This window comes from Cryptomeria japonica, chromosome 10 (assembly GCF_030272615.1).
Source record: "Cryptomeria japonica chromosome 10, Sugi_1.0, whole genome shotgun sequence".
NCBI lineage: Eukaryota > Viridiplantae > Streptophyta > Pinopsida > Cupressales > Cupressaceae > Cryptomeria > Cryptomeria japonica.
The window spans coordinates 368187363-368322794 of record NC_081414.1 but is presented as its reverse complement, the minus strand read 5'-3'; the positions used below and the strand labels follow the sequence as shown (position 1 = coordinate 368322794).

The 135432-nt window shown below is 37.3% G+C and overlaps 1 protein-coding gene across 4 annotated transcripts; it reads right to left on the bottom strand.

Moving 5' to 3' along the window:
* Positions 1 to 22880: 22880 nt before the first annotated feature.
* On the bottom strand, positions 22881 to 89817 carry LOC131079964 (uncharacterized). 4 transcript variants are annotated; one of them, XM_058018001.2, is made up of 4 exons: positions 89530 to 89812; positions 86889 to 89298; positions 86533 to 86725; positions 22881 to 23502 (listed from the first exon to the last, which is right to left on the bottom strand). In XM_058018001.2, the coding sequence occupies exons 2-4, from the start codon at positions 88880 to 88882 to the stop codon at positions 23275 to 23277; spliced, it is 2415 nt and encodes an 804-aa protein (XP_057873984.2). In that variant the 5' UTR covers positions 88883 to 89298; positions 89530 to 89812; the 3' UTR covers positions 22881 to 23274. The 4 variants fall into 4 exon arrangements, with proteins under 4 accessions (XP_057873984.2, XP_057873985.2, XP_057873986.2 ...); XM_058018002.2 differs by adding an exon at positions 27190 to 27248 and having other exon boundaries at positions 23433 to 23502; positions 86889 to 89816; XM_058018003.2 differs by lacking the exon at positions 22881 to 23502 and having other exon boundaries at positions 86638 to 86786; positions 86889 to 89817.
* Between the last annotated feature and the right edge of the window lie 45615 nt (positions 89818 to 135432).

Genomic DNA, 135432 nt, shown 5'->3' with positions numbered 1-135432 from the left:
AAAGCCTCTTCATTAAAAATTTGACGGTTTCTCTCCTTCCAAAGATGCCAAATCAACATAGATGGACTCACCACCCAGAGAATGCCCCATTTGGATGATTTTGTCGAATTTGGCCAAGAACATAGGAAGTATTTAAGCGACTGATTCTTGACCATATGACATTGCAAGCAATCAAGGAGCCAGTCCCAACACAACTTTGCATATGGGCACCAAAAAAGTAGATGCTTGACTGACTCACCAGCCTCCTTACATAATGTGCAAACATTGGGTCCCAAAATACCAATCACCTTTAGTCTTTCCCCTGTAAGAATGTGTATGTGCAGCACTATCCACAAGAAAGCACCCGCCTTGGGTAGCACACATTTATTCTAACATAATGTCTTGGGCCACTTAATATCTTTCTCTTTGTGTCTTTGTAATTCGTATCCCAGTTGCACTTTATACTTGCCTGATTTGGCCGCACACCACAGTAAACTATCCTCCTCACAATTGTAATGAATATTTTTCCTACTGCCAAGTAATTCCTCCAAATTCTCCCAGTTTTCCTGATTCCATTCACCCACCTCTTTCCAGATTATCAGAGCGGTAGAATTAGGCTCGTTTTGCATATAATCTGCTACAAAATGGCCGATTATGGCTTCCACCTGATTGACCAAATCTTGATCCTCAAAGGCCTCGGCCAAGGGAGGATCTCCATTCCACGAGTCTCTCCAATACCTTGCCTTTTTGCCATTGCCAATTTACCCCGTCAAATTCTCTGTAATAATTCTCCTACTTTCCCAAATAAAACGCCATACAGAGGATCCTCCATCAGAGTTAGACAAAATAAAAATTATTTTCGGTTCTGTGGAGTCGAGATACTTTCTGGATAGAATTTTGCACCAAATTTTATGAGGGTGTGAATACATTTTCCATACCAACTTGGGACCAAGTGCCAAATTATGCAAGTTCATCTTCTTTCACTTCTATCTTTTCAAGTAAATCAAGACAAGAGTTAAAATAAGAAGGTGTAATACATGTATGTATATTTACATATAAATGAAAAGAATATGAGTACACATTCTTTCTTCAAATAACATATTAAATTTGATACTAACATGTGTTTTCTATGATTTACGAATTCAACTATCTAAATTCAGTAAATTTTCTACAACGAGTATTAAATAAGATGATATTTCATAATGCATATACCTATATGGCTTTTTCAAATTAAATTTCAAAATAAAATCATCATGACTTCTAATGCATGGAACTAAATCTAAGTTTAACTATTTTATTCAATATTGATCTAAAGCAAGCACATCTCACGATAATTCCATTCTTATTTTCTAATTTTATAGTAAACTATTTCTTGATTGAGAGCCTACCTCTGTAATTTGATGCCAAATATGTGATGATCAACACTATTTTTTCTTCTAAATCTGACTGCAACACTTCTAGAATTCCAACGCTTTTCTTCCTCTATGTTTTCCAATTCCTTTTGTTGTGTTCTAATACTACTATTCTCTATTCTATCATCTCTATTCTCTGTATATTTCCAACTGTGTCTTTCCTTCAAAACCAACAGTCTTATTTATGTTGTTTTTCCAACTTCCATTTCCTGGTTTTGAGCCTATCTTAACTGTTATTTATGCCACCTTGAGCAACAGATCTAACAATTCCAAATCAATTGAATGGCATTTGGTATCAAGTCCTACCACGTAGGCTTGCAACTACAGTCCTTGTTTACCTCGAACTCTACAAACACAACTTGTTTGTTACATGCAATACTCATGTTCAACTCCAACTCTACATCGTGATACCATTCCTTGAGAAGTTCGTGTTCAATATAAATTTTTTGCTTCATGAGTCAATAATAATATCAACTCTCCCTTAACTCATATTTTTCTATGATTCGCCATTAATATTGATTCTTTTGCAATTAATTTACAAGTCTTTTGGCATTTACTTCATGCCAAGTCAATTAGTCCATAGTTTAACTCGAACTCTAAGTTTTGTTGCCTGGTTGATAAATATTGATTTCACTTTGCAAATGGTTTCTAAGTCTCTACATTGCCAAGTTGACTTCCCTTATAACATGTACTTGTCAACTATGTCTTGAAGTGATAACCTGCCACCATATCGGATATGTGGCTTTCATGCATATATTAGTCAGCATAGTTTGAGTTAAACTCAAACATAATGTATTTGTTTAATTGCATTGTCGATATACTTATCGACTTCCTCCCTGCAATGTACGATATGCTTTATTATCATTTATATAACTCTAAGTTTCAATGATTGCAATATGTCATGCAGGTCGAGTTTCCTAAGTATCAACTTCTTCAACATTTAACATAATTCCAAGAAAAGTCTACCATGTAATAATGTACATACACATATGTATATATATACATGTGTGTGTGTGTGTGTGTGTGAATAAGTCAATTCAAGTTTAATTAACAATTCATGACATAATATATAATCATATACGTATATGTATGTGTATATCCTCATAATATATACGTACATATATATATATATATGATCGAATCATTATTCGAACTCATATATATATAGTACGTATAATTTTATATATATATATATATATATATATATATATATATATATATATATATATATATAAGTAAGCAAATAAATATATAGTTCACTAAATCACGCATATCTGCACAAAAGAACGTGAAATCATATGGTCATTATTCATTTTTAAATCATTAAACAAAATACATCTCTTTTAACAATAAAGCATAATATTTCACAATCACTCATAAAAATTCAATTCTAATTCTATCACAAACTCCAATTATATATCAAATGCATGCATAAGTATTCTAAAGTGGTGTGTGAGATTCCCATCAATTCTAACGAAGTCTAAGAGCTAAAATAACTCTACCTGAACCATGTTCTCACCTTCATTTGCGTTCACCTATTCCTGCATTCACTTGCACTCAATTTCTCATTAGCAATGACGATCCCAATCATTTCGTTGCATTTCAACTCTTATTTCATTATCATCTATTTCACTAAAAAATTCCATTTCCATTTCATTTAAATTTCATAAATGAAAAATAAGCATCATTTTCCTAATAAATAATTGCAAATAAATATGGTTCGTGACAAATTCCTCAACCATCACGTCAACTAGAGTCACCTCATGTCATAAGGAAGAATGTCTAACCAAAGATACTAGGTACAACACAGAATCGGCATACAGAGAAAGAGAAAGAATCTCCCCACAACACTCCGAGAGGGAAATGGGTTCTACCTGTGGAGACACGTGTTTTCTCTCTCAACCTAACTTAAATGTTGTTGCTACCCAACAATCTTTATTTTTAGAGCTAAATAACTAGCAAACTTTAGTTTCGATGCCATTGATACTCCTTATGGTTCTTTAAATATGCCTTCATCAACAAATGATGATGATGATGATGATGATGATGATGATGATGATGATGATGCATTTTATAAAAAGCAAGATAGTGAATTATGATTTTATTATTTTAATATAAAAAAATGACCATCTATCATGAAACTTGAGTTTAACAAAGTGGTATAAACTCTTGAATAGCATTTTATTATTATTTTGTTTATTCTATACACATGTTATATGATTATGTGAACATAATTCCTTCTTTTTATGGTATTTTTCCTTGTTATTATGGTATGTGTGTAGAGGTTGATTGGCTTATTCAAAAAAAAAAAAAAACGTATTGATAGAAAGAATAATAAACTAAAAAATAAAGCTTTATTACTCACATGAAAAAGTGAAATAAAAGATTAATTATAAAAGCAGATTTCCATAGTTTAATAGAAACAATAAAAAGATGATTCAATGGTTATAATAAACGCAATAAAAAAAGAAATGTTCATCTAATTGAAAATTTAAGAATGCCATGAAACGAGTCCGGCAAAGACTTACAATGTTAAATTCATTTACGGTCCAACATTTATATAGAAAGGCAAATAAATTTGCTGATATGTTGCAACTTATGCTCTTGATCATATGGATTAAAAAATGACTATCAATAATCATATAGATATATTCCCTTCTTGCAGTGATGGTGTCACAAAAAAGGAATGCGCAATTGTGGGTGAACCCGAGAGTAATCGCATTGGAACATCTTTGGGGAGTGTTCATCATTGGGTACCCTCTTGTGGAGATCATCATTAGCTCCGAATTTGCTTCAAGAATTGCCACAACGTTGTCTCAACACTACTGTGACTTCAATTTTTCTGTAAAATGTAAAATGTAATGGATAATTAGAGAGAATGGTGCAAGCCATTGCAAAAACGTACATCCAAGATATATGTAATGGCGAAAGCAATCGTAAAACCTCAACTTATGCTAATGTTGTTCTTCTCACCTTCTGGTTGGATGCCTACAGGAGCTCAAATCAGTGTTCGGAAATCAAGTAAATTTGCTCGACAAGTGTTTGGAGGAGCGTATCGTAAATGTTCTTTATTTTCTATTGAGAAATGTCAAGGATGAAGAAAAAAAGCCCGTGGAAGCACGGGACATTAAATTCCATTAATAATAATTGGTTAGTGATATCAGTTTTTCACAACTTATAATATTTCTTGTGTTTCTTTTTGGATTTGGATTGTGTGTTTTTAATTGCATCAACGTTTCAGATCACATTCTTTGATCTATTATCTGAATGTTAGAGAGTTAACATCTTAATGATGGACCACGGAGTGTGATCCCAAACATTGATGCAAATAAAAATACACAATTGGAATCCAGAAAAAACACACAGCAATAACTGAGTTGTCCATATGTGTCTTTCTAATTTTATGATAATCTAAGGCAGTTTGGAGTTTATAACCATAGTTCCACAGGGTTTGGGGATGTTTCCTTGGGGGGGCGGGGAAACGTGTTTCGGAGACAGGGGTACTTGGGGCCTAAGTTTGGAAACGTCGGGGGGATGGTGGGGGGGAAGCGGTGTGGGGGCAGCAGGGGAGCGGTGCTGACATAATACATTTAGTACTTGAAAAATTAGTTTTAAAAATATGTAAATGTATAATTGTATAAGGAATAAGTAAACACATTGCAATGATTGCAATGAACTTTGAACAATAAGTTATAAGTAGAAACTAGAAAGATTGTGTTGGAGTATCTTAAAAGGATCTAACCCTAAAGATAGTAAAAGCGCTAATTCACTTACCCCTATCATTTCAGCTCAATGTATAGAAATAATAGTATAAATCTATTTCAATTTTGTTGTCATGAAAACATCTTTATATGTGTAATGACCACTTTAGATGATCTTTTATTTTTTAACAAGCATAAGAACCATGCAAACTAAAACAATGCTTATCTTTTCTATTAAGTACTGATAATTATTACAAGCTGATACAAATGTTGGTACAAGGCAGCACATTGAAAAGACATTTTCTAGATTGCCCAAATTCCATGAAACTAGCATCCAATAGAAAACAATAAATGAACATACCTTGAAAATGCAGCTGAAATGATCACTATAGGTCCGAAACACACCTTTTGGTTTAAATTATTGTACATAGCAATGAAGGTTTGATACAACTGGAAAATATGTCGCAGGTCTAAAACATCACCATTGTAGGTCCAAACAACCCCTTAAAGCCTCCTAAAACTCACTCTATGCAACCATTTCGCCCCCAAACAATGTCAAACAGCCTGAGACAAACTCAACCATACCAATCAATATTAAAAAAATTCAAGTCCCCTCCAAGGTTGAGGGACGTCTGGGAGTCTCGGGGACGTCTGAGAATCTCGGGGACGTCTGGGAGTCTCGGGGACATTTGAGAATCTCGGGGAGTCTCCTTTGGCATTTTTAACAAAAGAAACTTCTGAGAAACGTCCCCCTGGTGAGGAAATGTCTCAATGACAGCGGAGGAAACTTGGTGGCGGTCGAGGGACGGCAGAGGAACAATCTCTAGGAGTCCACGTGTCTCGGGGACATCCCCATCTTGGAAATGCCTACATTTTCAGGGGGGATGCATCCCCATGGAACACTGTTTATAATTAAAGAGAGAGTACAGAGAAAAGAGAGCAGAATGAAACGTAATAGAATAAAAAAATTGAATTATTCATTCACAAATTACAATTTTAAAGGTTGAGAAGATTTAACTGTCTTTTTACAAAATAGCAAATACATTTGACAGTTAATTAGAATGATTGACAACTAACTAGATTTTATAGACAACTAACCAAGGCTCTTTACACATTTTTATTTTGGAGTGTTTATTCTAACGGCCTCTCTTAACGTTAAAAAAATAAACTGAGTAACAATATAAAATAATACATTATGCAGAAGTTGTTCTTTGAAAATAGTTCTCAGTGGTAAGACTTCTTCAAGGTGCAGGTGTCGCCTAACTATCATCTAGGTTCTCAACATCATTGGACACCATTTATACATGAAGTGACTCATCACCCTCATAAAAGTATGGTTTTGAACTTCTAGATTTTGAATCTCCTCTAAAATATTGGGCATCAATCCTCACATGTATGTCTCATAACCTCAATAAAGTATAGTTTATCCAATTCAAAAGTACCTCAAATTATTGAGCATCTAATTATTTTGTATTGCATCCCTCTCTATCTTCAAAGTGATTGCCTCTTTAAAATAAGACAAGTGTTTCATCTTGAATGAATCATCATCACTATCAACATCTAGTACTTCTTCAACAACCATATTTACCAATTCATTATCTTTCCCTTTAAGAAGGTCACTAGCATGAATTTTGCAATTAATTGTTGTATGACCTATGAAGACATCCGACTGAGAATAATATTGAACACAATGTACCACTAAGAGGGGGGTGAACCAGTGGTTCCTAAATATTCTTTTCTCTTTCAAAGCAACCTTAGAATACATGTTGCTATCCCAAGCACTAAACAATCAAACCGGTAAGACATATGAGAATACCAAAAGTGACAATCACACAAATGCAACCCACAACACCAGATGTACGAGGAAAACCCAATATGGGAAAAACCTCGGTGAGAAATGTTGTTGGAGACTAATGCTCCAATCCAACCTCACAAGTGAAACACTGAATTACAAAGATTTAGGGCACCAACAAAAGGAGCACCAACCCATTCTGATTTAGGGCACCAAGCTCCAACTAGGTGATGTATATTGAAATACAATTTTGATACAGTCATAGATTCTTATTGCAAATGATTTTTGCAACTCTTGATCAAATAGGTCTATGTCGGTTAATAGTCTTCTCTTCTTCATTGGATCTCACACTGCCGGTTAATAGATTGCTCTCTCTAATTCTTGGCCTCTCTCTTCTCTCTCTCTCTCTCATAGCCTCCAAACACATTGTGTCACACTTGGATGCCTTCTTGATCAATCACACCTCACCGGTTAGCTCAATTGTTAGTCTTGCTACAGTTTATCAGTACTCTATCAATACCGGTTAAACCCTTTCACCGGTTTGCTTGTTAACTTACTCTGCAAATTTCTTAGAATAAATTCTAAGGGAGATGATTCTTCTCTGCACTCAAGCTCTCTTCACTATTCTTCTTCTCATCAAGCATCATTCTTTTCTATCTCGAGCTCATCTATTTATAAACTTGGATTCCTGCCTAAAACTGCTTTCAACAATGTCGTGTTAGGTTTTGCCTTCTCCAACTTGAACCCAATCAGATTTGATTCGATCTTCTTTTCAGGGACATGATCTTCATGACAACGATCAATACTAGCAAAGCTTTGCATTCCAATGTGCGTTTTCTAAATCTGGATGTCTGCACCACGCTTTTCTGCTTTTCTCTGTCATTTGTCATTAATGACTTTGTTGTTTCCTTCACCAAACGGGTAAGAGGATCAAATCTTCTTCCAAGATCAGTTCAATCTCTTTACCAGCTTTCCTTCCTCGAGCCGCAATCCTCTGGCATCCTCCATGACTTGTGGGTTCTTCATAAAAGTCGATCTGCTTGCAGATTTGTTACATCGATGCACACTCCACCGACCTGTGCAATACCTCCACCTGGCATCTAGCTGTCATGCTTGTCGACATCCACCTTTGCTTGGATTCCTATGTCGGTTTGACATTCTTTGTCGACCAAGGTAGACTACCAGTTTAGTTCATCTTACTGGCATGACCATCAAACATCCTCTGTACCGACAGCACATCCTCTCTATTCTTCTCACCGGTTGTTGTCCCTTCATAACAAAAAAACAACCTTCGCCCCGTTTTGTGCCTTCTTTACCAATAGATGACACAAGTCATATGTACCGGTAGCCTTCCTTCTATTTGCTCACTCTCATGTGCATTGTCATCATACTAGTCACCACTTCTTACTTACCGGTTGACATCAATGACAACTTAATGTCAATAATGCCAACAATCTCCCTCTTTGGCATTGATGTCAACTTACTGCAAGTCACTTCATACCAGTACATTTCTCCCCCTTTGACACAATGACAAAGGGAGCAGTCAAGTCCCCTTTGGTCCATACCGAACTCCCCCTTAGACTACTACCAGTGATGGCAGTCGGTACTGAGATGTGGTTCAAGAGTTATAGAGGCTGCTATGAACTCCCCCTGAACCATATAAATCCTTTCTTCTTCAAGTGCATAAGGTAGTTGACACAACTCCCAACTTGTGTCTTAGGTACTCAAAAGTACTTATCGGTAATGGTTTGGTGAAAATGTCTGCTACTTGTTCTCTGGTAGGGACATGATCCATCCTAACTTCATGTCCTTCAACCTTCTCTCTGAGAAAATGATACTTGATATCAATGTGCTTTGTCCTGGAATGCATCATTGGATTCTTTTCTATGTTGATAGCACTCGAATTATCACAATTGATGAGTATAGGATCAGTGGTGTCCACCTGTATGTCTTTGAGGGTTTTCTTCATCCAAAGCACCTGAGAGAAACATGTAGCAGCAGCAATGTATTTTGCTTCAGCGGTTGATAGGGAGACAGAGTCCTGCTTCTTGCTATGCAATGAGACCAACCGGTCACCTAGGAAGAATGCACCACCACTTGTGCTCTTCCGGTCATCAATGCAACCTGCCCAATCAACATCAGTGTGTGCTTCCAAGATGAATTCCCCTTGTTTAGGGTACCACAATCCATAGCTGAGTGTTCCTTGGAGGTACCTAAATATTCTTCTTACAACATTCATATGTGACTACTTAGGTGCAGCTTGAAATCTGGCCACCATGCACACTGCTTGTACTATATCTGATCTAGAAGCAGTTAGATACAATAGACAGCCTATCATGGATCTATACAATGTCTAATTCCAACATTGGTGATTCATCATTCTTTCTTAATTTACTTACGGTCACCATGGGGGTACTTACCGGTTTGCAAGCCTCCAGTTGAAATTTCTTCAACATATCCTTTGCATACTTGGTTTGTGAGATAAAGATTCCTTTATCTTGTTGTAATATCTGCAAACCAAGGAAGTATGTCAATTCACCAAGCATTGACATCTCAAATTCTGACAGCATCTGATCAGCAAATTCTTTTCAAAGGGTGTCTTTATTGCCTCCAAAAATAATGTCATCTACATACACAACCACAATGATCATGTGGTTTCCATCTTTCTTTATGTCTAGATTGTTGTCAGCACTCCCCTTTTTGAATCCTTGCTCCTTCAGGTATTGATCTAACCTTGAATACCATGCTTTAGGAGCTTTCTTTAAGCCATACAGAGCCTTCTTTAACCGACACACAAAGGTTTCATCATTATGTAGCAGAAACCCTTCTGGTTGCTCCATGTACACTTCTTCTTCCAAATTTTCATTTAGGAAGGCAGATTTTACATCCATCCGATATACTTTATAGCCCTTGTAGGCAAAAAAGGCTAGAAACATTCTAATTGCTTCTAATCTAGCTACCGGTGCAAATGTTTCTTCAAAGTCAATTCCCTCTACCTGAGAGTATCCTTTGCACACCAGTCTAGCTTTATGCCTAACAATTTTACCTTCTTCATTCATCTTATTCTGGTAGACCCATTTAGTGCCAATGATGTTCTTGTCTTCCGATCTAGGGACTAATTCCCAAGTCTTGTTCTTCTCAATCTATTGCAGTTCTTCTTCCATGGCATCCATCCATTCTTGTCTTTTGATGGCCTCATTGAATGTTTAGGTTCTACTTCAGTCATGAGGCAAAAGTTGACTTGTTCATCATTCTGGGCAAGTCTTCTTCTAGTCTGCATACCATCACTCTTATTTCCTAGAAGTTTCTCTTTCGGGTGATTCAACTGCACATATCGGTTGGGAACCTTCTTGGATGCTTCTTCTGGTTCATTGTCTGACTGAGCTTCCTCACCTTCATCACCGGAATCATCATATCGGTTTACCTATGGTTGACTTCCTTTGTGCATATCCTCATCAACTTTTACATGCACACTCTCAATGACTCTTCTTAATCTTTTGTTGTAGAATTTGTAGGCCTTGCTATTAGATGAGTAACCAAGGAAAATTCCTTCATCACTCCCAGAGTCAAAACTACCTAGACCATCCATATCTCTTTTGACAAAACACTTGCTTCCAAATACTTTGAAGTATTTGACTAATGGCTTCTAGTAATACCACAACTCATAAGGTGTCATTCTATTGTTTTTTCTTAATTGAACCCAGTTCAAAGTATATGCAGCAGTATGAACAACTTCCTTCCAATATGTGTCTAGCAAACTGGCCTCATTTAACATGGTTTTGGCCATCTCTTTCACTGTCATGTTCTTCCTTTCTACCAAACCATTTTGTTGTGGTGTCCCAGGGGCTAAGTATTGCCTTCTAATTCCATGTCTTTCACAATAATCTTAAAACTCATTTGATGTGAACTCTCCACCCTGGTCTGATCTTAGGCATTTTAGCTTGCACCCACTTTCCTTCTCCACCATCTTCCTAAAGATCTTGAATCTGTCAAATGCTTGTGACTTATCTTGCAGGAAAGTGACCCAAGTCATTCTTGAATAATCATCAATAAAGAGCATAAAATATCTTTCACCGGCAAGTGTTCTTGTCCTAGTTGGACCACACAGATCTGTATGCACAATTTCAAGTGGTCTTGAGGTGTTGTGCTCTTTTGTCCTGAAGCTCACCTTAGTTTGCTTCCCTTTTACACATTCATCACAAAATGTGCTTATCGGTTTGATGATGGGTGGAATATTCTTTACACACCCCTTTCTGCTTACTACAACTAAGTTATCAAAGTTTATGTGGCCTAATCTTCGGTGCCATAGCCAGCTTTCATCAACATGTCCTATCATGCATTGGGACTCACAGCATTCCTTCAGATTGTAAACATTGCCATCTATTCTCTTTCCTTCTGCCACAACCTGACCGGTACTCTCTTTCTTTATCTGGCAACCGGTTGAGCCACAGGGGAATTTGTTGGCATATGTGAACTGGTATGAAGACATGATGACATCATATGTTGTCATTGATGTCAATATGTTGAAGAGTGAACCGATATATGGAAGTAAGCAACTAGCAAGAGAACCGGTATATGTGAAAAGGTGAACCGGCATGTTGGTATGAGAATCGGTTTATGGAAGTTTTGCATGACTACCGGTTGGTAGTCTCAACCTCAGGGTTTCCGGTTCAAGTGTTCCAAGCCTGTGTGACTCAACCGATGACATTGTGTGATGAGTTAGCATTGTAATGAAGATCCGATCATGTTGCCACGTCAACTTGAGCGCGTGAAGGATCTTGCGTGAAGGAGATCAATCATATCTACCTCGAGAATATGCGAAGTCTCTGTAAACGGTGGAGAACGCGTGATGGGTTACAAGCCGCCATGAAAGCGGTGAAGAATGAACAATGGAGAATGTCTTGAGATATGTTCAAGACTTTTGTATTCAATGCAATGTGTTCAACGGCCAGGATTGAACCGTTTGAATTACTTAACCTAAATGTTTTAGGGTTTAGGGTTTATGCTACCGACCTATCTGTTTCCTATAAGGTCGATGTTGTGTTTCTTTCTGAGGTTGTTGGCAAATGGTGTGTGTGTATCTAAGTGCAGAGATACGTGATTCTTGCCAGACCAGATGAGATAAGAGGATTGATTCCTGCATAATGTGTGTGTAGAAGGAAGGAACTTAAGTGGATCTGCATTAGGCATTGAGTGCTGTTATCAGATCATTGTAATACCTGTTGATCTTTAACCACTTCAACAGTTGGAAAATCCCTTAACCGGGTAGCCTTAACCAGCTTGTTGTAAATCCTTTAACAGGGTGACTCAAACTCATTGAGTTCTTGAAATCCTCTAACAAGGTAACCACTAACAGGGTTTAACCCTTAATCGGGTATTTAGCCATCCCTTAATCAGGTGATCTCTAACAAGATCGGTTCCTAGCAGAACATGTTGTACTAGTCTCTAACCGAACTAGGCTCCTAACAGAGCGGACTTCTAAAGAGTTCAAAAGCAGCTTGTGGGTATTCATCCCCACCGTGGTTTTTCCCAGTTGGGTTTCCACGTGAAAAATCTGTGTGTCATGTGTAGTATTTTTCATGTGATGATTTAAGTGATTTGTGTCTGAAGGTAAATCATGTTGAGCTAGCTGTTATTATATTTCTGATGATAGATTACCTATTCATGCATAAGGGTGAAATGGAAGTGTAGTATTAAGTTGAGTGGAGAGTTAAGTGATTAACCGGTTAATGCTTGTCACAGTCATTCTTATGAGAAAAGAAATTTGTGCCTATACCGATTCACCCCCCCCCCCCCCCTCTCAGTACCGGTTAGGTACTTATTGTTCATCATTGAGTTATCAGAATGTATAACCTTTGTCACACATCTGACTCACACTTAGCAGATTATGCTTTAGACCTTCCACAATATACATCATGTGCCTTCAATTTTCCATCAATATTTAGAGTACATTTTCCCTTTATTTTGATGGATGAGTTGTCTCTGAATCTTACTGAACCGCCATTCCAGTCTTCAAGTTTAATAAATTTCTTTTAATCACCGATCATGTGGTTGGAATAGCCACAGTATGTAAGGCAGTCTGCACTATTAGACTTGATTTTGCCTTGTCCTTTTCTTTCTCAACCCATACCGGTTTGGTTTCCTTCTTCTTGTCAGCTGCTATTTTGTGCTTCGGTTCAACTATCGGTTCTTGATCAGGATTTATCCTCTTCTACTTGATCTTCCTGTTTCTACAAAACTTTGCTATATGTCCAAACTCTTGACAGTTATAGCATTTCATATTTTCATTTAAAGATGAATCTTTGAAATTATTGTAGGACAGCAATTTATTCTTCCTACATTCAAAACTCTTAAGACCAAATCCATTGCACTGATAACAGATAACATTCATATCCTAGAGTGCATTAAAAGGATTTCTACTTTCATAACTCATAATGGGCTTATTGGTTAATCTATAGTCAGCTATTCTATGCCCAAATTTGTTACACCGGTAACAATAACCATGAAAGTTTGAAACATACCGGTTAGGTTGCCTTGGTCCTGCAAAGGACTGCCTCATCGGGGGTCTTCCCTTCATGTTGTTGACTACGGTGAATCCTTCATGGTCAACTCTTTCATTTCTCCTTGGATCTACATGTCGGTACAATGAGTGTTGCCTTCGGTTCATTACTTGTGTATACTGGTTTGTGTGGCATTTTTTAACAGCATCTGCATATGTCTTTTTACCGGTATCCTTGCTTACAGTGAATGTCTTCTTCTCTTCTCCTTCATTTGAAGAAGTGAACTGTATCTCCTTATCGGATGTGTATTTTCTATTTGAACTTTCACTTCTTCAAAACCTAAGCCATCGGTATCTTTGGATTGCTTCTGTTTGCTCAACATCTTGTCTAAAGCTTCAGTGTTGCCTTCATATTTGCTTCTTACTTTTATTTCTTACTTACTTTCTTCAAGCTCCTTTCAAAGCTTCACTATTTCTACTTCCAGATCTTGATGCTCCTTTTCCTTCTTCATCTGATCAGAGGATGTAACTTCACATATCCTCTTGGTTTCTTCCAGCTACAGTTTCAAGTCAGATATAACTTGACTGGACTCATCTAGGGATTGCTTCAAGAGACCTTGTTCATCTACTACAGCAAGCTTGAATTTCTTGAGTTCTCTTCTTGTTTTACTCAATTCCTCAAGAGCACTTATAATCTCACCTTCTAGATCCACTTCAGCCTCCATATCTTCTTCTTCCTCATCTTCACCAACCGGTTCATCAAGTTCCATAAAGAGATTAACTTTTTTGACGTTATCATGATAGTCATCTTCTAATGCACTTTCTTCATTTGTGACATTATCCTTAATAGTGTATAGGTTGTTCTGCTTCTGGTAGCCTCTTCTTTCTTGTCGGTAGACATTTCTTTCTTTATCTTTACCAGCAGATCTGCTAAAACCTCTTGACTCATCTCCATCGGTTTCATTATAAGGAAATTTTGCAGCAAAGTGTCCAACTTTACCACAGTTAAACATTTTAGTGGTAGTTTTCCTTTATACTTGTCGGATCCTCTTTTGAGATTTCTGACAAAGTTTGCTACCTTTGCATCAGATTCTTCACTGGATCCTTTATGAGTAGCTACTTCTTTGCCCTTCTGGGTGGTGTTGAACATTGCCTCCTTCCTTAAGGATCTCATTTCATAGGTTGTTAGTGAGTCAAATAGTTCATCCATTGTAAAGATCTTGAGATTCTTGGCTTCTTCTATGGCAGAAACCTTTGTATCATACTTAGGTGTAAGGGACCTAAGTACCTTCTTCACAAGGATCTCATCTGCAATTTCTTCCCCAAGTCCTTTGATGGTATTCACAATTGGATTGAAATTATTTGTGAACCAGATGTTATAGACAACTAACTAAGACTATTGACACATGTTTATTTTGGAGTGTTTATTCCAACATTTATCCCAAGATTCTCATGCTTTATATGCCTTACTCTATGTGGCAACAAAGGATTTTATTTGAATTTTGTTCACATATATAAAAGGTAGTGGCCTCCAAGACACCTCTCTCTCTCTCAAAAAAAAAAAAAAAACCAGTAATTTAGCTAGAAAAGCCTATTTAATATCTTTAATTACAAAATAAAGTCATTTTAATTGATATAAGACACTTATTAGGACACGATCATTTTATATTTAGAAAGGATGTTAAAGTATAATATGTCAACTTAGAGGCAAATCCAAAAGACATTTCATATTTTCTAATTGACTTATTTTCTGTTATTTGTGAACATTAATATACTTTCTTTATTTTTTGCTTGCAACTAAAATTAAACATATTTTTAATTTATTTTATTTTAAATTTTTGTGTTCATTACTTTTTTTATGTCCACCTGAAACTTTGAACATCCAACTTTTTAGCCTTGTGACGTATCTTATATCCCTTTATGGCTTTTCCTATTGCCTTATGAAACCCTATGTCATTTCCCCTTTTTTCTAAAAATTGCTTCTTTCTAAAAATAGCCATTTTTATTTTTAGTAAGTTTGGCTATCCAAAAATAGGAAGACATACCCTAACGATAAAACATGAAGTATTAGACTTGAAGGTGGTGAATATTTTCATGTTCCCTTTCCAAAAAAAATAGAAATTACTATTTTTAGTAATTCGGACTATCTAAATATAGAAAGTCGGAACTACTGGATTAATCGGGAAAGTTTATCTCCCAAGTTGTTTGAGAAAAAACTAATTTGACAACAAATATTAAATAATTTTGAAATAAAACCAAATGCCAAAAAAGGTGTGGATTAGAGTGGGGTTCAAATCGGTAGTTTTGTGTCTTCTTGTAATCTAGTCAAAAAGGTGGAATTAATTGGCAATTCCTATTCGGGTGGAAGAAGCGTGCATGCAACTTTAAAAAATAGGTTTCAAATCTTTAATGGAAATATTCCCTCTTCCTTGGTGTGGGTTTTTGGTGTCCAAGATGGATTTTGAATATGTGTTTCATTTATCAATTTTTTGGGTTGCTTTTCCATGCATTCTATCTCATCTTTTCAACAAGTTAATGTTGTTTCCTTCAAAGGTTGGTAAACCAATGAAGGTGAAATCTTTCAAGATAATAAAATAGGAAGATCAAGGCTTGAAGACAATGGTTCTAAGGGTCTCCAAAGGCAATCTCATCTAGAGGTTGCATTTATGCTGAAAACTTGAAGTTCAAGTGTTGTTTGCAGATGTTTGTTGGGGGTTTGTGAGCATAGTTCAGGAGTTAGCCTCTGATTTGGTGTTGCTATTGCAAGAAACATATTTTTTCTATTCTTGGGCTGGTTGTTTTAGAAGTGTTATCTTATTTGTGTTTCTATTATGAACATTATTTTGGAGTTTGGAGAGTTAATAACAAGTTTACAGTTGTTTCTCATTGTATTTAAGCTCCAAAATGGGAATTATTTGATGTAATTTGCAAAAAAACATTTATGGCTATTATTTGATGTTGTTAGAAGCAAATATAATGTTAAAATCATGTCAAAATCAGTAAAAGTTATTTCTTTTTTGTTTCATTAAGTTTCAGATTGATTAATGGTGTTTTTGGAGCAATTTTTTGAATACTCGATTTCTTGGTTTGTTCATATCTACAAATCTGATATAATTATTTTGAAAAAGAATTAAATCTAATTAAAGATTGGAGAAAGGGTTGTTACAAATTAAATCTAATTAAAATTTGGAGAAAGGGTTACTACACCCTACTATAGCTAAGTTATGCCTAACTTTCCCATAGGTAAAACCTACCTTTAGCTATTCCATGTCTTAACCATTTCTTTCCTAATTATAACCGTTGGTTTTGGGGATAACAGTTGTCCTTTGGATGTTCCAACTTGCCAAGGCTTTTTTTAATTTGAATTTATATATTTCAAATATTGGCTAAATCTTGAAAAAATAATGTCCAATTTCAACTCTATAGGACGAAATCATGGGTATTGTAAGTTTATCACCCTATCAAACCTAAAATAATGAGTCTGTCACTTCTAAATTTATTTTTACATGCAATTGAAAGGACCCCACTTACCTTCTCAAGAACCTTTATTCACCAAAATTTAACCACTTTTATCTCATCTGCTTCACCTACCCCTCAAAATCCCAGCTCAATTGATAGATGGGTTCAAGATTTATATGTTGAAGATTAATTTGTAACTTAAGTTTGCTCAAGTTGTTTAGATGTCATATGAGTTTGAATATAAATCAAATAAGAACTATAGAACTATTCTAGTTTTCTATCAAGAGTCTTCATTTAGCTATCCAACTAGCATAATTATAGAAATGTGATCTTCAATATTTGTATATTTGTATTCTATTAATAACTAAAAAAATCCAAATCTTATATTGTTTCTTTCTTACATCTACTCTTTGTTCTTTGTTGGTTTAAATGGTATTAGAGTAGGTCAAATTGCTACAACTATTGTAGTCATAGTCTAGGTGGTGGAAGAGAAAGGAGGAGCTTTGTCCACAAGAAGAGTAGCATTGATCTAGAGAAGTTGTCAAGGAAATGAGATGTATAGAAAAACCACCATATATTGATGGTGAGAATTTCATTAAAGTTGAAGAATTTGTTCAATTTTGAAGAGGCCAACACCTTAAAAGCAGGGAGGATTGCAATAGAAGCTACATAGATGCTCAATAGTCTAAGGTGCTTGTGGATTAGAGAAACTATACCTCATTGAGGTTATGGGACATACATGTGAGGATTAGTGTCCAATAGTTTAAGGGAGATCAAAAATCTGGAAGTTTAACATCATACATTTACAAGAGTAATGAGACGCTTCATGTGAAAATGGCATCCAATGATGTTGAAAACTTCGATGATAGATAGGTGACTATACCTGTAGTTGATGAGCAACTTGAAGAAGTCTTACTAGTCTTGAGAATTGTTTTCAAAGAATAGGTTCTACACAATGGTTTTTCTATTGGTTTGTTTTACGTTGTTAGTCAGTTTGATTCCTAGTTCGTACTACATAGAGATATTTTTTATTAAAATAAGCAGCAAAACAAGGGTGTTGGCCATATATACAAACAACCCGTATGTAGGGAAAAAGAAAGGCAGCAAAACAAGGGTGTTGACCATTAACAAATCTAGGTCGGGTGGGGCTTTAACATCGAGTCAAAAGACCACTGTTAAAAGTCTGTCAAACTAGCAACGACCCAAAAACCCAACTCAAGAGTGGGAGAAACACCCAAAACTTGACACAGAGGAGGTTTTTTTGGGGGGGGCGGGGGGGGCAGAGGGGAAGACTTACCCTTTCGCCTGCGACAAACAACAATCTAAGCAATATTATTATTAGGAAAATCATAAGAAGGATCAAGGGGGGAGATCCCTGCAGAGTTTTTGGCTGCAACAAGAGCAAACTATTGTTGCAGAACAACATTAGAAGCAAATTAACCAGAAGCAAATCGATGTTGCATAACAAGAGTAGATTCACCAAAAGAATATTGATGTTGCAGATTAGGGCAATAGGTGTAGGAGCCTTAGGGCTAGAGGAGGCCACATCAGTAGCAACAACAGGGCCAATAGAGACCTCAACAACAGTAAGAGGCACAACCTCATCCCTGGAGGACTCATCATCCTCTTGTGAGGAGTCATCAGAAACACAAAATTAGAAGCCTTGACAGTCAAGTGATCAGCAGTAGCATCTTTTGACCAAGCAGTAGCACCTCTGTGGCATGAGAGAAAACAATCTAAAGCTAAGTGACCCGTTGAGAAGCATCTTCGATAACGAAAGGGAAGGCCCTCATAATCTAATGATTGAGTCCATGGCCTATCTTCGACCATAAGAACCACATCCCTAGGGATAGGCATAGAGATGTCAATGTCGATTAAAATGTGGGCAAAGGTAGAATGACCCATGGTAGTCATGGAATCATCAACCTTCAAGAATAGGCCTATGGAGTTACCAATGGCCTCATAACAAGAATGCTCCCAAAAATAAAGGGGATGGTTAGGAAGGCGAACTCATACCGAACACACATTGAGTGGTTTGGTAAGAGGGTTAAAAAAAATTCAGGGTTTGATAGAGAGAGCATTAACTCCCCAAGCCCACAACTTGCCCGACACCAAGTCACGATCATGAGAAACAGCAAAGGAAGCAATAAAAAAGCCTTTAGCACAAGGGTAAAGCTTAATGCTACCAGCAACCAAAGGCTTCCAGGAATCACTCACCCAACAATGGAGGTTAGGGAGAGAAGGCCAAAAACCAGCAAATTTGCACTCCAACCCACAGCATTCATAGAAACCAATATTTTCTACCACATCCTAGCCACAAACCACCACAAGGGAGGTTTTGGCACAAGGAAGAGGTCAATATTTCCCCTTGAGAGGATGAGCAGCAGATCTGACCACCCGAGAGAAACGTCGTCCACCAACACTAAGAGGTTCGAGAGAGACCTTAGCACCAGCATTAACTGGACCACTGTCAATAGCAGTGGCAGCAACAATGTCACTAAGAGCAGTCATAGCACCAACACCCATAGGTAGAGGGCTATGCAAAGGCTTGGCATCCCTAACACCCACAGCAAACGTAGGGGGTGAAACATCGCTTACCAGGTGAGCAAAGGAGGCAACAACTCCGTTTGAATTTTGTTGAACGAGAAACAACAAAGGAGAGACGTTGGAAGCAAACACAGACATAGTTGATTCCAAATGACTAATGTAACCCTCACATGCAAATTATAGAACTATCCCACGCAAATTACTAAGCCTGAAACCATGATTTTGAGGAAAAATCAGCAAACCCTCCAAAGAGCAACAAACACGATTTTAGATAAAACCCGCAAAAACTTTTGCAAAAAAATACTGAGCACTATTTACTTCAGCAACTCCAAAGAAGACTGCAAGATACCACGGTTGTAGATATTCGCCCAACAACTCCAAGTGCAACCCAAAACAAACTACAACAGAGCACGATTTTTGTGGAAAAAACCGTCACCCTAAAATTTGAGGTTACAAATCATCATTTTTTGTGGAAAAAATGGTAAAACCCAAAGATAGGAACAACCATCATAAATCCAAATAACCAAAATCTCACGTGAACTTCACGAATTACAGATGATTTTTGAGGAAAAAATCAAAAAACCAACAAACAATTTTTCAAGAAAAAAAATCGTGAACCTCAAAATAATTTTTGAGGAAAAAAATTATGAAAACCCTGAAATAATTTTTGAAGAAAAAATTATGAAAACCATCCCATGATTTTTTGTGGCAAAAAAACCAAAAAACCCAAAAATGGATAAAAATTATAAAATCCACGCACAATTTTTTAAGGGCAAAAATTATAAAACCAACGAAATAATTTTGAAGGCAAAAAATTATAAAAAAACCGACAAATATTTTTTTATGAAAAAAAATTAAAACCCTAGCCACCACGATTAAAAAATAGGAGCAAACTCACAATAGAATCCACAAAATCCATCGCAAATCGCGGAAAAAGAAACTCCATACAATCCATCGGTAGAAACCCTAGCCGCCATTGCCTGGATTTTCTGCACCCTTGTTGGTGTAAATCGCAGCACCCGAAAAACGCAAGAATCATGACCACGAAGGACAAAAAAAATCCGCATCGCCTGAAAAACCAAAGAAAACCCGATGCCACAAGTAAATCTGCAATTGCACTAAAATCGTGCCACCGAAACAAACACGGACCCAAAAAAATCAATGCCAAAAAAAAAAGCGAAAAGCACAATTTACAGGGCACAAAAAACAACACACTGAATCATGAAAAAATCCACACGTGAATACAAAAAACCCGTCATGATTTTTTTTTTTTTTAAATCGTAAAAAAAACTTCACTAATATTGTACGAAAATTTCTTGACCACAAACCCTACAAAAATGCCCTAAAAAAAATAGCCTAGAATTGGATTCAATTCACCCAAAAAAAAAATTCAGATAAATTTCACTAAAAAATTTCAATACGAAAAATTTTTAGAATTACAAATTTTCCAAAAATTTAATCCATGTTCTGATACCATGAAAAATAATTGAATCAATAATGGAATGATATTGAATAATCAGATGAATTAATTACGAATATACAACCGTATATAAATGAATTACGAGACAGTGTTCTAAAAAGAACGAATTGTTAAACCAAAGCTTCAACATGAAGCTAAAGCGCTTAAAATGTAAATAAAGCTAAAAAGCTAAAATCTAAAAAGCAAATTATACGATCTTTTCAAAGAAGCAATAGTTGCACTTAAAAGACTAAACAAAATAAAAAGCTAAGTAAGTCAACAACTAAGATGCTAAATGACTAACTGAATGACCATTAATAGAACCACTAAAAAGGTAACTCACTAAAAGAATTAATTATTCTAATAGTTGGGAGCAAACGTAGAAATAGAAATATGTTAGAAGTCTTATCAAATTTTAATTATTCATTAGAAAAGTGTTAGAGATTAATTCATAATTATGCTCAGATTGTTTAGATTAATTCATTGTCAAGAGTTTTTTATTAGCCGTCAAAAAAACTAGCATAATTATAGGAGAAATGTTTTTAACTAAAAAAGCAGCATTAACTAGGGCACCGACCCTTAAACATAGTCAAAGACTATCAAAAACAAACAGCCCCTAAATAGTACAACACAATAACATATGGGAGCAAGCCCCAAACAAACAACTATCGACCTTCAACAACCCAAACCCAGCGCAAGGCGGGGGAGGGGGGGAATGGACACCCAGGCCTTGACTGGGGGGTTTGGGGAGGTGGGGAAGACTTCCCCTTCCGCCTGTGACAAACAACCGTCTAGGCGATACTATCATTGGGACCATCAAAAGAATGCTCAAGCAGTGAGGATCCAGCTTGGGAACCATCACTAGAGCCAAAGTTATGCTGTTGCACGGCAACAGCCTGCTGTCGCAACGCAATAGGGGGCTGCAGCGGATCAACAGCAACCTGCTGCAAAGGAGTGGCATCAGGAGCAGAACCAGTAGGTGGAGAGCAAAGCTGCGAGTCAGCGGCGACAGTAAGTGAGTCCACGGGGGCGGGAGGGGCCATGGTGGAATCAACTGCAGCAGTGTTCAACAGTTATATATTTGTAATCTGTTAATGAATAATATATTGAAATCTTTTGTTGTTTTGTTTTTTCTATCTTCCGTTCTGCTCTGTGTCTACTGGTTTTAATATAAAATGTCTGGATGCATTTTTTCTCATCTTTGGAATTGAAACTCATTGAATGTTATTTCTCCACTTTTGGACACCTCTTATCCCAAAATGCCTAACGTGCATGTTTCTTTGATCAAGTGCCACTCGTAAAAAACTGACTTTTCCCCTATTCATGCTAATTAACCAGAGTGCTCTCCCTCAATCCCAATGGCTTTCACTTAACTAGTTTCAATTCAAAAGCTCTATAACCTTGGAGCAATGCGGTCATTTATCTTCGATTAGTTGACTTCAATATTAGGTCCAAACCTCTTTAACCAAAATCAATAGAGACAATCCTATCTTTGCACGAGAACAATGTAACAGCTTCCTGAAAACTGCAAAATCAAAGTCACCTTATACTGGTTATGCACGTGGGTTTGTTTCTTACATTTGTATAAGACATCTTCTACTTTCAAATTAATTATTTAAGCTGATGCCAGTACATGTTTTCAACAGTCTGCATCTCAACGTGGAAAGGAAAATGGAGATGTGAAGAATGTGAGAGCCCTCCTTTACCAGCACCTTCCATGAATGTAAGTCTAATCTTATTTCATTTGGACATCTCAATTATTTAAAAATAGAAACCAAATGTGCTGTTCCATTCAATGAGAGTTGTGTCAGTAAGTACATATTCTAAATATCAGCCAATTTCTATATGTCCCAATTGACAAAAAATCAATGAAATTTGTGTTCTATAACTCATACAATATTCAGACGATCTTTGAAGTCCTATTCATGATCTGAACATATTCTTAAATATGTGAAGGCTATAAAGACAATAAAAATTGATTGTGAGAAAACATAAGAAACACCAGCAAGGTAAGAAAAATATTTTACACATCTTGATCCCAAAAGAATAAAACCACTCTTATTAAAATGCCCCAAATCAAGAGAATAGTATACTAAAAGATGCATAAAACATAAGAGACACCATAAAGTACAAAAGACTTTACACATCTCGATCCAAAAAGAACCAAACAACTTCAGTCAAATGCCCAAAATCACAAGAAAAGTGTAGTAAAAGGTGGAATATCAGCAATATGGAGCAGAACCGCCTTTATTATGCATTTTGCTTGAGAATCAAGGCACAAATGAACCATCCAAAACAATACTTGGCTATCATGTGCTCCAAATATATAAATATAAACTCGTGACTTCATTTTTATCTGAAATTTCAAAATCGGCTCACTTGGGCAAAGCATGTCTTTCATTTCCTTATATCCCACAAATGCACATTTACTTGTTACGAAGAGCAGGGTCTGAAACTCGACCAATCTGAACAGAAGGTCGTCCAGGCAGTTTTGTTAGTTCCGAACTCTTCTGAAGAAAAGATGCATGCTGAGGATTGAAAAGTAGCAACTGCTGCATATCATTTGGCAGTTTATTGAAAATTATCCTCAAATCACCCTTTAGTTTTTGGCATATGGTTGATGATTCTGAAGTCCCAGTTCCCATGCGTTGCAGCTAAAACAAAGACAAAATTATTAGCGAAACAGCAAATCTGACACTGAATATAGAGATAAGTCAAAGCTGTTGATTTTATTGAAAATAATAAAAATAGAAATAAAGCCAAAGCTCTATGAATTAAATGGATAAAGAAGCAGTGAAATATAACAAAATTCAGAATGTTTTATAACCACTAACTATGATTCCACAGATACGTTACTGCAAGTATTGATGCAAAAAATAGATTAATGATAAAACAAAACTTATAGAGTAAGGGTGACTCTGAGCAGTTAGTGTAGCGCTGTCAGTTTATAGCCTTTGTGCTGTCAGTCCATGTAATTGTTTCTTGGTTCTCTGTGGGGCTTCAATGCTGTATTTTATCTTGTCTTTGTAAAAGGGTTTGGGCCCTTCCAGAGATCCACCTTTACAATTACTCGTGTGGTTTTTATATTACATTTATAGTGCATTTAGTAAGTTAATATATAAATGGTTAATATCAGGTTAGTTTCGAATAAATAATCATGTTAGCTTTTGTTAATAGTTATTTGGGAATTACCTTCCTGTACGAAGCTTGCATAGGGTAGTTTGGGTAGCTAATAGAAAAAATGTTTCTATAAGTCAATGCATATGAATGTAAAACCTACCACAGAGGAATTAATACATCATATAGCTTTTCATATTTGCAGCAATGAGGTATTCAGAATTTTATTTTCTGCTTGCTCTACCATATTTCAATATGGTATCAGAGCCAGGTTAAGAAAATGGGAGGATAAATATGATTACTTTTGAATGCTTGCATAATAAATTGTTGCAGCTACAGTAGAATTGTTTCATTAGCAACATTTATTCTGAAAGGAAATACAGTACATTATGCAGAAGACCAGCTAATTTGGTAAAGTCGCCAGAAAAAGAAAAGAAGTTGTAAGAAATTTTTGCAAATTGCTGGGAAGTATATTTTCTGTTTACAAGTGTTAGCTGTAACATGAAATCACGAAAGAGAACTGTCTGAAGAAAGGTGCTCGAAGGGAGAGAGTCAATACATTTTTCGCTTTGTCTGTGGTGATGGTGTTTTTCCCAAGACCATTGACAGTTCTTCATTCTTTGTAGTTCTGTCAAAAATAATTGGCATTGGTAATGTTTGAATGAGGCTGTGCCATATGCCAGAATTATATTTCCCAGCCATTATGAGAGTTTTTCTCCATAAACATGTGCTTTGGTGAAGGCATCTGGATGAATGGAGAATAAACATCTTTAAGTGCACCCATGATAATAATTTGTGATTATCTTCTACAAAAAGTGGTAAGAGGTCTCTGGAAACCACAATCCATAATCCAATACAGAATTCCAAAGAACAAGGGCACATATTAATCAGCATTCACATGCCACAGAGTCAAAAAATGTGCAGGCCATGCTCAACAAGGAGTGACAAATTTTTGTTTTAGATGAAGATCAACCCATTGTTTCATTTGATCATAATTTTTTTTGTTTGCTTCATGTTTTTGGTTGGACTTCACTGCACATTCCTCTTCAGCATAAATGCAATCATTTTGCTCACTTGAGTGTTGATTCTCATTTAAGTTTATTTAAGTTGATTTGATAGCCTAAATTTCAGTAGCATAGTGGGTCAAGCAATCAAGTAAAATATGAATGAGGAAGGTCTTGGGTTCCAAGCCTTTTGAAGATGATATTTAATTTCTTTGCAAATCCAAAGATTTCCTTGAAATTTTAGATTTTCAAAAATGTTGGAGTTATAAGACATTTTGTTTAGAGGCCCATTGTTCACAGAGATTTCTATATGTAGAAACACAAATCTTTGTAAATGGAATCATACCAAGTTAATAACATCGGAGATATTTTGGTTATCTATGAGTAAATAGAAATAAGGAAATTGTAATCAGGTGCAATATTGGTGGAATCCAACACCCAATATAATGTTTTTTAATATGGCCACACGTATCAAATATTGCTAGTACTCTTGAGCCATTCATGCTACACCTGATAGAGCTTTTTGAAACCCACATGTAACATTAGTGGAAAGAGTGTACAAAGTCAAAGAGGAGGCACCAGAGATTGGAGGAATTTCTCCGTCTTGAGCTAGCTTCTTACTTTGAAATGGCAAATCGTTTGAGAAGCACCACCACATTTGTGTCTCGTCTTGGAGCAAGGTGGGTGCTTGGTAGTAATTGTGAATAGTATAACCTTTGAAATATATGTCAACTGAAATAGGTGTAATTAGTGTATCTACATTGATTTTGTTGCTGCTGTGGAGGAATTTGGTTCCCACAACACTAGAGAAGGGATATTGAAACTCTCAAAGGAGAGGGGACTCTTGAAGGAGAGTTGTTCTCTCATTGTGCATGGAGGTTGGGATTTGTAAAGTTCAACAATTAGGACATCCATTGATACAATCAGTTTGGTAAAAATTATGAAATATTTGTTGCATATTGATCTATATGCAACATTATATGGAATTGGTTTTATAGATATGCCTTTGGCCTTTGGAGCAAATAGTTTGCTCCCAACACTACCTTTAAAATAACAAGTAAGAATTTATATTAATATTAAATCCACATTCCTGAGTTCTCTATTGGAATGTTTAGCAATAAATACATGTAACTGGAATTATAAAGCCATCATTAAACTCTATTTATGCAGAGGTCGAAGACTAAAAAATGCAAAAAAAGATTTTAATACAGGTGCAATATTGGTGGAATCCAACACCCAATATATTGTTTTTAAATATGGCCACACGTATCAAATATTGCTAGTACTCATGAGCCATTCATGCTACACCTGATAGAGCTTTTTGAAACCCACATGTGACATTAGTGGAAAGAGTGTACAAAGTCAAAGAGGAGGCACCAGAGATTGGAGGAATTTCTCCATCTTGAGCTAGCTTCTGAGTTTGAAATGGCAAATCGTTTGAGAAGCACCACCACATTTGTGTCTCGTCTTGGAGCAAGGTGGGTGCTTGGTAGTATTTGTCAATAGTGTAACCTTTGAAATATATGTCAACTGAAATAGGTGTAATTAGTGTATCTACATTGATTTTGTTGCTGCTGTGGAGGAATTTGGCTCCCACAACACTAGAGAAGGGATATTGAAACTCTCAAAGGAGAGTGGACTCTTGAAGGAGAGTTGTTCTCTCATTGTGCATGGCGGTTGGGATTTGTAAAGTTCAACAATTAGGACATCCATTGATACAATCAGTTTGGTAAAAATTATGAAATATTTGTTGCATATTGATCTATATGCAACATTATATGGAATTGGTTTTATAGATATGCCTTTGGCCTTTGGAGCAAATAGTTTTCTCCCAACACTACCTTTAAAATAGCAAGAATTTATATTAATATTAGATCCACATTCCTGAGTCCTCTATTGGAATGTTTAGCAACTAGCGGTTGCACGCTTTATTTTCGTGCAACAATCCGATAGGCGATCAAGTATGCAAGGTTAAGGGCATGGGTAGTGATTTGGTAACATACAATAAAAAGTTTTTGAACTTTATGAAAACAAAATATACAATAACAATTAGCATTAACAAAATATTTTTCAAAAATGAACATAAATATCAATTGTCAATTGCAATTATTTTATATTTATTGACAAAATAACATTGATAAAAAAATGTACAACACTAAAAAGTATCATCCACAATTAGATGGTTTCTAAATAGGTATGCACTACAATTGCACAACTCACAGTTAGATTTGTTAGTCTTCAAAATTCATATGCTGTTGAAAATGGATGAACAGTGTGATCTGCAAAGAGATTTGTTAAAGTGGCATAATATCATTTAACAACCCAAAAGCGAGATGTTCACAAGTGAATTTATATATAGCATTCATTATTATGCAGATTTTTATAGGCAGTGTGATATCAGAACTTCCAATATTTGAAAAGAGTAATTAGTCGTCAAGATTTAGTAGCATATGGTTGAACATTTAAGCAAAACATATCTAAAGAGTCTTATATTTTGGCATATATATAAGAAATCGTAAATAAATATCATATTTCTAAATTGTTTGCATATTAATCAACAATGAGCACTCATAAACAAGATTTGGCCAACAAAAATGAAGAATTGTGCTTCAACAACAATGCTTTTTAATGAGATCTTCAAACTACAATTCCAGCATCAGTGGGATTTTGTATGTACATATTTCATAAAGGTTGAGATTTAGTGACTTACTGTCACCAATACTTCTGCTATATCTCAAAATCTAATTCATCGTTGAGAAGATAGCAGTCAAATTTCAAGTATGTACATCTTCCCTGCTTAATATAGATTCAGATGATATGCATAGAAAGTATCAATGAAAAATAGATTTATAAGAACAAAGTTTGCTCTTGGTGATGGTAATCACTTGATGAATTTATTAGAAAAATTTCAAACAGTACAATTGTTATTGATTGTTGGTAGACTACAAAAATCTTATGTAATAACTTGTTTGTCTATATCAAAGCGTGCAATGTCTATTTGGCATGCATAAGCCAAGCAATGCTAAGAATTCCAATGAATTACCCATTGCAAATGGACAAATTTTGCAATCTATTTGTTTGGAAAATGGTTTGGGTTATAAGCATCTCAATTTGTTTGAAAAATGGTGTTGGTTAGACTTTTTCTTAAGAAATCTTGGTTGTGGTTTGATTGTGAGAATGATGACTTTCAATGAGTGTGAGGCCAACACATTGTTCAGAACCCAACAAATACAATTTGCTTGAATATTTTGGAAATTGTGATTCAGAATACCAATGAATAGTTGGGTTTGGTAACATTGGAATCCTTTCACCGAATTGTTGATCTATTATCTGAATCTCAATGAATAGTTTCATCAACGTAAATTTCATTCCTTATCTACCAAATTGGGTGTCAACCCAAAAAATTTGGTATGCTTCAGTCAATCACTCAATACAGTGCCAAAGTCTGAAAATGTAAAAAGAGCCCATAGCATGAAAACTTGTGAAGGAAACATAAGTTGTTGTTCAGGCTAGAAGAAATTAGTGACAAATGTGTGGAAAGGCAAGAAAGAAAATATAGTTTGAAATAGAAACAGACCAAAGAAATATAGCTACGCAACAGGGAAAGATGATCTCCACTGTGGATGGGAGAAATACAGAAAGTCATGACAGAGGCAAAATAAAAACAATGTTGGTAAAAAAATAAGTCAAAGAGAGAAGCATATCAGACAATCCTTAATTATTAAGGGTTTGGTACCCCCTTGAAATAAGGAGGTTTCTATCATTACATGTTATCTACAAGTGTAGCACTCTCTAAGAGTACTATTGGTGATACTTGACAAATCCTAAACATACACAACAACATTTAGCAAAGCCTTAAAAAACACAATTTTGCATGATGATCGAGATTGTAAAGTTGTGCAACTATAATATAATTGTCATGGGTGTTTGTGTCAAGAAATAATCACAATTGGTTCTCAAATTGAAACACAAAATGTCCACACAAGGTTTTCTACCAGATAGGGTTATATTTGCATCTTTGTTGCATAGTTCATGTGACAAGAATAGACTAAGCAACATGAATAATTTTATGTAAAAAAAATTGTAAATTTTTCTTTCGAGGAATTTCTTGTATACAATAACAAATAAAAACAAAAAACTAAATAATCAATTCAACATTACCAAAATTTACAAAAGAAAATAAAAACAAATGCACAAAGAAAACGGTATAATGAATTTGTGAAGATAAGTTAAATAGCACCTGTAGGAGACATGGAGACATTAACAAATTGGGAATTATTGATGTGGGTGTGGAAGATTTGGGTGAAACTCTAACGAGCAATTGCCTTTAAATGATTTCATACTTTTTACATTTGAGAAAGGCATGGGGATTTTATGCAGGATTAACGAACAAGTTAGACACTTGTATTCTTTGTTGTTGTGCATCTATTTTTGGTTGCGGGGTATAGGTGAAAATAGAATTACCTAAAACCTAACACAAGGATTGTGTTTGTATTCATATTCAATTTTGGCATGGGAAAAATTTGGAAAAAGTCTATTAAGTGATATAGTTTAGGAAAAAAATTGTCATTTGATTCAAATAATATAAAGTTACAATAAAGGTTCCAACCTCTACTCGTGTAAGGAGGGAAAGCACTCAAAAGGTGAAACCCAAGCCCATTGTTGCTGCTAGTTCTTTGGGCCATGTATATATAGTTAAGCTAGATCTTGTTCAACCAGTAGCTAAACCTCGAAGCATTGATGATTGTTATGTGGCATTGTTAGAGGACATGAAGGCCCTTGGTGCACTTGATGATGAAAAATGATACAATTCCTATTTAGATTATGTTTAACCACTCTCAAGTTCATGTGATAGAACAATTGATTAGTACAAGAAGTGTACATATTATTGACCAATGCAGTACACTATATTTTGGGTGATTTGTAAGAGAAGTCTTCAAGATTATTGATGTTATTGACAACTTTTGATTTACTCAGCTAATCTTATTAATCAAATTTTATCCAAAGATGTTATATAATTGCAGGGTGGCAAGGTTGCCTTGTTCTTCATTATTGCAGCATTTATGTGGGAATTCTAACACATGTTGAGTACAATTTTATTTTAGTTCAATGCCACCATTCGTAGTTTTGTTAAGTTATTCGGGGCTCTTATATTTCATGATAGCAATTCTAGCATTCTCTGCCATCAGCAAGTGTTACAAACAACGACTACTCTTTCATGATAACAATTCTGACATTTATACTCAAGGTTTCACTCTATGTTGATTTTTTTACAATATGCTATTTGGGTTGTTTAACAGATGTGCTTTGACAAAGAAAATGTCGAAGTCCTATAATAGTCCTTGATATTGCATTGGGAGAGTTTCTTTGTAGCTGTCATTTAGCATATTGATGTGTAACATTATGCTTAAAATGTTTTAGAAACTCGTTATCTTATTTAGAAGATGTTCACGATGGGTAATGTGGATAAAAGATGTCAAGATATCTACAAATGTCACACAATAAAATATTTGCCATTATATAATTCATAAATAACTATATATTCTCCATTTAATTATGTATTATAATTGAAACTATATTTTTTCTATACTTTATAGTATAATTAACTTTCTATACTTATAATTCAAAATTCAAAAGTACATAAAGTTTATTATAATATAACCTTTATATACTTTAAAGTTTATTCACTTTTGAATTATAATAAACTTTGTTTCACTTTGAAGTGAAAGCTTATTCATTTATTAAATTTATTCACTTTTTTATTATAATAAATTTTATTCACTTATAAGTGAAAATTTATAAGTGTATAAAATTTATCCACTTTTGAATAAACTTTATAAGTGAAACTTTATTCACTTTTGAGTTATAAGTAATAGTTTTTCACTTTGGAATTATAATATAAAGTATATAAAAGCTATATTATAATAAACTTTATACACTTTTGAATTATAAGTGTATAAATTAAAAGTGCATAAACTTTTATTATTTATATCTATATTATTTATAAAGTTTATAAACATACCTAATAATAAATTTTATAAAGTTTTATAGCTATATATATTAAATATGAAACTTTAAATTATACTATTTAAATTATATCATGATGTTAAACTTTAAAATATATTAAATTTTAATATAGTTTAATAAATTTTACATTTTAAATTAACATCACGTTTAATATTCTATATTTAACTCTACTTTTTAAATTAAAATTAAATATATATTTAACATTAAAATAAATGACAATAAAATGACAACCAAAATGTTAATAATTTAAATTTAAAAATAATATTCAATATTTCAACATAAATATTAAATATAAAGATTATTGAAAAATAAAAAATATAATATGAATATTGTACATTTATATAAAAATATATTAAAAATTAAAAAACAATAAATTTTGTTATTAAACTATTTTTTTTTAAATTTATTAAGTAAAATATAAATAAAATATATAAAATTTAAGATATTTTAAAAAAATAAAAAAATTATAATATAAATAGAATACATTAAATAATAAAAATAAGTATAAATAAAATACAGTTAAAAAATATATATTTAAAAAATAATATAGAAAAAATATATTAAAATTTTTAAAAAATATAATTAAAAATTTATTAAATGCAGCGAGAGAGAGAGAGAGAAAGGTGGGGTGTGGGCCCAAACCGGACTGCATACTTTCAGCAGGCGGCAGTACCGGATGTGCTAGGTTATGGGCACTAGCTATGCAGTGCTGTTTAAAGGGCTGCATAGCCAATGCCATTTATCGACGGATTTGACTGTCTAGATTGACGGGTGGAACACGAGCAAGGTCATTCTGCATTTAATAAATTTCAGGGGTCCTTGCAAAAACAAATTTCGAAAACCACGCATCAGCAGCAACTTGTCTTTCCTTTAACCGGAAAACGTGAAAACGATTCCCGGGAAATAGCAATAACCGACATACTGACACTTTTCCGGCTTAAAAAACCCCATACAAAGAGCCTAACGGCTCAATAAATACTTGTAACAGGAATTATAAAGCCATCATTAAACTCCATTTATGCAGAGGTCGAAGACAAAAAAATGCAAAAAAAGGTTTTAATACATACACAAATCTACAAGCACAATGCAAATAAAAGAAAGCAAATACAACAAACTTGATGGCTGAATTTATCAGATCTAATGAGAGAAATTTTGGTCAAGAAAAGAAAGCCCACTATTATTTTACTTGCAGAAGTAATCAAAATAAAAATACAGATATCTAAAACCTTTGCCCTACGATTTTGATCTAGTTGGACCTTCCTGAGGTTTTGAAATTTCTTGCATCTAACAAAATTCTACAAGTTTTTGTTGGTCTCCTCCACATTGAGTGGCCTATTAATCAAATGATGAAAGGAGCGAACACCAAATTCATTTGATATACTCGTAGAAGGTAAGACTTAATATAAATAATGGATCTACTCTCCTGAGTCCTCTATATGAATGTTTGCCAATAAAAAAATTGTAATTGGAATTATACAGTTGTCATTAAACTCCAATTATTCAGGAGCCAAAGACAGAAAATGCGAAAACAAATTTTGATGGAAAACCACAAATCTGCAAGCACAATCTATATAAAAGAAAGCAACAAACAACAAACTTGATGGCTAAATTTATCTGATCAGTTGAGAAAAATTTTGGACACGGAGAGAAAGCCCACCATTATTTTACTTCAGAATTAATGAAAATAAAGATAAAGATATCTAAAACCTTTGCCATGTGATTTTGATCTAGTTGGACTCTATGCAAACAATGGTAAGCAATTATATAGTCCATTGGACCATCCTGAAATTTTGATACTTCTTGTGTACAGCATACTTCTACAAAATGTTTTTGTTGGGCTCCTTCACATTAAATGGCCCATGAATCGAACAATGAAATGTGCAAAGGTAAAATTCATTTGGACCAAGTGCACAACAACATTCATTTGATGAGTTGAGGCATCGACTCTGAATGGTACCAGTTTATATTCTTCTGGATCAGCAGCAGCTATTCAAGATCCAGATGGATGCTTTGACATGTGTACTCAATACTGTTCTCACTCTGCATAAGTACTTTGTGACCTATCAAGGTGAGACTCTCCCTGCCATGCTTAACAGATACCCAAAAAAAATTACACAAACATTGATACCTTTGTCCAGGACCGTCTACAATGAATGCACTACATTATGAGAAAAAGAGACAGTCATCCATATAAATCACATGCTTCTCCAATTCATGTAGTCCCAAAGTAAACTGCAGAGAAGTTTATTCTTTTGTGATCAGTAGACTGAACTTCTTACAAACGGCTATTTGTCCAATTTTGGTTGTAATTCAAAGGTTTAACTGGAAGGGTATGACGAATATGTATACAGTATAGTCATAGATCTTCTATTTCTGATCATTTAGCTGCAGTCTTAGTGATAATAGATCAAGGTCCTTCTGTGTTCTTCATGTACTTCATGTTTACTCTTGGTGGATCTCTGCTACTAAAATTCAGTGTCAAGAACTTCTCCAGTCAGTGTGGTCCCCCTCAGCATGTCTAGATTCAATGTACCTAACTCATGGAAGGTGGCACAAACTTCGATGTACCTACCCCGGCTATCCATTGGTTGAATTTTCCAAAGAAGACATGTGTCCAATTAATACAATTTTATCATTGGTCAAGCATTAAATGTTATGTAATGGTTGTAACAAACCCTAATTAGGGTTTTCATTATTGAATCTTGGCCATTGATCTCAAATTGATCTTAGCCATCGAATTGTATTGTGGGCACTATATAAGCCTCGGCTCTTCATTTGTAAAGGCAGTTAGAAGCAGTTAATAGAAGACAGATAGAGAATAGTAAGAAGGCGATTAGCTAGTTGATAGAATAGCAATTAGAGTAGAGTAGAGAGAGAAGGCAAAGATTGTTGCCAAGATGATGTTGTAAAAGACTTGTAAAACTTCATTGAAGAAATGGTGAAATTTATGGGTCGATTCAACAATTTGCATGGTCTCTATACTTCTCATATTTGATTTCATGTTATTAGATGAGTGGAAGAAATGTACTTGATTGATGGTGAAATTCGTATATCCATACTACTAGCAGTTTGTTGATTGCAGACTTGCCTTGTGTAGTCAACTGGAATCATTCAGCTTAAGCTTAACTTCAATTGTCGCTTCTTCATTGATATGCATCAACCTGATGGTGTCTATGCCTGTAGTGATGATTTGAACATCATAAAGCTTTCCTTCGAAGATCGCACTAACCTTGTGGAGATGGTCCTGGGATGTCAAAACAAGACTTAGTTAGAATTTCATCAAAGATCATTCATTGCTCTTACATTCTTAGTGTTAGGATTAGATCCTTTCCTTGCCCTCGTCTTTTTTCCTTTTTTTCAAATCTAAGGCAATAAAATCCTGTGTTCCAGCAATATTCAAAGCAAATCAGAAGTTCAGTCATCAAGTGTAAGTCCCCTTGTGATTCCAGCAAATCACATCATACCACAGAGGGCTTATCCACACGTAGAGATCCTACAGCAAAGAACCTTTAAGTCACCCTGATTGATCCTTTTCGCGATATCTTCAGCATTCAGAGGCTTTACTCAAGAGAGGATAAGGTACCCTTGGGTATTTTATTCTGTGTTTGATAGTGTACAAAATACACGTCAACAGAATTGGCGCTAGAAGGAGGGCTTGAACAAGTTGGACTTCGAAATTTTATCAATTTATGTTGGCAAGGAGTAATCTTAAAGACTTTTTTACCCTCCTCCACGCTCGACAGAATTGAAGCAGAAGAAAGGAGCGAATACAAACTCTTGAAATCCAAGGAAGATCAGTGGAAGGTCATTTTCAACACTCAACAGAAGTGGTACAAAGAAGGAAGGTGATCATTGGATCGTCAGTTGGACTTACACAACAAGGAATCAAGCTGGAACCAGTTGAACTTTCAAGTTGAATCTAAGATATTCAAGATCTCTCTTATTCCAGAAAATCAAAAAAAGTGAAAAATAGAAAATCAAAAAAAATCAAAAAAATCAAAAAATCAAAAAAGAAAAGATTTCTCATGGAGCAACAACAATTTCACGAGGAGCAAAAAGTTGATTTTCCTGAACTTTGGTGGAGATTAGATACACAACTTTATCCACGCAGATTGTCCGAGTTTGCAAGACCAGGGCAGTGTCGAGTCCATAAGACAGAAGAACATGATGAAATGCATTGCTTGAAGTACTTATCAAGGATGGAATCAGCAACGCAGGGAAAAATCTTCTTTTGGGATGTTCCCAGGCCAGAAACAGAAGAAAGCAATTTCAGTGTCCCAGAAACCAAAGATCCTCTTCTAAGTTTCATGTGGATGATCAAGAGTCAACTCATTTTGAATGGCGAAATGCGCTTAGAAAACATATTGCTACCATTGTGGTGTAGAATTCACAACTTACCTCACTCTGAATTTACTTGCTCAGTATGTGAAATGGCTATCAATCAAGTCAGAAACCAGTTTGGAATGCCAACTTTGTCCGAGGAAGAGTGTATTATGAACAAATCTTGGGGTGCACATCTCGCAGCCGAATTTAGGAGAACCTATGAACAGGACATTGCTCCAGCATCTGATTGTGAGAAGGATCAGTTATACGTTGACGATACCAATGCACCTGAGGAACAATGTATTACAGTGGATAGCTCACCATGCCTTGCACCTGAAAAGGAATACCATGAAACAAGAGTTGAAGAGTCAGTTGAGAATACTCAAACAATGATAAAGGAAGATCCAGGGGTTGAACAAGCAATTAAAGGAGAAGATGACTCATTCCTTGAAGAATTCTCGCTTATGCTACAAAAGGAGATCCTTGAGATTGAATTACAGGATGTTTCAAATGGCCTCATTGAAGAAGACAATCAAGTTGACATGTTAAGTGAGCCCAGATATGAAGAACAATTCAAAGGGGCGCTTGAAGATTTCATCACCATTATGCTATTTGAGGAAGCATTGAAAGATCTTGTAGAGAAAGCACAAGTGGAATCACCGCCAAAAAATTTTCAAGACAATCAAGTTACTATGAGTGATATGATCCATCATCAGCTCCGACCTCGCGAGACTATACTTGAAGACGAGACATCACCTGAGATTATCTTTGATCCACTAGAGGAGATGTTTGAAGCTCAATCCATCAAGGAGACTCTCATTTTTGAGGATATGCTAACAAAATTTCATGAAGATGCTTGGTTTATGCAAGATGTCTTGGTGGAAACAGAGAATCTTGAGTTATTCAAAGGGGCGTTGGGCTTGTTTCAAGAGGACTTTCCAAATCAAGATCAACATGTTGTGGATGCTCGTGGAATAGTTCATCATCAATGGCGACCTCCTGAAGCAACTGGTGACTTTGCTTCCGACAATGCAGCGCCGTCTGAGCCTGAAATGTGCCAGGTTGTCTCTTTCCTTAATCCTAGCCTTGAAAGTTATTATGATTTTAATTATGGGAATTTTGGGAAAACAACTTGCATCTGGATTGATCATGGTCCTAACGAATTACCCCAGTTGATCATTTTGAGTGAAAATTTGCCCGAGTATGAGAGATGCATGATGAGAGCTTGGTTTTTTGTATTTAAGGATGAATTTGCCCGACTGAGAACCATCACGTTTGCCATGCTCCTATTGCACAACCTGAGAAATCATGTAAAGTCATGTACATATTTTGCTTCTTTGAGTCGTGTTGAGTCTAGGAGTCTTGTATATAGGTTTAGAGAAGGTTTTCTTTTCGTGTCTTTAGTTAGAGGTCTTTTGAGCCTTGTTCTTAATTTGCCTTGAGTCATCTGGCTCATGATCTAGTGTGGCTCAGGTAATTTAGTTGTTTGCTTTCTTTAGTTTGCTTTTGGTGTGCGCTTTAGCTTAGTTTGCTTTGAGTCAGTCCATCGGTCGTTTGCTTTTGTTTAGGTGTCTTGAGTAGGAGCCTCCATCTTGTGAGAAAGGTGTTTGTGTTGTTGCTCACACACTAGCAATATCTTGGATCTTATGTTAGACTCATTTCTTAGATATCTATTCATGAAGTGCTTGGAATCCGAGGTTGTTCCTCTCCAGCTTTATCATCTGATCGAGACTTGTATTTGACTTGGAAGGGAATCATTTTCTGTATCTTGATGCCGACATCTGTTGATTACTATATCTTTACACATTAATAGACTCCGAGTCATTATGGTTTTCAGGCAAAGCTGTGATTGGTGAAAAATCTAAAATTTGGCTTCAGGGCCACCGCAATCCTCAAACCCTAGTAAGCTTCACTGCTTACAAGCCAAAGGAATTGACGGAGTGAAAAAGCAATATCAAAAGGAAAAAAAATGAGAAAATGAAAGAGAAAAATGAAAAAAAAATGAAATGCAATGAAATATCAAAATTGGCTAAGGGGAATATGCGAGTAACTCCATCGGGGCTATAGACGCCTGGCTGGCAATGGAGCAATGTTCATGAGCTTGCAGTGATAACCTCATCGGGACTATGGACATGTGACTGGCAGCAAGGCTCTATCCAGGATGCTTTTGAAGTTCAGATAAACTACGTAGCTAATCACAGGGGAACCTGAAGGTTATAATTGTCTTGTCGAGAGGAATGAATACACTTGCACACACCTGGGTAATCAAAGACTAAGTGTCTAGATGTGGTCAAAGATTTTCCTTCCACTTTGAGTACATTTTCTAATCTCTTGATGAGCTAGGTTGAATTTTCCGGAGGTTCTAGGTGTCGATTGAGTCTTTATCTCTGAAATGTTCAGGAACATTTATTCAAGGTGGTGCTAGATGTTGTGACGTTTTCACACATCGCCCCATTGCAAATGGGGACCCCTACTCTTTTGCTTTTTAGGGTTTGTTTTCTAGGTCTTTTAGGGTTTTGTCCATTAGCCTTTGCATTTTGAGTATCGCCAAGGGGATCACCTGGATAGCAGGTTTTGCTTGAGTTAGGTCAAGTTGGTTTGAAAGTCCTGATCCTGAAATTTGGCTAAGTCTGAAAGTCCTGATCCTGAAATTTGGCTAAGTCTGAAAGTCCTGATCCTGAAATTGGCTAAGTCTGGAATGTCCTGATCCTGAAATTTGACTAAGTCCGGAAACTGAAAAACCTCCAAAAACTAGATTTTGCAACATGGCTCTTGGAGGTCTGAAACCACTCTCAAACATCCTGAAAGTATATATGGAATATAACTTAAAGTGACATTTCCCTCTATCTTTCTTCTTTCTTATACTTAAATGTTATATTCCATAAAATTATCCTGACGGAGAGTTCAAAAAGTCAAATTTCGCTCCTGACCCTCTCAGGAGGTCCAAAGCGAATCTCGCCCCTGACCCTTCCAGAGGGTCCAAGGCGAAAATCAACCTAGGACTCATCCTGGCCTTATTTGACCAAATTTTGACTTGCAAGGCATCTTTGAGGACAAAACACTTGTTTTGATGAAAAATGAGTAAATGAAGAATTTTGGCCAAGATTGGGAATTTCGCTCCTGACCCTTGCTGAGGATCCAGAGCAAAATTCATTGTAGACTTCATTCGCCACCTTGTTTGAGCTTGAAATCTTGTTCCTGGCTTTGAAAATGATCTTACCTTGCCCTGTGAAGTGGTTTGAAACTAAAAGATTGAGCAATTTAGCCTAGATTGTAAATTTCGCTCCTGACCCTTGCTGAAAGTCCAGGGCGAAAATCTTATTTAAGTTTATTTTAGCACTAATTTTGGCTAACTTGTTTTGTCCTCAAATGTGAAGGTTAGACATCACTTGATGCAAATTGAAGGTTGGAAAGCATTAAAGATGATGAATTTTGGGCAACAAAACAAAATCGCTCCTGACCCTCTCTGAGGGCCCAGGGCGAATTTCTTGTGGACACACTATTTTATCCTTTTTTGGACATGAGAATTTATTCATAGCATGAAACAAATAAATTTTTTTAGGACAAAAAATTAGAAAAACCCAAATAACCAAAATGCCACACAAACTTCATGAATTACAAATGAAACACGATTCTTGAGGAAAAGAATCGATCAAAAGCAAACATGAAACGCCACAATTTTGTTGGGAAAACGTGAAAAACCCTCCCATGATTTTTTTGAAAACCCTTACGGAAAAATAAAATGCAAATCGTGCAACCCCTAGCCGCCACAATCAGAAAAATTAGGAGGAAAAAATGTGGAAGCGATTTTCAAGTGCAGAGAGGTCACAGGCAGAAAAAAAACAGAGGCAACGCATGCAAGAAATTGTGCTTGAAAAAGACGTCGCAGAGGATGTAGCCAATCCTCAAAAATCACGCATTAAAATAAACATTACCCGCCATCAAGAGCAATAAAAAAGTACATCGCGTGAGAAACCCTTCCACAAAGAACACCGAAAACAAACTGTCGGCGCGAGAGAAGAAAAGAAAAAAAACTTGTCGCAGAAGTGACCCGAGGTTGTGTAGACCCAAACACAGAAAATGTAATGTCCCCACTTTGAAATAGAATTTAATGGTAAATAATAATAATAAAATTATAATGCAAAAGAGTTAAAATTAAAATCTAAAAGATGAACTTATTGCATGGTGTGAGTAGAATCAAAGCTCCGATTAAGCCTTGGGACATGAACGCCAAGGTGAGGACCCAAATGAGGACCAAATTGTAAGGGAGTACAATTTATGACACTTAAAAATTAAAATCTAAAAGAATATAATTAAATATAATTAAAATTTAATTAAGTTAATGAATGGCTAAAAGACATGGAATGAAAAGTTGTGACTCCCTCAAATATGCAATATAAAAGGGAGAAGAGAACCTCATTTTAAAGGGGGATAATTTGAGAATCAGAAGTGGAGATCTGATTTAAATAAGAAGTGCAGATCTGATCATGAAAGGTTGTGTCCCTTTCAAAGAGCAGATATAATGAAGAGTTGCACTCTTTCAAAGGGTGCTAATGGTGGAAAGGGTGTGTCTCTTGCCAAAGGGCATACATGATGAAAAGTTGTGACTCCCTCAAATATGCAATATAAAAGGGAGAAGAGAACCTCATTTTAAAGGGGGATAATTTGAGAATCAGAAGTGGAGATCTGATTTAAATAAGAAGTGCAGATCTGATCATGAAAGGTTGTGTCCCTTTCAAAGAGCAGATATAATGAAGAGTTGCACTCTTTCAAAGGGTGCTAATGGTGGAAAGGGTGTGTCTCTTGCCAAAGGGCATACATGATGAAGAGGGTGTGACTTTTCCTTCACATTGAGAGATATAAAGGAAAGGAATCAAAGCATCCAGTGACATCACCATCAATCAAATCAGATCGGAACTGTTCTTAAGTTACAGGCAGTAACATCCTTGTTCTTGGTAGTATGCATGGGGATGTGCTTAATATGTGACGCCTGATAATGTTCCTATGCAGAATTTAATAGTAATATTAATATAGACTGCAATATGCATGATAGTCATACTTAATACATATATATATATATATATATATATATATTGTTTGACCAGACAAATAATAAATCAGAAAGAACACTTAAGTTAATACAATAAGAAGTAATCAGAAGGAATATAGAAGAAGGTAGAGACTATTGCCAGTAATAGGAAATAATCAGCAATCACCGTTAAAAGTCAGCCATCCATTATTATCAACTGGAAAGTCAACATATCCCTTGTATTACATACATCATGATTATAGAGGGTTTCTTATCAGTCTTTGATGATATCTAATTACATTAGCGACTGCACAAATAATATTATGGAAAGCCAGAAAATCTGTATTGTCAGTTTATATCAAAGTTATTGCTGTACTGAAAATTCATTAACGCTTACAGTAGGCATTATAAAATCAGTTTAAAGTAATTCATTAGAAACTGTGTTTGTTAAGACCATCATGTGTGAGAAGGGTGGGGGAGCATTCCAGTGGTGACGCTCACATGTGGTCATAAGGACCCATGGAGTCAAGGAACCAGTTATTCCTCCCATGCCAATCTCACCAAGATGGAGATGTGTGTAAGGGTATAAAAGCTTGAAAGGGCAGCAAATACAAGCCACCAAGTCTAGCAAGGAGTTTAGAAGCAACCATTCCTTGGGCTTGATAGACAATGGACCCAAGCAATCCTATTGCCTCATATAGTCTCTCCCTCTCTATGTGACAGCAGAATAGATTATAACTAGTTAAGAATGAATATGTTTGTAGGTGTGTGCCATTCCTTGTTGGTGCAGGTTATCTTAATTGAGTCTCCACTCTCAAAATATAAGGTAAGCTTCAAGCCCTATCTCTGATTTATGAAATTATGAATAATTAATTGATTCAGATTTACTATTATTAAGTTCAGATAGGATTGTCTCCTAATTAAGAAAATCAATTTGAGTTATGAATGTATTGAAATTAGGTAATTGTTGCTAAACAGGCTCATATCTAGTAGGGGCCATTAAAGAAAACCTAAGTTACCGGTTCGGGTTCGGATTTGGGTTCGGATTCACGGATTCGGCAAAAAAAAAAAAAAAACTTGGGTACGGGTACGGGTTCGGGTTCGGGTTCGTTCGTACATATATATATATTTTTTAATTATATGTATATACCCATATATTATATATATGTTCAATATATACAATCCATACAAAAATAAAATATACAATGTGACTTTCCATACATAAATCATAAATCATAAATCATAAATCCATAATTATTAATTGCCAATGCCAATAAATATTCATATATCGCAAATGTAATTAGTAAACTAATAACTAAAGTCTAATATCATATTCATAATTTGCAAAAAAGATAATATTCAAGTTTCAAATATTTTTTAAAAAGTCATAAAGGGGCGAATTAGAGTTTTATTATTAAAAAAACTATTTTAAAAAGTATTTTTTTATTGTTTTTTATTGTTTTTTTGACTCGTGGCCCTGTTATTTGGAAACCACTAGCCTGGGTTCACGCGGGTCCTCCTGGGTTCGACCTAGGTTCCACCCGGGTCCTTCCCAGGTGTCTGGGTTCCCTGTGGGTCCTGCGATGCAAGACCCACAGGGAACCCGGCCACTTGGGAAGGACCCGAGAGGAACCCAAGGAGAACCCGGGGAGAACCAGGACCAAGCAAGAACCAGAACCAGAACCCAGGCCAAAAGGGAAAGAACCGGTAACTTAGAAGAAAACCCTCAAATAGAGGTCGTTGTGACCTTTTTCACACATCGCCCCATTGCAAATGGGGACCCTCCCTTTTTTCCTGCTTTCTAGGGTTTTTGTTAGCGCCCGTGGCCTTCCGCTTCAGTTTTGCCTAGCCTTGCTCAGTTTTGAATTGTTCTAGTCCTAAGGATTGAAAGTTAGTTTTTGCAAACCAAGTGATTCTAGAATCAGGACACCGTCAGAGTGCTTAGAAAGGCCAAAGGACGAAGATCGCAATTGATTTGGACGAATTTGGACGACTTTCTATTTTTAGAAAGTTTGTTTTTTTGCTTTTTCCTATTTTTTAGGAAGTTTCGTTTTTGGCATTTTTAGCCCAATCCCCGGTATGGCTATTTTTAGAAAGTTTTCCCTATTTTTTAGGAATGTCTGCTTTTTGCTTTTTCGGGATGCGAACCTAAGGTTTACACTTGCACCACTGACCAACTTCGATCAAAACTCGAAAATTCCAAGTTTTGACCTAAAAAAGCTAAATCCCTAGATTTTAGGCTTTTGCTTTTTCGGAATGGGAACCTAGGGTTTGCACTGATACCACTGACCTGCTTCGACCGCGATCCAAAATTTCAAGTTTTGACCCAAAAAGCTAAGTTCCTATATTTTAGGGGGTCATGGCACATTCAAAGGATAATCAGCTCGAAAAATCATCCTGATCATCAAAATGTCCTAAAATTTGGCTAAGTCTGGAATGTCATCCTGATCCTGAAATTTGACTAAGTCTAGAAAATTGAAGAATCCTCCAAAAACTAGATTTTGCATTATAAGTCCTAGAGATCTAAAACCGCTCTCAAACATCCTGACAATATATATGAAATATAACTTAAAGTATAAGAAAGAGAAAAGACATATTGAAATACCACTTATACTTATATAGTCCGTCGCCTTGGTGTCCTTCCAAAACTCCGCCCTATGATGGAGAGTGCCTAAAGTCCGCCATGTAGAGGGATGTCAAAGGTCCGCTCATGATGGTGTGTAAGCCTCCCAAAACTTCGCCTTAGAGGTTGTCTCTTCAAACTCCGCCATGCCTTGAGAAGGTGTCTAAAGTCCGCCTTGGTAGTCATGCCTTCAAACTCTGCCCTATGGTGGAGATGTCATAGAAGTCCGCCCAAGGAGAACACCTTCCAAAACTCCGCCCATGGTGCTGGTCATCCAAAAATCCGCCCAAGGTGCTGCTGAGTGGATGATGCCAAGTCTAAAAGTCCGCCCATGGTGCTGGTCAGCCTAAACTCCACCATACTCCGCCCAAGTATGTCAAGTGGTGGTCATGCCTCTTAAACTCCGCCCTATGCCTTGTGGAGTGAGAAAAGAAGATGTGGGAGCCTTGTCCAAACTCCGCCCTCCAAGCATGTTGAAGCCTTCAAAGTCTGCCTTGGTGGAGGTGACACCAAAGTCCGCCTTGGTGGAAGTAACACCAAAGTCTGCCCTATCCAAGGAGATGATAGAGAGCTTCTAGAAGTCCGCCATGCTGGTTGAAGACCAGCAAGAGTTCGCCATGTTGAGGAAGATAAAACTCCGTCCTAGGCCTTCAAAGGTTGTAGAAGAGTGGTCTTAAAACTCCGCCATACCTTAGGGTAGAGCCCAAAAGTCCGCCATGTAGAGGTTAAGTTGGGGAGGCCATGAAGGGAAGCCTTTAAACTTCGCCCTATGACTTGGGGTCACATCAAGAAACTCCGCCCTATGCCTTAGTAGCCCTTGGTGCTAAGCATAATGTTGAAGAGCCTTATGAAAACTCCGCCCTAGGCCTTGAAAAGGTTGTGAGAGAGGTTCAAGAAACTCCGCCCTCCAAGCAAGTTACTAGAGCTTCAAACTCCGCCCTAGTAGTCATCCTCCCAAAGTCCGCCTTGAAGAGGGAAAGGGAGGGTCCGCCTTGCTGGAGGTAGCATCAAAGTCCGCTATATGGAGACCTTCCTAAACTCCGCCATGCCTTGAAGAGGTAATAAAGTCCACCCAAGTTTGATGGATGTGAAGGTAAGCCTCCAAAAGTCCACCTAAACATGAAAGTCAAGCAAAATCAATAAAAATGCAAGTGATGTCATGAAAATCCTTCAAGATTTCGAACTTAGAAGCCAAAATGGAAAGTTTTCAAAAAGAGAATATTGGAAGATTAATAATTATTTCAACTTATAAGCCAAATTGGAAACTTTTGGAAGATACTTTCTTCAAACTTAGAAACATGACAACACTTTCCTAAAGAGTGAAGTTAGAATTGGAAGTATGAGTTGGAAGATTTTAAGGGTTTCTAATCGAGGATTTAATGTTATTTACAAATACTTCATTTCTACACCAAGAAGTTCGAAGTTACTAAGGAGAGCTTAGTAAAGTATTTCAGTTTGAAGATCATCTAGAGAAAGTTTTGGATATTGTTGGAAGTTGAATAACTTTTTTGATAAAAGTTCCACAGATTTTTTGAGAAAGACAACTAGTACGAAGAAGAATTATTGAACCTTTTCTCAATTTTCTGAGTGTTCTTGAGAAAATTCTAGCCCTACTTCTATCCATTCGAAGGTCAAACTAAATTCATGATACAGATTTATGGATTTTTTCTGAATATTTTCCAGAATTTAATAAATGATTTTTCGAAAATTTTGGAGAAAGAAAATCATTTTTTTTTTGCTAAGTAAGAAAGTTTTTCAAAGCTATGACACTCAGGGTTGATTTACGATCACGACCATCCTGGAGATTGAAAGGTTTTTCAAAAGAAATTTCAAGTTTTTTATGGCTAAGTATAAGATGAAATTTTCCGACACTTAGCCATTCGCAGCCTCGATTTTCTTTAATCCAAGATAGATTTCTAACTTATTTTCCTTTGGTTTTACAGGTCACAGGAGGAAATAGAAGCGGGATCATCATAGAGATCGCAGCTGGAGTTTCAAGCCAAACGAAAGATTGAGGACAAGTTCACAGGCAAGGTTCATCCGAGCATGAAGATAGCCAAAATTTGGCTAAGTATGAGAAATGTTTCACCAAGAAAATTCCAGTTTCCTCAATTATGATAGAGGCATGGAGAAATTCTTCTCCAAATGTCAGGGTATCAAGAAGAAGGACATGATCACAGCGAATGCCTGAACAGCTTGATCCCATCATTTCATATTTGCAAGGGGTTATCTAGAGCTTTTACCCTCCTCCCACGCAACATAAATTGGCAACTGAAGGCAGGATCATCACAAAAAACACAAATGGAGTTTCAAGCCAAATTCAAAATTGAAGACGGGACCACGAGCAAGGTTCGTCCGAGTATAGAGAGGGCCAAAATTTGGCTAAGTATGAGAAAAACTTCATGAGGGGATTTCTTCTCCAAATTCGAGGCACTTGAAAGAATCTCAAGGCATCAAGAAAGAAAAGTTCTCAAACTTGGTGAAAATATGGAAAAGTTAACTTCCAACTTCTTGAAGGATTTCATCTCCTGAAGGAATTAAAAAAGACAAGCTCCCAAGCAGACTCAAATGGCGACAAGAAGGAATCAAATTTCCATACTTAGACGATTTCTTGACACAAATTGGAGAATTCAAGGAAGACATCCAACATGTTGAGGTGGCGCCTCGTCATTTTCCAACCAATCAAATCGCTCCAAGTCAGCATGTCCAGGTTCGATGAACCTGACTTATCCAGAAGCTTCTAGAAGGGAACACTTCACAATGCAACAACCTTCTATTTTCATTAATGGTTCATATTTAGCAAGAAGGACAAGCGTCCCAAATGTAATCTTCTCATTGGGCGAGGGTAGTTAGTTTTGGGAAACCCTAATTAGGGTTTATAGCTTTCAATCTGGGCCCTTGATCACTGTTTGATCTCGGTCGTTCATTTATTCTTGAAAACTATATAAGGCTACCTCCTCTCATTTGGAGAGTGTGAGGTTTTTGATGTATTGTTGCTTAAGGTCATTTCCAGATAATATATCGCACGTGCGCTGCTTTGTAATCCCTATTGTTTGAATGATTTGCATGGTTTCAATTTCCTCAACACTTAGTTAGAATTAATTTAGATTTGCTTTCATTGTTGTTAATTTGAATGAAGGATTTGATAAGTGTCAATTGATGGTGTATCTCCGCTCATACTTTTGGTAAATGGATGATTTCCATTTTACCATGCAAAGTTAGTCTGAGCCCGTCCTTTGTGCATCCCAACATCTCGATCATAAGTACAACCCATCGAAGATCGCACCAACTTTGTGTAGTTATCCCTAGTGTGGCGAAGCAAGGTTTGGTTTCTCGAGAGCACCCAGTTGATATCGTCTCCAGAATTCGTAGGATTAAATTAGTCTTCCTAAACCCTATCCCTTTTTTCCCTTTCTTTTGAAAGTCTAAATCCCAGAAAATCCAAAAAAAAAGAAGAGCCTAAAATTGCTATATCCATCTAAGTCCAGCAGTTCAAAACAGTTGTTAAACGTAAGTCCCCCTTGAGATTTTCAGCATACACTACCCAAGAAGCTATTCCACTAAAGTCGCTTGTTCGCACATATAGACCTTGGAATTAGTAGTGATTTTTCAGGAGAGGATAGAATACCTTCGGGTATCCTATTCTAATGTTTGGTAGATGATAAAACAGACACCAACAAGTCTCCACTCTCAAAATATAAGGTAAGCTTCAAGCCCTATCTCTGATTTATGAAATTATGAATAATTAATTGATTCAGATTTACTATTATTAAGTTCAGATAGGATTGTCTCCTAATTAAGAAAATCAATTTGAGTTATGAATGTATTGAAATTAGGTAATTGTTGCTAAACAGGCTCATATCTAGTAGGGGCCATTAAAGAAAACCCTCAAATAGAGGTCATGCACAGAACAAAAACAGGTCGCAGGCAGAAATAGAACGCAGGTTGCAGAAACCCTTGATCAGCGAAAACAAAAAACTTGCTGAAAAACACGACCCACGAACTCGCATCAGGGAGGCAAACAGAGGGCAACCCACAGTCACAAAGATGAGGTCACACGATTTCGCAAAAGAAAAAAAACCTACAAAATCCGACCCACAAACAGAATTGCGCACAGAAAAACCCATAAAATGGTCTGAAATCAGCAGAATTGCACACAAACCCAGAACGCCACAAAACAGAAGCCTTCGAAAAAGCACTAACGATTTTTTTTAGAAAACAATTTTTTTTTAAAATTCCAAGAAGGCCTTAAATTTTTATTAAAAAAATTGCCAAATCCTTAAAAAACCCATTGACCCACTCTAATACCATGTTATGGTAAATTGATGTTGTTAAACAAAGGAGTTGAAGGCTCCTTAATAGATTTACAAAGATGATGTTTATAATGAACAATCGTGAACAAAAGCCAAAATTAGAAACTACCTAAACTAACTAAGATGACCATTAAAGAAACATTACATTATTTAATAAAGGTATTATTAGAAAAAATTGACACTCTAAATAATATTGCAGATTCACTTACAAAGCCAATAACCATGGATAAGTTCTTTTAGTTTAGGGAGGCCATGGTCCTTGATACCTATACTTATTGTATTCATTTTATACATGGAAGTATTTGCAATGTATAATGCCAAAAAAGAGGAACGTTAGGATTAAGGTGTTATTTAACTTGCAATCCAGTGTATTGTTCATGTATCTCCAACACTCTTAAAAAGTGGTCTTCAATGCCTAGAGTGGAATTGAAAATTATCTAGTGAATAATTAAAATAAAGTTGTAAGTGATGGACGGACAATGTTGGCCATTATGGTATGATATTCCTCTACTCATTCATCGATTTACCCGATAGTCTAGGATTTGGAGTCACCAGATTAATAAATCATCTAGGATCACCAAATTAATAGATCATCTAGGATCACCAGATTAACTGAATACAAAAGACTGAGAACTTTAGTTTTGAGGGGAAAATCTGTTGTCAAATTGTCAGTTTACTTTATCCTTTAAGTTGTTAGATAAAAATAGATCTTGTTATGCCTCTTAAGGCTACCTTTTGTATTCTATTCTTAACAACAGATATCAGAAAGGCTGAATTCCAAAAAGCTACTTTAGATGATGGCATGGAAATCATTAATCAAGCATTAGCAAAAGGATATTTTGAGCTTCCTAATGTTCAACCTACTAAAGAAGAAATTACAGACGAAGAATCTCAAGATATTCAAGACATTGAAGAGGCAATTCAAGGTACCGTTTCAACTTATAAAGCTCCCACTCTTAAGGTTGGAAAGGTTTATAAAAAATCTATATTTATACCAAATATCCTTGAGAACTTGCTTTATCATTCTACTTTTAAGCAGTTTATTAAGCCTACAATCAAGGTCATTGAGCTAATTTTAAGATATGATCCTTTTAAGACTTTCCAATCTAAGCTCCTTATATTTCCCAAATGTAAAATTGACTATATTAGAAACCATACATATATGAATTTTATTCACTTTGGAGCAATATCAGTCTATGTAGGGTCATGTGTCCCTAGAAATATAAAACCTATCTAGTACATGGCATTATGTAATAGAAGATAGACCCATTATGAACATTAATGGTCAAATCTATGCCATGACTCACTTAAATGAAAATGCAATTTGCTTTGAAATATATCCAAATCTTATAGCATGTGCTAGAGATCATGGCTGTAAAGAAGTGAAATACGGGTCTCTTGATTATTCAGGCTTGTTTTCATCAGTATATGGATTAGAGATGTTTGGAAAATTTAAATGTGCCAATTTACGAATCCAAGTATTCTATAGTATGACAAACAAAATCCATCCCAAAAATCTAGAAAAACCTCCACGTGCCAAAAGATTGAATGATGATGTACAGTGATGATGTACAATTACAAAAGGGGCATATGAATACTATAATTATACCTGCTGGATGAAAAATTGTTCAAAAATGTTGCTACTAGACTTTAAAAAAAAAATAGAACCAATCCATAATATAAGAGGAAATACTATCCAAGTTCTTCCCCGAGGTCAGTTCAGCAAAATTTCCATTTCTCCTTGTCTTACTTTTCTACCAAGAAGATCTTCGTTCAAAAGAGGAGAAATTTCATATACAAAAGCCCAACTATATGTTAAAAAAGAAGATGAAAAACAGTCTACTAATGAAGGACCAGATCCTTCTAAGAAAGGGAAAGAAAGAGAATTTAGATTCACCATTTGCTATAATAAGTATGACTCTAGCCAAAGAAAATAGCTCATCTTATTATGAGGGAAATGGCGTTTCATTCTATAAGGATGGAAGATAGCCTCCTCTAAAAGGTCATTATAAATTGCCCAATGGATATATGAGCCATTTCTAGTATGCTTTTCAGCCTAGCAAGCCTGAAGATAAAGAACCCAGTCAAGAATCTAAATATGAAAATTATTTAACTAAAATTTCTCAACATTTTCAAGAGATTTTTGATGATTTATGTAGAGATGTGGAATATATTAGACAAACTATTGGCAAAATAAGTTCTAATGCTGATAAGTTGAGTCAATTTGTCTTTAAAAACTTTGCATATGTACACGAAGTTAATCAATGTACTACGGAAATTCATTCCAATGTTGATCAATGTTTGAAGAATTTACATACTGTGGGAGATAATGTAAATAAGATTGATCATAAATTAGTAAATTTAGAAGCTAGTCTATATTGGCTTGAAAGTAAAAAAAAGACAAAAAAAGGCAATCATACTTTTGAAGGAGGATTTTCTAAATCTAAAAGAAAAAATTTGAGCAAGAAAAAGAATGTAACTATTGGACCCCCTGCTTCTATGATGATGCTAAATATTCCAATGACTCCTTGGTATCTAGATATTGATAATTTAGACAATCCAGCAGAAATTATGGGGTATAGCATTTGTTGTACAATACTTATCGGGTATAACATCTCACCGGTGGCAAGCTAAATTTAGTGAGAAAAGGGATAAGCTTGTCTACAATCATACTAATTCAATGGACAAATAGATAGAACTCTTAGTAGAAATATTTTGTCTAAAAAAAGATAAATATAAGGAAGCCAATCTCAAAGAACTCAGAAATATCACAAGTTGGTCTCTAGATGATTTCAAAGAATATTCTAAACATTTCAAGCAACTAGCGTAATAGAGCAGAATTTGTTAATGATTTGAAGGTTAAAATAAAATATCTTACAGGACTTAAAGAGAAATGCTTCTGTAATTTCATTTAAAGGTTTATAATTGATAACTAACCTTTTCTTCCCTCATTTTTTGTTCTGAATGCTTATTTTTTATTTTTTTTGCTCGGTGAATATTTTATATATATATTAATTCAAAACATTGATTACAACGTCCTGGAATCAAGTCATAAAACCACCCATACAAGAAGAAACCGCTTAACCCCCAACCATACAAAACCATATAGAAATATGTCATACAAAAAAACCTTTCCGACAAAACACAAACCCTACTTATACCAACCATACAAACGACAAGAAAACATAATCATCACACAGGGACTAACTTTGCGGAATTGCACGACCCGCGCAGCTTAGCCTCGACTGGTGCCTCCTCCTCATCCGGATCGTCTTCATCCTCCGGAGGAAAGCCTATCTAGATGGTGTGCTTGGGCTTGCACCACTTGGACTTGCTTGGCCTTCCTCGCTTCCTCTTTGGTGTCGATGAAGTACTTCCTTCCACAACTGCCGAGCCCAATGGACCCCATTTGGCAATCTCCCTACCCGCCACTTCTCGTGCTCGCGCTTCCAGAAACTCCACCACCCCTCGCATACATGCTTGCGTTGTGGCTCTTCAGATCTCCTTGCTACAAGTAGCGCTCCAAATGAAATATGGGCGTTTTGGAGGCAGGAATTCACTTACGTGTAGCCATGTTCTGTCTGGGCAAATAAAACCATCTCCTCCCCGCGACATCCTGAGGAAGTTGTCTAAGTTCCCCCGCCATTGCTCCTTCACACAACACTCCACCACCCACTTAACTCTCTCCTTTCACAATAATTCAAAGCACCAAGTCGCAAAAGAGAAGCAATATCGGCATGCGTCCGATAATTAAAGTGTGCCCGGATATACTCTTCACCCAGAAATAGTTTCACATTGGCCATGAAGTCAGGGTCTTCAAAGCAGAAGACATTGAACAATCGTTCATCAGAAACCTGCCCCCAAAAAGCTACCATGGTTTTGGACAACACTAAGGAAAAGTTCGGCTCCATCTTTACTCACAATCGTCACCTACGCAACACTACATATAATTTAATTATCAACCCACACCCCATATGTCTCCTTGGCTTACTTAAGAAGCCAGAATGTTCATCTCGCTCCAAGGCATCATTAATATGAAGTACGCCTCGGGTTGGCAAGCGTGGGAAGGATGAATCCTTCATTTACTCCCTGTCACTGTGGACAGACTTCCCACCGGCCGTAGTAGCTCGCTCCACCATCAACCACTTTGGGAATCCTACCGCATACTTCGATCGGATAAATCCAATCTTGATAGATCTTCATCCTGACATGCATTAAATGTCGAAATCGCCCGAGTCCAATGGGGTGGCAAGCCGTATCCATGAGCCATCCGACATGGCGATGACTCAACTAGAAACTAGCCGTTATAGAGGGGTCAAATATAATCTCGCCAACTTAAAGCTCTAGAGCTTCATTTGCACACCGGTCTGAGTCGGAGTTACCCTCTCTCAAGACATGAGAAATTTTGAATTCTTGAAAGGAGTCGAGGAGGTTAACAATGCGCTTAATCTCTCTGTCAAGTTTCCAGCTCTGGGCCCTTCCTTTAATGATAGATTGAACAATTATCTGGGAGTCACCTTCAATGTGAATTCTCGAAACTCCTAGAGCCTTAGCTAGCTGAATGGCCAGCAATGCGGCCTGAACTACCGCATCATTATTTGAACCATCAGGAAGACGGGGTCTCCCAAGAGCTAGCAATTTCCCTTCACTATCCTTCGCAACACATCCCGCACCCGAAGGTCCAAGATTACCACGTGATGCTCCATCAAAATTTACTTTGATCCATCCATTTTCAGGGGGTCGCCATTCCTTAATCAATTCTATCCTCGGATTGGAAGGATGATTAACCCTCATAGACCCATTAACGGGTTGTTTTGAATGCTTATTGACCATAAAAGCATAGCAACAGAATGGAGATTTTGATGGAGAAATATACTTTCCTTCTTCAAGTTTTCCAATGGCTTCTCCATATTTGGATAATCTAAAGCTGGAATAGGAATTTTGTATCATCTATTTATATAATCTGAATAATCTGTTGGCTTTCTCCTTTGTGTATATATATATATATATATATAAAATCTGATGTACCTTTGAATTCATGGTCCATGTGTTCTTGGAGATAAGCAAGAGCATTCAATAGTCTAAATGGGACAACATTCCACTCAAAGTGTCCAAATCTTCTGCATCAGTTTTAGAATATTCTACATTTACTATTCTCAGAAAAAACCCTACCGAAGACATGGTAGTTTTTGCATTTTACAATGATTGTATGGTACATTGTGTTGAGAAACCATTTGTGGTATCTCTCTCATTTCTCTAGAAAATTGGAGACATGAGATAGTAGTTTTATGATGAGATTGTTTACAGCTACACGAGTACTTTCAAATTGTTGTCGGTGTAGAGAGTGTTAGTGTGTGGATGTATCCCTCCTTTCAAGATTAATACATACTTGTCCTCTTTCTCATGTGCAGTTTTTTTCTAAAAGAGTTTTTTCACATAAATGCTATGTTGATATGGTTTACTGGTTTATTTATCATTGTTAATTTGTGCAATCACATAATTTAATCTTATGGTAATCCTTATTTAAAGAAACAAATTTGATATTTGTACACTTGTAGAAGTTATGCTTTCAACAGTTTCACCTTGTTTATCATCATGAAGTACTCTATCTACTTAAGCTAGTTCCATTTCAATATCAAGCAGGAGGAAAAAGTTCATCAAGCTACCAAATGTTTGAGTTGACCTACAATCCTTCCTTGCACTGACAACAATCATTGACTCGTATGGACATAAGAGTTTGACATGGCTCCAACAGTGTGGCAATGATGCTGATTTTGCTGATATGTGTCAAGTCTTGGTTGTGACTTGTAAACAAGGGTCTAACCTTGAACTGTGTGATAAACTTCTATGTCATTTAGGACCTTTGCATCTAGTAAAATGAACAAACATTACATAACATGACAAGACACCTCAAGGTGGAGAAGATTGTGGTAGTATTGCATAAGTATTTTACAGGAAAACTTTGCAGTCATCTAATGATGCCAATGCTCAAGAAAAAGGGCTGTACACCAATTGCCAATGCCTAACTAACCTTAGGAATCACTTTCAAGGGATTTCAATTTTAAAGAGATTTCACTTTCAAGGGACTTGCTACAACAAAACATAGTTGATTGTCTGTGGTTGCTAAGTTTCCCGAAGATGGCAAATATAACAAATCATAAGAAGGGCATTTCACTGTAAGTTACTTTCAAGATATTCAAGCACATGCAGGTTCAATTTGGGTAGCCATCAACCATTGTATTGAATAAAGAAAGACAAAAAGTTGTAGAGTATCTTTTGATCTATGATGGATACGAAACCAACCAAATCAACTACCTTTCATCCACATGGAAATGAATAGAAAAATATAGTCAACCATGTTATCATACACACCCAAAGATGTACCAACATCAGCACACATGTGGTATGAGTCTACTATATATTCAACATATTTTTAAACAATCCCTCCACAGCCCAACTATACACAACCCCTTTGAGATGTGTCTCAGGTTTCCAATCACTAGCCTCAATTGACAAATCTTGTCTTTGGCCTAAAAAGAAGACTCTCCCTACATACAAAATGAATTAGAAAAGACAGAAAAGTTTGTCAACCAAATTTGACACATTTAGCAGTAGGTACACATCATTCTGCAAAAAACACAGTACCATGCACAAGCAACATTGTGACCAATACAGAGTACTACATCATTGTCAAGTTGGTAACAAGGTATGGTTACATTTGCAGAAAGACTAACTAAAACAACTAAGAAAACTCAGACATTCCAGATACAAGTTGTACATGATTATCAAAAAATTTCAAGCATGGTAACAGAAAATGTGAAAAACAGCATTTTAAACATACTTGTGACCTATGTTGCTCCCTATCCATTACAATTGTTGTCCTGACATCAGTTATGTTGATATATGTAGCTAGGTCGGAGCCCTTCTAGGGCCAACCTAGCACATCTAGCACGTTTGGATGACTAATGGGCCCGTGGCCTTAGTCATGTCCTATTATCCTTATCTGATGTAACGTGTTGGGGTCTTGTAACGTGTGGACCTAATTTGGCACCACCTCAATGCATTTGTTTGTAATTCCTCATGCTAGCCGACTTGGAAAATCAAAAGGCTAAGTCGCCTATATATATACAAGTCAGCATTCATTGTTAACACATAATATCACTCAGCAAACCTATCCTATCAACGAACTACTTTGGTGATCAGCGAATTATAATCAGAGGTTAGCGAACTGCATTTAGAGGGCAGCGAACCTTGTCAAGGCACAGCAAACTCTCTTGAAGAACTGCAAACTGGTCTGTAGGAGGCAGCGAACATCATCTAAGGGTCAGCAGATCAACCTTGTAGACAGCAACCTCAATCTGCCTTCCTCCTTGTCACAGCAACAGTTGTATTGCAGATAAGTTCATAATTGCTATCTGCCCTAGGGTTCTGTGCATATTTACTGACAGCTTCATGTGTTGAAGCTCATCGTAAACTCTGTTGATTATAGCAATCTAGTTTGGTTGCTGGGTTTTTCCTCCAAGAGGGAGGTTTTCCCAGGGTACATATGTGTTATGTGCATGATTTACTTAGCATTCTGATTTTCATTCTACATTGCTAATCTGATTACTTAAACTCAACAAGTTATGCCTTGTACTGTAGTGCATTTAACTCTTCATTAAAACAGATTTTATGTACAAGTTTGAAGACTATTTTCTACTCACTTGCAAGGACTCTATTAAGGTGTTGAGGACATTCTCTCATGCAAACAAAACTTCTTCAAGTGTATTCTACAATTTTGTGTTGTACATGAATAATTAGTAATGAGACTAGTTCAGTATGTACTCTTAAGACTGAAAAATTAATACTTAATTAGAATTCAAGATTAATTGAAGACATTGAATCTTTATTTGTGTCTTCAAATTGAAGTTTGGACATTGTTTCTCCTTCTATGCATTTTATTTGGCAAAATATCATTTGTATATTCTTTTGTGTTTTTATGAGTATTTTAGCATCTTTTAATTATCCATGTTTTCCCTTAAAAAACCTACATAATTGAATGCCATTTATGCTTTTGGTTTGTCATTCCATTACTGTGTGAGTTTAATGTGAAATGACTTTGAACTCAAACTATCTTTGTTTGTATTTTGATTTCATTGTGGAAATCTACTTGCTGCACTTCCCTTCTTTGTTGAAAACAACATTTGATGTTGTATAATAGTTGAAGCTCGGAAAGTTGAATCCTGATTGCGTAACACCAGCTAGAATAGCTGAGATATGAGATGCAAAATTAAGGCAACCCAAATTCAACACATTCTGTTCTAAAAAGTTATCAGTGCAGATCAGCTTGTTTCCCAAAGTAAGTGGTTCACAAGGAGCCAAATTCAAAAAACATCCTTACAATTGGTCCAAGAGCTCAAAAACATATATTTAAAATAGAAAAAGACAAGTCAATCACCTTGACCTAGTTATTGTTTCTTCAACAGTCTTCAAAACTCAAAACCACGATGTGTCAGAAAGTGAAGCCGTGTTCTAGACATACCAACCAAAACAATTCGCTACAAATCAACAGTTTGATTGCTGAAGTATCAACCCCAAAATATGCCCCAAAGGGTCCCAAAATCATGAAAAAAAAAAGAAAAAAAAGCTAATGTTTAATGAATCACATGTCACAAGAAGCCCTCTTCCCTTCTCAAGAGAGCAATTGTCATTGTTGTAGCTGCTAGTCCAGGGCACCTCCACTTTTGAGTCTAAGACAACCACCTGATCTTGGTTGCAATGTCTTTACCAGCACTCAAAATTTAAAATGCTAAATGCATTTGAAAGCTTAGAATTTTTCAAAGTGATTCCTCTTCACTTAGAGACATCAAAATTCCTCAAAAACACAATGGATAAGTCAAAAATTGCAAAATACAAGAAACTTATCAAAAAATCCTAAAATAAAAAAAATTAAAATAATTTTTTTTTCTATGAGTTGGCATCAACAACAAAGCTGTGTAATTCAGCGGAACAAGATATCACATGAGCGATGAAGGGTGCCCTTTCTTAGGAGAGGAAATTAGAAAAGAGCAATGTAATTCTGCAGAACCAGATATCACACAAACGATGAAGGTTGCCCTTGCTTAAGAGAGGAAATTAGAAAAGAAGAGGCCAACTGAAGCAATTGCAGTTGTCATGAATTCTCCTAACTTGGAGACTGATGAAGTGGGCTCTTGTCTTGGCCCAAGCATACAAGGCTCATCCACTACTAATAGTTCTAGTTGGGCACAATCATACACAAGCAATGAAGGTTGCCCTTGCTTAAGAGAGGAAATTTGAAAAGAGCTCTGTAATTCCACAGAACCAGATATCACACAAGCAATGAAGGTTGCCCTTGCTTAAGAGAGGAAATTAGAAAAGAAGAGGCCTACTGAAGCAATTGCAGTTGTCATGAATTCTCCTAACTTGGAGACCAATGAAGTGGGCTCTTGTCTTGGCCCATGCATACAAGGCTCATCCACTAGTAATAGTTCTAGTTGGGCACATCATAGGGGTTCATTGCTAAGTCACCAGGTTGGCCGAATTTCTTCCTTGAAGTTCGAAATTCGCCGAACTTTAAAACAGAGTATAAAATTCGTTTAAATTCGTTCAAATTCGTACATTGAAAAAAGTAAATATTTTTTAATCGCGATTTTAGGGTTTTTTCGGTTTTTTCTTTATAAATGAGCGCCAGAAACCCACAATCTTCAGTCCGTCGTGAGTCGTCGCTGGAGAAGTGTGGAAGCCGAAGGAAGTCGCGGTAGTCTGCGGTAGTGTTCGAAGAAGCCCGTGTTCGACACAGTGAGTTCGCCTCTGTTGTCGTGTTCAACGCAATGAGTTCGCCTCTGCCACCGTGTTCGACGCCCTGCCAGTTCGCCTCTGCCGCCGTGTTCAATGCCCTGCTAGTTCGGCTCTGCCACCGTTCTACCATGTTCAACGCCCTGCTAGTTTGCCTCTGCCGCCGTTCTACCATGTTCAACGCCCTGCAGTCTCCTTGCCCAGGTAGGCTTCACTGAAATTTTTACGTTAGATTTTTTTTTAATTGGATAAAACTGATATTTTTAGGTTATTCAAACAAAATATTTTGTTTATTTTTTGATATTGTAATGTGACATTACAATATACAAAATAAACAAAATATTTTGTATATTGTTTATTGTTTATAATAATATATTATTTAAACAAACTATTATATTGTTTACTGTTTAGTTTTTACTAAGACATGATATATAGTTTAATATTATTGTAGTAAATTATTAATTGTTTTGACATATGTTGTTTATTATTTATATTATTTGATTTTTAATTTTTATTTGCTTTATAAAGTTAAAATAAAATATTAATATTTTTTGTAGTGTTGTTTAAAAAAATGTAGTGCATTATTATTTTATTTTGTTTATAAATTTAGTAAACAAAAATAAAAATTAGTATTTGTTTATTTTTTGTTAAAACATTTAGAATATATTAATAAATATTTTATTAAAATTTAGTATTTATATTTTGAAAGGTTGAAATAAATGTAGTGTTTATTTTGTTTTTTAATTTTTCTTTCCAAACATGCAGATTTTCATTTAATGGCTCCTCCCAAATCAGCTTCTGAGGCATGGAAGCATGTGACCCGAAATGGAACTCACATCAAATGTAACCTAAGTCAAGGAACTATTGTTGGAACTTTAACAAGGCTTAGGGACCACTTCCTTGCTAATACAGGGGGTCCAGGTGGATGTGTTCAAGCATGTAAAGGTGCGACTCTAGAACTTAAAGCTATTCTAGAGAAAGAGTTGGCTGCTTCAATGGTAGGCAAAATGAAGAAGGCACAAAAGAAACAGAGAATTGAAGGAGATATATCTAGATTCACATCTATCATGTCTTCCTCTTCTATGCAATCCAAACCGGTGAGCATATCAAAAGAGAGTGGAACACTGAAGAACTTTTGGAAACCAGTAGAGAAACAGCAGGTGGATGATGCAGTTGCTGATTTGTTTTACACAAGTGCTATTCCATTCAATGTTGCGAGAAATCCACATTTTCATAATGCAATTCACAAAATTGCAGAGTTTGGCAAAGGGTACACACCCCAGGTTCAGAGGCTATTAGAACAACTCTTTTGCAGAGGTCAAAAGATAGAGTGACTGAGAAATTAGCTGATGTCAAAGCCACTTGGAAGGATACAGGTTGCACTATATTGAGTGATGGATGGTCAGATGTGTCAAAGGCCATTGATTAATGTTTTGGTGTCTTGTCCTGAAGATGTTGTGTTTTTGAAAGTCATTGACACCATGAACCACAAGTAAAACTTCAAAGTGTATTTTTCAAATATTAGAGGAAGCCATTCTTGAAGTAGGGGTGGAAAATGTGGTTCAAGTGGTAACTGATAGTGCAGAAAATTGTGTGGGAGTTGGGAGGCTGATTGTAGAGAAGTACCCACAGATATATTGGAGCCCATGTGCAGCCCATTGTCCCGATTTGTTGCTTCATGACTTGGCTAAATTCCCATGGGTAAATGAAGCTATTCATAGAGGGAGAGAAATTGCAAATTTCATATGGAATCATCATCTCACATTGAATATTTATAGGCAGCATGCATCAAAGGAATTGTTGAGGCCTTGTGAAGCACTAAATAATGAAGAAGTAGAATATATGCAGATATGGGAGACAATTGATTGCAGATGGAAAATGATGCACAAACCTTTACATATAGCAGCTTGCTTTTTGGAGCCTAAGTTGTTTTCTATCGATAGAAGGGGTGATAATGAAATCATGGCAGGGCTTTACCAAGCCATTAGCAGGAATGTACCAGATCCAGAAATTGCAGCACTAATCAAAGATCAAAGTTGGCAATACAAGAGAGGAGAAGGGATGTTTGGAGGGGCAGAAGCCAAATATGACTCACCACATATGCATGGATATAGATGGTGGATCGCTTATGGATCATCAGCTCCTGAACTGCAAGAGTTTGCTATTCGAATTTTGAGTCAGGGAGCAAGTTCATCAGCTTGTGAGAGGAACTGGAGTTGCTTTGACCACATCCATTCCAAAAAGAGGAACAAATTGTTGACTGGAAAGTTGGGAGATCTTGTCTCTGTTCGCAGCAATTTGAAATTGCTGATGAACAAATCAGCAAAGAACACTTCTTTAGAACAAACTCTTGAAGGCATAGCAATGCCAGATGCAGATGAGCCTGACTTTGCAGATGATGAACTGAGTAGTGATACATATGATGATGATTTGGCATCCCAGCCAAGTGCTCTTGATGACTTAGAGTTATTTTAAAGTTCTGAAGTCTTTGACTATTATTGTACCTTTTTGACAAAAGAACATCTTTGCAATCGTGAAAGCATATGTTTCCTATGGTTTATATTTTATAAATGTGTCAATCTTTTTGTAATGATTTCAAATCTATTTATCAATGTTAAACTATTTAGACAATTTTATAGATATATTACATATATTTATTAAAAATTTAAAAAAATTACATATGGCGAATTTAATTCGAATTTTATACATTTCGAATCTTTTCCTCATCGAACTTCATTCGAATTTCAAAGTTGTTGAACTTTGAATTCGAATTCGAACCTGGTGACTTAGGTTCATTGTCCTTCACAATAATTCTGGTGAACAACCTTCACTCAAAGGTACTTCATGGAACCAAAAGAAGGATCAGAAGGCAAGAGAATGCAATGCAATAAAAATTGCTCTTATAACAATATATCATTTCATGTTGCAAGGAACCCATTTTGGAAGTCATGGATCAATGTTGATTATTGTTATAAAAGGGTTCAAGCCCAAGGCACCTAGTGCTTAATAATTTGAGTGGACTCTCTTTGGATGAAGCTATGAAAGACAATGTTCATAGGAGAAGACCAACTGAAAATTTGGTGCAAAAAGAGTAACTCTTGATGGGTGGACGGATGACCAAAACCACATGTAGATCAACTTTCTATTGACTTCAAGTGGACAATTATTGTTCTTGAAGTTGACCGATGCATCCCCCAAAATGAAAAATGCTAAGGCTTTGTGCAATATGTTGAACAAGATGGTCATGGAAGTGGATGTGAAGAATGTCATTCATGTTGTAACTAACAAGGTCACAATGCAACAACATTTGTAGCAGCAAGACTTCTTTAGGAGAGGCACCCTACTATTTTTAGGAGATCTTGTCTACCAAATTGTCATTCTTGAAATTGATTGCTGCCTCCTGCTAAGTGACAAATGGTAAGACTTTGTGCAATATGTTGAATGAGGTGGTCATGGAAGTGGATGTGAAAAATGTCATTCATGTTGTGAGAGACTAGGTCACAATGAAACACCATACGTAACAGCAAGAAGGCTTCTCAAGGAGAGGCACCCTACTATTTTTTGGAGTCCTTGTCTACCCATTGCATTGATCTTCTACTTTAGGATGTAGGCAAACTTGGATAGGTGAAAACCAAGGCAAGAAACATCATTAAATACATCTACAGCCACCGTAGGTACTTAGGCCTTAAACTAAAAAAAAGAGTACACCAAGGGAAAGGAATTTGTGTAATCAAGGGCCACACAATTTCCCAAAAACTTCATCACATTACAAAGTAGTTCAAGATCAGTAACATCTCTTAAGGATGTTTTAAGCACCAAATGGTTGGAGTCTTTGTACTCAAACAAGGTCAATGGTGAAAAGATTGTTAAGACTATTTTTAATGACATGTCTGCCAAAAGAACAAACAAGATCGTTAAGATAACCTTGAACTTAAAGTTCAGGAATTTACAAAGTAATCAACTCCATTATTAGTTTTTCATTTACTTGTTATTTGTTGTTATCATTTAAATATTTATTAATTTTAATTTTAAAAGCCCATACTATTTTATTTTACGCAATGGAACCTTTGATCAAGGTTCTAACTTGGGAGATGGGGGAAATCCCTATAGGTTATTCATATGTGACCATGGACAAATCTAGAGGAGGTCATCCAGCATTACTATGAGTCGAATAAAAGAAAATATGAACCCATTTGGCTCATATCAAAGGCAGAACAAATTATCACCAGCACACACATGCAATGCCCTATAGGCTCTATTTCCTTCTCTATGTTTTCCTAGAGTTTGTGGAAAAATACTGTAACATGGTATTTCTTAAGTTGAGTGAAAACAGCTTGGATAAGAACTACAAAACATTGTATGGATCTTTCTTAGGTCATAGCACACAATTTGTCTTTAGAGCTCAAAGTCTCATATGTTCATTTCACACATTTTTCATGCACATCTTAGCTCTAGGTGGAAGAATGAGATTGACAATGACATTATTGCTCAAAATTAAAATGAAAAAAAAAACTTATTATGAGAAAACTTTTCATGGAGTTAAGTGATGTTCAAATACACATTTATTCTTCACACTTCAAAACTCCATCTATTAAATTTGTACCTGTTCCCGAATAATTAATTGTTTTAGGAAGGTCGCATTCACAGTAAAATGCAAACTATGAGAGATACTTTGAAACGGCTGAAAATTTGTGAAGATATTAGTTATGCCTATAAAGAAAACATCTTCAAATCTTACACATCCATCTGCAATATTTCTTGAATCTTTGTTGCAATTCAAAGATCTTGGAAATCAGGAAAAAAATGCAGCTTTCAAAACTTACAAACGGGGAGAAAACTGCAAAAAAATAATAGATATGTTGATAAGAGAAAGATAAGAAAACTCGTAATAAAATCTGCAGCTCTGCCCTCATATTCCTTGACATTCATAGGTTTTGTAAGGAAATTCACAAGCATCTGAAAAGTTATGATAAATGATTTCTTATTTTTTGGCCATGATTCACACCTTAAAAAACTATCCGATTCATGTATGAATTTATGGGTTGATCTCCTAACATCAGATTCATCCAAGCACTCAAGACAAAGAAAGAACCCTTTTTTGATTAAATAACGTGTGACTTGTATCTAAGTCACCTAGCTCCCATTTCCAAGGTGGGTTCAAAATAGAAAATCAGAATTATAACAGAAACAACCCAATCAAAATTTAGTAAAATGGCTATATCACTAATCACCAGAATCATGTGTCAAAGAGCAAATCTTTTATTTTCCATAACATATATAGTATATACAGACCGCTTATGGCAAAGTATAACAGAGCAGAGCAGAGAGGGCTTGTCCACAGGAAGTTTTCCCACATTGCATACGAAATCATCACCCCTAAGTAAGTTGAGAGATCAATATACATTATGACATCACACATGCAACCCATTTGCATGTTAACAGAACTCACTCATAACCCCTGAGGCAAGTCCCAATAATGGGACACATCAATTTCATAGATTTCATGATATCTGTTTGCACGTATATATCAAGCTGTCATATAATGCACTCTTCTCATGTACATAGTTAACATGATGAAAATAGCTTATAAATCATTGTCAGCTCTCTTTTCTTACGCCGTATTCTATTCTTCATTCATTTACAACTTAGTTTGAAAATTTATTTATAATGCATTTGTTATTATGATTTGCTTCCTCTTATAACACATCTAAATTCCAGAAATTTAGAGTGTTGTCTACCAAATACTACTGAGAACTAGATCTATCAGATTATTTAGTTGATGTTTAAGACTGTGAGCTAAGTCTAAAATGTAGAGCACTGTTAGATAACTGCTGGACATACAGTTTGAGGTGTTATCATCGTTGTTATAGTAAGGCTTAAAATAATATCTTGGAGAAGACAGCCATGACCTCGAAACTAAGTGACGAGCATTGGGTTCAAAAGTATTAGAATTGCATATTCTCTAAACAAATTGTCAAAAGGTGCCAACAAACATAAGATGCTTGTTTTCAGAAAAGGAAAGTGGCATGCATGCAAGGGCTCATTTGCATGAAGCACAAGTGGTGGAATCCTCTTCTCTAATTCATGCCATATTTCCCCATTAAATAAGGCTTAGACCTTTAGGATTCACTTGATTTATCATATTTTATTCTTTCTAATTTTATCTTAATTTTTACATCAAGATCAAAAACATGTAGCTTAATGTTTACAACTCATACATTAATCTTCTCAAACATAGTTCCCCTAGGTCAGGTACCAACTTTGCAAATGTGTCAACTTTCTATTCGTAAGTACTTCCTTGCATGTTATGTGCACCATATATTCATATCATACCTGGGTCAATTTATATTTGTATCAATTTCAAGGATAGAAATGAGAAATCAGTCAAAGTCCCAAATTATTAATTAATGAGCTAAGCTATACAGCAAGCCAACTAGCACCACAAGTGATAATTTGTCTGTCTACATTCGCATATGGTGGTGGCCATCCATCATGGTAAGCCTCTATGTTTTTGGTCTCTTGAATGATACTGACATTCCCGTTGCATCTTTGAACCTTATTGTTGTGTGCACTCATGGTGATAGGGGATGATCCATAATGGAAGCATATCAACCTTTGATCAAATCAAGGTCATACTAAAGAAAATCGTCTATTACAAGCTAAGAAGACAATCTTCTAGCTCATTTTCAGAAAAGCTTCTTTGCTCACAAGTTCATAACCCAACATTTAATGATTAAACTCTCTAGAGAATATAAAATTGGGGCAGAGTTATGCATGGAAAACATAGCAACCTTCATTAAATAGGGATCCATAACCTTTCACTAAGATCCTCAACTTAAACAAGGAAAACAACCTACCATCCCATGTTGAGACGATTTCAGTGATTGGACTCACAAAGCATATGGTGGCTAGTTCACCAAGCATATTAATTGGTCAAATGAGTTATAGCCACTTGTAGATCAATTAATTACAAAGCATATTATTATTTCAATTGTAAGGCAACATGAACCACCAAATCACAAAGTCCATCCTTGAGACTATGAACCATGATACTCACCAGGATTTTATTAAGTACCCATCATTTGTGTCCTTGGTTTAGGCTGAACCATATTTAAATTCCTTGATCATTCCTTTGTAGCTTGAAGTAGTATAAACTATAAAGCATAGTTTGCATACTCGGCAAATCAACAAATACTTGCAAAAAAACATGGGGCTAAGTTACTCAAATAGTAATTCTCAAGTTTGAGAAAATGAAAGCTCCATGTGTCCATCAAACTCATGGCAAGTACTCATGAGTATGCAACAAGTCCAACAATCAAACTTGCAGGGACATGGGTTAAACATGGAAACGTGGATTTGACATTAAACAAACATATTATTTTTCCTTCTATTTAAGCGCACAAACCCACAATTTTTTCTCACACAGCATTTGCAAGGTTCCTTGAGTGAGTTTAGAGAAGATTACCAAATGTAAGGTACGCAACCCTTAAACTATATCTCACAAATAAATAATTACTCAAATCTCATTAAAGTAAATAAACCAAATGTTGCATCTTTCATATAGGTAAAGTGTCATAATTACATCTCAAATGTACATGTGCTTAATCCAAGTATTAGCACATTGTAGGATATACAAAATGCTACACCCATGGCTCTCATTGCCATAAAGTCAATCACATAAATGTGATGTACAATTACATGAACATACAAATAATGAAATACATAGCATAATCAATGTCACCGGCTGCCATTAACCCAATATGGTTATCCTGCAAAGCCGAGGGACGAGAACATGGTTGAAGCACTTATCCGCCCAACCACGAAGCTTATGCTTCCTCGATATTCTCCCTACTTTGAAGAACACCTAACCCTGCACAAAATGCCTATCATGCTCTTCAATTGATTTTGAATAGATCAAGATATCATCCAAATATATCATATAGGCAATATCTGAAAACGATGTTCATTAGATTCATATATGTTATTGGAGCATTAGTTAACCCAAATGGCACCACTGTGGACTCGTAGTGACCATAACGAGTCCTGAAGGTTGTCTTCAAAATGTAGTCTTCCTTAATCCAAAATTGGTGGTAGTCGGATCTAAGGTCTATCTTAAAGAACATTGTAGCTCCTTTCATCTAATCAAAGAGTTCATTGATCCTTGGAAGTGGGTACTTATTATTTATAGTTGCCTTATTCAACATCATATAGTCAATGCACAAGCGCAAAGTCTTGTCCTTCTTCACAAAGATTACTAGTGCACCCCAACAGAGAAACACTAGGTCTAATAAACCCTTGTTTCAACAACTCCTACAATTGTGCCTTCAATTCATACAGCTCACTAGTGGTCATCCTATAGGAGCTATTGATTGAGGCTCAGTCTGTGGTAGCAAGTCAATAGAAAATTCAAACTCCCTCTTAGATGGCAACTCTATCAACTCCACTGGAAACACATACGGGAATTCCTTAAGGATGGTGTAGCCATCATGATATGGTTCCATGTTGTCAAGATCATTAACTTGGACTATGTAAATAGAACAACCCTTCCTTTAGGCCTTCTTAAATTGCATAGTTGAAATTTTTCTAAGCTCAAGAGATCTTTGAAAGCCATGAACCTCAACATGATTCCCAAAGTCATCCAAACATCTAACAATCTTATCCTCATAATTCATAATAGACTTGTGCTCGACCAACTAATTGATCCCCAACATCACATCATATGACCCCAAGGGTGCTATAAAAAGGTTGACTTGTGTTTGAAAACTAAGAAGTTCTAACTAACCGCAAAAAAGACAAGAAAAACCCCTTTTTTCCCCGATTTCCATATTGAATCATCCATGAATTAGCCATATGACCAAGTCTAACTGATAATCGAAAAACTACTCTAGGATCAACAAAGCATTTTGTGACTCCAATCAATCAATATAGAAACATTGTGGCCATGCAACTTACCAGTAAACTCAATAGGTGCGGCTTGGTATTTAGCCTAACAATTGTCTATAACTGCATGGATCTGGTGTAGCAGTGCTCCTTGCTGATTCCTTCGCCCAATTAATCACTGAGGACAAGAATTGGCGTAGTGTTTGCCTCTGCATACATAACATTTGTTACAAGGTGCTCTTGGTCCTTCAGGCCTATCCCTTTGATTATTATTTTGTTATTGGCACTCTTGTTGCTTATATTATGATTCCTCCTTGTCCTATCTTGGGAATTGTTACCTCTTCATGTTCCAAATATAATGACTATTGTTTCCCTGCTACTTGTTTTAGAATTTCTCATTCCCAAAATGCTTCTCAATTCTTGCGATAGGTAGCTGCTTGTTGAAGACTCTGTTCCTGCTTGGTCACTTTCTCGAACACCTCATCCATAGACAAAGGATTATGGATATCAACTTCTGCTCTAATCAACTGTCTCAGAATCCGACCTCATACTTTTGGTGTGCAGCTGATTGTTGTACACCGTGCAAAGTTAACCTGAGCCTTTTTGATGTGTATATGCTTAACTTCGATCATCTGTAGAGATTGTTCGATCCGATGGTCCATACTGATGATCTCAAAAAACTCTATGCACCCTTTAAAGATTGCACTGCCTTCGTGTAGTTGTGCTCTGCTGCAGAAACGAAGCGTGGTTTGATTTTGCATGAGTGATCCCGTCTCCTGTTCTTAGGATTAGATTAGCTTTAGCATAGTCTTCTCTACCCTACTCTCATTTACTTTCCGCATAATTCAAAAAATCCAAAAGATCCAAATCTAGAGCTTTCATTGCAAATCATCCGTGTAGTAACCTTTGAGCTTGCATGAGTCTTCTCCAATTGAACACACGTAAGGCCCCTTGGGTTATCAGCAAACCCATCAAACATCTAAGTCACGTTCACACACTAAAGGAACCTTGGGATTAGCTGTTTGAACTTTAAGCAATCCTAGCATACGGACTAATCTTGATCAAGAGAGGATAAGGTGACCGTTGGTGACTTTATTCTGTGTTAGACGCGATCATAAAAAACACATCAACAGGTCCCGCCATCAAATTTGGGTGGTGCAACCTTGAGGTCCCTACTCAATTCTTCTGCAATCCTACCCCGATTGTTTCCTTTGTCTTCATATCCACGGCTCTGCTCCTTGTTGATGTGTTTTTACTACACATGCAAACACAAAATAAAATACTCAAAAGTATCTTATCCTCTCTTGAATGAAGTCTCTCAAATGTTGAAGATTTGCATAAGGATCACTTGAGATAGCTCCAAGGTTCTTCAATGTCGGGTCACGACGTGTGGATAAGCATAGCTGGTCGTTGTGATTGTTGTCCCTCCAAGGGGCCTTACGTTGTACATGAATGCTTGAATTGTTGGAACTTGATCATCTGATGTTGCAATCTTGTTATGCATTTTATCCTAAACTAATTTGAGTTGAAAAAGGGGCAAAAGGGAATGGATTGAGGAGTTCTATTCTAAGACTTAGAATGTAAGAAAAGGGTGAATGATTCGATGGAATCCTCCTGGGCAAGAACTCACCATCAAACCAAACAGTTTGACACAAGCTCAGTGCAATCTTCTAAGGTGCAATTTAAAGATGTCTGAAATCATTATCATCAAACATTGATTACCATTCAAGTTAATGCATAAACAATGGAAGTATAACAATTGAAGTTAAGCTCATAAAATTCCAGTTGACCACGCAAGGCGCACTTACAATCAGCAAGAGGCTAGTGGAATGGACTAAATGGATTCCACGCAAATGCATTCAACAAATTCCTCCATCCAATCTAACAACATGAAAGCAAATGAAAAGTAGAAACCATGGGACTTGTTGAAATAACATGTTTCACCATAACTTCAATGAAAAGAGTATCTTCATTTACAAGTCTTAACAACAATTCCTCCTCCTAATCTAACTTCTAACTATTATCTTTCTCCTATTCACTAATTCTCTGCTACTAACTATTCTCTATTCAGCCTTTACAAATGAGAAGCTTGAGCCTTATATAGAGAGCTCATTAAAATTCAAAGGCTCAAATCGATTTGAGATCAATGGCCGAGATTACAAGATGAAAACCCTAATTAGGGTTTGTTACAACAACTCCCTCTGACCAATGAGAAAATTACACTTAGGTTCAATATTGAATGCGAACCAATGAAATATGAGGGTAGGTAGCTCAAAGTTTGTGTCTCCATAAGAAGTCAAGTGTGTTGCATCTAGACATGCTGACGTGAAATTCCTCTGATTGGTGGAATGATGACCAAGATACCATCTCAATTCATACTTGTACACTTGGTAGATTTTCATGAAGGAATGTTGAGCAATATCTCTTGATATTCAACATTATTCAGTTTGCTCAATGTGATGATGATGATGGAAAGCATCATTATGTTTAAACAAACTTTGATTAACTCTTCTGAAAATATCCATTTCCTTGATCATATTTGATGTAGACTCTGTGACGACCTTGATTGATCGTCCCTTGTTCATGATACACTTGATGAATAGTGTACCTGGTGTACTGTCTTTGATTCTTGGATTCTCGAAGGGAATTCAAGATTGTAAAACTTTCATTATGTAAGTTACCTTTCTTTCATGCTCCAAGGTCTTGACTTTGATCTCTGCTTTGCATGACTCAAGCTTGATCTTGATGTTGACTTGTCCTTGATTCCTTAATCACTTGCAAAGCAAACAAAAGTGTGTCAAATGTATAAAATACATATTAATTTCACTTACCTTACATTTTTAAATGTCTGATTTTATGCTTGCTATAGGTCTGATGATGCACAAAATTTCACCAAATTTTGCCTCTTGTCTGCCTCTAAAATAGATGAAATGAAAAGATGCCTTCAACTTGATCTTAAAACCTTTTCTCCCTCAAAATCGCCTTCTTCAAGTGAAAAATGATCATCAAATTGCTGGACTGGGTGTGTTTTGTACACTGAATCGCAGATCAGAATAAAACTTGTTTGTATTAGAATTGCAAAATCGCCACCATGGAGATGAGATTTGCTGCAAATCAGAATGAAGTCTGCTGATAAAATTGCCACCTTGAGGACTTGGGCAGCCAGATTGAAGACCTTTGCATTGTAAAGCTTGGGCGGCCAAATTAAGGACCTTTGCATTACAAAGCTTGGGCGGTGAAATTGAAGACCTTTGCATTGCAAAGCTTGGGGAGCCAAAGTGAGGACCTTTGCAATTTATGTCCTTTGCAATTTGTACCCTTGGGCGGATTTTGAAGACACTTTTGCAACTTTGATTTGAGGCAGCTTTTTAAGGCACCTTTGCAACTCATGGTGTGATCGGCCACATTGACTTGTTTTGCAAACCATGAATTGGTCGGCCAGATTAAATATCTTCGTAATTTATAACTTGGATCGGTCAAATCAACTAGCTTTGCAACTTTCCACTTGATCAGCCAATTTAACTAGTTTTGCAATCCATTAGTGAATCGACCAATTTGGAGACCTTTGCATCTCATCACTTAATTCGGCCAATTTGAAGACCTTTGCAATATTCAACTCAGTCGGCCCAATCAACTAGCTTTGCAATCCACTTGTATTCTAAAGTTTCGTCAAGATTTTGAAACTAAGCTCACTGAATTTTAATCTTTTAAGGCCAATCGTTCATTACATCATTCAAAACTTCATTTTTTGTTGTCAAAACATTCTTCACTGAATCAGCCATCAGAGGCTCATTTGCACTAAATCTTTGACATTTCAAAGTAGTTGGGACAAACCTTCATTTCAAACCCTAATTGACCTAGGCTAAGAGGTTTCGATAGTTCCAATCTTTCTTACATACCTCTCAACTATGAGTTTCATCTTTAGTTACTAAGATCGGCAATGCTCTAGGACAAAGGGAATCTTCATCTTGAAGTCTAATCTTAGAATGCTAACCATTTGAAGCTTTGGAGGGCAAAGATAATGTTGTACCTCACTTCATCCTAAAGAGGGAGATTTGATCAACCCCTAAGCAACTGCAAATAAGAAGCTAATTGCAAAGACTCGACAACTACCAACGACTAAGCTAAAACAACTAAACTAGAAAGCGAAAAAAGTGGGGGGTCCCCATTTGCAATGGGGCGATGTGTGAAATGTCACAACACTTCTCAAAGCTTTGATCCTCATTCCTTTGATCTTCATTCCTTGGGTTCTCATTCTAGTTTCGACCCCCTCAAAGTCCTCTAACCTCTTGCTCAAGATTGTCTATTCTAGCTCCTTGTTAAGTTAGGAGGTTGAGGATTTGGTCCAACCTCTCATTCTGCATAAGAAATAGTGGCAAAAGTTCAAATGCACCATTTCTTTTAGATGGGTGGATGGATGGAAAGAACTAAACCCTCATTAACTTTTGAGTGGCTTTAAATGGAGAGATGGCTTTCAAACATCAATTGATATCTCTAATAAAGTAAAGAATACAAAAACTTTGAGCCTAGTGCCAAAGAAGGTTGTCTTAGATGTGAGCATCAAGAATGTTGTGCAAGTTGTCACTGACAATGCAACAACATATGTGGCCATTCAAAGATGGTTTTAGGGGAAGCATTCATCACTCCTTTGGACCTCTTGTGTGGCCCCTTGCCTTGACCTTTTTGTGGAGAACATAAGAAAAATTGATTGGATGAGACTGGTTGCTAAAGATGTCAGGAACATCACAAAATACAAATACATTTCATAATCATCCTTCGGTTCTTAACTTGATCAGAGACCACACCAAGGAGAGAGCTTGTACAGGTAGGTGTCACAAGATTTGTAATTAACTTCCCAACATTGCAAAGGATTTGTAATTTGTTCACATCCCAATGAAATAGATGCTTTTGGATAGAGCATGGCTAGACTCAACGTATGAAAAGAAGATTAATAAAATGAGGACTGCAAAAGGCAATTGTTTATGATAACTTTGCGAAAAGAGTTGTAGCTATCATCCAGGTAACTTCAAACTTCAATTTAATTTCCATATTGAAACCTTTATTTTCAATTTTTAAATGTATATACTTCGATTGTTTCTTTGTATGTGTCAAAGCCTTTGGAGAGGGACTTGCACATGGTGGATGGGGAGCAAAACCAAATGGGATACATTTGCGTAGCAATGGATAGAGCTAACTAGGCCATTCAAAAATATTACAACGGGGGTAGAGACAAATTTCTACCCATTTGAAGATCATTGATCGAAGGTGGAATGATCAACGCCACCAACCCGTTAAAGCAACATGGTGCTACCACAACCCGAAGGTTTTCTTCTCCACTAACTTCATAGATGTTGGAAAGGTTATGAGAGCCTCTCAACATGCATTGGAAAGATGACACCTAAAGTTGAGGTGACATACTTATTATTTCAAAGTCAAAAAACTACAAGCAAGCTAGGGCTAGGCTCTTTTCTTCACCACTACTATTTGAGGGAGATCCACCCAAACATTAAATTTAAGTAAAAAAATTGGGGTCTTTCTTTATATCTTACAAGTTACAAATTACAATTAGTAATATTGCGTGCTTGCAAACTTTTGATTATCTTATTTGTGAGTTCTTAGTAGGAAGATTGGAGCGAGAATACCCCCAATCTTCAAAAGCTATCCCTTTGAGTTTTGCCTCAACTTTATAGCGCTTCTAGTTGTGAGCACAACTAGAATTTGTGCAAGGCCATTCAAACAAAAATTTGCAATACATTACCTCAATGATGCCTCAATCATTTAGCTTTTGTGTAATGAACCCTTTAGCTTCAAACAAGCTAGATGACAAATCTACACAAGATCATATAAACTTGGACGACATTGATCCCTACAAAGATTAGACTCCACAAGATGAGAATGCCCCCTTGTTCACAAAGGATGAGATTGTTGATTTTGAAAGACAAGCTACGGAGGGTGTAGGTATAATAGAAACAAGAAAGATTGGATTGAATGGCATTAATATTGATGATGTCTCTATGAGGGAGAGAAGTCACTGAGATCTAGTACCATGGTAGAGCCTTAGACACAGCCTTCTAGGCGAAGTGAGGAGTTGCAACCAAGTGTGAGAACTAGACAATCTTGTAAAGGCCCCTGTCCTGCACTAATTAATTCAGTTTACTTGGTTTAGCATTTCGTCAAACAGTTGGCAGGCTATCATTTAAGGACTGATTTTTTCCCCTCTTCTGGAAGTTTTATGTGGTTTAGTTGATACCTGGTGCGCTTTTGTTTTGAAGAACATACAAACATTCCACATACAAGAAAGTGCAGGAAAGATGGATAACATTTTATAAATTGCTTTTAGCACCAAACTGAAACTTCCCAACGAACATTTAACACTATGATTTCTTCTATACTTGTTACAGCAAGCATACAAATGGTTATAGAGAGACTCACAACGAATCGTTAGAAATCCAATACCAAAGCTAAAGGGTTCGAACCAAATGAACCTGGTTTACAAAATTCTGTGACTGCTCCAGCATTGGCCAATGCCTCTTACGCCCAGTTGCAAATGTCTTTGCCCAGCCAATGACCAAAGTCATGCCCAGCAGTGACTGTTAACACATCCAGCAGTCTAAACAGCCTTTGTTTGAAAGTGAACCCAGCACGTGAGACTATACACAATCAGCAGAAATGCAACCTTGCAACCTTACTGTCCACGTTAATATCAATCTTGCAATACACCTCACTCGGATGTGTCACAGGTGATAAAACTCACAATCAGCAGTGACTACAATTAATTCCCTTCGACTGAAATGACCCAGTTGTGTGTCAGATTCAAACCATGAAGAGATACGTCCATTTATGTCCACTGAAAACCAACGCACAGCATGAACTAAGTTACCACGGCTAATATATCTTAACAGCCAAGAGATATTTTACTTTTCCCTGTATATTAGGGGCCACGGTTATCTTTGGTCCAAACTTCATAACCTGTCCAAAAAACACCATGTCGTGGCAGCTACCAATCTGCCCTCCAACGCTGTCTAGGGATTTCCCACACTTCTCAATACCCAGTCGAGCTGCCTGCAGGTTCTTCCCCTTACGCTGAGCCAAGCTAATTAAGCATGAACTTCTACAATCCCTGCCGTACTTTTTTCTACTTCAGATTACTATCAAAACTGGACAAATGAATATTCAGAAGTGTACCTGTCCATACCCAGCCATAATCTCTACTCCAACTGAGATAGCTTCCTTAAAAAAATTTGGATTTTGACCTCCCAGACCTGGTCTTTCACAGGTGTGGAAAGTGTTGCAAGAGAGGGATTTCGTCCTCCAATGCCAAGAAGATTTCCAGATTTCTCCAAAATACAAACTACAAGATAACACCATTCCCAGGCTACCATTTTCCAAGATGTCCCAATCTGCATTTAATGTTTTCATTTAGAACTCTCATTAGGCTCATTTCCCAAGACACCATGAATGTGGGATAAATAACTTCTTTTTAAAATATCACTTATCTCTTAAGTGAATAAAGTGTACCTTTTAAAATAAAGTGACTTTATAAATAAATGTACTTTAATTTAATAGTCACTATTTTAATTTAAACTCCCTTTTTCCTCTGAAAATGGCCCTTTCAATAATATAATAATATTTGACACTTAAGGTCACTGTTTTATGCGCCCAAGATTTAAAACTTTTCGCCCCGGTTCCAACAATCTATAAAACTAAGGTTGGAATTAAATATTTTAATTAAATTTAAGCAACCTTAGTAAAATAATTAAAATAACTCATTAATGCACCAAATTTGCAAAAACTTGTCAAAACACATCGGAATCAAGTTCTGATCGCACCGGAGTGATCCTGATGGCGAATAAAATAGCAAACGAGGCTAATCAAGCGACTTACTAAAAATAGACGGCTTCTCCAAGATTCTTGGAGACCAATCCAAAGGCTAGAAAGCACTTCGGAAAGTGACGTATAACTCCACTAAAACAACTGAGCTCATCGGAAACATCAGATTACTCATCTAAACAAGCTGACGTGAACCCAGAGTGTCAGCTACTAAAGCTTGCTAGAGAACCTAAAAAATTGGGGACATTACAAATCTCCTGAATTTTTCACTAGAATGGTGAAAAGGAAACTATAAATGATTGTAACTTATAATATACATGGATATGCAATTTATGATAATGATTTCCAATGGCAATCATCATAAATTCATAATCGTTATCAGCAAGCTGTTGTATTTGCAGGATAGTGTCATTTTGTACTCTATATGTATTCAAATCTAATAGAAACTTCACCAATGTTCTCCAAACTCGTTTGATACATTTTGTAACTATATTTTGTATGACTTTTTTTAATTTGTCAAGTTTTTGTCAAATTGAAAAAATTTGGTCTACCAAGTCATCATCAAATTCAAGTATGCCAACCATGAAATAAAGATAGTTGAAGCATCAAATCTATAGCTTATAATTCCCCCAAAAATTATAGAGGTAAGGAAAAGGTGATGTCCTTTGTGCTAATAGATTGTAATGTCCAAAATATGCATTGACGCTTGTAAACTTATTATTTGAAGAGTACCCTAATTGAAGATCTACAATCAAAGAATAGATTTTGCAACCCAACATAGGCATCAATACCACTAACACACATTTAGGAAAAAAATTAATTATCTTTAAGATCATATGGCTACTTTGAATCTTCCAATTCTATCGTGGCAAGAGTTTGATGCAAGGATGGAATGGTCAATGGGTGACATGAGAATTAGCTAGTCTCTCCTCGCCATTCCAAAAGGTAAGCACCTTAAGGTGGCAGTCAATTATCCAAGACTTTGATGGAAAATAAGAGCTTTTTAATCTTCATGGTATCACCTCTAGAACATGGCTTTGTTTACATCATTTTGAACATAAATTCAAATTAAGCAGCGCAAAGCAAAAGATCTCAGGAGAGACTTTTTTACCCTAATCTTCTCTCCCAAAGTTAGACCTTGAATCCCTAGTCCCACATGATATGTGCTACCTAGCATTTTAAATTTTGGGGGTTTTAATAAAACATACTCCTAGCCTCTACTTCTGCATTTCTTTTTATGCAACATAATGTGCAAAAAGATTGACGAATATTGAAGAATGATTTGCTAAACTTGCATGGTACCAAGCCTGCAAACATTAAATACAATCTCCAAAACAAATTTTAAATGCCTATCACTGTTGATATCTATAAATCATAGACTATGCATATTTTTTAATTGCAGCAAATTTGCTGATCTATAAACTAGGATGAATATTCCATTCCATAGCTTGTAAATTATAGAATTAAATTTAATGAAGAGGAATTTAAGTACTGCAACATTTAAATAATCAACTAAACATGAAGGAACAAAGACAAGCCACACAACAACAGAAGACACAAGGATTTACCCTGAAGTACCCAAATTCTGTGGGAAAACTCCAACAAGAGTAAGGTCTAATGGCCTTCTCCTCCACTATCTACAATACAAATACAATCCTTGGCCTCTTGGGCATAAAACAAACAAGAACATTTAATGTTCTACTCTTAACATTCGTCACTATTTCTCACACTTTCTCTTTATTCTATTACAGCACATTTCAAGTCACAGTTTCTCACTCTATGACCCAAAAATTCAACCTATAATGCTTAATTTGCATTGAAATTTGGTTATTTATGCTTGAACAAGCCCAAATAGAAGTAGAAAAGATACACAAAGAGGAAAAATATGGAATTCACAACATAATGCCCTTTTCTTGATATGGGGCAAAACCGTCACTTCCAATAGAACAACAATTTTGTAATTGCCCTTTGTCGAAACCAGCAATTTCCTACAAAAGCCCAATATACCTTTGTTTTCTTCCCTGAAACACCTGCTTCATCAAAAGAGTATCTCAATCATCATGGAGTCATAGTGTGACTAACTCAATTTTTGATCCATTTACAAATCAAACTTCCCTAATAGAGGCTTTTGCTCCCTAAAAGCTGGGTAGACTCACACAAAGAGGAGTGGCCCCCTTAACAAATGATATCATAACCACTGAATGACATACCAACCTAACTAACCAAAAGCTTGAAAATCTGCATCTCCAACTACCTAAACATGTCTAATTTGTCTTTATGCTTGAACTAGATGGAGTAGTTGTATCAACACTCTTTTTCCTCCACTGAAGGGGAATGATCATGGTGCATCTACTAAGCATCCTCATTTCTTGAATATTATTGACCTGATGTTGCTTGGACTTGCCCTTGTGTGTATGCAAATGAAGTTTTGACCATTCTTGAACAAGTGGTTTTTGTTTTTCCATGTGCAATAAACAACATTTCTTTCATATATGTAGGGGCAAACAATTCCACATGCATTCAATAGAACATCTACAAACACTTCATCATTAAACTTTTGGCTAACACCAAACCACAATTTACATTGCATGGTAATGGACAAATCAACACCCTTCTTGTTCCAACCCAAAGCAAAATGGCTATACCTGTTGAAAAGTTCCCAAACGAAGATTTTCAATTCTTGTGAAATGAGGTTAGCTTGGGAACAAGAATCAAAAATTGCATCAACTTTTAACATTCTCATTCTAAATCTTAGTGCTAAACAACTTTGCATGGCTCCTTTGAGTCTTATGCCTAAAAATGGAAAGGAACCTTCTCTGTAGTGCAACATATTCAATCAACCTCTAGACTCAAGCTAACTTCTTTTCCCCTAAAGGTAGGCACAATGGTTTTTTAACCTTCCATGCCCTTCCCATGTGAACACATTTTTGGATGGAACTTCCAATAGGTTTCATTGGCATAAACATTGACATCATAAAATGATCCAAAAACTAAGATATTTCATACTATAATTCATCAACAATTGAAAGAATTCAAGTGTTGTAAGCTTACCAAGAAGTACGCTAATCAAAAGAAGGTGAATGAGAAGAAATAGGATTCACCCTCAAGAGTAAGCTTACCAAGTAGTAAGCTAAACAAAAGAAAGAAAATGAGAAAAAACGAGATTTACCCTAGAGAAACCCCAAGTGTGAGAGAAAACTCTTAAAAAATATGATCTATTGCTCACTTAAAATCCATAATTTTGATGACAAATATGGTCCTTGGCCACGTGAGCAAATAATTTGTTTGACCTCAATGATTTCAGTCCCTAAGACCTCTAACACGACTCTCTTACAAGTTAAATTACCTTAAAATGGCAAATTATTCACTACGAACTATAAAAGCTTGTGAATTTCCACTCAAATTCTCTTCATTAGCCCTTCAATTCTCTCAAACTAAGGTTTAGAATGTATTTACAATAGCATATGTAGCATTACGATCCCAAATGGAAGTCAAAAAGTTGCCAAATGTTGAAAGAAAGAAGAATTTTGGATGCAACAAGACATTTCTTTACATGAGGTGAGATTACCTCTTTTTAATAGGGGTGCCACTAACATTGAAAAGGCTGCCACTTTAACATTTTTCATCTTCGTTTGAAATCCACAACTTTGGCATACAAATTCAAAATGAGGTGTCCTTTTTTGAAATTGCATAATTTCTCAAGAGGATTCCAAATATGCAATAGTATTAAGGTTTTGATGCCATATAAGACCTGTTTTGGAGCCTACAAAACAAGTGTTCCCATAGTTGTGATCACTTTGACATGAACCCTAAAACAGAACAATATCCTTTCACTGGTCACAAAATATCTGGCAAATTTTGAACTTGTGGTGTTCACCTTTTTTATCTTGGTTGTGCCTTGTGCCTTTGAAGAGGAAGGTGAACAATCTGCCTCAAGGTAGTGAGCATGTAAGCATTGCTCAATGATGTCCTAAGGTTAGGAGAGCAATACAAGCTACTAAGATGGCTACGAAAGCCTCTAATGAACATCAAAACCTCCTCATCTTGCACATAGTCCATTTGAACAGCCCTCTTTGAAACTCACTAGTGTGTTCCTACACATTGTCCTTTTGGTTTCAAAAATTGCCACTCCATGGATTTTTCCTCTTCGTGACAATTTAGATAAAACTACTTTGTAATCAATTTTTAAATTGTTTCCATAACTGGTTGGAGCTTGTTTTCTCAAAACCAAGAAATGTAAGAGACTTTTGAACCAAGTTAAAAAATGCTTCACCATTCTTAATCTAGCAAAGGAAATCTTTTGTTCTATGGTAAGCATATGCATACTGAAATATACCTAAAATGTGACAATAATAATCAATCTTTTCTGCATAGCAATGTCCATGCAAAGATCAGAATGCACAATTACCGTATTTTTTAAATAATTGAAAATTAAAAAACCATTGTATTCTGATTTATTCTGATTTTTAAATTAAAATTAATAAGTACAGTCAACAGTACATTCTGATCACTGCTTATACAATTTCTTTCTGCATCTATAACTCCTTCAAGTGGCAAAATTTCAACCTTTGCTTTAGCCTTGAACCAAAGTGTCTTTGGTAGATTCATTTCACCATGGGATTGCTCTTCTTCTTCCAAGTGGGCTTTGTCTCCATGAATGGCTTTGAATATCAAATATGCCCACTACATCAGCTTCTAACTTGAGGAACCTTATTTCCCCATCATGAGCATTTGCACTCATGACATGCTTCTCAGCTCTTTCTTCCAACTACAGGATTCAACTTCTCTATTAAAAGGCAACAATTGTTCCACACTTGTGACATCAACCTACAAAAATCACGACTTCCCACCAAATACAGACTGATTAAACCATTGTGATACCACCTGATTAATAAAATGGGAGGAGCGCATTCCATATCATAACTTGCCAATTACCGATTTTAAAGAAATTTAAGCTCTATATCATTTAAAATAATCAACTGAACATGAAGGAACAAGAACAAGCCACATAGGAACAAGGAACACAAGGATTTACCCCCAAAAACCCAAATTCTGGGAGAAAAATCCAGCAAGAGTGAGGTCTTATAGCCTCCTAGTCCAAGATTAGTTGCTAACTCTTTAACACTTCCCCCCCTGTTCTGTAACAACCTGCTTACAGTCACAATGCTCACTCTATGACTGAAATTTCAACCTATACATCATTTGGATGCTTCCTCTAATGCTTAATTCATATTTACAATGGAAATTTATAATTGTCAAAGCTCAAATATAAGTTGAAAAGATTAAAGGAACAGGAAAAAAGCAGCATTTAGAATGCGATGGTCATTTCCTTGATCAAGCAAAACCATCACTTTCAGCAGACCAGCAATTTCATAATTAACACCTATCAGAACCAGCAGTTGCATAATTGCCCCTGTTGGAACCAACAATTTCGTATAGAATCCTGAAATACTTTCTACTTTTTGCCTTGAAACACTTGCTACCTTCATCAAAAGTCTAACTCAGGTTGTGATTCTCTTCGTTATGGAGTCATAGTGCAACAAAGTCATTTTTTTATCATTTATAGATTATTTAAAGGGACAGAAATACCTCTAAAACATCATGCAAGGGTAATGTCCCCAAATTATAAGTACCCAAATTTTGCCCTGATTGAGGTAGAGTGGAGTTTAGAGATACCTGTTACTTTGTTTTAAACCCTGCAAGTTAGAAAATATACAATAATCATATTTCATTAAACTGATCTATTAATAGGAAACACTAATCATATATATGTTAGACATAGTCCTAATTACAAGATTAAATTATGCTTGAGAGTTCAATCATAAAGAGCATAAAAGAGGGTGACTAGATAGGGTGCCCTAGAGACCCTCTACCCTAGGCCCAAGAGCGGATCTCATTCCCCCTTGGTCTCATGTGGCCCATACCATATGAGGTGGAATACATAGTGAGGTATCCTATCACCATTTTCCTTAACCTTGTCATCCGTATCCTATGTCTCATGATTAACATATTCATTCACCATGATAGAGAGCATGAGGGCCATCACAATAGGATGCCCAAGAAGTCTATCCTTCATAGGCCCAAAGGTAGCACCCTCTGTACCCCTTTGACCTCATGGGACTCCCCGGTCTTATACCATGAGGTGGCGTGCCTAGAAGGTAACCCCAACACCGTTCCCTAGTTGTAATCCTCTCTCTCTCTATATCATGGCTGGAGATACTCAGAATGTATGCAGATATACTATTGGACATTGAGAACATATGCAGAAATATATTTGGCATACTGTAAGTCAACTACAGAATATAATTCACCAGATTTACTGATTTAGATATAATTCGTAAAGCATTGCATTAGAAATTATGAGTATGCACTAATAACATATGTAGTTACAGCACTTTATACTATGCACAGAAATTCGTACCAACTGGGGTGTTAAGTCGAACTGATGAGAGAAATGTCTGATATTTATATAAAATCAGAATCCTTTGATGGTTGAATGATTGATGAATAAGTGATTGATTGAATGAATTCTTTTGATTGTATGATCTGAGATATTGGTGAGTGATAATGTAATGAAAGCTGGTTTAATATATTGGTGAATGATGATTGAATGCATGCTGATAGGATAGAATGATTTGTTGATTGATTGTTGTTTGATTTTAATAATTGGAATGATGATTGATAAGTGATCATTGAATAATTGGAATGATCTCTTTTATGCTTCATTGGTAAAAGGGTCACCACCTTTCATAAGACTTGGGTCACCAAACTTCATTAGAAATGGGTCACCACCCTTGATTGCTACCTTTTAAAATAATATATTCTTTCCCAATTGTTCTCTCTTCCTCCCCTCCTCAAATGAGACCTTTTCCCTTTATATCTTCCATTTCTATTTCTATGCTTCCTATTACTTTGGTTTTGGAAATGTATTTCTTTTGCATTCATTTGAAAAAATGAGTAGCTAGCATTAGAAATCCATAATCTGTTTTTATATATCTAGACCAGTTTACAGATTATTTATATGCCAAAAACACTTCAAAGTATTTAAATATTTAAAAAGCTTGTTTCTTTGAACTCAAATCCACTTTTTTACTCACTTAGTTGGATTTATACTTATGTATGTGATTAAAGTGGCTTGTAATTGACTTATTTTTTATGTTTTTAAAGTTAATTTTAAATTTTTAAGGCACAAAGAAAAACATGTAGTTTATTTTAAAAAGTCTATATGGTATATTTTTTACAAATTACCAATTCTATACCAAGCTTTGTGTCAAGCCCGAAATCAGCCTATTGAGTCTATGTTGAATCCTATGGTTTCATCTCTTTCAATAAGCATCACATCGATGCATAAATAAGCAAGGAAGGGTGTTGCATCCAATTTTTTCCTCACCGTTTATATCAATTCGATTATTTCAAATTGAATAAGACTTAGATTAATTGATATTAATTTATTAACAATGTTTAAGCTGTTGTTTATTGATTCTCTTACTAACATTAGAAATGATCTGTATCATATAGGTGGCAAACATTCCATGATAAAGTGACTGAATTGGAGCGGAGAGATTCTGTCATTGATTAGCACAACACAAAAGAGGGTTCACACACAGCTATAGGATGTGATAAAAATTGTGGTGTGACGTATGACTTGTTTGATTGATGATTTACAACTTTAATTTAGGTCTTGTTCATAAATTAGCTATGTTTGTTCAAGCTTCCAAGATGGAGATGGCAAGGGATAGGAGGATGCATTTTGGAGATGGATTTTTTGAGGTAATTTTGGAAAACAGCAGGGGATGACTCTATTAAAAACATGGAATATTTTAAAAATATAGAGAAATTTAAAATATTTATATGCACCACTGATGAGGCATTAATTGTATACATTACAAATCCTTAATACATAACATTAGAGTTAAATTGAGAATTCACGTGAGTTGAACAAATTAACAAATTTTAAAATTTAATTGCTTTTGTAATTCATTGTCAATGTGCATATGATATATTAATATATTATATACAATTAAAAAAATACAACAAAATGTCCAAAGGCTGAAAGTTTCAACTACAAAATGACAAAAACGTAGAAAGTATGTTGCTGCCTCTAATCAGCATTTGCCAACACTACATCAAAATCAGAGTTTGACTCTTAAGTCACTACAACATAAGGGTTATCTCACCTAATGGAACCCTGACAATCCCTTATGTTCCTCATCAATCTGGGTGGCATCTTCGGGATCAACATCCCACCGTGGAGCTAAATCCTATCAATACTCTAAAATTTTAACAACCCTAAAGTTGCAAAGCACTATGCACAGCCACCAATTTCTTTACTCATTGAAGATATATTACGATTGGTCTCTAATGCGAAATGTACCATATACCTTGTATAGATTTCAATATCCAGTACTCATTTTGTTTACATAAATGATAAATTGTAATTTAGTTTACTATTTTTGTAATTGATTTTTAAATGTTAGCTTCTACATATCATTTTAATAGTCGTCCTCCTGCCATCCCAAATTTTGGGAAAAATACTGTTGTTCCCAAAAGTCATCACTTGTCCCCTCATTCCCCCCATACCCGTCTTGAAGAGTCCATGGAACCCGACTCACAGCCTGTAAAAACAAAGACGTTTGCATTAAATTGCAGCAACCTAGGCCTTATTTATTCATCCAACAATTGAGATTCTATTTTGAATTAGCACTTGTGCTTAAATGGACCTCACAACATCATTATTGCCTCTCTTCATTTGGAATTATCATTACACCTCATCCATTCAATTGAAAACCTGACACATCCAACTGAAAATCTAACAAAAAATCAACATACTTGATCAGCACAATAATTCATGACTCGCAAAGTTGAACTAACCAATCAAACCCAATCACTAAGTAGATGGGTCACTTGAAAATTTGAAATAATGACCAGCAAATACTCTGAGCTGGGGTCATCCTTAACTAGGTCATCAATTTAGTTTCACAAATAACCAACTCTGCAACTAATAACTGCGCCAAGAAAGAGAAAACATGAGTGACACCATAACTAGACCACAAGGGTGTTAATATCAATGATGATATCACCTCATCCAAATGGTAATAGTACTACAATCTCATCACTATTATAAGTGCATATATTAAATTAAAAATATATCCTAAATTCTATTTTCCTTTATAAAATCATTTTGACTCAAATACATCATTTATTAAATCATTACCAGGAAATAGAACAAGTCTAAGAAAATAAGATGACAATAATCAATTTGGGACAAATCAACAAACATGATGAACTCCTCCTTTCCTTCCATAGATGATCTAATAGGATAGGCTACATGCTTTTGAGCCTTGTTAATGTTTGTAGCTTCAGTCGAATGATCATTTAGAATACATATAATATATGTTGGTTAATAATAATATATTATTATATTATATTATTATATTATTAATCATATAAAATTTAATATTCAATATTAATCTATTATATTATTCTAAATTAATAATTGATTGATGAAACATTATAATATTGATTAAATTATTATAATTAAAGTAGAGACATGTCCGTTCAAGGACATGCCTCTCCAAAGAAATATATATAGTATAATGTTATTCAATTTGAGAACATATAGAATTCCAAGAATGCAAGTATCAGATTGAATCAGATATATACATTAAAATACATCCAATAAAACCTGGGAAAATCAACATGGTATCAGAGCTCAGGCCTGTGAAGTTTTAGTTTGGAGGTTGGAGAGGGTTGGAGAATTCAGTTTTTTCTAGAATTTTCAGTCTGAAATATGTCAGTGTACGGCCCTTGGTTGGCCTCAAAATGAGGACTATAATATATGGATGGAAAGATCTGTGTTTCTAGTTTTCAAATATGTTTATCTCATCAAATTTGATTCAGTTTTGTGCAAGATATGACGACTTTGGTGCAGGTCACTTGAAACCCTACCTAGGGTTAGCAGTTTTGGGAAAAATGTCATCACTTTTGTTTTAACCGTTGGATCTGGCTATAACTTGGAGGAAATGTTTGTAATTAGATTTTGTAACATCTCACCGAAGAGATTGGATAAATTTGGTAAATTGCAAAAGTTATTAACGACTGTGTGTGGCAGATCATAATGAAAGTGTTGATCAAAATTATGAAAATGTTCTACATCATTCAAAGGGAATTATGATGAGAGATGATTCATGCGTGATATTTCTTATATGGGCTCACCTTATGAAAGGAAATGTTTTAAACTTAAGATAAGTATTCCATGTTTTATTAAGGCACATGAATTATTGAGTTTGTAATTCATGCTATAATATTGGCTAGTAAAATCTTGTATGCTTCTATCATTGGTATTTCTGTTCGAGATAATTTATGAGCTATTTGTAATCTCTCTCTAACATACCTTCAGGACGAAATCACAATAAAATTGAATTAAAGGGAGAAATAAATTGATGCTTATAAATGAAATGATGATTGAGACCAAATGCAGAGGGAGTCTGACATTTCAAAAGAGAACAAGAGGTTGATACAAGAACTTGAGCTTCAGAGGGAGCAGATGGTTCAGTCAAATTGTGACAATTTCGATCATAGTGATTGAGAGGGATTTTCACTATGGAAGGTGAAACACTTCTGAGGTAAAAATTGATTTAATTTATTATTATACTAATGAAATCATTTAATGCCTTACGGGCCCTGTGTAAATCATATGGAAGTGACAACTTCCAAATGATTTCCACTTGTATTTTTGAGGTTATTGGAAGGTGACGATCTTACAATAACTTGAGCTTGTGGATAGAATCGCCAACAGAGGCAATCCACGTGAGAGCTCGTGGATAGAATTGCCGACTGAGGCAATCCACGTAAGAGCTTGTGGATAGAATCGCCGACTGAGGCAATCCACCTGAGAGCTCATGGATAGAATCGTCGACTGAGGCAATCCACTTAAGAGCTTGTGGATAGAATCGCCGACTAAGGCAATCCACGTGAGAGCTCATGGATAGAATCGCCGACTGAGGCAATCCACGTAAGAGATTGTGGATAGAATCGCCGACTGAGACAATCCACATGAGAGCTCATGGATACAATCGCCGACTGAGGCAATCCACGTGAGAGCTCATGGATAGAATCGTCGACTGAGGCAATCCACACAAGAGCTCATGGATAGAATCGCTGACTAAGGCAATCCACGTGAGGGCTCATGGATAGAATCGCCGACTGAGGCAATCCACACAAGAGGGCATGGATAGAATCGCCGACTAAGGCAATCCACGTGAGAGCTCATGGATAGAATCGTCGAGTGAGGCAATCCACACAAGAGCGCATGGATAGAATTGCTGACTGAGGCAATCCACGTGAGAGCTCATGGATAGAATCGCCGACTGAGGCAATCCACACAAGAATTTGTGAATAGAATCGCCGACGGAGGCAAATTCACACCTTGAGACTATGGTTCCCTGTGATGAGCATCATATGGTTGATGCAAATACTCCCAATATCATGAGATGATATTTTTGAGTTATGGTGAATATCATGTGCCTTGATATTCTTGTTTATACCATACTTCCTGATATCATAGTGAGATAATATTTTCTCTATTCCATAATTAATCTAGAATTAATGCATTTGCATTGATTTTATCTTCCCTAGCTAAGAGGGAGTGTTAATTGTGTTTTGTGTAGCTATGGTGAGGGCCATAAGTGTTGACATGGGAGATCACTACACATTCTATCTGATCATCCTCCCTAGCTAAGAGGGAGTGTTAATGTTTGTAGCTTCAGTCGAATGATCATTTAGAATACATATAATATATGTTGATTAATAATAATATATTATTATATTATATTATTATATTATTAATCATATAAAATTTAATATTCAATATTAATCTATTATATTATTCTAAATTAATAATTGATTGATGAAACATTATAATATTGATTAAATTATTATAATTAAAGAAGAGACATGTCCGTTCAAGGACATGCCTCTCCAAAGAAATATATATAGTATAATGTTATTCAATTTGAGAACATATAGAATTCCAAGAATGCAAGTATCAGATATATACATTAAAATACATCCAATAAAACCTGGGAAAATCAACAAGCCTAAAAAAGGCAGCCTCCTTTGATTGGTCTCTTAGGAACCACAAGTATTTTACAAGTTCAGCAGTGAATGTTCATACAAATGCCTAGAAGCTTAAACCAATACACAAATTAGAACTTGCACTTTTAAACTATGCAGGCTTTCTATGTTTCCCTTAGAACTAAGTAGAAGTTCAGAATTATGTGAATCAAGAGAGCATCTTGATTAGAACTCAAGTAATTTCTCATTAATTACTTCAAAATCTAACTTCTAGCTTTCCCTCTTATTTTGAAATGGTTGCATCATAACATAATATCTTTGCAGTGCAATCAAAGTCAAGCCATTACTTAAACAGCTGATAAAAGTCAATTCTCAGTGACATCAATTTATAGTTTACAAATTTACAGCAAAGAAAACTTTTACATACCAGTGCATTGGCATGCCATCTAAATGGCAAGAAAACTTTTATATACCAGTGCATTGGCATGCCATCTAAATGACTAGAAAACTTTCACCACCATACACAATATGTAGCATTATATTGTATAAAATACTTAACGTTGTTTATGAAAGGTACAGCATATACAAAACATCATGGCTGAAAGAAGTAACAAAATATATGTAAATACGTTAAAATGTCTTAATTTTATACTAAAACTGTTAAATACCTGTATCTCTGCCATAAGATGCCGCTCCACAGCATTGAATGAATCAATAACCTCGACCTCACACATATTTGAGAGGAATTGTCGAACATCAGCCTTGGCTCGAGCTTGCCTCCATATCCTGTGTTGCTCTTGTTCAGCAACCGACCGTCTTCTTTGGAACCATGGCATAAAATTTGGACCCTTGAGAAAACGTCTGTTCAATGACTGGAATTCTATCAAAATTTTGGAGATCTTACAGCCGAGAACAAAACATGCTGATCACCAGGAGTGCCACATATAAATCTCATCTAGAAAACTAACATAAGTAATAAAGATGACCTAAAAGCAGTTTAATCCAATTTCCTTGATATATATACCTGTAAAGATCTAACCAGTTTGCTCTCATCCGTTTGGATAAGAATTTTCCTGGTCCTCTTGCGGCTAGCCCCTCCAGGAATTCATGAGCATCAAATGGAGTAAGTGGGGGAGGATCCAGAAAGGGGGAAACTCCTTCTGCAGGAGTAGTGGCTCTTAAGAATGGACCAAAGGGAGCAAGAAAATTGGTTGTAAATTCCAAAAAATGTCGCCGCAAAATTTCATTGTTCACAACTGACATTGATTCCTCGATTCTTGGAGACATGCCAGCATCAACAAGTCTATTTAAAATGGAAGTGTCTGGCTTAGTTGTGGCCACATATTTAGTCCAAACTGCTTCTTTGTGCTCAGACATGAGACTAAGAGGTCCATCTCTCCTGACCTTTACAACCTTCAGCAAATTTGCAGGAGAGAATCTTCCCAGAGGTGAAACCTGTAGCTGTGCTCTTCCTCGATTGCCATTATTTTCATTAGATGGTTTAGGAACAAGGCAAAGCCTGTTAGCATTTGAAAGAGAACTGCCTACTGATACAACATGAGGAAGGTTTCTAAGAGCCTTCAAGAAAAAAAGATTTGTGACACCCAGAATCATGGGAGGAGCCTGTTCACCTTCCTTCGGTGAATTCAGCAAGGAAAAGTCTGGATCATGGATAGTAAAATATGGACGAAAATCAATATTACATGGAAGAGGTGCCACCAAACCCACGAGGCCAGCAACAGCTTCGCAACACTGAGATGGAGTTGGTGCAATCACAAGTAATGCCTCTCCAATCAAAAGGAGCTCCCAAAGCACCCATAACTGCAACAGAATCCCTCTGAAGATTCCAAATATATCGGCCTCGTGGAAAATTCCTTGAGGAATAGATTGATTCAAAGGGCCTACAGGAGCCATTGCTGAAGTAAACTCGTCCTCAGAGATCCCACATCCAGAAGGCAATGTGTGTGCAGGAGGCAGGTGAACTTTCAAGGTTGCATTTCCTATTGGTAATTCCATGAATTTCCCAGGAACAGGTCTAGGCCACCGTGAAACATATGTAGCAACATGTTCAAGTGCTCGTTTGCCAACATCAAAATATAAGGGAGCTAAGATCTGTAAAAGAGGCTTAAATAAACTCAGATAAGGTCTATGTGATAGAATAACCACAGATTTTTGCTCTCCGCCTCGTTTCAGTTTTTCATCTTGTCTTTGCCTGTTGAACACATATCCATACAAATATTCAGGGCCTCCACTCCCTGGAACGCCCCTACTGCTTGTCCTTACAATACTTTTAGGGCTCTCATTCACACATAAGTCAGCATTGCTTTGCTCTATGGACAGAGATGGCCCAAGCTTGGAGATGTTTGACTGTGGAGAGCCCAGATGAGTTTTTTCTGATACAACTTCCTCCCTGAACCTGGGAGATAAAACGCCTGCAAGAATTTTAGGAACGTAGAATTTTGGCCACCCTGCTCCACTGTCAGTATCCAAAGTTCCATCGGCTTGGACTGCAGAATTGTTTCCAGACCCCACAAAAGAAGTTTTGCAATCCAGCTCGCCTAAAGAATTTTCACTGGAGTTGGAAGTTCTTTCCGCCTCTTCTTTGGAGGCAACATTTTGTGGAGGCCCTTCCTCTTCTTCACGGATCAACCCAGGAACGTCTGAAGATGAATTAATCTCATCTATTCCTCCACGACCGGTGGAAACAGACTTTCTCAACCTGGCGGAACGGGTGGCAGTTGAAATTGTTCCTCTCCTCCGAACCCGGAAAAAGAACATACAATCATGAATGCTGGACCGGTTATGAGACTGTGACATAGAATCCGGAAATGAACTGAAGGCGACATCCAGCTCCTCTTCAGGGCTGAGAGCGCCCGAAGGATAACACTCCTCAATAACCTGTCCCTGCTCCAAATCAAATCGTATGATGCAGAAACCGACAACCCATCTCCTAAGGGCTGTAACATCTGGCCTAAAATTAAGCTCTAGCCTTGAACCAAAAGACAAACTCCGATTCATCACTCTATTTCATAAGTACCCTTCGGCATTTCTAGTCATCAATGCTGAGTTTCAACTGAGAACACAATGCTGATTTCACCATCCACTCTTCCAAAAAACTAATAGAAACCCAAATTTTATCAGCTCACTTTACAGCTTCCGGGCGTCGCGTTTGCCCTAAATGAATGATTGGGTTTTCCCTGAATGGCACCAAACAACCAATGGGATCCCGATTTCGCCCAATACCCTCAAGACCTTCCAGGCATTAGGTTTGCCATAAATGGTTTCAAACAGTCAATATGATCCCATTTTTTGTCTATACCTTATTGAACTTCCAACCATTGAGTACGCTCAACAATTACAGTTTGGGGCATCCACCTGAGAGTTGTAAGGCATATCGTTGCATTTAAATTGAAAAAACCACTAGCATCCAATATCTGTAGCAATTGATTTAAAGAATGTTACTAAAATACTCTTACATGGGATCATCTGCTACGCATTTCCAAGTGGAAAAAAAAAACCTAGCAATATATGTTATCAAACTGTTGCTATTCCTCATCCAATCCAACCTTAAATACTGTATGTCAAACACAGACCACCTAGAAATTATATTTATTCTGGTTAAAAGGGAGATAGAAACTATGATCAATCAGCAGATGCTCTGTTACCAGTTATAGGTTAGCTCGCCTCGCCTGCTGCTGCTTATGAGTGATTCCCAGTCTATAACCATCCATCTAAAATGGATCACACTATAGTCGATTGCCTTGTCCTATGAGTGATTTCAAATATCCGTCCAACTGGTGAAGGGTCAACACTAGGGAAGAGCATCATGCAAGTGAACGTGCATCTGGCCTGGCCCTCTCTGCTGTGCTATAAAAGACAATGTGATGCTTGCCAACATGTCAAAGTCCTCCAAAAGATAGGGGTGGAATTCCGATTTGGCTTTCATCTCTAAGTAATGGAACTGGTGTAGCATTAATTACCATTTTCTATGTTGTGTGTTTTTAGTGTTTTTAGGACCTTCACTTATCGTTTCACTCTTGGTTTTTAAAAAAAAATCAATTATTTATTTTAATTATATTATAGATTCTAAAATAAATCATTCTTAATTGTGATGTGGAACTTGGAGACAAGAATAAAGAAATTTTTGTATGAATAGAACTATATTTTCTAGAGTTCAAGCTATATGCATATGCTTTATGTGATAAATAGGCAATATTAGAGTTTTATAGCTATAATAAATAGGCAATATTAGAGTTTTATAGCTATATCAAATATAATGCATAAAAAATATGTTTAATATATTTATTTATTTTTTATTAATTATATATTTAATAGTTAGTTAAAAATATTAATTAATGATTACAATAATTTTAAAATGATATTTAATTAGGATAAATATTTTATGTATATTTATTTTAAAATATTTTAAAATATTTTAAATTATTTTATTTATTTAAAAATTATTTATTTTATTTGAAGATTTTTTATTTTATTTGAAGAATTGTTTTATTTGATTTATTCTTAAGGGGAGGTATGCATATCGCCCTCTTCATGACAATTTAGATAAAACTACTTTGTAATTAATTTTTAAATTATTTTCATAACTGATTGGAGCTTGTTTTCTCAAAACCAAGAAATGTAAGAGACTTTTGAACCAAGTTAAAAATGCTTCACCATTCTTAATCTAGTAAAGGAAATCTTTTTTTTCTATGGTAAGCGTATGCATACTGAAATATGCCTACAATTGTGCCAACAATGATCAATCTTTTCTGCATGGCAATGTCCATGCAGGGATCAAAATTAAAAAAAAACTATTGTATTCTACCATTGTATTTTTATTTTTAAATTAAAATTAATAAGTACACTCAACAGTGCATTCTGATTCCTGCTTAGACAATTTGTTTTTGCATCTACAACTCCTTCAAGTGGCAAAATTTCAACCTTTGCTTTACCCTTGTGTGTGAAGGAAATCGTGTGCAAATACGAATTATTGAAAGTTAAAGTAAGCAATCTAAGCTAGTACTAAATTCACTCAAACACCTCAAGATTGAGAACATTGCTAAAGAGGAAATTATAAACATCAAATATCAACAAATGAAAGCAAACCAATGTCCTCTTGATTTGATTATTCTCTGGTCAGATGTGTGCTCAATGACATAGGACGTGCTCAATTGTCCTCCATGATGCGAGATTAGGCTAATTGGATTCAAGATATGAGTATGAGATGATGAGATATGAGGATGAGATGATGGGATATGAGGATGAAAATCTATATTATGACGATATGGATATGCTAGGAGTGGATGAAATGTTGCATTATAACGGTGTGATTGTATGGAAAGTGGATGAAGAGCTTAGAGAAGGGAGGGATTAAATAGGAAAGGAAGGAAGATGAAGGGTCTTGAAAATGCAACACTTGTCCTCAAGGAGGACAAGTAGCAATCCTAAGAATGCCATGTGGAATAAGATTCCACACTTATTCCACACTTGTCCTCCTCAACAAGGGAGGCCATGTATCCCTTAAAGGGACAAATGTCAAGAAGGGGCTTGACATGTGTCCTCGAGGATACATGACTATTTTGGGAGGAAGCCACCCAAAATAGGCTCCAATTTCTTAATATTAAGGAAATTAGGGAATCATGAGTGTGCACACACATGTGAGGGGAGGTTAGGATAGGATAGGATAGGATAAGGTTGATTGGGAGGATAGGGTTGGTTAGAACCCATGGGTTAGGCTAGGAGTTAGGTTAGAAGGGTAGTTAAAGTTAGGAGACGTGTGACTAAAAGGAATATTTGAATTAAATTCAAATAAGGGGATGGAAAAGGGGGAATTAATTAATTTGATTAATTAATTCAAGGATTAGAAGAAAGGGGCAAGGTTAATTAATTAAGAGATTGAATAACTAATTTGGCTATGGGGCATGGCTTCGTTTAATTAATTTAGCCAAAAGGGATACTTGATTTTAATTGAATAACAAGAATTATTCAACTAATACAAGTGACTTAGGAGATTTGATCGGATTAAATTAATTAGTCAAATTTAAGTGTCTACATTTTGCCCCTCTTTGCAGTGGTGCTAGAATAGCGTCGGTGCGAAGACAATAAGACACCAGCGACTCGGAGAAAAAGGAGAAAGAACACGGGGGAAAAAGGGGTCGGACGATGTCTCAAAAGAAACATTGTCCCAACGGACTAGACGGAAGGCAAGAAGTAGATGGGGAGGGGAGAAAATGCAAATGTAGCAAAAATATACAGATGGAATAGATGTCATGGAGCACAAGAACCTATAAAAAGAGATGTCATGTAGTGAGCACTTATTTTGATTTATCAGTGTATGTGAGTCACCAAGGTATGAAGAACCAAGGTGGAATTTCACAGCCATTGCATGGACTGACACATATAAACAGACACATAGGCTAATCTAGCACCACACAAAATTATAGAGAGCCTACAGGAAACAATGCTAGAACAACTACAAGTAGAAGACATGCCCCAGTGTAACATCTGTAGACACCTAAAATTGTCATGTCTAATTAAATAAATATTTTATTTATTTAATTATCTAAGCCTAATTCTTCTATTAATTAAATAAATCCTTATTTATTTAATTAATTCATTTATCCTCTTTTAGCCTTATTTCTCATTTAAATAAATACATTTATTTATTTAAATTATCCTTTTCCTAAATTAAATAAATATTCTTATTTATTTAATTGTCCCACTTCTTCTATTAATTAAATAAATCTTTATTTATTTAATTAATTCATTAGCCTTTTCTACCTATGACACATGTCATTCATCTCTTAATTCATACACTACCTACCACTTTCATTATTTTATTATTTCTTCTACCTACCCTCTAATCATAGCCGACCTCCTTTTTACACCTCTCAATCTTATCCCTCCATTTCATATTATGTCTTCTATTTGAGGAGATGCCTTCTTCATTATCAAACCCTAATCGACAATTTGGAGGACTCAACTACACTATGATCCTACTTGCAACCACATTCTGTTCTTTGTTGAGCTCTTGTGCACATAAAATCTGAGAGCAAATATATCAAGCAAGATCAATGGAGATAGGAAGAATGGAGATCAAAACCCTATTGGACATGTGATGGTATAATCTTTGTGATTTCATGTGATTTGCATTGTCTTAGGTAATCTTCATGTGTTATGGTGGATCTTTGTTGATTGTTAGGCTAGGGTTTTGTGGTTGAATTCATTTAGCCTTTCAATATTGTTCTTATTGTTATCCATTTTCACCATATACATTTTGGTACGCCCGATGGGACTCTTGTCCCTTTGCATTTAACCTCCTTGTTGCAGATTTTGTGTTTTTGAAGTTGCAGATCGGACATTTTCGGCAGCATTTTTTGGTATTTTCGCGTCTGCGCACTTTCGGATCTCGTTTTTAATTTTCAGCCGCGTCTGAGACAATTGGATCCGCGTCTGTGTTTTGGAAATATTTCATTTTGCAGGTTCCGGGAGAGGCGCGTCTGTGTCTTTTTTATCCGCATCTGTGTTACGGAAGCGCGTCTGTGTTGTTTTCACCCGCGTCTGCATACAGAAAGCGCGTCTGTGGTCTTTAATCACGTATGTGTCTCACAGAACCGCGTTTCTATTGCGGAGTCGCATCTGAGTAGGAGGTAATCGAGTCTGTGTATTGCCTGTTTCAAAATTTTGGAAATTTTATTGATTCGGTTTTCGGATTTTGCATTTAGGGTTTTCAGATCTGGTTTATTTTTGGACTAACATTTTCAGATCTAGCTAACACAATTGGTGCAGCTTGCCTTGGAAGCTAAATCGTTTGGTTGAAGGCCCCTATTTTCACAAAGTCTTTTGGGTTTTAAAAATTTACCTAACTTGTGTGCTTGCAAGAAGGGGTGATCATTTGAAACAACCCAAACTACTAACAACTCTTTGTTGCAGGTCCTTGGCAAGAGTTTTTGATTTTTATTGTGTGCCTTGTTTTCATAGACTAGCAAACACTTCCATTGGTGCACTAAAATTGAATCATTGTCTTTTGTGTCTTGAGCAATAGGCTCTTTTTGTTTAATCTTTAGAGGGCCTGTCTTCCCGTGTGGTCATTAGGACTACTAGTGAGAAGAGGACGACCCAAGTGGTAGCGAGGAAAACCCACCTCATCCGAACCACTATAATCAAATGTATTCATGGTGAAAACTATGAATAACGTGTGCTGATTAGTTCATACCGACACTATGTCTCCCCATAAACCCGTTTGATCAAATTTATTTGATCAGTTGTAGGGCGTAACCCCTACCGGCTGGGAGCCTTCTGTATTTACAGAGCTGAAAGTGCCGCATGTATGGCCACACGAGCGGATGCCCTTACTAGCACCATTTTGTTTTAGAGGCCCAAATCCTTCTAGTTGTTGGGGCAGGAGGTCGGACCTCTGGTAGCGGCCCACACACATACGATTCTTAGTAGAAATACAAAGTTCGCCATGGGGAGTTTTCATGGGGACTGATGCTTGGCTGACCCGAGAAGTGAGTGCCGAGGGTGGAGCCAGTGAGGTCAAGCATCTAAGTATCCGCTCTGAATAGCGTAGCCTCGGGGGTAAAACCCCATGTGGGATCAACAACTATTGTCTTGGCCAGCCATAAGAATTGTGCTTGACTTATGTTAAACATTCAAAACATTCAAGACCAAACAGCAAAACATTGTGTCTTTTGTGTCTTCAAGTGTATGCAAAACATTTTTACATCAAACAACACACTTTTCTTGGAGTCATTTTGGAGTCTAAACACTAGCAAACATTGAGTCCTCATCAACACTGTGTCCTCTTGTCACGAAAATCAGTCAAACAGTCAGATTGAGTCACAACAAAAACGACTTCACAGATTGGAAAAATTGCACAAATTTTATAGAAATGCGTCTGTGTCTGTTTTAACCGCGTCTGTATTGTCTAGGCGCATCTGTGAAGCACAGAATAGCGTCTGTGTTTATAACAGCGTCTGTGTTGAAAATAAGCACGTCTGTGTCGGGTAACCGCGTCTGTGCAGTATACAGTCGCGTCTGGGTCCAAAATTGAAAAAATTGTTACAATCCAACAAACATAAACAAGAAAATTTTAGAAGCGCGTCTGTGTTAAACAGAGTAGCATCTGTGTCAGGAAACCGCGTCTGTGCAGTATATAGTCACGTCTGTGTCCAGAATTGAAAAACTGTTACAGTCCAGCAAGCAAACACAGTCAGTTTTGAAATTCTTGAGCTTCCTAGGTCATTTCTCCAGGGTTTTCATCTAACATTCAACCTGTCTTTGGGTCTCACAAAGTCCATCATTGCTTCACATCTCACTTTACATTCACATTTGTCTAAACTTGAGTCAAAAGGTCACTTGCTTGTCCTCATCATACTTTGTCAACACACTACATACAACAACACTTTGCTAGGTGGTCCCTCATCAAGGTTTCTTACCTTTGGGTCTCATTTGGTCTTACTTAGGGTCAAGGTCAGCTTACCTCATCAAGAGAAACTATCCTCTCTTTGGAAGTCACACCTACTCTACTACATACATACTTGGTCTTACACTTTGGACATTTGCAAGTACACCTCAGATTCATTTACATTTCATCCAACTCTTGGTCTTCCATACTCTTTCCATTTTTCATCTAGTCTCACACATCTTGGTCAATACCTAGTTCATGGTTGAAACCCGTCTTCAAAAATCTAGGAGAGAAACTAAAGAGGCTCAAGAGTCCGCAAACATGAGTTCTTATGAGTATGATAATGATTTATTTTTCAATACTGATCACACTACATTGCCGGACATGGATGTCTATAGAAACAATCCAAATGTTGAGAACATGGACACTACAAACAACAAGGCTACACACAATGACAATATGGACAATTTTTCAGTACATTCAGCAGATGTGGAAGAATCCATCATGAATCCCCACTTCAATTGATTGGTTGAGGAAATAATGAGGAGGGATAGACAATACTTCTTACACATGATGGCACAAAGTGGAGCCAAAATACCTCATGATTTTGACATGTCTCAAATAATGGAACATAGACCTTTGCAACAAACTCACTCCAACATGGATCAAAGGAGACCTAATAGTGGAGGAAATAGAGGACCACATATGGTACCTGAATCACCATCAGCTTTGCTTCAAAAACCAGAGGTCCCACATACACATGGTCAAACATATGATACTCACCTTCGCAGACCATTATGGAAGTCTTATGGAGAAAAATATGCTCAATCACATACCAATGCTAAGGATCAACCACCAAAGCAATAGGATATTCCAAGGCATGCTCAAAATTTGGACACAAGGAAACCTCATGTCAAATTTGGGGGCAATACAATAGAACATGACATGCCTGTAGAGTATGGTATACATGCACAAAATAGATATGGTGTTCCTCAACATGAATCTATACCAAGTGGTCCATATACGCAGCATCACTATAGACCTCCTCCATATGAACATGTGTATGATCAATATCATCCATATATGCAACATGTACCTCCTCCAATAGGTACCTCGAACATAGGATATGGTCCAAGAAGTCGATCTCCACCTAAGAGCAGTTTGGAACAACAAATCAAGGACTTACAAAAGAAAATGGAGGACATAAATGCATCAAAGCCAACATACACAATGAGAGACATATTTCCTTATCCATTTGACAGGAGCATTCCAATGCCTCCTTTTCCTACACACTTTGTGACGCCTAAATTTGATAAGTATAGAGGAAAAGGGGATGCTAAGGCACACATAAGACAATTTTTCACAGCTTGCATTGAGGTAGCAACAGAAGAGACATATTTGATGAGATTATTCCCACAAAGCTTAGGCGATCAAGCTATGGAATGGTTCTCCCAGCTTCCACCTGGAATTAAGTCATGGGGTGACTTAGCAGAGGCATTTATTCAACATTTCTCCTACAACATAGAGACAGACATATCAGTCACTACTTTGTGCAACACCAAGCAAAAAGAGGGAGAATCTTTTGCATCATTTTTACAAAGATGGAGAAATCTAGCCAGCAGATGCTCTTGTGAAATTCCACAAAAACAGATGGTAGAAATGTTCACCCAAAATGTTAACAAAGACATTGGCTATGATCTAAGGAAAGCTTGTTTGTCCACCTTCAAGGACGTCATTGAAAAAGGCTTAGCAATAGAGAAGGTCCTAATTGAGCAAGGAGTCATTAAAATATTCAAGGAAAACAAAGATGACTTTAAAGGAAAAGACAAGCCAAGATTTTGGAATAAAAACAAGAACACAGTCAATGATGGTGTTGTCGATGCCAACACAGTGCGACCCAAAGTCATCTTTTCAGGATCAAGTTCTACAAACAATCAAGTGAATACTCAAACAACTTCCAGGTCACGAAGGAAGTACACTCCATTGGGAGAACCACTTGAGTCAGTTTTCAAGAAGCTAGTGGCAAACAAAGTAATCACAGTTCCAGATTTTCCCCCATATGAACCAAAGGTCAAACCAAATTGGTGGAATGATGATGAGTATTGTGAATTTCATAAAAGCAAGGGTCATAAAATAGGTAATTGTCATCGACTGAAGAATATTGTGCAAGATCTCATCAATAGAAGTGACATTGAGATTGAGGGACACTCATCCAATCAAGAACATGAGATGTTTAAGGAACCATTCCCAAAGCACGACAAGGGAAAAGCTAAAGTCACAGATGATCAAGCAAAAACTATACTAGAGCACCTTACAACTATGATTCAACTATCAATCATATCTCGATGGACAATCATATCTCTACTATTACCATCAAGAACAAAAACCCTGAGAATCCTCCTCAGCGACCCAAGATTGTCCTAAGAGGTGTTGGATCTTCTTCCGAACCTACCTCTGAATGTCATGTTACAACTCGTCGAGGTAAAATTACTTTGCCTGGTGCTTCAACTAAAAACACCGCTTCTTCATCTACCAAACCTGAGTATGACCTTGTAGAACAGTTAGGGAAGACACCCGCGCTCATCTCCATCCTTGAGCCCTTACGCATATCCCCCGCTCATAAAGCTATTCTTGACAAAATCTTGAGAGACACCGTCGTTCCTACTGATCTGAACGTGGACCAGTTTCAAGCCATGGTGGGATACCTTTCCATTCCACACTCCCTTACATTCACGAAAGCTGATGATGCCTTTGTAAGTCAGCCACATAATGCACCATTACATATTGAAGCCTTCATACACAAACATCGAATAAAGCGAGTCCTGATAGATGGAGGAGCTAGTCTAAACATTTGTACATTGAGCACCATTAAACAATTGGGATATTCCGATAAAGCTGTGAATTCAAAAAATCAAATCACCATCAAGGCATATGATGATGAAGAACGCTCATCCAAGGGCACGGTCACCTTACCTCTAAGAATTGGGCCAGTTACAAAGGACGTGGTTTGCCAAGTCCTGGATTTAGATCTCACTTATAATATATTTCTAGGACATCCTTGGATTCATGAAATGAGGGCAGTCCCATCGACATATCACCAGTGCATTAAGTTTCCTCACAATGGAGTCGAGGTAACAATTAACAACGATCCTAATCCGTTCATATATTGCAATAACTTGAGATCACGTACTGAGATCATCATTCCCAGTAATCGTGAAGCTTTTCCTTCTTCGACATACATTGACCCTGAGTCATTGAAACCTTCGACATCAAAATAGGGTGAACTTAAAGGCAGATTTCAGGACAAAGGCATGGGAGAATACACTTTAAATCAAACCATGTATTTACGACAAGTCATGAGCTCTCCAAAAGAATATGGAAGGCCACATCCTAACAAGCAAACATCCATCATGACGCTCAAATGGGACCCTACTACCTTTCAAAGATGGGGCGAACTAGAAGAGGAAGGTTTATATAAAATGCTCTACAAAGACATTGAAGATGACACACAAGATCATATCAATATACCCTGTGAGAAATATGGCAAAGGCTTCAAGATTCTACAAAAATTCGGGTATGATGGAAAAAGCCCTCTTGGGCTATGAAAAGAAGGCGTCATGGATCCCTTACAACCTGAATTGACTGTAAAAAGGGAACGCTCGAAGGGACTTGGTTTTCTGACTTCCAAGATCCACACTAAAAGGACAGAAGAGGCATCACGAATCAAAATTGCCAAAATTCAACAAGAGGATCGCTATTCCACAGACTCCAATGAATGGGAATGGGGTTCAGACAAATCCTCTCGTGACTATGAGCTCACCGAGACATTCAGAGAGCCAGATGAACCCACAGAAGAGGAGGAGTTTTATAACAAATTTAGAGTTGGTCAAGAAATAACCCATGAGGAGTCTACACAGTCCTTGTCTCAAGGTTCTAGGTTGAAATCACATAGGATGAGAACACCTGTTCCGGAATGCGCTACTAGTGATGATAATTTGGATTCGTTTGCGATCGAGACTGATGAGGAGAGTGCCATCGATGACCTCAATAATTACCTTGACATACCCGAATATAACCACATCTTCACTCTTAGCCCCGCTAACTTCGAAGACATTAACGGTCTTCCCCTTGTTCATCACCAACTCATTGACTGGGATAATGAAGGACCTGCACAGTTGGATACATTCCAAAACGATGAAGCTTTTATTGATTATCTAGGCATACGAGATGATCTTCCCCCTGGAGACCATAAAGCGGGATACACCATAGAACTTAATAGCATGGCATATTTTGGTGAGGGTGTCGGACCTTCCAGTCGCAAAAATGTGAAAATAAGAACAAATCAAGGGTCTTATGGTGAAAACCACACTGTGGCGCTATCTGACCCCAAAAAAGTAAAAAGAAAGGACGTATTTGAGGGTGAAAACCTCTCTGAGGCACCCGAAGATGGAAGGCTCGACATTCTCCGAGCATCATATGAGGAAAAATCATCCATGTTGGTAGAGGAGACTATCAAAACAAACATCGGTACAGAAGAGGTTCCACACAACATATTCCTAGCTCAATCACTGACAGAGTCTGAAAGGTCAAAATTCATACGTTTCTTCAAAGAGCGACAAATCAATTTCGCCTGGTCATACGCTGATATGCCTGGATTGGATCCGGATTTGGTAATGCATCATCTGACAGTCAAACCGGGGGCAAAACCAGTAAAACAGAAATTGAGAAAAATGCATCCACAAGTGGCATTACTAGTCAAAGCAGAACTTGAGAAATTACTCGATGTCGGATTCATACGTCCAATTGATTATCCTGAATGGATCTCTAACTTGGTACCTGTGAGTAAACCAGATCGCAACATCAGAATTTGCACAGATTTCAGAGACATCAACAAAGCTTGTCCAAAGGATGACTTCCCATTACCAAACATTGACTTGATTGTTGATCTCACAGCAGGTCATGAAATGCTATCATTAATGGATGGATTCTCTGGCTATAATCAGATAAGAATTGCACTCGAGGATCAACATAAAACAACATTTACTTGTCCGTGGGGAACTTTCTGCTGGAATGTCATGCCTTTCAGGTTAAAGAATGCAGGTGCTACATATCAAAGAGCTATGACTACTATCTTTCATGATCTCATGCATGTAACTGTGGAAGATTATGTTGACGACCTCTTGGTCAAATCAATAGATAGAAATACACATTTGGACATACTTTCAGTTGCCTTTGATCGGTTGGAAAAATACAAAGTAAGATTAAACCCTAAGAAATGTGTCTTTGGAGTAACCTCTGGGAAGCTCCTAGGATTCATTGTATCCAAAAGAGGAATTGAAGCGGATCTAGTAAAAGTCAAAGCTATCTTGGAAATGCAACCACCCAGAAATATCAGTCAACTTCGATCCTTACAAGGGAGACTCCAGTCTATACGAAGATTCATAGCACAACTGGCAGATAAGTGTAATCCTTTTCAGCACCTGCTACATAAAAACATCAAATTCAAATGAGATGACAACTGTCAACAGGCTTTCCAGATGCTCAAAGACTATCTCTTGAATCCGCCTGTTCTGATGCCACCAGTTCCAGATCAACCACTGTTATTATACATTTCAGCTACTCTAACAGCACTGGGGGCACTCTTAGCACAACAAATCGCTGAAGGCAAGGAAAAAGCAGTATACTATATTAGTCGCACATTGGTGGGATACGAGCTAAACTACACACCAATTGAGCGCGCATGTCTCGCCGTGGTCTTTTCTTCATAGAAATTACGACATTACATGCTCACTCATAAGACTAAGTTGGTTGCAAGGATAGATCCGTTGAAATACCTTCTCAATAAGGCAACGCTTACTGGGCGACTGGCCAAATGGGTAATGATACTGAGTGAATTCGACATCGAGTATGTGGACAGAAAAGCAATAAAAGGACAAGCCATCGCAGATCAATTAGCAGATGCTCCCATGATAGATGATGTTCCTCTAAGTTCAGAATTTCCAGATGAATCCATTTTGACAATGTCACATGCAAAACCATGGCAACTGTACTTCGATGGCTCATACACACAGCATGGGGCAGGAGCTAGTATTCTCTTTATAACTCCTCAAGGAGATTCTATACCAAAATCATACCACTTATCATTTCCTTGCACTAACAATATAGCGGAATATGAGGCATTAACGACTGGATTACGGATTGCAGTTCAGTGGAAGATCCAAGAACTTCGTGTTTTTGGGGATTCCCAACTTGTCATCCATCAAGCAACTGATGATTACCAAACAAAAGATGAAAAATTACTGCCTTACAAGCAAATGGTGGATGATTTGAAACAACACTTCACAAAGATAGATTTTGAGCAGATACCAAGAGAGCAGAATCGAGTCGTAGATGCCATGGCTACAATTGCTTCATTGATTGATTTACCTCCAAATGAGACCCGCTATGAGTTCTTGGTGGATAACCTTTTGGTTCCATCATATGAGATCACTCCTACAGAAATGATATGTGTTGTTGGTCCTGAATCCTAGTTATATGGTTCCATCTTCACATACCTTCGCGACAATATCCTACCTCCTGATCTATCAAATAACCAACGCCGCACCTTCATTCGCCACTCCTTTCGATATGTCATTTTAGCTGATATCCTATACCGGTGAGGTCTAGATGGCACTCTTCTTAGATGTCTAGAAAGCGATGAAGCCCAGATTGCGTTACGTGAAGTGCATGAAGGGATATGTGGTCCACATGCTAGTGGTCCTACCTTGGCCAAGAAACTCATTAGGACTGGATATTACTGGCCCAATATGGAAAAAGACTCATATCAGTTTGTCAAGAAATGTAAGCAATGTCAAATTCATGGAGACCTCATACATGCGCCAGCACAAGAACTTCAACCGCTTGCGTCTCCTTGGCCCTTTTGTCAGTGGGGACTCAATCTCATAGGCAAGATTCACCCTCCTTCCTCTAATGGTCATAAATTCATTATCACAGCCACAAAGTATTTCACAAAATGGATTGAAGCCGTACCTCTCACACAAGTCACTGGAAAACAGATTACTACATTCATCCTTCACTATATCATATGCCGATATGGTATTCCCGTTTCTATTATTACTGATAACGGGCATCCCTTCAAAAATCAGGATGATCGTGAACTCTGCGACCGCTTCCATATTTCCCATCGTTTCTCCACACCGTATTACCCCCAAGGTAATGGCCAAGCTGAGGCGTCTAATAAAACAATCCTTAAAATCCTCAAGAAGACAGTCGACGACGCTGGCCGTAATTGGCATATCCAACTCAATCCTGCACTTTGGGCCTACCGCACAAGTGTCCGCACACCTACAGGAGCTACGCCCTATTCACTTGTTTATGGCGTTGAAGCCATCTTGCCTATTGAGGTCGAGTTACCCTCTTTACGGGTCTCTTTGCAAAACATCATCACTGATGAAGACTACAGGGTCTCTCGCTTACAAGAACTGGAACTGCTAGATGAACGGAGACAAACTGCTTTTAATCATCTCAAGGCTTACCAACAATGAATGAGTCGCAGCTACAATCACAAGGTCAAGCCTCGCACATTTGAGGTAGGTGACTTGGTTCTTAGAGAAAACCCCAAGAATCGGCAAGACAGAGAGAAGAAGGGCAAGTTCGAACCAAACTGGCTTGGTCCCTACATCATTACAGCAGTATATGGCTTTGGAGCGTATCAGCTCTCAACTACAGAAGGTGAACCTTTGGAGGATCCTATCAACAGCATGCACCTTCGCAAGTTTTACACATAGCTCGTCGGAATATCCTAATTCAAAAATACAAAAAAATCAAAAAATTCAAAAATACAAAAAAAATTATAAAACAAAAAAATCGTTACTTGGTGAAAACCTGGCAAACAGGCGCCTTGTGACACAAAAAAAAATTGAAAAATCGAAAAAAGTAAAGAAAAATAATTTCGTCCAACGGTGAAAACCACTTCGGTGGCGCCCTGGGCAAGTACCATGGTGAAAACTGGGTCACCAGCGCCATGCGTAGAGACATTGCTCCTCCCTCCTTCAGGATTCTCTTTCATCCTTTCACTTTGCATACACTCACAACCAATTCGTTCATAATAAACTTACCCATTCCCATCATGGCTTGTTATTGATCTACCCAAGATTGGTTAGCCATTCATAATAAACCATTCTTTTTCATCCCTTTCCATCCATAATAAACCAGATCCTATCTGTGGCTAAAGCAAAATCCTACGTCTAGTAATGGGTGTGGAACTGAGAACATCACATGTTTCGAGGAGTACAGTTTCTTCTAGCTTTCTTTAGTCTATCCGCACACAATCCGCAATAAAGCAACATTTGCATCATAGATCCACAATAAAGTTTTGTCTTCTCCGCAATAAAGTATCAGTTTCATGGATTCAGTCAGTTTCAGATGAGACACAGTAGCAACAATGGGCTTCAAACAAATCAAATCTTTCAACAGACTCAGACAACATTATGGTTCAGTGCTATCTATCCTTTCTGTGAAAGTAAACATTGTGACCATAATCAAATAAGACTTATACAAGTGACAAGAGACACTAACTTTGAGGACTACAGTGGATGTTGGTGTTGAGTCTTGGTTTTCTTTTGATTTCATTTTTTTTGGTGACATTTCTTTTAGCTTTTCTGAGATGTCTTTGACTAGAGATTCTATCTCCAGGATGTCTTTGACTAGAAAGGCGAGGATGGGGTATTGTCACCTATTTGTATTTGCTGTCTGTGGATTGTCTCTTAGTAATGCTATGACTTGTCCAAGGATATGAGGACACTGTGAGTCTAGTATGAACTGGGGCATTCCTTGTTTGTGACTGTCTTATCTCCATGCAAACAGGTACAATGACTTTCTGGGTTGAACATATGCCTCGATTGTCATAACCTACTTGCCATAATAAAGCTCAATGATGATAACGCACAAGAAGCTCTTTCACTTTCATATCTTCTGTCTTCCATCCCCCTTTCTTGATTGTCTTCCATCGTCCTTCTCGAGTCCGCATAGCCTGCTATCACATGACTGAGTATAATGACACACCAAAAACATTTGCATTTCATGTAACTGCACCTACATTACCACATATAAGCATTTCATACATACATATAGATATCACAACTGCATCACATCCTGCACACAACACCTGTTAGCACAATTTCCATTTGCATATTCATCTGCATTTCATACATTCACATTTTCATTAGCATAACATTTTAAAACATAAAAGAACAAAAATATTACATTACATACATATTTGCATCCATATCATAAGCATCACATAAGAACATCTCATCACATAGGTACACATGCATATAGCTGCCACAAAGATGAATCATCTCATATATATAATCAAAAGTGTCATGATACAATGATGTCAAAATCATATGGCTACAATCACCCGCAGGTGTCTACAATACAAAAAAAAATGGTACAAAACTGATACAAAGGGAGCCCTCTAAGGCTATGATGAACTCCCTCCCTCGGAGCCGCCTGGCCTCGATGGAATCTGAGCCCCTGAAGGACCCGCCCCAGGATCATCCCACCTGTCCCCTCTATCTGGTGGTGGTGGAGGACCCATGACCCCACCACTAGATGCCTGCCTCCTCCGACTCCCTCCCGTAGCTGTCACTGTACGCGACAATCTATGGAAGCTCCTCGCCCGCTGATCTGCTGGCACTACACCATAGTAGAGGTCCTCCAGTACCCTATCTCCTCTCCGGCCCGCAGGACATGCATATCTTGCCCCTGTGTCCTCTGCTGCCTGTCTCCCTACCCTCAGCGCTGTCTCAGCCTCTGTATAGCGCTGGATAGCCTGATCTCTCTCCCGCTCAGTATCTCTGAGCCTCATCCTGAGCCGATCTCTCTCCCTCTCCAACTTCTATATCTCATCTGCCTGGCCCTGGCAGATCTCCCTGAGCTCAATCAGCTCATCCCCCTCTGCGGGTGCCCGCCCCTGTACCTGTACCTGTACCTATACTGGTGCGTGTACGGGTACCTGTCTCTGTACATGCCTATGTGCCTGTACCTGTCTCCATCCCTACTCCTGTGCCTGTATTGGCACCTGTCCCTGTACCTGTCCCTGTCTCTGTACCTGCCTAGGACCCTGTGCTGCTGGTACCTGTAAGGGCAATCCGCCGCGACCCCTCACCACCCGAGCCTACCTCTCCTCCCCACCCTCCCTCCGAGGTACAACTCGCCTCTCTCCCACTACTCTTCTCCTCCTCCGTCGGCCTCTGTCCCCATCGCCTCCTCCATCATCATCCTCCTCACCACCACCATCTCCCTCCAGTGCCTCTCCTGGATCTGTCAACCGCGGGAATGGATGCTCTGCCCAATACGCTGTATACTCTACATCCATCCCGATGTCCTCAATCTCAGGCCACATGTCCCAAGGCAGAGGTATCATCTCCACTAGTTGAGTCACTGCCTGATCATACGACAGCAACGGCCCAAACTGCGCCTGATCTCTGACTGTGCGGGCATACATGCCCGAGCCCCATGGCATCCTCTGGATCCTGCCAAACTGTCGGCCAACCCTGTCCACCAGCTGCCTCTCCAGCACATAGAGTGTCCGCCCAATCAGGTACCTGCTCCGGAAGGTGTAGGGCAGCTCCACTGCGTCATCCTCCCACTGCTCGCAACCTAGATATGGTCTCCATATGACCACATCGATATTATCTAGCACCCACCGCCAATGCTCCAACCTGCCAATCCGTGGCTGCGTGGTGATCATATCATATAGGTGCACAAAACTGCGTCCATGTCCCCGGCCTCTAAAGTGTATCGGCCTCGTCACTGACAGATGTTCATAAGCCCAAACCTGCAATAGTGTCACCCCGCAGCCCAATCCAACTGATCCATGATACACAAACTGATGCAGCTCATAGTACAAGTGTGCTAGCACACACGGTCCCGAGGCATATCTGGTATGTTGTGTCATCAGCATCTTCAGTGCTCCCCCCCAGCCCACAGCCAATCCCCATGTTGCCCTATCTGGACACAGGAATCCACTGATCGCTCCTCCGATCACGGCCGACAATGCTAACCCTGTGGTGGTCATGGTGTCCCATGCCACGTGTCCTGCCCTCATCTCTAATCTAGGGTCCTGAAACACCCACCTCAATGCCTCTCTGTCACCATCTCGATCGTATGGGATCAAATCTCCATCGATCGGCACCCGCTGAATCCTATATACATCCTCAAGGGTGACTGTCATCTCACCCATCGGCAAATGGAATGTGCACGTCTCAGAGTGCCATCTCTCAGCAAGCGCAGTCAGCAAACCCATGTTTGCCCGAAACTCAGGCACATACAATACATGTCTCAAACCCATCTCCTCGATGGCAGCTCTGTCTCCAACCGACAGCTGCGGTCGCAGCCTCTGCGTCGACGGGAATCTCTCCCGTGACTCCAGCATCGGCAAGTACTCCTGCAGTCAAGCAAATCAAATCATGTCAGTCATCGTGGCATTCACTGTTTATCACAAAATGCTACTCGCTATCTAAATGCATATGCCTATCTACCCTAGTGACACTCACTGTTCATCACAAAGTGTTGCTTCTATCCTAGTAGTACTCCCTGTTCATCACAAAGTACTACGTGTGTGACACTCCCTGTTCATCACAAAGTGTTACTCACATTTGCACTCCCTGTTCATCACAATGTGCTGCTCATACTTTGGGTACTCCCTGTTCATCACAAAGTACTCTATCTTGGTACTCACTGTTCATCACAAAGTGCCTTGATCTATCCTAGTCTTCCTAGAGGACCTGCTCGAGTGTATCCTTTCAGCAGCTTATCCAATCGACAGCGTATGTTCATCACAAAACTGCCGATTTGACCTAGAAGACCAAAAACTTGCATTTTTCAACGCAAACGCACTTGACTGACACAAACGCTCCTACAGACTGCACAGACGCACCTGAACAACACAGACGCGCCTGTATAACGCAAACGTGCTTATACCGTGCACAAACGCGATTTTGCGACGCAAACGCCCCTGAATTACATAAACGCGCCCGCATCCGACGCAAACGCGGTTCCAGACGCAGATGCGCCTGGCACCTACATAGACGTGCCTAGCGGACACAGACGCGCCTGGCACCGACACATACGCGTTTCAACGGTTTTTGACATTTTTCACTCTACTTCTAAGCGCATTTTATTGCTCTATTCGACATGCATTAATGACAAAATTGAATGCGTCAAAGTACAAGGAAGTTTGGTGGTACTTACCGGCTCTCCTACCTCTGCTGGCCTCTGAAATCGGCGAACACGGTTGAATCTATGCACGAAAGCCATCGCTGCTGACTGCTCCTGCTCTTTTCTTGCTCTGCACTTTGATCTCGTGAAGGTGTAGATGACAATGAGGATGTATTTTCCCCCGTAGTCTATCTTATAGACTGCCCTAGCCCTCGTTTCTCGAGTCAGTCTTCATTATCCTGTGACTTTGTCACTTTATCCGGTCAGTCCATTCTATCCCATCTTTCTTATCGAGAGATTGTCTGCAATCTTTTCAGACATTTTCATCCAATCTCTCGAGGGGGCATATCATTCCCATTCTGGGGCAACTCTATATCAGTTCATCTTATCTTCTTTGAAACAACGTGACAAGCCGCATTGTCTCAAAGAGGGGCAAAATGTAGACACTTAAAATTGTCATGTCTAATTAAATAAATATTTTATTTATTTAATTATCTAAGCCTAATTCTTCTATTAATTAAATAAATCCTTATGTATTTAATTAATTCATTTATCCTCTTCTAGCCTTATTTCTCATTTAAATAAATACATTTATTTATTTAAATTATCCTTTTCCTAAATTAAATAGATATTCTTATTTATTTAATTGTCCCACTTCTTCTATTAATTAAATAAATTTTTATTTATTTAATTAATTCATTAGCCTTTTCTACCTATGACACATGTCATTCATCTCTTAATTCATACACTACCTACCACTTTCATTATTTTATTATTTCTTCTACCTACCCTCTAATCATAGCCGACCTCCTTTTTACACCTCTCAATCTTATCCCTCCATTTCATATTATGTCTTCTATTTAAGGAGATGCCTTCTTCATTATCAAACCCTAATCGACAATTTGGAGGACTCAACTACACTACGATCCTACTTGCAACCACATTCCATTCTTTGTTGAGCTCGTGTGCACATAAAATCTGAGAGCAAATATATCAAGCAAGATCAATGGAGATAGGAAGAATGGAAATCAAAACCCTATTGGACATGTGATGGTATAATCTTTGTGATTTCATGTGATTTGCATTGTCTTAGGTAATCTTCATATGTTATGGTAGATCTTTGTTGATTGTTAGGCTAGGGTTTTGTGGTTGAATTCATTTAGCCTTTCAATATTGTTCTTATTGTTATCCATTTTCACCATATACAACATCAGATAGTCGAGACCTCATGAGGGTACAACAAGGAACACATCCAAAAGATACGCTAAGCAAAAACCAAAAGCAACAAGATCACATCCTGAGCCTTGTTATTCCCAGCGCACCATGATATAAAAGATCATGGTGACCAAGAGGAAATAGGACCCGAGGAGCTTAAAAAGATAAACAAAGATCAAAAAGAATCAAAGCCAACACAAGTGTCTTAGATATCTTTTGTCAAAGGATGATTGATTGGATGAGGATTTATAGTGTCTAACTTGAGGAAGGATATATCCTGCTCAAACTAATGATGGGTGTTGTTGATGTGAGAACGATATATCTCAAAACAACATCGAGATAAAGGATTGATGAGAGATGGACCGACAAAAGGGACCTGATATGATCATGATAACAAAGATGCTCAAAGATGATTGTTGAAGAGAGAGCTGATAGGATATGATCTTGAAGGATAGGACCGACATGCGTAATATGTACAATGACACTTATATACAAGATATACAAGAGCTATGGATGATAGGGGAGGACCCAAACACAGACATGATGTTTCCCCGGTTAACACAAAAAGCCATGAGATATTGATGATTGATGAGGTGTTGCTAAGGTGGTAATGATATATCCTGAAGCAACACAAGGATTGAAAGGATGCATCTCGATGATGATGATTAGATTGCGATCAAGGCTTGCAACAAGATTAGGAACAAGACCAAGGATGCGATTGGATGAGTTGATTAACTTTTGACCTTGGATAGCTAAGGAAAATGGATAAGATTTGCATGAAATGGTGGATTGCGAGGAGTGGGTGAATTGATTAGATGGAAGGTATTGGATTGCGTGGGGGTAGCCTAGAGCTAGGTACCAATGACAAGGGATGCAAGAGGCAATGGAATGATACGAGAAGAGGGATGAAAGGATGGAGGATAGGATGAAAAGGATTTGGAGATGGAAGCATTATGGATGTGGTTGGAAGATGAAAAAGATGAGGGACGAAGGGATGGAGGTAGAAGAGGTTTAGGAGAGGAACCAATTATGGATGAAGGGATGGAAGAACGAGGACACAAGGATAGGTGGATGGATCAAGTTATGGATGAAGTGATGGAGGAACTAGGAGATAAGGATTGGTGGATGGATGGATATGATAAGATGACTGATAGAGGGATAGGAAGCTAAGGGAAGTGGATGGAAGATAGGGGATATAAGGATCATGGAGACCAAGAGGTGTCCAAATCATGTATACATGGTGGCCTTTTGTTTTATCAAGATCCAAAGGAGGATGGAGGAAGTGAAATGGATTAGATATGATGGGTATGGTAGGTAGATGGTGATGGAGGAGGAAATGGCTAGATGTCCAGAAGAACTTGCCCCTAAGTGCAGAGAGAAAAAGGATGAGGGGAATTACACATGACACCTTTTTGCTAGGTTTTCATCACAATACTTGTCCAAGGCACCAGTTTGCCAAGTTTTCACCATTGGACAGATTTTTCTCTTAACTTTTTTAAAATTTTTTTCTTCTTCTTTTTTTCATATTTTCTATTTTTTGGGAGGAAATTTATGGATGGAGATGGATGAGGATAAATGGATTGGGAAGATAGGTGATAAGGTAGATAGATGGAGGACTCAAGCATCAAGTTTCATATCAAGGTAGTAGAAGCCCATTTGGAGTGATCATCGGGTGTTGGTACAACTTATTAGGAATGAGTGAATTATGTAAAGGCTCGGATTAGATGGTTTTGATGTGGAATGTATGTGGTGTAAGGGATATGGTAGTGGCAAGTGTTCAGATGGAATGAAGGAAAGTGATTGTGATGGGAGGATGCTGTCAGGACCAAAATTGGCACATGGTGTGGGGGATGTGGTATGAGTGGAGGGTAGATGGATGTAGCATGTGGATATGATGGAGGAATTATGATAGGTAGCTTTGGGACATAGGGACCCAAAATAGACTCAGGAGATGGAGGGGGAGAATGTTTAGCTGGTGGACTAGAAACTTTGGATGCCATTGCAGATTTTTCTTTTTGATGTATTGCTTCTTTTTTTTTGGGATCCACATTGTTTTTGCTTTTTCCTTAGTGAGCCTTTGTGGACTTTGAGATTCATTGCATTTTTGTATCAAATTTTTCTCTGTGGGAACATGTGTTTTTGAGTGGACATGGTCATCTTTATATTGTTGTGGATGTTTATCTTTATGCATTTTTTATTTGGCATCCAAATTTCTGCTAGTAGTCTTAGAAGGAGTGTGTGAAGGTGTGGGAGATGAAGGGAATATGGATGAAGTGATGGATGTAGGATGGAATGTGGGGATATGTGCCTTTGTTGATCCTGATTGGGAATGAAAGGAGAAGGAGGTTTATAATGGGCGATAGAGATATGGGATTTGTGTATGGAGGGACAAGTAGGGAAAGATGGAGGATGGGGTTGTGGGATATAAGGGCCCAAAATGGATTTAGCACGTGGGTGATATATGAAGGTAGATTTTGGGATATAGGGACCCAAAATGGATTTAGAGGATGGAGGTGGAAGATGGATGGTTGCTTTGGCTTTATATGATGGAGGAGGGGGGATGATGATAAAGGATTTGGAGGAATGATGGGGTGATGTGATGGTGTGTTTAGAAGCATACTTGGATTTTGCATTAGAGGTATACCAATATTTTTGGATGAAGTGCCCTGGGATATGTAACCGAGACCATGAGATCTTGAATGTTCTTTAACATGGATGGGCTCCAAAGTACCTTGCTCATGTAGGCCCAAACCTTTTCCTTAATAGTTCATTTTTTTGAGCATTTAATCTAAAGTAGGATACTTGTTCTCTGGGTAACAAGATGTGAGTCCATTATTATATGGAGGAGAATGGGTGGTGTATATGAGATGTTCTTTTATTGCAAGTGAACTGCCATGGATGAATGTAAGGGAGCTAAGGGGATAAAGTGATGGTGGTGGGATGGTTTGGATAGGAGGAGATGGATGATCAAGAAGTAAAGTAGATGGGATGAGAGGATATTGACTTGGAAGATGGGATGATAAGAACTTTTAGATGGAGTAGATGGGATGGTAGGATCTTGATTTGGATGGAAGCATGCTAAGGGATCTTGAAATTGTGGAGGCAGAATGCGAGGATCTTGATTTGGATCAATAAAATTTTCAACAGGCTCTGGAGAAAGATCTTTAAATGATGAGATTTGTGTGGATAGTGTGACAAGGGGTGAGTGGATAGACTCTTCAGATAGAATTTATGGAAGGATGGGAGGTTCATTGACATAGGTAGATGGAGTAGATGGAAGGATGGGAGATTCACCAACTGGGGTAGATGAAGTGGATGAAAGGATGATGGATTCACCAACTAAGGTAGACAAAGTAGATGAAAGGATGGGGAATTCATCGGATTGATTTTGAATGATGGTAGGAGTAGCGATGGGGATTGATGTTGAACGATCTCAATGGATGGGAGCTTTTTGATGGTGTTAGGAGGTGGGAGAGGAATGATAGTCGTGGGAGTTGGAAGTGAAGTTGGTGGATTGGGGGAGGGAATGCATGGCGGAGGATTGCAATAGGATGAAGTGGATGGTGGTGGATTGAGGTAGGATGAGGTGGATGATGGGATGGGGTATGGGATAGACTAGCCTAGTCTATGCTCTTGGATCCTTCCCTTGGATCACCTGGTGTTCACTTCACACCCTAGGGTCTCTAGGACTTCCCTTGCTCGAAGAATCCCCTGACCTTTCCCAATCCACCCACCAATGAGTTGCAATGCTGCTCCTAAGGTCTCACCTACTCATGAGACTCAAAATCCCTTACTATGGCTAATAAGGGCTTGGCTTGTTCCACACCTTCCAAGGTCTTAGCAAGGTTAGGTCAGGTCAATTTCATGGTTTTTCCACCCATTCATGTGCCCCCAAGAGGTTTCAATATTCCAACCCCTTACCGATTTCACTATTTTGTGTTTTTGCCTTCAAATAGGGCTACAAGGATTAGGACCAATTAGGCCTCCTACCCGGTCCTTTAGGGCTCCCTCTCACAAACGATGCACAAACTACCCAAACTCCCAAAATGCACTACCATTAATTTTGCAAGGGCTCAAGGATTTCTCTAGTTTTGGGCCTCCAAGTGGCCGTACAGTGCCTTGGGCGAATTTTGGGGTTTTAAAGGGTTTTGTGAGGGTTTTTAGGGTCTGCCTGGGTCACAGTGAATGTTTTGAGTTTTAGCCACCTTTTCTGGATTGGTGGATGCTCCTCCTTCACACCAATGATGCTTCACTCACTCCTCTACACCCCCTCCAAAGGGTGAACTCTCCTCTAACCAACCTTGCTCTCCAAGACCTCTGCAACTTGACCTTTCCTAGCCGGGCACTGTTCAGTCTCGCCTAGGAGTGGGTCTTTATATGGCCTCCCTGCATTTTCAAGGGCCCTTCTTGCATTGAACTATGGTACAAGGTCTACACTCTCATTCCCCATGGTTTCATGGTGATTCCACAATGGGGAATAGAATTATGCATCCATTTACTCAAACTAGTCCAAAACTAGATAGTGAGAAGGCAATTTACAAACTATTTACAAACACACACAACCTGCAATTAAAACCTAATCTAATTGCTCACAACGAAAGTATTTACACCATAGGAAACATTCCACATAGTTTTTCACGCAAATCAATCCATTAATTTTCTTTGTTGTTTCATTCAAACTGACTGGTAACCAATTTGCAGTCTCAGTCAGGTCACTTTGCTTGGGCCACACAATGTCTGACATCCAACCCATTAACTTAGGGTTTGGAAACACTTATACTACCCTCTCCTTGGTCTATGTACCCATATTAGGGTTGTCCACACCAAACTAAAGGTTTTGACCTCATGGTGGAAAAGTTGCTTGACAACTTTTAAAAGTTGTCATGCAACTTTTGCAACTTTTGAGCAACTTTCCCAATGTTGTTTTTCTTGACTCCTAGACCCACATTGGGCCAACCTAAGGTCACCACCATGCTATGAAGGACCCCTAAACTCCTAAAAAGCACAAATACCCTCTATTTTCAAGAAATCCCCAATCTTGACTTAAGACCCTAAGAACTCGACTAGGACCTTAACTATGACCAATGAGCACATGGCTCTTTATTTTATGTACAATGGCTTCAAAAGAAGCATAACAACAACAAAACAAAGAAAGAGGAAGAGTTTGGAAGGGTGCTCCTGCACCATACTCCCCCTCTGCACACAACTAAGAAATGGAAGAAGAGATGAGAGTCGGGTCTATACCAAGTGTCTTGAACCTGCTCTCTTCAACCCAGGTAGCTTCAGACTCAGGCTGTCCTGCCCACTTCACCAAGTGTTCCATGTAGACCTGGTGTCTGGTGGACTTCTTTACTCTGGATTCCAAGATCTCCTCTGCTATAGGCTTCTTCACCTATGGTAAGACATTAACATCTAGGTCCTGCAGTACCTTGGCTTGGCTCTCAGTTTGCCCTTCTATCTCACCCCTGTACATGATCAAGTCAGCAACATTAAAGACTGGTGATATAGCCAAATCTGAAGGCCCATCAACCTTGTAAGCATTCTCACCATATTTTGACAGGATTCTACAAGGTCCTACCCTCTTCATTTGCAGTTTGGTAGGCTTACCACTTTGCATCCTAGCTTTGCTCAAATGGACCATCACATAGTCACCCACCTTGAACCGAACCTCTCTCCTTTTCTCATCCATTTTTGCTTTCAATTTTTGAGTGGATTCAAGGATGGCTTTCTTGACTTGCTCTTGGACTTCCTTGATGGTTTGAGTGAAGTCCTCTGCTTGCCCACTCTTCATCTCCAAAGTACCAAGGTCTCTCAACTCACATACTCCCCTTGGATGTCTGTCATACACAACCTCAAAAGGACTTCTACCAGTGGTCCTATTCACACTGTCATTATATGCATACTCTGCTTGAGGAATGATTAGGTCCCATGTCTACCCATACTCCTTAGTTAAACACCTCAACAAGCTGCCTAACACCCTGTTGATAACTTCAGTTTGACCATCTTTTTGTGGATGGTAAGCTGAGCTAAATGACAAGTTAGTTCCTAGTCTCCTCCATAATGTTTGCCAAAAATGGCCCATGAACTTGTTGTCTCTGTCTGAAACAATGCTTAAAGGGAGTCCATGAATCCTAACAATCTCCTTAAAGAAGAGATGTGCAACATAGCTTGCATCATGTGTAGTCCTACATGGAATGAAATGGCTCATTTTGGAAAATATGTCTACTACCACATGGATGTTGTCCATACGTGTCCTTGTCTTGGGAAGTCCTACTACAAAGTCCATGCTTATACATTCCCAAGGCCTATTTGGGACCAGTAATGGTTGATAGAGACCAGCATTGCTTGATCCTCCTTTTGCTCTTTGACACACACCACATTGCTCCACATACCTCTTCACATCTCTTGGAAACTTTGGCCAATAGTAGTACCTCTGTACTAAATCCAAGGTTTTGTTGACTCCAAAGTGTCCACTCAAACTACCATTGTGTTTCTCTTGGATGAGGTTTTCCCTCATGGATCCTCTTGGTACACACAACTGATTACCCTTGAACAAGAGACCATTTTGGAGAGTGTAATCTGCATACACACCATGGAAATGGTTCTCAAACTCCTTGCAAACCTTGTAAGCTAATGAGAAGTCTTCATCTCCTTCATAGAGGTCCTTGAAACCTTCTATTCCCATGCTCTACAACTGTAGTTCTTGAATTGTCAACAACTTCCTGCTTAATGCATCTGCCACCTTGTTAAGTTGCCCCTTCTTATGCTTGATGGTGAAGGTGAAGGATTGGAGGTATTCCATCCATTTCAGATGTCTATTGCTAAGCTTCTCTTGAGTGTTAATGTAACTCAATGCCTGGTTGTTTGTGAACACCACAAATTCCTTTGGAAGTAGGTAATGCCTCCATTTCTTTAGGGATTGCATTAATGCATACAACTCTAGGTCATAGGCTAAGTACTTCTTCTTTGCTTCATTAAGCTTCTCACTGAAAAATGCCACAGGTCTTCCCTCTTGACTCAATACACCCCCTACATCAATTCCACTTGCATCACACTCCAATGTAAATAGCTTGTCAAAAGTAGGTAGGAGAAGGATAGGTTTTGTGGCTACTTCTCGCTTCAACAATTGAAATGCTTTGTCAGCCTGCTCAGTCCATTTAAACTTAGTTTTAAGGCCTCCTTTTATGGTGTCAAGGATTGGTGCACATATGCCACTAAAGTTCCTCGCAAACTTTCTATAGAATTGGGCTAAACCATGGAAACTTCTAACTTCAGTCCCTGTTCTAGGTGCAGGCCAATTCAAGATTGCCTCCACTTTGCTTGGATCCATTTTCAAGGTTCCCTTAGACACCACAAATCCTAAGTAGACCAGCTCTTACTTCAAGAAGTCACACTTCTCTAGGTTGATTGATAACTTCTCCTCATACAACCTCTCTAAGACTAACCTCAAATGCTCAAGGTGCTCCTCTTTGGTTCTGCTATAGATGAGAATGTCATCTAAGTACACCACCACAAATCTGCCTATGAAATCCTTTAACACCTCATTCATCAACCTCATGAAGGTGCTTGGGGCATTGGTGAGTCCAAATGGAATCACAAGCTATTCATACAATCCCTCTGTGGTCTTGAAAGTAGTCTTCCACTCATCACCCTCCTTGATTCTAATCTGGTGATAACCACTTTTAAGGTCCAACTTGGTAAAATACATAGCACCTCCTAGACAGTCCATCAAATCCTCTATTCTAGGAATAGGAAACCTATACCTTATGGTGATCCTATTGAGCCCTTGAGTCGGTGCAAAGTCTCCACTTGCCTCCCTTCTTTGATGCTAGCACTACCAGGACTGCACATGGGCTGATGCTCTTCTTAATCAGTCCTTGTTCCAATAACTCTTGCACTTGCCTTGCTACTTCCTTATTCTGATCAAGTGTGAGCTTATATGCTTCCTTGTTAGGTAGGGATGCTCAGGGAACAAAGTCTATTTGATGACTTATAGACCTTCTTGGTGGGAGTGTTGCAGGTGTTCCATCACTCACTATATCCTTATACTCTTGCAACATTTGCTTCACCTCCTTGGGTACTTCTGCCTGCAACTTGTCTTCTTCCTCCTTTGGTTTCACAAAGATGGCACACTTCACTATCTCCTCCTCATGTAGCAAGTTTAAAAACTCTTTATCAGTAGCCCATAAGACACTAGGTGTTCTTGAAGTTCCCTCTTCATTCTCTGTCAAAGACTGAATCTTGAAGGTCTTGTTGTCCTTCTTGAATGAAATGGAGTTCTCCTCTCCATCATAGATCACCTTCCTATCAAATTGCCAAGGTCTACCTAGTAATAGGTGACAGGCATCCATAGGTAACACATCACAAAGGATCTTATCCTTGTATCCTCCAATAGAAAACTCTACCCAAGTCTGTTCATTGACCAGCACGCTCTGCTCATGGTTCAGCCATGTCACCTTGTATGGGTTAGTGTGGGGTATCCTTGTAAGTTTCAACTTCCTAACTGCCTCTTCTGATATTATGTTATCAGTTGAGCCTGAATCAACTATCACCTTGCAAACTTTACCAGGATCTTGCATCTCACCCTAAACAATGCTCTCCTATGCTTAGGTTCATTCTTGACTGGTTGTCTTATCAAGACCCTATTGAACATCAGATTTTCTCCAGTCTCTGATTCAATATGGTCCACTTCAGGTGTCTTGCTGCTTGAAGAGTCTTCATGTGCATAAGCAACCCTCTTTCCACTATTAGATGATGTAGGCTTGTTAGGGCATCTATATGTCGGGTGTCCCAATTGACCACAATTGTCACACTTCATAGTTACAAAGTAGGAGTTACCTTTGCTGGTACCTCTACCCCTACTTGGACCACCTTGTGCACCTCTTCCTCTAGAATACCCCCTCTAAGATTGGTTTCACTGCCATGTTCAGTCAACTTGGCTTCTCCTTGGTTCCTCTGCTCATTTGCCTTACTTTGGTAACCACCTCGGTGATTCACTTGTTCTCTACCTCTGCCTCTACCCCTATTATTGGAGTCTCCTTTCCTTTTGTTCCTCTCTTACACTTGACAACAAGCTGATGACATTTTTGAACAATAGTAGGAGTCCATAGGCTTATCTCCTCTTTAATGTTCCACTTTAGGCCGCTTAGATACCTAGCCACCTTAATAGATTCATCTTCTTGGAATTTGGATCTAAGACAAAGTTTTTGAAATTCTTCGGTGTAGGAGGTCACATCAAGGTCTTTTTGCTTCAAACCCTATCTCTTCTTATGAAGTTGAACTTCATAATCCTCTGGTAAGTAGTTCTCTTTGATCTTACTCACCATGGCCTTCCAATTGGCAATAGGTAGCTTCCCCATGCTAACTCTTTCTTCTTGCAGGTACTTCCACCATGTCAAAGTTGATCCCCTTAATCTTGATTTGGCAACTTTAACCTTTTGAGCCTCTGTCACTCCTTCACACTCAAAGTGGTTTTCCATGCCCTCAATTCATTCCATAACAGTGTCAATGTCCATCCTTCCACTGAAACGTGGCAATCCTTCAAAAGCTTTGGTATTCAAAGCCTTGATAGCTTTTACAAATGGTTCTTCATTAGACAAGGGATCTGGTTCAGGTATAATGTCATCTATGTCAATGGTTTTCTTGCCTTTGTCTTTGGTGTCTTCACCCCAAGGTCCTTGTGTCCTCTTATCTACCACTTCCTGCAGTTTATCCCTTATCTCACTCATAGCTTCCTCAAGGAGTCTATTCTTTTCCTTCTGCTCTTCTACCTCCCTAGCCAGCTTTGCATTAGTGACCATCCTGCTCTCCCCTTCTGATTCACTAGTATATAGAGACATACACAGTCCAACAAATCTTTAATTGTACTCTGATACCAATCTGATGGGATGGGGTATGGGATAGACTAGCCTAGTCTATGCTCTTGGATCCTTCCCTTGGATCACCTGGTGTTCACTTCACACCCTAGGGTCTCTAGGACTTCCCTTGCTTGAGGAATCCCCTGACCTTTCCCAATCCACCCACCAATGAGTTGCAATGCTGCTCCTAAGGTCTCACCTACTCATGAGACTCAAAATCCCTTACTATGGCTAATAAGGGCTTGGCTTGTTCCACACCTTCCAAGGTCTTAGCAAGGTTAGGTCAGGTCAATTTCATGGTTTTTCCACCCATTCATGTGCCCCCAAGAGGTTTCAATATTCCAACCCCTTACCGATTTCACTATTTTGTGTTTTTGCCTTCAAATAGGGCTACAAGGATTAGGACCAATTAGGCCTCCTACCCGGTCCTTTAGGGCTCCCTCTCACAAACGATGCACAAACTATCCAAACTCCCAAAATGGACTACCATTCATTTTTTAAGGGCTTGAGGATTTCTTTGGTTTTGGGCCTCCAAGTGGCTATACAGTGCCTTGGGCAAATTTTGGGGTTTTAAAGGGTTTTGTGAGGGTTTTTAGGGTCTGCCTGGGTCACAGTGAATGTTTTGAGTTTTAGCCACCTTGTCTGGATTGGTGGAGGCTCCTCCTTCACACCAATGATTCTTCACTCACTACTCTACACCCCCTCCAAAGGGTGCACTCTCCTTTGACCAACCTTGCTCTCCAAGACCTCTGCAACTTGACCTTTCCTAGTCGGGCACTGTTCAGTCTCGCCTAGGAGTGGATCTTTATATGGCTTCCCTGCATTTTCAAGGGCCCTTCTTGCATTGAACTATGGTACAAGGTCTACACTCTCATTCCCCATGGTTTCATGGTGATTCCATAATGGGGAATGGAGTTATGCTCCATTTACTCAAACCAGTCCAAAACTGGACAGTGAAAAGGCAATTTACAAACTATTTACAAACACACACAACTTGCAAATAAAAACCTAATCTAATTTCTCACAACAAAATTATTTACACCATAGGAAACATTCCACACAGTTTTGAACGCAAATCAATCCATTAATTTGCTTGGTTGCTTCATTCAAACTGACTGGTAACCAATTTGCAGTCTCAGTCAGGTCACTTTGCTTGGGCCGCACAATGTCTGACATCCAACCCATTAACTTAGGGTTTGGAAACACTTATACTACCCTCTCCTCAGTCTGTGTGCCCATATTAGGGTTGTCCATGCCAAACTAAAGGTTTTGACCTCATGGTGGAAAAGTTGCTTGACAACTTTTAAAAGTTGTCATGCAACTTTTGCAACTTTTGAGCAACTTTCCCAATGTTGCTTTTCTTGACTCCTAGACCCACATTGGGCCAACCTAAGGTCACCACCATGCTATGAAGGACCCCTAAACTCCTCAAAAGCACACATACCCTCTATTTCCAAGAAATCCCCAATCTTGACTTAAGACCCTAAGAACTCAACTAGGACCTTAACTATGACCAATGAGCACATGGCTCTTTATTTTATGTACAATGGCTTCAAAAGAAGCATAACAACAACAAAACAAAGAAAGAGGAAGAGTTTGGAAGGGTGCTCCTGCACCAGTGGATGAAGGTGGACTAAGGTAGGATGCTATAGATGAAGATATTTTGGTGTACAATGAAGTGGAAGATGGTGGATTTAGATAGGATGAAGTAGATGGTGGGTTGAGATAGGATGAAGTGGATGGTGGTGGATTGAGATAAGATGGGGAATTAGGTTTGGATGGAGGATTGAGGTAGGATGGGTGATTAGGATTTGATGGAGAATTGAGGTAGGATGGGGGATTAGGATTAGATGGAGGATTGAGGTAGGATGGGGGATTAGGATTAGATGGAGGTTTGAGGTAAGATGGAGGATTAAGATTGGATGGAGGTGTGAGGTAGGATGGAGGAGTGAGGTAGGATGGAGGCTTAGGATTGGATGGAGGAGTGAGATAGGATGGAGGATTAGGATAATGGATGGTGTAATGTACATGGGGATAATGAGATGGTGGATTTGGATTATTGATGTAAGTGGTGATGTTGTGAGGAAAAGATGGAGGTTGAGATAGGACCATGAGAGAAGATGGAGGTATGGATGTTGCATATGAGGGATACGTGGAAGCGATATATGAGAGAGTCATGGGTGGAAGACATGATGGATTTCCCTTGTCAAAGGTGTGATAAGGATTATGAGTGGATGCGCATGGAGGAATGGTAGGGTAACTAGGATGAAAATTTGTATTTTGGTATCTAACACTTGGTGCAAGCTTGCTAAGGACGAGGACATCAAGATTTTCATTTTCATATTTGTCTTGATCAACCATACTCTCATCATCATCCAAATGGGATGCAGTGGAAGAAAATGAAGGATGACCAAACTCATCATAATAAAATTACGACATGATGATTAGTTGATGAGTTGGAGATATGAAAGATGAAAAAGGACAACAAACTAAAGCTCTGAATAGGATGAATGACAAGCTCAGACTAGGATGGGGATTGACTTTGAGGAAGTTGGAAAGAGGATGAAGTTTGATGTTCGATTTTGGAGGTTTGATGTTCGGTTGACAACCTAGGAAGAAGGCAAAGATGATGAAAATTAGGAGATGATAACCAAGGTGACGAATTGAAGATTGAGATGATAAAGGTGATGGTCCATGCAAGTAAAACCCCTAGTAGACGCTAATGACGACGTAAGCTAGAAATGATGACCAAGCTCTGATTAGTGACGAGGATGATCCAATGCAATGATGATGACATACATGATAGACTGATTTGACATCTAGCTTACGCAACTCAAAACCTGCTTCTAACAAAATTCTTGTAGCATAACGAGACAAATGACACAAATACACTATAATGAGAGGAACATTTGTTGAAGGACAAGACCAAACTAGGACCCAATGATGTGAAATGTTTGACACTTTGAGTTGATATTGACAAAAGATTTTGTGACACCAAACACAACCAACACGCAAGTATAATGAATGCATTAACAATTTGTAATGGTGGTGAAAGAGGGTGATGAAGAAATCAAGAGGAAAGATTTTCTCTCCTCAAGAGAAGGAGTGAAATTTTCACAAATGATTCTCTTTAACCTTTTCATGCACATTACATTTAAAAGAGGTGGGAGAATTCATTAGATCCAATCTCAATAGGAAGAGATTGAATGCTAAGTGAATTGACGATGAATTTGGAAAGTAAAAGTTACCCCTCTTTTAGAATGTAAAAGGTTGGATTATGCGATTTAAGACTAAGTGTAAAAGAGACAAAGAAATTACTATAACTTGAGATAGGAATGCGGGATGAAGTTGTGCACCTGGAATTGGTAGTAAAATGTCGAGACAAAGCTCCCCTGTAAATTTGAGCGAAAGTTGTCGGGACCATGTTGAAAGTGTACATGGTCCTTCGAAAAATCCGCGCATCGAAAAGGGTTTTTCCGCCTCTGAAAATGAAGTCCAAATCTGCAAGTACAACTACGCACCTGCAACCTACACACAAAAAAGAGAGGAAAAGGGGTTGGGATTGGGGGTTTGTCTTCAGGTCAAACCCCAGTTTTGGAATTAACCAAATGATGAAAAGTAGTACTTGCAAGTAAATGTAAATGAAAGATTGAAATAGAATTCACCTCAAGGGAGGATGTAATTGAAATGTAGATAGAGTTGCTTGTGTGGAATTGAATGATGAAAGAGATCTCCTCTTCAATGGTTGAATCCTTGACTTGAATCCAACACCTAGCCTTGAAAGGAGACTTGAGAATGATCAATGCTTGAAAGAAATGCTTGAATGACGATAATGCTTGTTCACCCTACTTTCGCTTATCCAAATAGGAAGGGAAAATGTATCTTATATACTCACCAATTAGGGTTAATTGACTGATTTTTCATCATAGGCCGACATAGGGAAACTTTTCTTGCTTTCCAAATGCAAAGCCCAATGAAGGATAAATGTAGAGGGGGGCCCAAAATAGGGAAAGGACAGGGGTACCACACCCCTGTCCTGCCCTAATTTAGGATAGGAAGCAACATAGGAGAGTGTGGGGTGCAAGGAGATGCAAGCTTCGGGCAGTGTGAGCATGTCTCTAGTCTCCAGTCAGGCTTACGGATTCGATTCACCAATGTGAAGACCCAAATGTGGTTGAAAATTGGGTGAACCCACAATAGCGGGTTACAATTTTTCGGACAAAAAAATTCGACTCTTTTGTCCAAAACTCAATTTTAGCTATGTTCTATCAAAACCCCCTTTCGATTGAATGCAAAAAACACATTTGATCGAAACCCACTTCCGATCGAACCCAAAAAAGCATAAAATACAAAATTTGTATTAGGAGGTTCGATAGAAGGGGGTGTTTTATCGAACGTGCTTGGTTTTGGACTCCCCCCAAACCTCTCATGGTTTCTACAAATTTTTGGCCTTTGAAGCTCAAATTGGGGGCTCAAATGGACGAATTTTGACAAACCCAAATGCATGGTAGTAGTACTCGAAGCAAGATTTATAATGACTATTATTTTAATATATAAAGAGTTTATTATGATTTATTTTTTTAGATTAACTAAACATAGGTTTCATATCGAACATCAACTTCTGAGTTCAACGGTTATGGAAAAATAGTAAACAAGTGAAAAAAAAAAATTGGAAAAAAATATATGTGCACTAGGTATTGAAGTCCTCTTCCCAACAACAAAAAAATTGAATTTGGATATATACACAACAAGATATGATCAACCAAATGAACATATGTCAAAATTATAGTTAACTCAACTTCAAAACTTAATAAAATATGAAATATTGAAGATAATGTTATGAAACCAATTGGAAACATTAGATATGAATGTCATAAAACTAAATTCGAAAGAATCACATTCATATCTATTTTAGAAAAAAAAGTTATGCCATACCAAATAAGTATCACTCTTTAAAAATGTTTTTTGTAAAAAAGTAGTTTTCGAGGGAGAGAAAAATTAAAATAAATTGATTCAAAAAAATATATTTAGAATCTACACACAAAATGTCACAAATAACTAGTTCACATCATCTGCAAATTCCTTATGGTTTAGTAGTAATAAGTGTCTGAATGTGAGGTTTTTTCTAAAAATGAAAATTGAAGTGTCAAAGTTGGCAAAAAAGTGTAACCCACTATTGTGGGTTCACCCAATTGCATGGTCGCAATTTTATGAAGCTACACAATCATGTACGTCTTAGGCTAGTCAAAGGCAATACTTGTTGAATCCCCTTGCCTAGAAAACCACATTCAACCAAATAGATAGAAGCTTGGCAGCATTGACTCCACTCCACAATACACACTTCTCGAGCATGCCAAGCTTCGAATTTCTAAAGATCTTAAGATCTCAAGAAATTTTCTCTCTCAAATTGAAGGGTACATGAGGGGTATCTTTGGCATGAACGTATCACAATGCCTGAGTCAACAAGTAGATGGATTGGAGCCACTATAACAATGGTTCGTAGTAATTTTTCAATGGGTCCAATCCAACAATGGATTATTGAAGCAAGCCACTTAAGGCTTTAGTTGAGATTATCGGTGCAGAGAAGGCCTCCACATACGATGAATTCACTCAACACTTCAGTCATCTGACTGGAGTTTTTACATAGTAACTCAAAAAACATTGTTCGAGGACGTGCTAGGAGAGATGATGTCCCCAACGTGCCTCTATTTTAACCACTCCTTTGAGGTGATGAGGCCCCCAAGAGGTGATTCTCTACTCAAAAGAAAAGTGGACATCCTTAATCACCTTTCTCTTCACCCAAGGTCCACGAAGGTGATGGGAGAGGATACTTGGTGTAACAATTGGTCCACCCTATATGTGCACAAGCGTGGCACACACAAAAAACACTTGATTCATTTTAATTCCAAATTAAAATTTTGTCTAACTATCAAAATCAAAGACACTTAGTTTGAAAGTAGTCTTTGACAACGTCCTACACCAAATGCGTTAGTAGTTTCAATGTAAGTCTTTGGTTGATTGAAATGTCTCTGTGATCCTTGCCACATGTTGCAGACAAACCATTAGTAGCAGAAATCAAAATTGCAACATCAAAATTTATTTATTTATTTTATATTTTAAAAAAGAGGAACTTGCTAAAAATAAAAACATGCTATATTTAGAAACCTACTAAAAATGGAAACCTACCAAATTTAGAAACCTTCTAAAAATGGAAAACTACTAAAAATGAAAACCTATTAAAAATAGAAACCTGCTAAAACAGAAACCTACTAAATTTAGAAACCTGCTAAAACCAAAAACCTACCAGATTCAGAAGCCTGCTAAAAATGGAAACCTGCCAGATTTAAAAACCTGTTAAAAATGGAAACCTGCCAAATTTAGAAACCTCCTAAAAATAGAAACTTGCCAAATTTAGAAACCTACTAAATTTAAAACTTGTCAAATTTAGAGACCTGCCAAATTTTAAAACCTACTAAAAACAAAAAGTTGCTAGATTTAGAAACCTGCTAAAAATGAGAACCTACGAGATTTAGAAACCTGCCAAATACAAATCCATACAGAAATATGCAAAGAAAGTTGTGAGAACTCATTTTTTTGCCTTCAAGCATCGAAAGTACCTATGATCAAAATCACTCAAACAACATAAAACAATTAAATCGACCCGTGAAGTGGGTCGCATCGGGTGTGCCAGAAAATGTGTGAAGGAAATTATGTGCAAATACGAATGATTGAAAGTTAAACTAAGCAATCTAAGCTAACACTAAATTCACTCAAACACCTCAAGATCAAGAACATTGCTAAAGAGGAAATTAGAAACATCAAATATCAACAAATGAGAGCAAACCAATGTCCTCTTGATTTAAATGTTCTCCAGTCAGATGTTTGCTCAATGACGTAGCCCATGTTCGATTGTGCTCCATGATGCGGGATTAGGCTAATTGGATTCAAGATAAGAGTATGAGATGATGAGATAAGAGGATGAGATGATGGGATGAGGATGAAATTATGCATTATGACGATATGGATATGCTAAGAGTGGATGAAATGTTGCATTATAACGGTGTGATTGTATGGAAAGTGGATGAAGAGCTTATAAAAGGGAGGGATTAAATAGGAAAGGAAGGGAGATGAAGGGCCTTGAAGATGCAACACTTGTCCTCAAGGAGGACAAGTGGCAATTCTAAGAATGCCATGTGGAATAAGATTCTACCCTTGTCCTCAAAGAGGATATGTGGCTCAACAAGTGAGGCCATGTGTCCCTTAGAGGGACAAATGTCAAGAAGGGGCTTGACATGTGTCCTCAAGGACATGTCTATTTTGGGAGGAAGCCAGCCAAATTAGGCTCCAATTTCCTAATATTAAGGAAATTAGGGAATCATGAGTATGCACACACATGTGAGGGGAGGTTAAGATAGGATAGGATAAGGTTGGTTGGGAGGATAGAGTTGGTTAGAACCCATGGGTTAGGCTAGGGGTTAGGTTAGAAGGGTAGTTAAAGTTAAGAGACATGTGACTAAAAGGAATATTTGAATTAAATTCAAATAAAGGGATGAAAAGGGGGGAATTAGTTAATTTGATTAAATAATTTAAGGATCAGAAGAAAGGGGTAAGGGTTAATTAATTAAGAGATTAATTAATTACGTTGGCTATGGGGCGTGGCTTCATTTAATTAATTTAGTCAAAAGGGATACTTGATTTTAATTTAATAACATGAATTATTCAACTAATACAAGCGACTTAGGAGATTTCATATGATTAAATTAATCAATCAAATTAAGTGTCTACACCTTGAACCAAAGTGTCTTTGGTAGATTTGTTTCACCATGGGATTGCTCTTCTTCGTCCGAGTGGGCTTTCCCCTTAGTCTTGGTGTCTTGCAATGAGAACTTATAAATTAAAGTCTCTATGAATGACTTGGATTATCAAAGAAAAATCCCACTAAATCAATTTCTAACTCGAGGAACATTATTTTCCCATCATGAACCTTTGCACTCATGACATGCTTCTCAACTATTTCTTCCAACTACATGATTCAACTTCTCTATTAAAAAGCAACAATTGTTCCACACTTGATCTTGTTGTGACATCAACCTACAAAATCACAACTTTTCACCATGTTGACATCTTAAGGGGGGTGCATACATATCACCCTCTTTGTACTATATTGTACTATATTTTTGCAATTTCTTAAATGGGGTGTTCATTCTCAAAACCAAACAAAACAAAGTCTTACATGAGATGTACTTCATGACCAAAACCAGATGCAACATTTATTATGTCTTATATGGGGTTACACATTCTTGAAACTAGACAAAACAAAGTCTTACACGAGATGTTCCTAAAACTAGGAATATATTTCTTACGCAAGGTGTTCATTCTCAAAACTAGAGAAAACAAACTCTTATACGAGATACTCCAAACTCGTCACCAAACACACATTTTAATTTTCATTTCATGTCTTATGCAAATCATTGCATGCTTGAAACTAGAGAAAAAAAAATCTTATATGAGGTGCTTAACTCCTGAAACTAGACAATTGCATACACAACAGGATCAATGGAACTAGAAAAACACAACTAGCCTGTGGTATCCATGTCCTCTCTTTCTGTTCCTCTCATGGATCACCCAACAAAACACAACTAGCTTGTGCCATCCATGTTCCCCTATTCTTCTCCTCATAATCCCATAGCTTTGTTATATGTGGTTCATGGTTCGATGCACACTCTTACTCTTTTTATCTGCCTGCTTGTGTCCTTGTGATGGCATTTCAAGAATGATATTAGTGGTTGAGACATTTTGATTATTGAGGTATCTTCAACTAGTTGACTTCAGGTTTTGTTTTAGTTTTTAGCTTTTGTGTTGTGTGTCTTTTGTCTTTTGTCTTTGTCTTGTTTTGTGTGCCCTTGCATATGGTTGTGTGAGTTAAGATCCTAAGATTGAGAGCTTGGTTCCTCAAAATTAGTGATGCCTTATACTCCTTGTGATCTCGTTCCTAATTTCTCATCTCTCTCATCTTTCATCTACTTTACTATGAGTATTTTCATAGGCTCATACTCCAGTTAAAGTAGGGGATAAATGTAGCATCATAAATTATCACCAATCCAATTTATACCTCATATTTGTGCTCCCACTTTATCTTCTCATGTCCTCATCCCCTCTCTAGGTCTGATTTGACCCCACTCTCTAGCTTTGAGGCCATGAACACCCATTGGTGGGTCCCATGGTGAGGTACCCTTCCCCCTAGCACCTTATTTTGGTCCTATTTGCAGAGGGACTAGGGCGTTGAATGCTATGGTCTGGAACATGGCACCCAAAGTTGCCATGGTCCCTCTAGTGGGGCCCAAATTTGAATTGGGACAAGTGTTATATCTCCCTGCCATAAATTGATCCTCGTGGCTATACATGATCATTGGAGGTTGGCCTAATCGGTAAATTACCTAGGGAACTCTATATAAAGACATTTTATCAACCCATTTTCATCTAAGAAATAAAAGAACATCAATTAGAGCATTCATGCATCCATGAAGTATTATTCACAAGCTTTTTTAGAGATATTTATGGCTACATATTCATCCTTCAAGGATTGTGGAGCAAAATTACATCAATCTTATGCAAGCATGTGTGTGTGATTAGAATTTTACTATTCATGTGTTTGTCATTCCATTATATTCAACATTTGTGACTACATTCAAAGAGAATTGCATCATCATCAATAATTGTAGATCTGGGGTAAATCTATTCAACATTTATTCCAATATTTGCATTATTTCATTCAAGGTTAATTCCTAAACTAGGGTTTGACTTAAGCAAACCCCTATTCCCAATAATTTTCCCTTTCTCTCTATGTGCAGGAATAGGTACAGATCTACGCTTGGGAGGATCGACATAGTTCTCAGTGATGAACAGGTTCAAATTTCAACAGCAAAAAATTCAAAGGACCATGGCGAATTGATACTACCTGATCCTGAAAAATTAGGTCGAACTTCTAAAAGCATATTCCAAATATCTTACTTTGCCTAGATCTAGGTTGGTGGCTTTGTGGGACTTTTGTAGCTTACTATTTTTGTCAAATCACTTGAATTTAGCTATTTTACTTTAATAATCAACAATCAAATTTAATTCAATCTAGGAAGGAGAAAGGCCCTACAAAGAGAGCTAGAATCTAATTGGAATCTCAATTTTTTGAGGCTGGATCTATTAGATTCCCCCTCCTTCCAAATTTAATAATTAATTAGGTAATTTAGTGGTTTTATTATCTTAATTTAACCCTAACCCTAATTCTACACAATTACAATAATTTTAAGCTAAATGATATTGGTTCTTGATTCTATAGATTCCAAGGAAGAGTTATAGTTTAATTTTGTACATAATAGATTGTCAAACCTTGGGATTTGTGGAGCTACATAAAGGGTATTACTAGAGTTGTGGAAAGGAAAGAAGGTCATATTATTGTCACTTGTGTGGCCATTTTATTAATATTCCAATAAATATCATGAATCTAGTAATATTCAAGAATAATTATGCCACTTCAAGTAAGCAGGTACAAAAGTTTACTACTTGTGTGTAGCAATAAGGAAGAAATTTATCAATTTTTAACCCATGTTGTACATTACAACATGATTTGAGCATCACAACAACTATTGAGGTTTTAACACAAGCTAATATCAAAACACACAAATCTCACAAATAGTAAAGTAAAATACATCATGATTGTAAGATTTTGCAAAACCAAAGTATCCTTATGAATATACACAAAGATCTCACGAATGGTGGAATTTGTTCCATCTTCATTGTAATATTTTGGGGGACCAAATGCTCCTTTAATGGGGAAGGTACAATCTAAAAGGCTATTAAAAATTACCCTAAAAGAATCATTTTTGTGTGTAGTTGTTTGACATCATTGTAAAACTATATGAAATAGAGAATTGTACCACAAGTGTGTCATAATACACTGTTGTTCTATGGGTGCACTAGCATCTAAGAATATATCATAAATATGCTAGTATCCATCAATAGTGTATGTGTTTAAACTTGGAATCTATACTAAACAAGCACTATTTTCGCTTCTTGTGGTAGTATATATTCTTCTCAAACCTAAGAGAACTCTATTATGTGTAATTTTATGTAAATGTGTGCTTGTATTGGGTTGCAAAAATACATCAAGAGGATAATTGCATATTAAGTAGATTGATGAGTGGAGAGTGCATTCATTTGTTGCAACTTCTTTGCTTGGGATTTAGGAGAGTATGTAATCATGTGTTACATGTTTTGCTTCAATAATATAGGAGAACAATCATGCTTTATATTTTAGAAAGATGAGACACATATGAAAATAACATAGAAGGATAATGAAGACAAGAAAAATATACAATTAATGGAGAAAGAGGTAGATTGTGTCTATGAAATTATCTACATACTTCATTATATATGTCATTTCCTATATAATATAATTAGTAGACAAATATAACTACCACAATCTAGTTTTTATTCCTTTAGAGGGTTTGTAAGATGATATGGTGTTTCACTCTCCTTTTCCTCTCTTTCTAAACTACTACAACTATCATTTAATTTTTATAATTAAGTAGGAAAATTTTAATTCTTGATATTTAGATTTTAGAAAAGAGTTTATAGATCAATATGAAATATTAAATTAATTTCAACCAATGACTCGTCTCTCTTCTTCTTTATATGTTGATAAGCATACCACATATATTCACATAGATAATGTATAGAACTAGCATAGAAAAATACGTTACAATTAGACACATATTATCAATTATCTTCTCTAGTTTTCTCATTCATTTTCAATTTGCACAATTCAAATGATAGAAATCATAAACTATATACACATATAATCTCATTAGACCAATTTACTTTGGGTTATCTATCGAGTCTTTCCCTTGGGCTCTAGATCAATGCTATCAAAGCATACAAACTTTAAATCATGCATAAGTGGTATCATAATGCATTTAAAATTAATCTCTATTTGCATGCTCACTCATGTTGAACGAAAGCAAGGTATGCAAAAATGCTTCTTACACCAATCAAAGGAGAGGAGATACTATGAAATTGTAATTCTTTAATATTTACAGTGAGAAGATACCCAACATGAAAATAAAGAAATTAAACCATAACAATGATATATGTGGGGAAAATCCTTTTGGGATAAAAGCTCAACACTACATAGCAAAAACTAATGTCTTAATATGTAAACAATGAAGGTTAAAATACGCATGCAAAGTTACACCCTTTCAGGAGTTCACTAATTGACAATTCTAAAGCAATCTCAATGACAAAACAATACCTACAAATCAACCTATATTAAATACCACTTCTCAAGCACCTAATGTATATAGAATACAAGATTTTGATAAGCTTTTAGGGGAAGGCACAAGGCATGAATGTTCAAATTCACATGGCACACTTTCCCACACCTTTTACATGCAAAGTTACACTCTATTAGGGGTTCACTACTTGACAATTCTAAAGAAATCTCAATAGCATAATAGTACTTACAAATGATCTTACATTAAATACCACTCCTCAGGCACCTTATTTATAGAGAATACAAGGTTTTGGGAAGCTTCTAGAGGAAGGAACAAGACATGGATGCCCAAATCCACACGGTACACTCAACCACAATATTTACATGAAAAAAGACACTTGCACAATATTCCATTACACCCCTTACAAATGCTATTTGAATTTTCCCTCTTGTTGTGACCTTTTCACACATCGCCCCATTGCAAATGGGGACCCCCTCTTTCCTGCTTTCCGCATTGGTTAGTTTAGGGTTTTGGTAGCATAGTGGGCAATTTTGAGTTTCCATGCCTGAGTCTCAGAGTTTTTTGATCGTGCCTATTTGTCTTTTAGGGGTTTTTGAAGTTATAGGATCAAGCACATAAATTTGAGATTTTAAATTATCCTAATTTTGTCTAAGTGTATACCTTTTGAGTGTTAACATACTTTTGAACGTCCACATCGGTGATTTTTAAGTGCCTGGGTGTTTTGGGACCTTTAGGAGTTGTTTTCTCGCTCCTAGGAAGTTATTCAAGTTGATTTTGCACTTTATCCTGATAGGTTTCCTTGTGTTTCGCTCAAATTTTGGCAAATTTGCCTAAGTCCCGATGCGTTTTATTAAAAAATTTAAGTGTCCAGATGATTTTGAGTGGTTAAATTGTTAAATTCTGGATGAAAATCCACATTTCAAGGGTCAAAATGTCAAAATTCCAGACTGGAGGTGCTTTTCCCCCCACATTCCTGATGACCCATGAATTTCCCCACTCAAAATCTTGACTAGTGGTGGATTTCCACTGGATTCGAGATGAACCTAATTTCCCCCCCACTCATTATCCAGACATGGGACAATTTTCCACCAAGATGCTCAAAATTTGACTAAGTGTGGGAATTTTTCCTAACAACCCATGATTTTCCACCAGGACTGCAGATGACTTTAATGAGGAATAAAATGATGATTCCTTATGCCTATCGATTTTCCACCATGACTTTTATGACAAGATTTTATGGATTTTAATGTGGATAGTGATTCCAAACCCTAGGCGAATTTCCACTAGGTATGATTTTGAGAATTTTGTGTCTGGATGACTATGTAGACTGGGGTCGATTTTCCCCTAGAGTGATTTTTTGTGCTAAGTGGCAAGTTTGAGTTGGAATTTTCACTCCAGACTGGGATCGATTTTCCCTGGAGGCATTTTGTGCAAAGTTGATGAAATTTTTGTTAGGATTTTTTTATCCTAATAGGGGTCGATTTTCCCCTAGATGCACATTTTGAACATTTTAATTATTTTTATTTGAATTTTTTAATCCAAATAGGAATCGATTTTCCCCTAATGGTCAATTTGATTTAATTTTTGAAATCTTTTTAATAAATTGACCCACATTTAATTGTTTTTACAAATGTCAGCAATTATAAAAAAAAAAACAATTAATAAATGATTTGCAACGAATATTAAATGATTTTCACCTTCTAGAAGCAAATCGATTTTCCCTAGACAAGTATAAGTAACAAATGTTTTATCCCACATTGCTTGTGTGGTGAATACTCAAGGCAAAAGAAAGTTTAAAGGGAGGTGGCCAGCGATATAATATTATTATATTTGCCAAGTGTGTTTCAGACAGGCGATTTTTTCCTCCAGCTGACGAATTTGGTGAAGTGTCAAGTTGACACCATTGGGCCGAAGATTATTCTCATTGCTTATTTTCCTTCATTCCCAGCCTAGGCAATTTGTTTTGGCTGCCATTTGAGAGCGTTTGGCATCATTTTCAAACTTAGGCGATTTTTTTGCTAGGGTGGTGCCATCTTTGGAGAAGGGCGATTTTTATTTTGGGGTGATTTCTTCACCGTTTATGACGCCTTGGGTGGGAGGTTGTTGGTTGAAATTTTCAAACCTAATATTCTCCTCCATTGCTAAGATTTTCTACCTCCATTGTTGGTTGGGCACGTCATTTTTAGACATATATTTCATTGACAACTCATTTGTGCCTTGGGCGATTTTGTCTAAGGGCTGATTGGAGGTGTTCTGAGTCAATTTTCAGAGCTTCTAAGTGTTGTTGCAGGTCTAAGATGCCATTGTTGTAGGCTGTCCTTAGAAAAATACCATTTCCAGCCACTTGTCAACATAGGCGATTTTACTTTGGAAGCATTTTTGCTTCTGTCCAGGGCCATTTTTTGAGTTTATGTTCATTCTTAATAGTGTTGGTAAGTCTGAAAACTTCATTTTCAGACTTGTCTTCAGACTTAACTTTCATTTCCAACCCTACATACATAAACAAATTTACCCATGTTTGCCTTGAGAAATTGATTTTCATCATATATTTTGCATCTTTAGTGATTGCAACATGATTTTAAGGACTAATTTACATAGTTGTGGGCTGTCTTTAGACTTTTGGCAGCCATTGTTGACTTCGGAAGGGTGTCCTCAGATATTTTTCATGTGAAAGTTATCCTTTTCACACCTTTTCGTAGTCATTTCTTGATCCGGTATACTCCTTTGCGCTCTATTTTTGGTAAATTTCCTAATTGTAAAGAGGTGTCTTTAAACTTTCTTAAGTCTAATAATGATTAATTTTATGAGCTTTCATGAGGGTCTTGTACCCTAATTTTATGTATTTACGTTCTATTTTCAGAATTCATTTTAAACATGGTCAAAATTCTTGATTTTCATTCCCAAATTTATCTACATTTTAAGAAATCAGAACTTTCCTAATTCTGAAAATAGCTTATTAGGATTGATTTTCCGAAGTTCTAACTTCTAGCTTCGTACAGGTACGATGTTGAAGTCCAGAATTAAAAAAAGGAGGGAACAAAAGAGGATAGTTGAGATGAGATTCTATCTAGAATCCAAGATGTCATCCAGATGGAAGGAGATTGCAGACATGAACATGCATTTCCTGAACATGGGCCAGATGTGACAATGGATGTTCATAATTGGAAGCCAGATTCCTTCCCCAACCTATGTCAACATTATGAAGACTGACATTTATTAGGCTGCTAGATTTCCCCAATCTATACAGTGCAGCGAGATTATCCTAGAGTGTGCATGATGTTATGATCCTCTCTCCCGAATGATCAAGACTCCTAAGGGTGCCATCATTGCCTACCTTGTTGAGGTGTTTGGAATTCCACATGGAGCGGACATGAAGGATAGAACCAAGAATGAATATGAGGAAAAATATAAGAAGAAGATGGATGCGTGAAAGACCATAGTGAGCAAGGAATGGATGATCGATCCTAGGACTCATCATTCCAAGGCTCCCAAGACACTCATGTGCACAAACTTCAAAGATGAATATAGTGATTTAGTATTCCTACTTAACCGAGTGATGGGGATGTCATAGGGTGCAATATATGATGGATGGAGGTTCTATTTCACCCAGGATTGTCTAAAAGGAATGTTGATCAATTGGTCAAGAATCATAAGTAACAATTTGGATTTTCAGCTGAGGAATGTGGACCGGTCAAGGTCATTCGCCATGACTTCCTATTTGGTGTACCTGCTTGCACAATTTGCTACCTACAAAGGGTTGATACGTAGAGGTGAAGTTGGGAATGGACAAGGACAATTCAGGATTTATGAGTGCTATCCATAATTGAACATGTATCAAATTGAAGACTATAAGAGAGTGAATGATGCATTCACTATGTACAAAACGTGAATGTTGCAAGGCGAAATCCACAAGAGGTTTTCCAAGGAGGGGACAAAGTTGATAGAGAAATATGGATCATGGTACATACAGTTTCCCACTTTCACATACCTAAGGATTCATGGATTTCAATCCGAACCTTACAGGCTTCCTAGGTATCCTACAGATAGAATGATATTACTTGAGGTGGTGAGACAACTTCTGGAATTTGATTTCATCCAGAAGGATAAAAATAGAATGGGCATGTCATTTCCTATTTTCGTAGGGAAGACATTGGAGGTTTGCCAATTTGCCACAACAACTAGCATAATAGTTGAAGAGCTTGCATTATATCGATTTACAACATATAAGAGAAGAGAAATATTTGATCTAGATAAGAAAGTTGGAAGGATCAGGGGAGATAAGTTCATCCACAAGGTAGACATAGAAGATTATTGGGCCAACCTAATGGATGAGCAAGCAGTGAAAAGAAGAATGTGGTCTAGAATGTCGGTGGATTTAATGAGGAAGTGTAGAATTTTCCTCATTCTTGACAAGGTATTAGATGATAAGGATCATACACATCCACAATATGAGAATGAAATGAAGAAGGCGATTCTATTGCCTAATTGATCATAACAAGAAGTGATAGATTTGAATGTATTGATGAGAGAGGTCTTGAGTTTCTCTTGAGGATGGGTAGACCATCATAGGTATTA

Coding starts and splice junctions, on each gene's coding strand:
- LOC131079964 (XM_058018001.2), bottom strand. CDS start 88,882: ATGAATCGGAGTTTGTCTTTTGGTTCAAGGCTAGAGCTTAATTTTAGG. Junction 86,726..86,888: donor AACTGGTTAGATCTTTACAG/GTATATATATCA, acceptor GTCATTGAACAG/ACGTTTTCTCAAGGGTCCAA. Junction 23,503..86,532: donor ATCTTATGGCAGAGATACAG/GTATTTAACAGT, acceptor TCTTTGTTTTAG/CTGCAACGCATGGGAACTGG.